Source organism: Lygodium microphyllum, chromosome 19 (assembly GCF_053477565.2).
Source record: "Lygodium microphyllum isolate KBCC chromosome 19, Lygodium_microphyllum_v1.1.10, whole genome shotgun sequence".
Taxonomy (NCBI): domain Eukaryota; kingdom Viridiplantae; phylum Streptophyta; class Polypodiopsida; order Schizaeales; family Lygodiaceae; genus Lygodium; species Lygodium microphyllum.
In genome coordinates, this window is record NC_141153.1 from 28,147,675 (window position 1) to 28,291,853 (window position 144,179).

At 41.5% G+C, this 144,179-nt stretch overlaps 2 protein-coding genes and 1 non-coding gene across 7 annotated transcripts in view; 2 read left to right on the top strand and 1 right to left on the bottom strand.

Moving 5' to 3' along the window:
- The first annotated feature begins 19,246 nt into the window (after nucleotides 1-19,246).
- Nucleotides 19,247-83,275, top strand: LOC148019684 (uncharacterized). 4 transcript variants are annotated; one of them, XR_015694862.1, is made up of 10 exons: nucleotides 19,247-19,403; nucleotides 27,784-27,894; nucleotides 35,282-35,374; nucleotides 35,466-35,556; nucleotides 35,648-35,801; nucleotides 53,422-53,507; nucleotides 53,614-53,746; nucleotides 71,743-71,810; nucleotides 71,918-71,996; nucleotides 83,001-83,275. XR_015694862.1 is itself a non-coding variant. In XM_087699815.1 (9 exons), the coding sequence occupies exons 1-9, from the start codon at nucleotides 19,319-19,321 to the stop codon at nucleotides 83,014-83,016; spliced, it is 1,023 nt and encodes a 340-aa protein (XP_087555941.1). In that variant the 5' UTR covers nucleotides 19,247-19,318; the 3' UTR covers nucleotides 83,017-83,275. The 4 variants fall into 4 exon arrangements, 3 of the variants coding, with proteins under 3 accessions (XP_087555941.1, XP_087555940.1, XP_087555942.1); XM_087699815.1 differs by having other exon boundaries at nucleotides 71,743-71,996; XM_087699814.1 differs by lacking the exon at nucleotides 83,001-83,275 and adding an exon at nucleotides 72,893-73,598 and having other exon boundaries at nucleotides 71,743-71,996.
- Nucleotides 83,276-135,766: 52,491 nt separating this feature from the next.
- On the top strand, nucleotides 135,767-135,853 carry TRNAS-GGA (transfer RNA serine (anticodon GGA)). Its single transcript has one exon. It is a non-coding gene; the product is annotated as a tRNA-Ser (tRNA).
- A 5,194-nt stretch (nucleotides 135,854-141,047) lies between these two features.
- Nucleotides 141,048-144,179, bottom strand: part of LOC148019686 (protein RETARDED ROOT GROWTH, mitochondrial-like) — a 16,852-nt gene continuing 13,720 nt past the window's right edge. For both annotated transcript variants that reach the window (XM_087699817.1, XM_087699820.1), the window contains 2 exons: nucleotides 141,419-141,533; nucleotides 141,048-141,337 (listed from right to left, as the gene is read on the bottom strand). In XM_087699817.1, the coding sequence (XP_087555943.1) occupies nucleotides 141,203-141,337; nucleotides 141,419-141,533 (250 nt within the window). In that variant the 3' untranslated portion in view covers nucleotides 141,048-141,202. The remainder of the gene's footprint in view (nucleotides 141,338-141,418; nucleotides 141,534-144,179) is intronic.

Genomic DNA, 144,179 nt, shown 5'->3' on the forward strand with positions numbered 1-144,179 from the left:
TAGAGCATCATGGCTCTGACCACATTCCAAAGCTTGAGGGTTTGGTCATCCTAGTTCCCATGGTCACCAAAAAGGCCCAGTTTGGCATCCACCTTCTCATTGAAACCTACCTTCCTTGACGTTGCTGTAGATTCCCCTAACCTCCCTACACTTCCATGTGAGGTGCCTTGTGGATCCGGTTTGTAGAGGACATAAAGGAGTGAAATGTTCATCAACTTACTCAGTCGCTCCCTCATGGGCAGCTTGCACATTACCACTCTCCACAAGAAGAAATTAAATCTCTTGGATGGGGTGGCTTTGCTGGTTCTTAGCACTTAGCTAGTCTAGGTTTTCCGCCTTGTGTGAGAGTGCAACTTCCTCCAGCTCTTTGCAACTTGCAAGATATGCGAAGGATCTTTCTTGGCTAGGTTCATGCTATTCCTACATCTAACTAGTAGTTTACCTTTCTGGAAGATCATACATTTGGTGACGTTGTCATCTCTCACCTCCTTGGAAGTAGGCCATGGCTCTTTAAGCCTTCCCATAATGCCAACCATAACCTCCTTTTCAGAGTTGTCCAGGTCGTATTTATTAGCCATCTCCTCCTAGCTTATGAAGTCCATTACTGTCGAATTCCATAAATCTCTCCACTTGAGCATGCCTATGCTAGCAAGCCTTCTTGCCATTGGGGACTTGTCTTGCATAGGCCTATATGGCGGATCATAAGCATCTCTAAAGGTCCAGATGACCTACTTGAGGGATCCATCTCTTCTTCTGTCATGGGTTCCAACCCACTTAGCCTTGGAGAGAACGTCTTGCCAAGCCAAACCAACCCTTGTGCCACCTGTGATGCAAGATGACTATCTTCCTACCAGCTAGTAGTATATCCAACCACTCCATATTAAAGATCCGTAGTGTGCTCTAACCAAATTCCACTACTTAATGCTAAATGAGTGACATCCATGGATGCTGCCCATTCATCCTTTTGAGCAAGCCAAGAAGTAATGCTTGGGTCTTATTAGCTAATCTACGGAGACCAAGGCCTTCATTAGACACCTCAATTGTGATTAGCGACAACTAGGGTATAGGTCTCCACCCTCGGTGTCCCTGCTCCTTGTCTCGTAGGACTACTGTAAATATCCTTTCAATCCTACCCTAGGCAGCTTTGCTAAAGTGTAGAGTCACGGCAAGGAAGGTCATAGATGCCACTATCATTGTCTCAACCACCAACTTCCTACCCAAAAATGAGAGGTACCTACCTTTCTAGCCCTCAACCTTCATCTTGACTTTGGCTTCCATTCAGTCCTTCATGATTAGGCCAACTCCAAGAGGGAAACCTAAGTAACTGAACACCTATCCATACTCAATCATCTTGAACCTAAGGCCTATCAACCACCCTAGGGGGTTGCCATAGCCCAAGTACACTAGTTTTGTATTTGCCTTGCTCACTCAAGACCCAAATAAATCCAAGGAGGCCATTGATTGAGTGTTGATCAGTTGCAACCATGTTCGAGTTATCATCTACAAAGAATTGCAAGACAAAGTGACTACCTCCTGGGATAGGGAGGGCTCGGATAGCACCTTGCTGCACTTTCGACTCCAGATTCTATAGGAGAGGGTAAGTTATGATAACAAAAAAAAGAGGGGGCCAAGGTACTACCCTGATGTATTGATCTTTTAATGTAGAAAGGGGCAGATAGGATTCCATTTACCTATATCATAGCAGTTACATTGGCGAAAAGCGCTTTGACCATTTGCAAAAAGGTTTTGTCCAAAGCCCATTATCTTTAGCACCTCCATAATAAATCTCCAACCTATTTTTTTGTATGCCTTGTCATAATCCATATTGATAAGCACAAAGTTAGTGTTTAGACTAAGAGCATGATCCATTACTAGCTTTAGGTTTAGAATCGCATCTTGGATGCATCACCCAAGTAGTATGAACCCATGTTGCTAGGGGTGAAGGATTCTCCCATTCAATGTAGCAAGGAAGATCCCCTCCCTTCTAATTATGTTCATTAGATTGTACAAATTCCCCCCACACACACTCTAGAGAGATCGGATTACTTCTATGGGGATTCTATCAATGCCTAGTGATTTCCCCTTGGCTATCTTATCTGCAACATATTTCAATTCCTCTACTAAGAAGGGGCAACCAAGCAAGTCATCTTCCTCTCTAGTGACAAAGGTTTTTGCTACGTTGTAGAAGCTTCGCCAACTTTATTTCTGCATTCTAGGGCATCTCAACATCCAAACCAACTATGGCCAATAAGAGGTTGGTAAAGGCCCTAGCAATATCCTCACTTTCAATGACTATTCTCCCATCACCCCAATCAATCATAGTGGTGACCTCTCTTGTCCCTTGCCTGTCATGGCTAGAATTAGATGCATCCCTAAACACATACTATGAGCTATGTAGTTGCACCTTGGCAACCTCCGCCCTCTAGTCCTACAAAACCCAAAGAAAACCTTCTATGCTTTTGAGCACCCATTGCATTATGGGTTCACTTGGCACTAATTGGAGCACCTAGATTATAGCTTCCCTAGCATATTTGTTGTTGTCATACCTCTCCCGTCTACGCATAGCTTGTTCTTTGCAATGGCATTTAGCCTTTTCGGTAATAGCAACAATACCTCTAAGCCACCCCCATGGATGGGGCATTTGGTAGTGGCCTTCACCTCTCTCCATGGCTCCTTGAGTTCCTTGCAGATGGGGTCTTTTTGTAAGAAGGACATGTTGAATTTGAAGAGAGGGGGGCCATCCCCCACTCTTTGGTCCCCAAACCATCCTTAGTGTACAAAGAAAAGGTATATGATCTGAGAAGGCTACTTCAATCCACACCTTAGGCATCACCCACCATCCCCCTTTGTTGAGGTGGATCCTATCTAACCTTGCAATCCACTAGTGGTCCCCAACATACTTGTTCCACATGAAGGGTGATTGGCAATCTCCAAAGGTAATGGATGCATCGATGAGGTCCTACTCAATCTCGAAGTTTCCCCACACCTCTCTCTCTTGGAGCAACATTGCTCCTAAGCCATGCAATCAATCCCCATCCACTAGTGTCATATTCCAATCCCCAAGGAAAACTATTTTCATGTTTGGGTTGATGCCTTTTAGGCACATCCATAGGGCAGCTCTTTCCACATAGGCATCTGGGCGATAGACAGAGATGATCATAGCTATCTCTCCTCCTAGGTCAATAGAGAGAGCAAGCATACTACCACCACCATCAATAGAAACTTCCTTGGCCATCAGCAATTCCTCCATAATCATAAGTGTACCCTTGCATCCTTGCCCACATAAATCACCCAAAACATGGTATCCCTTGTATAAGAGGTTCTTCGTCTTGATTGTCCCCAGCTTCACTTCTTGAAGTACAAGCACATTAGGTTTTCATTGTTTGACAAGGTAGTGCACCGCACTCTTTTTGGGGTGCCCTCCTAGACTCCACACATTCCATGTGATGGAGATCTCCCTATCCTCTTGATCATCCTCGTCATCTAGGATAGGGAAAATGTCCCTATTCCCCAATGGTTTGTGGGAAAGTCATTTAATGGAAGGTTTCTTCCTCTTGGTCTTCTTACCCTTAGGATTTGGGTGGGGGGGGGCATATTCTCCTTACCCTTTGTTGCATTCTTGGTAGCCATCTTTGCTTCTGATTTAGATGAAGTGACTATGATCCCTTGGGTTTTCTCCCTACTCTTGGCTTTGTCCATCTCAGATTGGTTAGGTTGCTTCTTCTCATTAATCTCCTTCTTTTCCTCATGCACCAATTTCATGCACTGTTGCTCCCCTTCCCGCACCCTCTCACCTACATCTAGGGTCTCCTTTTTTGGACAATCTTTAGCATAATGACCAACCTCATGGCATATAAAGCAAGGATCAAGAAAAGCACCAAAGCACACCTCCACCAACATATCAAGCCATTTGGATCCACAAGCTCAAGGATCTCTAGGACCTATTGCTTCCAATCCCTTAGTATGCATGTCCTCTTCTCTACCTTGATTGTGCCTTGGCCGCATCCACTAAGGGAATGTACAACAACAATCACTACAATCTCATTGTCCATCGAAATAAGCAATCCAAGGAAGCTAATCTACACAAGGCACTCTAACTACAAGACCTCCTCAAGATCAAAGTTATCCTACCAAGGCATTATGTAGACCAGGTTACCTTTGTAACTAACTAAGAATCATAGTATAAGATCACTCTCATCTTTGGATAAGATGAGAGCTAGAAAGGAACCCCCTTCCCACAAACCTATATTGAACCAAATAAGCTTTGGAGCCATAGGTTGCATAGAACCATCTAGCATACTCCTCCTCCATTGGATGCTTTCCCATAGAGTGTATATGGGGAGGGAAAATGCCATAAAGAGACCCACAGCACCCACTTTGCTCCATCCAGTGCCACCTTCCTCTTTGTGTATGTCACCTTTTGTTCCTCTCACAACTTGTTCTCCAACTCCTTTGCTTCGTCCACACAAGAAAAAACCACAACAATAGCATAATCAAGTTCATTGCTTCCTCTCACTTGCTTCAATGCACCTCCTTGCTCACCATGGCCATCTTGAGATCTCTTTGCTCCTTGCATGCATGCAAGGTTAGCAGCTCTCACAAAATAATACGTCCAAGATAATATTATTTCTATGAAGTACAAAGAATAACATGAGTGCCCAAAAAGCCCCAAAAATAATAATCCTCCAAAACTAAATATGGCGCTTATGCTTTGACTTTCCTTTGATCTTTAGCCTTCTCAAAACACTATTAACATTACTCCTATGAGGGACAAGTGACAATCCCATGGCACTCATGCACAAGGTGATAGTAGGTAGCACTCTATTGAGTAGCATCCTACCAAGTCCTCCTCGAGGTTTCAAGATCACAATCTAGTATTAAGTGTGGGAGGAAACCTAAGAGCCCTAGAGTTGTCGTGCAAAGAAATCTAAATGGATAAAAGAGAAGTGCTTCAAGGAAAGCAAGATCTCCAAACAAGATTAGCAAAAGGCATATAGAAAATTCATAGTTCAAACCAATGTACAAAGACAAGACCTTCAAGCACAGTAAAGGAAATGTGATTATGCATTGGAATCCAAAAACCAAGAAATTGAAGAGCGATAGAAGATATAGGATGAATTGCAAGCCCAAATGGTAGACCTCACTATCTAATTAGAGGAAAAGATGGCCAAAACAACTCTTTGTGAAAAAGAAATCCAAGAGAAGCAATAAGCTTAGGAACAACTACTATCTTGCACTAGTTTGCAAAATAGATATCAATGCAGATTTGATTAGAGTTGTCATCGAAAGCAAAAATAAAGTATGAAAAACCTATGGAAAACATTAACAAAGCTAACCAATGAACTAGCAATCTCACTATATAGAGAAAGCTAGCTTAAGATACATGTGGATGTCTACAAGTATGTGATCACATAGAAACATGTTCTTCATAGAAAGGCCATACAAGTAGTTCCACCTCCAACACTAAGGATATAGCTGAGTTGAAGGCATAATCTTTCGACCCCAACCCCAATAAGAGAGGATCTTATATGTTATTTGAAGGGTGTAGGCAATGGAGATCATGAATTGGAAGTTGTAGGACTTGGAGAACTAGATCCCTCTAAGCTAAAAGAATATGCATCCATAGAGCCACCTGAGATCATGTCTTCCATGGTCGACTATGTGGAGCCACTAGAATTTGATGAGCCAATGGAGAGTAGTGGCAAGATGCCTCAAGGTTCACAACAAGTAACGGAGATGGCATCAGAAATATAGGAGCACTACATGAAATTGTTCCATGCATTGTGGGCCCGTACACATAAGATATCCAACCATCCTCTTAACTATCAAGGATGTAAAGTTCAACAACAAGATCTAGAGGAGGCAATAATGAGATACAAAGAAAGGAGGATAGACTTGGCCATAGTTGTTGATTTTAAAATATCACATGAAAAAAGGTTTTGCAAGCTCTACCCTTGAAGCTGTGCAACCATTAATCAAATTAGGGGAAAATATGACTAGAATATGGAAGGAGCACCAGGATGTTGATGCACTGTGGAAAGCTTGTTAGCTTCAAAATCCAAAGTTAACATTTGACATTAAAGGTGTGGGAAGTTTGGAAGCTTCAACCAAAATGGTGGTATGCTATCCTAAAGTTTGATGACATTTCAAGGTTAGCATTTAGTTATGCATAGACTCGTGAAAGACATAATGTTCTCCATTGTTCTTATCCTAGGAGACACGAGATCCATGATCCACATCACCATGACTAGTATAACTTTTCCAAGATCCCAATGTTAACACTCCTATAGAAGACAAGTTGTACCTAGTCCCAACCTTGGGATGTTGTCCTTCTTTCAACAAGCTTCTCAAAAACTCCAAAAATTGCCCCAACCCTACCTTTGTTACTAGTTGTAACTACCTTTGACTTCTGTCCAAGTTGTTGTAGCAAGTGCCAATGCCATACAAAGATGGATCGCCATCACTGTTTTTTGACATCAATACAAGTACAAACAGGGTAGCAATGATTCAATCACCCCTATGCACCAGACTCTTTCTATCATATTCTCTAGTGCTACTAGAGGATATCGTGGACAACCAATTCGCATTTTGTACCAACCCATTCTACTCAGAGTCCTCTATTAAGCTACAAGAAGTGGTAAAAGACTATATACTCAGCAAAGGATGTCTCAGTCACATCCTACACCCAAACCTTGAAGAATAATTCTTTTAGAAAAATAAGGAAGAAAGAAAAAGAAATAAAAGAAAGTGTACTATATAATCATTACATCTAGGGGCCTTCAAGTTAGGACATCTAATGGCCTCACTTGACAGGGTCGGATTCTAATTCTCCTTAGATTTTGATCCATCTTTTCGTTACACTTGCATGTGCACTTGCACTACAAAGTAAGGTAGACACACCCCTATAGGGAAAGCACACTGATTGCAAGTTTGTTGAAGACCAAAGGAGCACATTGTATTCAATTGAAAACCTTAGAGTCAATCCTCACTCCTATGAAAATTGTAATAACTTTAGTTTGAAAGAGAGTTCAAATTTAGAGAGAGAGAGAGAGAGAGAGAGAGAGAGAGAGAGAGAGAGAGAGAGAGAGAGAGAGAGAGAGAGAGAGAGAGAGAGAGAGAGAGAGAGATAGATAGATAGATAGATAGATAGAGAGAGAGAGAGAGAGAGAGAGAGAGAGTGTGTGTGTGTGTGTGTAAGAGAGAGTGAGGTCCATTGGAGAGGCTCTTCTTTCTCACTCAAGTTATTCCATGCTTCTTCTTCTTCTTCTATTCCTTCACCATAGATTGAAACATATGGATCAAGTTGGTTGGAGATATGGAGTAGCAGATTGAGGGGTATAACTTGAATCATGGAGCTACTCATGAGCCATCAAATGGCAAGACTACAACATAGCAAGTAAGTGGGTGAGCTCTCTACACCCCACATCTAATCCTGCATTTATCCTCTTCATTGAGGACTTGTGAGTGTTGGATTGGATAGAAAAAGAGTATTGTTGCTAGGTGAGAGATAGCATAGCTATCATGGTTGAGACTCTACTAGTACTATCGTAAGTGATGGAGTATCCAACTATCCAAACACTACATCAAGATAAAAAATACATAAAGTGGACTCAACAAGGCCATAAGGGTACTTGTCATCTCAAGAAATCCCTCATTAGTTGTTATTGCATAGCCTCAATCTCATCCCATGCATAAAAGAACTTGGGGGGACCTATCTTTGGCTCATACAATAATTTTCCATGTCCTATGCATGCATTGCCAATGTATCTATTGGGATCTAGGATGCCTAGATTGGGCAAGATAAACCGCAAGAGATGTTGGGATCTAGGATGCCTAGATCCTTGAGTAGATGTAAATTGAGGATATGTGTGGGACTTCTTAGTACTACTTGGGTGTAGGCTAAGAATGCTTTAAGGCTGTCGAAATGAGGGACCTAGAGCATGGCTATGGTGGGTTGTAGGCATAGAGTGAACTCATGATGATAGAAACAAAGACAGTGTTTGTTACACAAGTGAATTAGATTCAAAGATGGAAGCTTGGACTCATAAACACAATCTTGTGTATGACTGACAATGACAAGACACTTAACTGAAAGTACAAAGCATCATGACATTGTATTCATTCTATATATGAAAAGTGGTAGTCAAGTACAATGCTTTATAGTTGTTGGATGGGTAGCAATCTTCCCTCTCTGTGCATATGGGATTACTGTAGCAGCCTGCATGTCCTAAGCCCAGACTGCCTCATACAAAGAGGCTATACTAGGTGTGATTGCAAATATCTCAACAGAGGCTACTTGGGTACTCCTCATTAAGGAAATATATGAGTTATGCCTAAATGGACCCTTGATGTACTTGTGCTCGTGCATTTTTAATCTATGTGGTTCATGACTCTTGAAATGGTCCAAACCCATCCCTAAATAGACAATGGAAGTGTGCTAAGATCTCATAATAAGCCAAACAATGACAAATGTAGTGCTCCTTTATCTTTAGCTCTTGTTAGAGAATCTAACATATACTCTTCTTGAGAGGTGTTTGAGCTGATCTGTTAGTCTCAATCTCTAATTTGTGTGAAAAGGTATGCAACTAATCAATATCACATCTAATCCCATGTGATAAGTGGGCAAATCCATATATGATAGACACATAACAAAGCCATCCGTAGTAGTGTGGAGAAGATGGTATCAATAGAAATCCATCTTTCTCTATGGCTCATAGACTAGTGTCAACCATGCTCTCTTGGTCTCCATTTGAATAATATCACATTTGATGATCCTATCGATCTCTTCATGGCTTAGAGCGAGAGATGGTGCATCCACAAAGTATTGAAAAGGTAGTAGCATGTCCATGTTGCTTCCATGTAACTCAGACCATGATGATATTCGAGCATAGCAACATGAAGTATCTCCCTCTATCTTTATCCATCATATGCGTAGCATGATCTATTGTGGTGGTAAGGTTTGGTCCCCATATCTGCAATCCATATAGCAATGTGGATGTGACCAAAGTATCAAAGAGCCATAGCTTAGTAGTTGTTTCTTTGGATTGTACTTGTAAGCACATCCTCTCCAACCCCATGATGTTGTATATCCCTATGTCAGTCTAGTCTCTCTTACCTCTCTCATAGAGAAAATGAGCCATCTCAATAAGACACCCACATATGTCTTGGAATTCACATACTCCACCCCCCTTCTTCTCCATAAGTAAAGGTTGATACCTATACTTAACCTACCTCTATGTGGTATTAAACACCTATCTTAATGAGGTATCTCTTATATTATGTGAACTCCCCCATGTCCTATGAGGCATGCTCTAGCCCTAACTCTAGTAAACTTGCCCTTGTAACATCTCCTCTATTGTATTAAAAATAGAAGCTTGGTGGTAGAATATCATGGCATTAAAGTCACCAACAATATAACATCATTCGCTCTTGAAAAATCCTAGATGTTCTCATCCTAAGTTATGTATGATGATTGCCATTAGGGGGAATATCAAAACATCATGGGAGGGAAGTAACAGACAACAACATGCAAGATGCGCTCCTCACCTCACACCCTCACTCGCATACATATTGCTTGCTCATCCCAAGGGACCACCTGGATCAATAAATTTAGTTTCTCTCTAAAAAAATACCATCATCATGGATGAGCCATGGCTAGCAAGCATGGTATGTATGTCCATCACATGTATTGACTCCCATTCATTTGCATTCACGTGTGGGAGCATAAAATCTAGTCCTTAATGTATCTCTAAATAGAAGATAATGCCACAGTCGTTTGAAACTCTCCTCAAATGTGCCTATGTCAAGTCCTAACAAGCCATTGTAATGTCATATTGCTAGTTTCATATTAGTTCCATAGGTCTTGCACAATCATTTGGTGCACTTATCCAAGATCACTACTCTTCCTTCCTTGTAAAAAGGCCAGCTTACCTTCCTATCTAGCTACCCTAATTTTGGGCATACACTCTAGCATAATGTTGTCACCCAAAAATACATTGTCTCCTTTAATGTATTGCATTGTATTAAGAAGTCTCCCTTAGCCTCCATTGTGGGAAACGCATGATGAGAGCATGTTCCTTTGACCTATCACCCATCACATTCTACTTGTTTGTTCTTTTATCTACTGTGAAGGCTAATATGTGTAGGGGCTTTTTAATACCCATCTTTTGATATGGATCCTTGATGTCCTCCTTTGCCTTTCATGGACTTTTAGCCCAACCACTTGCACATGTAGTGTGAATGTCTTCCTTCATTTTGACCCTTCTAGAGCATCATTAATGATGGTGAAAGTAGGAATATAATTTTAGAGTTGTTATTTGCCCTTCTTCACCACTTGTATTCATTGTTCTATTACCTCCACTTATTTTTATGGCTTCATGAGTATTTCTATCTAAGAAGTGGTCTCTTTTTTGGTACTCTCCTGCTTCTCCACTTCTATATATTATACCTCTTATTTGATTCTTGTAATCGCATTGATGACATTTGGCTTTATTTCTTCTTCTTCCAATTTAGGAACCTCTTCCAACATGTCTTTCTAGAGTGTTTATCTCTTCATCTTGCGCTACGACTTTCACATAGAGTGAGATGCACTCAACTTCTAGCTTCTAAATCCTTTCTAGAAGCTATCAATTCACAGTGTTAAGGGCTTTCTTAGCTTCTTTCTCTACCTTGTTTGTGTAGTTAGTCATTAACTACTCAATCTCCACACGTTCCATGTAAATTGAAGGTAGTTACTGGTTCTAGTATAGGCCATGATGTTGATTCAAATTGGTATGCTATTTTTGAATTTGTAGGTTGTGAATTCTCTGCCATCTAAATTTCAAAAAATGAGTTGTAATGCAAGAAATTTGGGCTACAATAGAGTGGTTGCAGGGTGTGAATAGGTTTAAGGAAAGAGTAGAAAAAGATTGGTGTATAGGCCATGATACTAGTAATAGAGTGGTGGTGGTGGTAGGGATGGCCACATACACACACACGTATGCATGCATGCACGCACGCACATAAAGAGAGAGAGAGAGAGAGAGAGAGAGAGAGAGAGAGAGAGAGAGAGAGAGAGAGAGAGAGAGAGAGAGAGAGAGAGAGAGAGAGAGAGAGAGAGAGAGAGAGAGAGAGCACTGGCAAGATACATTGGTGCTCGATAATTGTACCCTATCATCCATGCCTTACATGGGTCTAGTATATACATGATTACTCCAAGACCTTACATACTTCCATTAGGCAAAGTATAATTATGCATTGATAATGTAAAAAAGGCATATGTGAGCCTTGTCCAAATAGGTTAACTTGATTAGCTACCTACAAATGAATACTAGAAACTAGGCATGACATGTGCACTCAATTTAACTAGATCCAAGTGAACAAAGGTGATTATGAAAGAAATACAAAATAGGAGAGAGGAAGAGTAGTGCCACATGAACTTTTGTTAAGTTGATGGTATTCAGTTGCTCTAGAGTAGAGGAGTTGGTAAAATAATAACAACCCTTCATTGGCTCATTGATGCATAAAATACACAGATTAACACAACTTTGAGGTTGACACTTGTCACATATTTGAGTGGGGGTGACTATTAAAAAAAAATGGTCACTCTTATGATGCAATATATGAGGTTTTTTTGCAATGCTTTTGATCATTCTGCTCGAAATAATCAAACTCACACACTAATTTTTAGTGATCCTTTCCCACAAGTGTGTATGGATTGCATCAACTAGCCACAAGGGGGATATCAAAAAGCTCGATCCATACAAGACACTCATGAGACAGTACATCATCAGAAGAGAGAGAAGAAGACCAAGGTAAGGCATAAACTAGGCTCCCCATGTATCCCATCGAGGAAGCCAAGATCAAGTCCCACTTTGCTTTGGTCGAGAGCATAGCTAGATAGAAACCCTTTCCAACAAACCTAAACTAAACCAAGTTGGCTTTACCTTGGTACATCGCATCAAGCAAGGAGGCATACCTCTAGAATGCCCAATTAAGTGAGAGAGAAACGGTTGCCTTGTGCACACGTGACCCCTCTTGAGCCCTAGATCCACAATAGGCATTGTGTCTTTCTTGGTCTCTCTTCAGCGTGCGCTCCACCTCGGCCATGTTCACATTGTTGCTATTGTTCATAGCTTGTTTGTAGTCCAAGGAAGGTGTCAACACATCAAGCAACTCCTCCCTCCTTTGCCTCTTGTCATTACCGGCTTGCATGCATGGCTCAACTCAGCTCCACGTGGCAATGTCAGGGCATTTGAATGCTTTGTTGTCACCAGGTCAATTCATAATGCCCTAGACTAGTGGTTACTGCACTATCATGTTGTTAGTCTCTTAATTAGGTATTAAGACTCCATTGCCCATTTTTGTGGACCAATAATGTCTTCAATGAATTTTTTTTCTAGCCAAACTTAAGGGCAGGAAAACTTTGTAATAGATGCAGCAAAAGTGTTGCTAAAGGGATAGTGGAAAGTCTAAGGGGATGGTCCTAGTAATTTTTTCTAGCTAAACTCAAAGCCAAACACAAGAAGGAAACAATTACAGAGGTTCTCAATTAGGAGGGGATCCTAGTCTCTAACGAACATTCATAGCTCAAGCATTTAGGAAGCATCTAGTTGCTATAGTAGGGAGTGAACCCCTTGAATGCCCTGCCTATTAGGTGAGATTGGCAAAATTTTTGCTTGGGATAACAATCCTGATTGGGATGGATATGGCCCTTGCTCTTGATAGGACATTTGCAAAGGAGGAACTTAAAGTGGTCATCTTCACAATGAAAGCTAGGAAGTCACCTGCTATTGATGGGTATGCCCCCTGAGTTCTTTCAGAAAATGTGGTTAGTTTGTGGCAAAGACCTAAGTAAGCTAATGAACTACAAAAGGAAAGCATGTATCATGCCCCCAAACATGAACCAAGGTATCATTAAATTGATCCCTAAAGCAAAAGATCACTCCAAGCTCTCCAATTGGAGACCACTTATCGTGTTGAACTTCTCTTACAAGGTGTTGTGGCCAAGGCACTATCTCTCAAGGTGAAGCTATTATTCTCAAAAATCATGCATGCAAAGAGTTTGGTTTTGTGCATGGGCGGCATATACATGATACAATGCTCACCCTCATTCTGACTCAGAGCCCTACCTTGTTTCCACTCTACATGTGATTCCCTATACCCAATGGTGAACCCTCTTATGCACGGCGTCACGAGGGTGTAGTCCTAGGATATGTCTATGTTGTCTCGCTTCTTTGATTGAATAATACAAGAGTATACATTGAGCTCACATATTGTGTTACCTTTCTGTGCCATGTTGAGTGCATAACGAGTGCAGGTGCATCACACTTGGTATCAGGGCAACTCTTGCTCAGAGTGAAGGAGTGCTCACGGAAGCAGGAGAGAAGATCCAATGCCCCGAAGAGAACGAAGTCGTAATGACCCACATCGTGACATCTCGTGTCACGACACCCTACATCGCGTCGACCCCTGTCATGATGCCCCCGTCGCGTCGGCGCCGATGTGACATCCCGACCCCGACACCACCCACCATCTAAAGATGTGACACGGCTTCCCCGTGGCACGACCACTACCACCACAGGCGAGATGCAGCTTCCCCACGCCGACAACACCACCGACCACAACGCCGCTTCCCTGCACCGACAACACTACCAACCACATGGAGGACGAGAGGGAGAATGTCACCCTCCTAACAATGGAGGAGAGGAAGAAGAGTAGAGGGCAAGAATGGAGAGTAGCCCAAGAAGAGAAGGTAGCTAGATTGGAAAGGTAGTTGGAGGGCATGTCATGCATGCTAGAATCAATTTGGAGGAACATGTAAGTGAAGGAAGGGGAAGAGGAAAGAAAGAGGAAACTAGAGGTAGAGCAGGGCTATAGAGAATGGGTGTTACAACAACAAGAAGAGGAGAAAAGACACAAAATGCAAGAGGAGATGGATAGAATGGGTAGAGAAGAGACATCTAGGAGGGCACAAGATACAAGGAAAGAGAAGGAGAAGGTAGTAGAAACAAGAAACAAGAAGAAGGATAAGAAGCACAACCGAAGAGAAGAGGAAGATAGTGATAGCTCAGAAGATGACTATGGAAAATTCAAGATGCCCCAACTTGCCAAGTACAAAGGAGAGAGAGACGAGCTAGCCTTGAAGAAGTGGATTGCAAAGGTGGACATATATTTGAAGTATGCCCGAATGACAGAAGATAGGAAGCCAGAAGTACTAGGCATCTACTTGGAGGAGGACACTACCAGTTGGTACATGCTGGAGCAAGAGCAGGGCCACACCATCTTTTCATGGGAAGAACTCTAGGAGGAACTCAAAGACTACTTCATTCCAAAGATGAAGAAATTCAAAGTGAGAGACGAATGGAGGAACCTCAAACAAACACAAGGAAAGATGAAGGAATATGTGAGCAAATATAGGCAAATTATGCTACAGCTACCAAACATGGATACAGACACCAAATTGCATGGATTTTTGTTTGGGATGCAAGAATGGTCTAGAAGAGATATGGAGAGACAGGAGCCAACAAGCTTAGCAGAAGCCATGAGAATGGTCGTGGACTTGGAAGGTAGGAGAACGGCCCATGGGAACCAAAACAAGTTCAAAACCAACCTCAACAACAACTCATGGAACCCAAGGCCCAATGCCCCTAGAGGACCATTTATGGACACGCGGATCCAAACCCCCAACACCACAACGGCCGCGTCGCAATCCACATTGGTACCAAGAGGAGCAGCAAGAAGATGGAGAAACAACCATTATAGGCCAACTCCCAGTGCATCATATGGACCCGCAGGATCAAATACAACATGGTGGAGACCCAGGCCCTTCCATCGGGATCAGATGCTTCAGATGCGGGGGTCCACACTACCAAAACAGATGTCCCATGGAAGATACAGCCTCATCAAGCGGATCGAGGGTGAACACCACTAGCGCATATGGAGGAGAAGAACCACAACCACTGCGTATCCAAGAAATCCCAAGCGGAAGTGATGAAAGCATGGACCACCCAAGAGAGGGGACAGTTAGCACCCAACCCCAATGCATGGCGGCTCGAGTAGCAGCAATCCACCACCTATACATCAAAGGCAGAGTGAGCAAAGAAAATCAAGCCATCATGGTGGGCACAGGGGCCACGCACAACTTCATTACACCAGAGTGCACAGTGAAACATGGATTGAAACTATCTAAGGCCCCAGAAGGATTAAGAGTAACATTCGCACAAGGAGAGGCTAAGGAAGTGAAACAAGTTTTTGCAGTGTAGGTAGAAGCTGGAAAATGAAAAGCAAAACTCAACTTCTTATTAATCCCCATGGATGATTTTGAAGTGATCCTAGGCTTGGAATTTTATGACAAATATGTCATTGCGATGTTTGGGAAAGGAGTAAATGAGATGATGCTAGATATGCAAGGAGAAGGCGTCAGAGTACCCTGCGAAAGAATACAATTACATGGTAGGACACCAATCAAAGTGCAAATGAAGGAGAATAAGCCAGGAGTCTCATGCCAAACAGTGAAGCCAAGTGCAAATCAACCAAGAGGCCCAACCCAAGCAACACCAGTCCAAGGGACTGTTATCAGGCCACGCATCATGACGTGTAGTGCCAAGCAGGTAGAGAAATCAGTCAAGCAAGGAGATATGGTCTACTTATGTATGATCCAACCCATTGGGCAAGAAGATGGCAAGAAGCCCAATCATCACAACAACAATATAGAAGTGACAGAGATACTTGAAGAATTCAAAGATGTAATGCTAACGGAGCTACCCAAGGGCTTACCACCCAGACGGGATGTGGATCATAAAATTGAATTGATTCTAGGATCTGCCCCACCGGACCGAGCACCCTACCGCATGAACCACACCGAACTCATGGAACTAAAGAAGCAGCTACATGAATTAGAGGAACAAGGTTTCATCCGCCCCAGTAAATCTCCCTATGGTGCCCCAGTGTTATTTGTCAAGAAGAAGGATGGGGGACTTAGACTCTGTGTAGATTATAGGGCTCTTAACAAAATCACCATAAAAAACAAATACCCGATGCCCCTAGTGGAGGACCTCTTAGATAGATTACACGGAGCCAAGTACTTTAGCCGCATAGACCTTAAATCAGGTTACCATCAGATCCGCATAGCAGAAGAGGATATCCCTAAAACAGGCTTTTGCACCCGCTATGGTAATTTTGAGTGGTTAGTCTTAGGATTCGGCCTAAGCAATGGGCCAGGCACATTTTGCGGCCTCATGGATGGAGTCTCCAGACTCGAGATAGATGTCTTTGTCATTATCTATATTGATGATCTCCTAGTCTATAGCAAAACCTTAGAGGAACACAAGCAACACTCACGCCTAGTCTTTGAGAAACTGCGGCAACATGAGTTATATGCCAAACCTGAAAAAGGTGAGTTTGTAGTGAAAGAGTTGGAATTCTTAGGCTTTATTGTGGGAGCAGATGGTATCAAAGTGGATCCTAAGAAAGTGGAAGTTGTCCAAAGATGGCCTATACTGAAAACTGTAAGAGAAGTGCAGGAGTTCCTCGGCTTCACAGTATTTTGCTAAAGGTTCATCAAGGATTACAGCCTCATCACTGCCCCCCTCTCCCACCTCACCAAAGAAGATCACTCTTTTACATGGGGGAGTGTGCACAATAGGAAGCTTTTGAGCATATGGAGAAATGCATGAGTCAAACTCCCGTCTTGAAGGTACCGAATTTTACCAAACCTTTCGAGATATCCACAGATGCATCCAATTATGGCATAGGAGGTATACTGGTGCAAGAAGGCCACCCCATAGCTTATGAGTCCAAGAAATTTACAAATGATGAAACAAGGTGGAGTACACATGAGAAAGAAATGATGGCAATCATCCACTGCCTTAGGAAATGGAAGCACTATGTTAAAGATAAGTACACAATAGTCTTCATCGATAATATCTCTCTCAAATACTTTCAATCACAACCCAAGTTATCGGCAAAGCAAGCTCGCTAGTAAGACTTTCTAGCAGAATTTGACCTGGAGATTAAACACAAGCCCGGCTCCACCAACAAGATAGCAGATGCCTTGAACTAGAAAGCTGACTTGAAAGCCGTCAGTGTGGTCAGCAGTAACTTTATGGAGTTAGTCAAGGAGGCCTTGGAACAGGACCAGGAGATGCACAAAATAATCCAAGATATGGAAGCTGACAAAACCCGCATGGAATGTACACCCTTGAGGAGGGTATCCTATTTGTAGGCAAAAGCTTGTATATCCCCAACAATTTGGAGTTGAAGAAACTCATCCTCCATGAGATACATGATGGCAAACTAGGAGGACACAAAGGGCAAAGCAAAACCTTGGAGGCCCTTAAGAAGTAGTTCTTTTGGCCCAACATGAAGAAGGAAGTCATTGACTACTTCAAAACCTATCCCACTTACCAACTGGTAAAAGCACCACGCTCAAAGCCAGTAGGATTACTACAGCCATTGCCCATGCTAGACCGCCCATGGGATGTCATAAGCATGGATTTCATTGTGGAACTTCCCGAGTCCCATGGTTACACAATCATCTTTGTAGTGGTGGACTATTTTTCCAAGCAAGCCCACTTCATCCCGGCCAAACCCCACTGAACGCTAAGGAGGTAGCCCGCCTCTTCTTCACACATGTATTCAAACTCCATGGCTTACCCTTGGCTATAGTATCAGATAGAGATGGAAGATTCGTGAGCGACATGTGGAAGGAACTCTTCAACACCTTGGAAACACAGTTGAGATTCTCCTCATCCTTCCACCATGAAACAGATGGACAAACAGAATGAGTCAACCAAGGCATTGAAGATTATCTCAGAAGCTATGTCTGAGTGGACAAGAAAGATTGGGCCTTGTACCTTGATGTCTTGGGAATTCCACTACAACAGCTCCATCCACTCGGCAATAGGTTACACCCCCTCTGAATTGGCCACAAGAAAATAAGTCATTATCCCATTGGCCTTAGCATTCGGAGCGACCAAAGCGGAAGATTAAGATGCATAGGAGTTCTTGAAGAAATGGAGAAATCGAAATGCAGTGGCCAAGCAGAGTCTAGAACAAAGCAAAATCACTATGACTGAGCAAGCCAACAAAAAGAGGAAGGCCGTACTATTCATCAAAGGAGATATGGTCCTAGTCAGCTCAAAGAATATGTCACTCCCTAAGAACATGACTCCCAAATTCAACCACCGCTATTATGGACCCTACCGAATCACTCAAGTGCTGAACAAAGTCACATACAAACTTGACCTACCAGACAGTGCATGTGTCCATAATGCTTTTCATGCTCGTCTTTTGCGCAGGTTTCATCCCAATAACCAATAGGGACGACGTGTACCAATGCTCCATTCCAACGGTCCCTTCGAAGTAGAAGCATTTCTTTGACGCCAGGAACAAAGAAGATACCCCAAGTACCTCACCAAGTGGTGCGGGCGTCCACTCAAGGAAGCCACTTGGATCTCAAAAGCGGAGGCTCATGAGTACGGCAAAGACGCATTCGCCCTTTGGCTCAAGGAGAACCCCACAACTCCTTCCAATGCCCCTTGAGCCTCCCCAACAAACAAGCGGTTCTCAATCATAGACCCAGAACGCCTATACTCCTCAAATGTAATTGAGTCGAGGGTGGATTCACATGGTAATCCCAACATCAATAACTCCAACATAGCCCTCAACAAGTCTAGATGGATAGGCACTGACCAGCTTGCTAGAAAAGGCTGAGTTAAGACCCCTAAGTCTTAGTGCGGCAGACACTGACCAGTCTGATAGTATAGACTGTGTTAAGGCCCTGCGGTCACATAGACCGGCAGACACTGACTAGCTTGATAGAAAAAGTTGTGTTAAGACCCTGGATGAGTCAAATAAAGCGCTATCTTTAGATTGCTGAGGACATCAATCTAGTAAGCGGGGGTGAGTGTAAGGACTTTGTAGCTATACCATGCCATTATTACTAGAAACACCTACATAAGGAGTAATCGTGATTCAAAGCCCTGTCTTGTTTCCACTTTACATGTGATTCCCTATACCCAGTGGTGAACCCTCTTGCGACGTCATGAGGGTGTAATCTTGGGATGTGTCTATGTTGTCCTGCTTCTTTGATTGAATAATACAAAAGTATACTTTGAACTCACATATCGTGTTACCTTTTTGTACCGTGTTGAGTGCATGAGTGTAGGTGCATCACATCCTCTCCCCCTGCGCAAAAAAAAAGAAAACAAAAAAAAAAAAAAACACATTTGTTCTTAGAAGAAACGACCAACGATTTGGCTATCATTAAAAAAAAAAAAGGCAAGTTACAGCGAGTTGTGATTCTATCACCTTGTTTTTCCGAAGCAAGAGGAAGACGATGGCAGCAGCCGTCGATGGCCATGCTCGCGATCAAATACCGACTCGCTCTATCGGAGCTCTGCATGTGCCGGCGATTGTGATTGGTAACCTAGCCTCACTACTCTCTTTTCCATAGAAGCTTTAGATCTGTAGATGCTGCAATCATGTGAACCGGCCCCGTGAGCCTTTAACCGTGTCGAATTTCTATGATTGTATGTATGAACTCCCTGGCCATTCGGTAGGCCTTCTGTGTTTTGGATGAGGAGAACAATGCTTACAAATGGATTTGTCCTGAGAATCGGCACAGTATAGAGACATTGAGACCTCATAGACATCTATGCGGTTTTTGTAGTTTGTCCTCAGTTTCCAACTGCTGTTGATAATCCGAGGCATTGGGACTCTTGCAGAACGAAACACAACCGGTTACAACTTCAGTGTTACAGAGAACATCCTTAAAGCTTAAAGCATGCTTTGAAGTTTCACTTATCAGAAGTAACACATGAAAATCTTGCAACCTACTTTGGAGTCATGTACATTTAGCTTGTCTCACTTCACAAGTTTACAAGTCAAGCCAAGTTCGTTTGACATGTGTGGTTTGCCAATAGTATGACCAGCACTATGAGAGAACAGTGACCTAATGTGATGTAGCAGACACATAATTACATATTTGAGGACTTGAAACAATGGATCGTCTTTATATTACCCTCGTGGTCATTAACCATATGTAAAAAATCTATATTACTATACCTAAATACGTTATGTATGAACATGTCTGCATATTTATGTTTGTGTGGTGCATACACATTTATTTACAACTTTTTAATCCCTAGAATGTGAACACGAAATAATGGTATTTTTGAATGATCCTTGAAATACTAGAAAAGCTCTTCTCTCTCTCTCTCTCTCTCTCTCTCTCTCTCTCTCTCTCTCTCTCAATGTTATATTTTTATCTAATTGCTAGACTCGAGAACTTCTTATAGATGTTGGTATCAAGTTTCAAGTTGAAAAAGTAGCGGGACGTGCTATTGCTATATATATATTCATGTCATGAGCATGAGAATCAGGAGATACTTATAGAAGAGGGTTATATACATTGAAAGTAGAAGGATAAAGTTCTAAGATGAGGCTAGGTTGTTAGACATGCAAACATATAAGGTTGTTTAACTTTGAAAGTTATGTTTTCTAAGGGTATCAATGATAGTTTATTGTTTTAAAATCATCCAAATATTTTAAAAGTAAGATGATGAATTAGATAAGATTATGATCTCTATTATATAACCTTTTTCTATTAGATCACTTACGATGCAATAAAAACAGTCAATTTTTTTACAAGTTGAGAAAGAAAGAGAAAAAATCAATCTTTCACCATTTATGAATAACGATACATTGATATAGCTTGCTTCTTGTTTTTGAAATGGAAGAAGAGATCGAGAAGGAAGGGCATCATCACTAGTTGATGCCATCTCACAAAGAAGATATTCTTGTTGCAAATGATCAGCTGAACACAATTTCAGTACTAGAGCAAAGCTTCTGATCTTCAATTAGGTGCCTTAGGCCCACCAAGTCGAGGCAATTGATGGTATTTCGGAAATGGGACCATGAAACCAACCTTCCTCTTTAGAGAGATGAGAATAACATGATTAATGAATGATTATAGCAAGCAATTAAAGCACGTCAACTAAAATGTGGAATATACCACTTAATCTGACAATTGATAGCTTGTTAATTCGAAAACTAGTGTCCCTTGTGGCATTTCTTTATCTTTTATTGCGAAGGGATGGAGTATATTAGGATTTTTCAATCTTTCCACTATTTCAAGTGTCTCTTGTTGTTATAAATGACGAGTGAGCCTTTAAACCAATTTGTCCCTTAGTTTGTTGGCCTTCAATTGTGCTCCTCGAGTGACAAATTCAGTCCCAAATGTTTGTTGGTTGAATAGCTACTTGAATCTCTTGAAATTGCTTTAATTTCAGTGACTAAAATTCGAGTCTCTAGGATCTTCAATTTCCAAGCACACTTCTTGAGATGATAGTGAAACCCTAATTTGTGTTGTAAATTAGGGTTTACAACAAAAATTCACCAAAATCTCCACCTCCAACGGTTGAATTTGTTGGAAATTATTAAGGATGAGAAAAGACTATTGAATGAGGAAGAATGCTATAGAGAGAGAAATTTCAAAGTTTCATCGTGAGAATCTCTTTAAATCAGTTGTTACCCTGGTCCCAAGAGCATTTGTTGTTGTTGCTTGCTATCTGGGAGTCCAAAATGGGCTATCTCTAGCCCAAAATGCTATCATTAGCTAGCAAGCAACCTTCCTAGGTTCTTATCTACTTTTGTAGCTCCTTCTATGTAGATCACTAGCGGCTAGGAAATCTCCTGTTTGTTGGAAATGACATGTCAACTCTTGTAGTCACAATGGTAGCCCCTCCCCTGCTTGCCCCTCCCCCCCCCCCCCCCCCCCCCCCCCGCGCTCTCTCTCTTTCTCTCTCTCTCTCTCTTACTCACTCACATAGCTTGCACAAGGCTAGAATGACCCTCAACCTACCCAATATTTTTTTCACTTGTATAGGTAAGTTTTGCTAAGTGACAGCATTTCAAATCTAATTTTCAACACTTTTTACATTATTAAATTAATTTTAAAATATTAATTTAATAATTATTATGGCTTAAAAAATAATCTAACTGGCCAACAATTAAATTGACTAGGCTAGTTTATCACCCAAGTAATCTTGAGCAAGTTATCATCGAAATTGACATTACTTAATTACTTAATGCAAATTTGCTAGTGCTATCCCACTGACACTTATGTCCAATTAAATGCTCTAGGCCAAATTCTGATACTAGATACCATCTAGTACCTATTAGGTATAACTTGCTACAACTTTTGCCTTTGGCACCAAAACTAATATCTTGGGGTCCCAAGTCCTACATTGTGAAATAACTAACCTACACTTCATATGTGTAAATCACATTTGTACATTTGCTTAACTCTTTAATCAAATGCTAAGCAAAGCATTAAAATTTCACATCCTCATGACAGATCTTCCCCTTGAAATTCTTGCAATTGTTCTTGATTGCACTGCAATGTGCCAAAATAAAAAACCTATTGCATTGGAATTTTTTGAAATGTATCATAGTCAAAACCACATTGGCCATTGTTGCTTAACCATGCTAATGCAAAAAACAATTGCTGAAAATTTCCAGCCAGCATAATCATAATATAAGACTCACAAAGAATCCAAATTTTTTGCTAGAAATCCATAGAGCATCTTAGCATATCTCAACTGTTCTAGCCAAACAAACATAGCAAAGTTGAAACAGAGCATAAAGTATGGTGGAACTTTCAATGGCATTCATAAATCACATTGTTGCCTACAAAAGCAGATAAATACCACTGACAACCGATGATCATTCATTGAAATATTTGATAATCATACACCAATGTAACCTGATGTAAATATATAGTTTCAAAGTTGCAGTGAAAACCATACCAAATTGTAGTGACTAATAAATTGAAAAGTGACCTCGCGGTAGATAATTGTCAGTACAGTACCTTGGATGCATGTTGGATATATCCGAGATCCACTATACATGAGAGCTATCCATCATTGGAGTGGAAGTGCTACCTTCCCCTTGAGCATTAGACAATGCTCTGTTGAACTTGACTAAGCCCAATCCAAAGTCTATTCTAATTGAAAAGCCTTGAGGTTAAGCTACAACAACTGAGGATGGTTTGCCAACTTATTCTCTTCCATCACTTGGCATCTATCGGTGAATAATTCTAAAACTTTACCAAGTATCTTCTAGAAACCTTACCTTTGAGCTTTCCCTCGTTATGTGCCAAGATTTGGTTAAATACCAATATCTCATCTAGCTCCTTAACCTTTGGCTAAATTTCAGTAGATATATTTTCAAGTATATCACCATGAAAAGGCCTCAACAAGCTCACATAAAAGGCATTGTATATTCATTAGTGTGGTGGTAATTTCAACCTATAAGCAACATCAATGATCCTCTCCAACACCTAGAAGTGTCCATACTATCTCATACTCAGCTTTGGATACAATCTCTCTCTATTTTTCATATTTTTCAGCCTTACCTTTTCTAAGTGCAACAACAAATAAGTGCCCTTCGCAAATTGCAAGCATATCTATGGCAATCAACTGCCTTTTTTTGCTTCTCTTGAGACCTCTGAAATGCATACTTAACCTTTGCATAGGCTATATCCATGTTTTCACATAATGATTAGCCTAAATCATTTCGTCCTTTGTGTGCAAAATAGGGGCACTTTCTTGCCACCTTCCATAACTTCAAATGGAGCTTTGCTAGTGGAATTGCACTATATTTTGTATGTAAACTCTACCAAAGGCAAATATCGCTCGTGTTGAGCTAAAAATATATTAGCTTTACTTAAACAGTCCCAAAACATGCTTAATTAATGAAGAAACCTTGTTTATTTAAAATAAACATGATCCTAGAGAGTTTTTGTGTCCCATAAGCACAAACCCACTTAGGAGGGCCCAAACTTTCTATAAATACGTATGTTGTCCTCCACTCAGCCCTTAATCTCGTTTTTGCAGATTTTAGGTGTTTCAGCTTGTTGTCTACACCGCGTTGGCGGAGGACATCTTAGCTGAAGCTATCCATTGCTGTCTCCATCAGTTGGCGCCTGATTTCCAACCCTCTTCACGCAGTTTGGAGCTGATTCCAGCTAGGCGACTGCTGTTCCTATGCAGACTTGCTGCCGTACAGTCTGCCACGTCATCGTAATCCTGTAGTCTGCGTTTTTAGTCTCTCTCTCTCTTGCAGGTTGTCTTGCTTGCACAGATTGATAAAAGAACACAGTTAGGGTTAGGGTAACTCAGAGAATGAACACAGTGAATGAATGAAGTGATATGACTACTAAATATACAATGCTCATGCAACAAACACACTATGCAGTGAATGAATAGTGTATCTCGAACTCGTGTATTTCAAGGATCAGGGCAAGGGTAATGAGTTGGAGAGTGTATCGTACTCTGAATGGATTCCGAATCGCAGCAAGGTAGCCTCTGGATGTCGAACACTAGCAAACGCAACAGTGAGAAGCTGGATTTGATGCAGACAGCAATGACGAGAGAGAAAGACTAAAAATGCAGGCAACAGGAGCTCTACACAAGAAGCAAGAACAACAGTAGGGTCAAATGACTTCGAACACGATACCGGTTCAGTCTCCAAAACCAACTATGCCGAGAACCAAGCGAGAGTGGGCCAATCAGCTTGCTCCACAAAGTTCCGACATGGTGGAAGACACTTTTGATTACATGGAAGAAAAGCTAGGCAAGCTGACCTTTGAAGAATACAAACTGATCATAGCTTATAAACGAAAGAAGATTGAGGAGCTCGATCAAAGGATTGTCCTTTAAGAAAAGCTTCTAAATGAATGTGTGCATGAATTTTTCTCTTTAGATGTTGCGTGTAAATCTAATGATGTTGTAGGGCTGTCGAGACCTCCATCAGGGATGGGTCCCCCTCTTGGAGAACAAGACCCGGAGTATGTTTCTTTCTTTCATCCTCTTCCGTCCACTCCGGTGCAAGGTACTTTACATTCGTCTTTTGTTCCTTCTTTTTTTACCTCTTCTGCTTTGCAATATTTTGGTAGAGATCATGTGGAAGAAAGAATCCAGTTTGTTGACTACGGAAAAGGTCCTCTTGAGGATTAATTTTTGTATGTTAATACACGTCGTGGGGATTATAAGAAAAAGCCAAGTACCTCTTCTTCTAACCTTTCTTATTTTCAATCTACTTCACAAAATCAGAATGAATTTGGTGTTTCTTTTTCTTCACTGCATGGTGCATCATCATGTTCACATTTTCAATTCCAATCATTAATTGATAAAAATAAACAAAATGCATCTGCACCTCACACATCACATTTTCAAAATCCACCCATCCCACCACATTCTTCGGCTGCTTCTCCACTTCCAGTCACACCATTCACATTTCCATTTCAGACACCTCATGTCGCACCGCCACATCACATCAGGGGGTTATGAAAGCATAGGCACATTCTTTAGGACCTCATCCTTTCCTCAGCCGGGTGGTGTTCCACCTATTTAATACACATTTTCGGGATCATTGTAGCCTGGGTATCCCTCCCAATCTCTCTCGAGTGTGGATCAGTTGACTCTAGAGTTTATCTCCATGGGCTTATCTAGTGGATCTTCTGGTCATATTGCTGTGCCCTAGCCTCACTTTGGACAGGGCCTCTGTGTCCCAGTGCCTCCACCTACACCGGCATCTTATGGAAACATTCATGTTCTAGTGCCTCCACCTCAATCGGCACTCATTGGACACTCACAGCCTACTTCTGTCTACCCACCTCTACCTCCCCCTCCTACATATCAGACATATCCACCTCCACCATCTTATCCCCCACATCCGTCTTACTGCACCTATCCATTCATGGAATGGAACGTAAAGAAACACCATAAGCGGTGCTAGTTGTGGGGCCTATCAGGTGTTGGCTGTCTACTATTAAGTGGTAAAGACTTTATCTTAATTCTTATGAATTCAAAGCACGAAGACTGGTTTCAATAATCCCTGCGAGAAATCACTGAAATACAGCTGTTTGTAACTAATTTTGAGCATACATTTATAATCTAAACAAATATTGAAAGGTGCACCGACCTTTGTGTCCAACAAGTGTCATGTTTGTTGTAGGAGCACTCTAGCTCGAATTGTGTGTGGATTTTTCTTGCTGAGTCTACTTTTATTCTGAATTAACTGTTTGCTAAAATGTGGTCTACTGCCCTTTGGGTTCCTGAAGGCAAGTTTCAGATGTTGTAACCATGTTAACTTTGTAGGCTGAGGTCTAAGCTTCGAAAGGAGGGGTGGGGGGCTAACATTTATAATATATAGGCCATTTGTAATAAACCAATTAGTGTATGCAGACCAAGTTCCAACAACTGTGTTGTTGTTCAGCATTTGGCTTATCATCTCTCATTCAGCTGGAGCTGATTCAGTTCTCAGCTCAGTTTCACTACAGAGTAGAGGAGATGCTGCTGAAGATGCAATAGATAGAATCAGGTTCAAATTGTACTCAACTTCCAACAACCAATTGAAGTGAATCCCTGGAGGTAAAAAGAAATGGGAAATAAAGTTTTTTTTTCGGGGGGTTTCTTCAGTAGCTTTGGGACCCAATATCATGTTGGCTCTCTTTGTGTATGCTTGTGGTTCCTTAACATTGATTGTGCACCTTCGTTGTTATGGACAAAGTTTTTGATGCTGTTAGCAAGAAAGTCTGATGCGGAGACTTAGATCACCAATTGAGGCTTATTCATATGACAATTCATGATCTTCACAATCATTTGGCTATGACAAAAACATTGTCCAACATACTAATGGTATCTTCCATGATTTTTATGAAGCACCCTTTTCCTTCTAGTAACGACCATTTTGCCTACCTTTCAAGTCCCCTTGCTTCATTGACTACACAACTACGAGGAACTAGTAGAGTAGCCTTCTAGCTAAGTAGTATGTAAGTGTAATATGCATTCACATAATATTTGCACAATAATTTATGCATGGTTTGGGTCCTCAAGTGTGAGACAACACTTCAAGCTTGCTTGGAGTTTGATCCATCTCCCAAACCAACAACATGTGTCGTGTGTACAAAATACTAGTACTTTTCCCCTAAGGAGACTATCCAAGGACCTACATACCTTCAACTCTTCTTCAAAACAATACTCCCATCCTTTGATCCACCATTGGGATTTACCGGCCAAGAATCCTAGGAATGTTGTAAACTTCAGCAGCCTTGTCTCCTACCACCACTCTAACCCAGACTTACAAAGTGCCACGAAGCATCTATCATCGACTAGAATGTCCTTTCCAAAGGACAACACATGGATGTCCCTAGCATAATCATTATTACTTAACAATCTACAGCGTTCTTACTTTATGAACCAATATTCCCATGTCTGTAAGCACGATCATGCTTTGATAGTTACAATGTTTTATGATGGGATGCATGATTACTATATCAATCAAGCACTATTTGATAGATTTGTTTAGATCGCATTGTTTGTTCTCCATCGATATTGATATTGGAAGTATGAGGCTTTCAAACATCTAGCATATTTGAAACTCTCCTATTTAACAAATGGTACGATAGGGTTTTTGTATTGGGATACCAACACAGAATCCGTTCTAGCATGATTGGTAAATCACTGACATTAGTAAAGCTACAACATTGGAACTTTTGTATACTCACATTTTGATGGACTCTATAAGTTTGGTACTCCTATTTTGAGCACGATTGGTAAATCTCATATAGGTGTCGTTATCTTTTGACCTTTTTTATATAGGCATTGCTATTTTTTGGCATTTTTCTTTCAGTTATTGAAATTTTTTGAGGAATCAGATAAAGTGCTGTGCGATCATACTCTTTTTGTATGTTGTTATATCATATATCTTACTAGTAACTTCTTGTGCAAATCAAAGGCTTGTGGCAGGTTGCTGGGGGTCATGGCAAAATTGATCCAGTGAAATCTGTTCAAGAGATTAGGAAATATGCAGATGCAGGGTTTTTTGCCTTTGATGTGGCAGATATTTGTGAGTTCCATTCCTCCTAAATGCTGTCATTATTATCTTGTCGTCTTGTTTAATTTTCTCATAGTTTTCTAAACTATTCAATGCGTATAAAGTTTTAAAATAGTAAATATTGCTAAGTCAAGGTGACTTGAACTATGCTGCCTTGAGTCATTAGCTTGATTAGATGATGAAGTTTCACAAATTTAAACATCTTACATTCCTTGCACTGCTGTTATTTGTAGTCTGTAGTCATGGTGAACTGCTAGAGAATGGCTGATTGAAACTCCACGGGATGGGACAATATACATAAATAACATTATAGATTTTGTTGTGACCAAATGTATACATGCAATGTGGTGTGGGTAGAGGTGTGGGCTAATGTGTACTATCACAAAACATGTGCATGTGCAGGCAAACATAGATGTGCTTTCCATTTTAGAAAAAGTGTGTGTGTGTGTGTCTGAGAGAGAGAGAGAGAGAGAGAGAGAGAGAGAGAGAGAGAGAGAGAGAGAGATCTTCACGTGTTCCTACAGTTGGTGCAGATTATAAAAGGGCTTTTGATTGTGTTTTGCACTTTGACACACGTGGGAGGCTTGGGCTTCCTCGGGTTGTTTTCCATTCTCAGCAACAACAGTTTCCTTCTCGTGCTTCAATTGCTAGTTTGTAGATGGCAGATCTTGTAGATGTGATCTGTAGTGAGATGGAGAGATTTCAGGCAGCTAAAGCAGTTGATATAAAAGGGAAAGGGAAAGTGGTGATTAAGTAGTTTTCTCTTTTGTGATTCATCATGAGAATTACTTTATGAATGTTAAAGGTATTTCTTCGGGCAGTAAGCAGTATCGATTGTGGAAAGTTGTGTTAGCTGGAAATTGGGATGTTTTTTTGTGCTGTGGAGCATAAATAGTATGCTTTGGTAGGATCTTCTTATGTACATAAGGATTATTCAATCTTTTTTAGTGGTCGTGTTCCACATAAATTTGGAGTTATGTTGGCCGCCAGATCTTCCCTGCAACCATCTTTGGTTTCTCGGGACCATCGCGGCAGATTTATAATTTTGGAAATCCTATATGAGTGAGAGGTTTTGTGGCTAGTGGGTGTGCATGCTCCTTCTATTGCTCGCGAACGTCGTCAGCTCTGGGATGACTTGCACTGCCTTGCCATGGCTCGTTAAGGCTTTATTATGGGTGATTTTATCTTAATGGAGGAATCACAGAGGAAATTATCTTATCTCGGTCTCTTAGGCAAGGCTGCCTTCTCAGTCCTTTGCTGTTTACTTTAGTCACTCACCTGATGCTCTCATTGTTGGATAAGTTGCATGATCAAGGCGAGATAGTTGGCTCGTCTCTTTCTAGTGGTACTCAACTTGTGGGTCAATCTTTGGCAGATGATTCTTTTATGTTCCTTAAGGTTGATCGCACTAATGTTAATTGGGCAATGGTGGCGTAAAATCTTTTTGCTTTGGCATCAGGTCTTTATATTAATACTCAAAAATCTACACTACTCTCCTGTATGGAGAATGATCTGCAAGCCTTGGCCTGGCATTGAATTGTGATCTCAAAGGGAAATATAACCAGGCACTTGGGATATCCTATTTGTGTGGAGGTAGCTCCCTGTGCCTTACTGGATTGGATGGCCTCCCGGATTCATGACAAGTTCATATACTGGAAATCTCAAGGTTGGCCTTTACATGTCAGACTTAAAGTTGCTCAATGTATTATGATCAGTATGATATCGTTCTTTCTGCCATTGCTTCCTTGGACTAAGAAGTCTCTTTTAGAATTGGTTCAGCCTATCAAATTCATGTTGTGGAAAAAGAAAGGCAATCGTTTGGAACAAGTGTGGATTTCGTGGCAGCATGTGACTACGCCTAAACGGATGGGGGGTGCAGCTTTGTGAGATGTTAATTTGCATATGGCAGCCTTGAGGTTGGCCCTTTTGCAGACTCTTATGTGTACAGAGTCATCCTTGGTTAGATATTGCTAAATTTTTCATTGAAAATACTAGCATCTCTCATGTTAGCATGGTTATTTATGCTTCCTGGTGGCATGTGCTTAATTCCTCGAGGCCTATTAAGGTCTCCCAGTCTTTTCTCCTTTCTCATTTGATTGCATCTTGGCAGGAGATTTTATGTTTTTGAGTTCAGCACCCTCTTGATATTCGTAAAGAGTTGAATTCGCTGCAAGGAGAAGTACTTGCATCCTCCAAGTTGTTGGATTGGTTGAAGATTTGCAGAGAGTCAAGTTTAATCGAATGGCTCATTTGGGGTTGTAGACAATTCTTAATGGTGTTATTCCTGGGCAGTCCCGTCTTTATTCTTTTCGGCGTATTTGTCAGCATTTTCGGGTTCCTTGCGGATATTGTAACATCTCGTCATCCATACAGGTCAGACTTCAGAGGTTCTCTCCTTTGCCTGCACTACAACCATTGTATCCATGACGTGACTAGATATTTGTGCTTCCTGATGGTTTCTAGAAGAGGTTTGCTAACCAAATATATCATCAAATGGTGGAGGCCAAGAGATGGGTTACTAGAAAGGTTAATAAATTATGGCATATTCGGGATGGCAAAAAGAAGTGGCATGAAAGATTCATTCGGCTTTGGAAGTCTAAGGTTCCATATCAGGGTAAAGTCTTCATGTGGAGAATGCTGATTGGTGGTCTTCCAATTGGGGAGCTGTTGCGTGCCCAAAAGATATATGCTGGTTGTTGTGTATTTTGCACTACATGCGATGAAACATTGCTTCATCTTTTTATCTCTTGCCTGGTTACTCAACAGATCTGGAGTTTTATTTCCCACATGTGATTCTCGGCGACTTAGCACCGGATAACATCACCGTTCATGGATTATGGGAAAGATGCCCTCTGTGTCTTCTTTGCATTCTGATTATTCCTGTCTTTTCCATTTCCTTAAATGGACTGCCCTGTAGCATATTTGGTGTACTCAGAATGCCTTTATTTTTTATTCAGTATCGAGCATCCATGGTCGGCCTATGTTCGAGGTTTAGTTCTATGGAGAATTTCTTCTATGATGTCAAGTGACCTGGTTCTTCCTGACATTGCTGCTCCCTGGTTGGCTATTGTTTACTCTACTTGAGCTGTCCCTTTTGTGTGTCTTCTTTGTGTTAAAGTCTTGATAGACTTTCGTTAATTTCTCTGATGACCTGATGGTCTGATGTAACACACACACACACATAGAATGCTGACCTGATGGTCTGATGTAAATATTTACTACTTAATTCAATTATCTTCACGAAAAAAAGAGAGTTATATTAACATCTACGAAAGGACAAATCAGCCTATGAGACCAAAATGTCACATCTGAAAAACCATGTAAGTCCAAAAAGGTTGTCATCCAATACTATGACTAACTAAATGGAAAATAAACAACAAACAATACATAGCTGATGAATCCAAAGTGATGTCTAAGCTAGATACAATGTGAAATTGCTTAGGAGACACTCTCATCCCAGGCTGTCTCTTATGGGTCTATCTAACATAGAGAAGCAAAAGTGGCGGGGTATGTTTCCCCAATGACAGTGTAGGATCCTTTGTATGTGTAGATGATGCCTCTTGTGGGGCCATGGATCGACTAGGTGTGGACAATGAGTTTTGTATCTCTCTGTGGCTGTCTAGGGTGATCCCCTGTGGAGGGGCTGCTAGTTGGTCCAATGAGGTCTCTATAGTGGATGGAGTAATTAATGCTTTATAGAACTCTGTGAGGGTATGCTAGTGTGCAACTCCTTGTCTTTGTTCTTGGGTCCATAAGAGGTGCTCTCTATGATGGCGTAGCTCTAGTAAGAAGAGACCGAGTCATCTCTGATCTGGAAAATCCATCACCTTGGTTAATGGCCCAAATTCCTCTTTAAACAGGCAATGGAAGTGCCCTCTGATCTCATAATAGACTAGACGTTTGCATAAGTAGTGCTTCTCTGTCTCTGGCTTGATTTGACATAGTTGGCAAATCTTGTCCTTTAGGAGAAGGGAGTTTGCGCCGTATCTATTTGTCTCAATCCATAGCTAACATCTACAAAAAGACAAATCAGCCTATGAGACCAAAATGTCATACCTGAAAAATCAAGGAATTTTTCCAAGTCCTAAAACAGCTGTCATCCAATGCTATGACTAACTAAATGGAAAATAAACAACAAACAATACATAGCTGATGAATCCAAAATGATGTCTAAGCTAGATACAATGTGGAATTGCTTAGGAGACACTCTCATACCAGGATGTCTCTCGTGGGTCTATCTAACATAGAGAAGCTAAAGTGGCGTGGTATGTTTCTCCAATGACAGTGTAGTATCCTTTGTATTTGTAGATGATGCCTCCTACAGGGCCATGGATCGACTAGGTGTGGACGATGAGTTTTGTCTCTCTCTGTGGCTGTCTGGGGTGATCCCCCTGTGGAGGGGCTGCTAGTTGGTCCAATGAGGTCTCTATAGTGGATGGAGTAATTAATGCTTTATTGAACTCTGTGAGTGTATGCTAGTGTGTAGCTCCTTGTCTTTGCTCCTGGGTCCATAAGAGGTGCTCTCTATGATGGTGTAGCTCTAGTAAGAAGAGGCTGAGACATCTCTGATTTGGAAAATCCATCACCCTGGTTAATGGCCCAAATTCCTCTATAAACAGGCAATGGAAGCACCCTCTGATCTCATAATAGGCTAGACATTTGCATAAGTAGTGCTCCTCTGTCTCTATCTCAATTTGACAGAATTGGCAAATATTGTTCTTCAGGAGAAGGGAGTTTGTGCCGTATCTACTTGTCTCGATCCATAGCTAGTGTGAGGATGTATGGAGCTCTCCAATGGTGCATTGTACCCCATGAGGTAGGTGTGTATCTATGTATCTTGGGCAGATAACAAAGCCATCGAGAGATATGTCTTGGCTATGTATATCTAAAGGATGTCCATCCTGATGATGCAATTCAGCTCCTCTTGGTGGTTGAGCTCCAAGTGAGGGCAATCCAAGCTACACTATAATGGTGGGAGGTTATCCATGTGTAATCCATGTAGTTGTAACTAGGACTTTGCCCGAATATACTAGCACTTAGTATCCCCTTGTAATGCTAGCTATCTAGACAACTCTAAGAGAGCAAAGAGTTTCTCTCTCTCGGCAAGGTTTAGAGCCTACACAAGAAATTCGTTGTTTGGAAGAGGGCCTCTATCACTATGGGTTGTGCTCCCATCTCTGCTCTGAAAATCTGATGTGGTACAAAGGGGTTACTCCGAATCATCCATGAAATCATCAGTACTAAGGGTCTCTCCATTTACTTCCACCATAGTACGGGTAGTTTCGGAAATGGGGGAAACGAAAAGGAGAAAAAACTGGAGTTTTGGAGCTTTAGCCAAATTTTGGAAACAGGGAAAGGGCATTTCAGATTGTACACTAAAATAAATATGTTATTACATGGATATGTAAATATATTAATCCTATGACAACATGTATCAAAATTTTATACAAAGCTTTTGAGTCTTCATGTCATATGATCAAAATCATGATTCATTACACGTGTCATGAGTGAAGACTCAATGGTTATGACAATTTAACATAGTTAAGAGATAGTTTTCAAAACTTTAAAAAATAAAATAAATTATAATTTATGACTCACGAATCATCTAAAGATTGATATCAAAAATGGCGGAACTAAGGTACATAAGAAGCAAAATCAAGCTACATGTAATTGTGTGATGTGAATAATCTGCCAATTGGCACTGAGTACGAGTAACTATTGAGTAATAACTATCAACATCAATGGACAATCATTATATCATCATGTGCATGTGACGTGTGTAATGTCAATGGTGGCTAGTAACTAGCAATTGCAATGCTAAAATGACTCTTGACTCCTGAATCTTGGCTCCTAAAGTATCATGAGTCTAGTCTCTAGAGTCCACAAGTCATGACTTATCTGGATTCTGGAGGATTCATGCACTATCTTCTCATCCGACTCTGAGGACCCTTGTATCCCTTGATTGGATTGATGTGCCTCCAAAACAGATCTAGTGCTATGATAAGGTAATACCAAATGGGAATTTGCAAAGAAGTTAAGAAATAAAAGAAAATTGAAGAAAAAGGAGTGGGAGGGAAAAAAGTAAAGGAGGGTGGAAGAAGAAGAAGAACTTAACAAAAATGAAGGAAGGAGGAGAATGTAGGAGGAGGGAAGAAGAAGAAGAAGGAAAGAAGGAAGGAGGACGAAGACAAGGAGGTGGTGAAGTCCAGAGTTGCAGGAGGTAATGTGGTTGAGCAAGAGTAGGAGATGGTTGCGTAGAAGACGGGTGAAACTGAAAACCAGTCTACCCGTCCCCCATAGGGTGCCAAAACGACGTTTCCCCTTTCCTATGTTCCGTCCAAAATTGCCATTCCATTTCGGGGGTCCCGAAACACCATTTTGGGGTACTATGATTGTAGCTGGTCTAAGTTGTGAGTGAACTACGTAGTGATCTCAACATTCATACTGAAATGAATGTTCCAAGACTGAAGTGTATCATGGTTACCCTGGTTTCATACATGGGACTCTGGCACTCCTTCCACCTAAGAGCTCTACAGTTGCATGCCACACAGCCCTTGTATTCGATTATCACTTGCTATTTTGTGCTTTATCACAATGTTGTATACAGGGCTTGCATCGCATTGTACCTTGGTCTCTTTTGACTAAGGTGTTTATTTATAGAAATTTCTCTTATTGGGAAAAGGAAAAGTGGGCGTCCTTTTGCTTGTGCACTTCATTCTAAGTGTTCTCATTTCTCTTTTATCTGAGCTTGAAATTTACCATTTGAGAGTTGTTTTTGAGGTTTTTAGGTGTTCCTGAGTTGCTGGTGTGTCAGAGCATACAAGATTGTAGCTATAGATCTGCAGCGCTTAGGGAGTGGGGTATAACAGTTGACATAAGAGAAGACCTCCTAACTCTGGAAACTTAATCAGAAGCTGACAAGCATACTTTCAGATTTCAGGCTGCTGAGCTTCCTAATCTCATAAACCTCATACATGAAAGGACTGACAAGTGCGAAGTAGGCTCTCATACCTTCACCTGGTCGTTTCAGCTGCATAATCATCTCAGGATGAACTTTTTGTGATGATTGAGAGTGTAACACATTTCTACTTCCCAGATCATCCCTTCCTTGTGTATTAGAGGCTGCACAGGCTGTCATAAATTGGCATTACTGTGACTCCCAACATTCATCTTCTCAAGTTCAAAATGCAGCACAAAGAGGTTTGGCTGACACATACTTTGTGATGGCATGCATACGATTTTGAATAAAGTTTTTCCATGACAATGTGTACGCTCAAGAATTTTGTAGTATTCAAGTTTATGATGTATTCGTGAACTTGGAATTGTAGTTTCTAAGCTTTTCATAGAATGGCCAAATCATTTTCAATGAATGGTTCACTAGAATTTTTGTGATCTTCAGATGGACCTGCAGAGGAGTTGTTTGGAAGAGCTTTAAGGGAATCCAAGGATAGCATACCTCTCCATGGACTCACAAAGTTTGTTCCTCGACCTGGTAAACCATGGATTGCTTGTTGGCTACGTTTATTCATGACATAATTTTGGTCCCCATTGACCAATACGTTTGTTCTCTTTATATTACACAGGTCACATGACACGTGATGCAGTGGAGGCAACTATAAATCGATCCAGACAAAGAATGGGCGTACCTACACTTGACATGGTGCAATTTCATTGGTATGGAAATAAGCACTTGAAGTCAACTTTGCAGTACTATCAAGTTGTGACCTATTAGAAATATTTTACCATTCATAACCTACTTTTCTAGGTGGGATTATGAAGATGAAAGGTACCTTGATGCAACAAAGATCCTAACGCAACTTAGATCTGAGGGAAAAATTGCCGAAGTGGCATTGACAAATTTTGATACTTACCACATGGACAAAATTCTCAATTCAGGGTGCCCTGTCGTTTCCAATCAGGCAAGTCAAAAATGATCTTAATTTGAAAGAGTACTATGTTGCTTTGGATGCATATTTAGAGTTTAAGGGATCTTTTTTGTATTATGGTTTTTGTCTACTTATGGTACTTCTTGGCTTTAAATGCCTTTGATAGATTTATATAGAGTTAGAGGGATTTACTACCATCTTTCTCGTATTCTTTCCCATGTTGTGCATTGGGATGCTGGGATCTTTCAAAAAAATGAAGTTACAAAGTTCCCCTTGTGACTCTAGACCGAGGATGCTCACATGCTCAATTAGAAACCATGTTGGATGGGAATGCTGGAAAGAAAGGGAAGAACAAAAGGAGAAGGTGCCAAAATAACAGGTATGCTCTCATACCATGTCAAAATAGTGTGGTGGAACGTGTACGGCAAACATTGAGAGAAAAAGAAACTCAGAGAAAACCAAGAAGAAGTAGAAGATGAATGATGAATTACTGAATTGTGCTTAAGTGAATCAAGCAGACATAGTGGAGCTGAAGCTTTGAAGATGATTGCACTGTCCTTTCTGATTAAGCAGCAGCACTTGAAGGGAATCTGCCAGTGAAGGGAGCAAAACACATTTCTCTAGTAGTAGGATATTGAAGATAATGCTGAATGTTGAAAGAAAGGACAGCCAGCTGTAGAGTGTGAGAGGTGAGAGAATACACAGAGATCGAAGCTCAAGCTCAGTTGCAAGTACAGTTGAGAGTGAAGAGAGTATGTGAGTGTGATAGCATGACATGCAATGCAATAATCTAAAGAGTGTAAGGTGGAAGTACAAAGTACAACCCTTAAATCTTAGGGTTTTAAGAGGGTGTTCACACCCAAAAGGTGTAAAACACGATAAGTGCAGAAACTGTGTAGCATAGGTACATAAAATAAAAGGAAATAAATTTGGGGGGGAAAAACCTCTTGTAAGGAGAGTAAAAAGTGCCCTAGTGTCCTACTGAGGATCATCAACACTCCTCCGTAAGCGTAGGCGTGTAACATAGAGGGAGTGAAACATAGTCCTCAAGAGCTGTTAGAGATGAAGGATATGCTGAAATCTCTCCATGATGATGGCTGCTATCAAGGTGACTACTGGGCAGCCAGCTAGAGAGGAAAACACAAGAATATCTGATGAAGATCTCTTTCTGTAAGTGGTTGTAGACAGTCAACTACTGGATAGCCCTTCAAGAATGAAGATCTCTTTCTGTAAGTGGCTGTAGACAATCAACTATTGGGCAGCAACCAAGTACAACCATCTTCAACCATTTACAAAGGAATTTATCATAAAATGATTAAATTTATGACTTACTCGTAGAATCACACTTTATATCGTACGCATCTCGTGATTGGAGGCCCGCTGACGCTTCCCAATAGTCATTGTGCTGCTCCTCCCAACCTTAATCTATGCTCCTTTATGCTCAGTATCATCCCACAATCAAAATCTCTCCAATTAGCCCACCCCCTTCTCTCATAAATTAATCCATGGAAACACATCAAGAGAAGACGGGAGAGAGGAGAGAGAAAGACTAGAAATTCAAATTTATATTTACTGCATCATAGGCTGCATGGAGATAGGTGATTTGAAGCAAAAAATTTGTGGATCTCATGCCTCCCATTGATCATGATGATTCTCTCTATTACAAAATGCCTCGAATGATCAAATAGATGGGGGTGCAAAAAAATTTGCACCCCTGCTCCCAATTGTCATATTTTTGGGGTTTTTAAAACTTATCTTAAGCCTTTATAAAATAACCAGCTCACTTCTCGCATGTTCACACTTCCCACGAAAAGTGGTTTTTTTTCCTAAGAACAAAGGCCCAAACGAACTCCGATTCATGATTTGGTTGGACAACAGGCGTCATGGCGTCGAAATCTATTAACTTGGCCACCATCGCACTCTTTTTGACTCTCGAATCACATAGTTGCTTTTGGATGCCAAACCTTACGGAGATTAAATGGGGGGTCAAGCGGACTCCTATTGATGAATGGAGACTTGCGACTTGCATTGCATTCATGGCATCGAAATCTGCCTAGGAAAACTCCAGCGCTCAACCATCTGCACTCGTTTCATTTTTCATGAAAAATTGGTTAGCTGCTGTAGATGGCATGAAACTGCTACAAACGCAAGCCTGATGATGATGAACACAATTAATAAATGAAATGATATGACTACTAATAATACGATGCTCATGCAGCAAACACACTATGCAGTGAATGAATACTGAATCTCGAACTCTTGTATCTCGAATCGCAGCAAGGCAACCTCCGGATGTCGAACACCAGCAAACGCAGCAGTGAGAAGCTGGATCTGATGCAGACAGCAGTGAGGAGAGAGAAAGATTAAAAACGTAGGCAGTAGGTGAGAGAAAGACTAAAAACGCAGGCAGGACAGCCTGCAGGAGAGAGAAAGACTAAAAACACATTCAGGACAGCTTGTAGGAGAGAGAAAGACTAAAAACGCAAGCACGATAACTTGCAGGAGAGAGAAAGACTGCAGCGACTGCAGTAGGAGAGAGAAAATTGCAGACAACAGCTGACAGGTGAGAGAAAGACTGCAGCAACTGCAGCAGGAGAGAGAAAATTGTCAGGGCGGTAGCTGGAGCGTGCAAACGCAGCAGTTTGCTGACATGGCAGGCTGTACGACAGCAGTGCCGATGATCAGCAGTCAGTCGCCAGGCAAAAACAACAGCAATCAGCGTGTGGAGGGCTGGAAATAGGCGAGAGACTATAGGGAACAGTGATGGACAGCAAGGGCTGAGATGTCCTTCGCGAACGGGGTGTGGGCAGCAAGCTGATAACACCTGAAACCTGCCAAAAATAAGATTGAGGAAGAGTGGAGAGCTAGCTGCCAATTTATAGAAAATTAGGATTCTAGATCCTCTTCCACTTAACTCTCTCGATCTGCTCCTCGTTTTAGGGTTTTGGCTAAAATAAGCCTAGAATAAGCATGTTTTGGGGCTGTTTAAGTGGCTAGGAGTAATTCTTAGCACAACAGAGGGTTGATGCCAAACCCTAAGTGGAGATGGATGTTGAAGCCGTGAATCATAATGTCATCCTTGCAAGGTGTGAAGGGCAATGGAGCTGACCATCCACCCCCAATGGGTATCCAAGTTGCCTTACAATGGAGCCACGGGAAACAACCTGGCCCTGCCAGCCTAATGACTGTAAATCAAGCTCCGTGAAACTGAGTATGGCTGATTTAAAGGCATTGATGCAAAGACCAGAAGCATGACCAAAGAGCATCCAAACATCTAATGCCTTTCGAATGTTGTCCCTGTCCACCCGCAAAATCATAAAGCTATCATCAGCCAGAGATTGGCTAATGAAGTGCTGTTCCAAAGGAAGAGACAATCCAGCCAGCTGAGCAGAAGCCGCCATTGAGGATAACATTGAAAGGACCGGGTGAGTCGCCAGGGCAAAGAAGATAGGACTCAAAGGGCAACCCTGTCTGACCGAGCGTGCAAGGACAAATGGCTCTATAACCCCACCATTGAGCATAACTCTTGAAGAAGCCGCAGCACTAATGGTGTAGATCAATCGGGACATCCGAGTACCAAAACCCATAGCAGACATGAGTTATGCAATGAAAGACCAGTCTAAATAGTCAAAAGCCTTTTCCAAATCCAATTGAATCAATACCACTTCCTGACTGGAGTGCCTCGCATAGTCAATAGCCATTTGCACATTTAAGATATTATGCAGAATGTTGCGGCCCTTAATGAAACCATATTGGAGAGGATGCACAATAGCTGGAAGATGCTTGTGAAGCCGATTCGCCAGCACTTTGGAGAAGATTTTATACATCGAACCCATCAAAGAAATTGGTCTCTAGTGTTGCAGCATTGACAGCGAAGGGACCTTTGGAAGCAGTTTGATAAGGCCTTCTTTCCATGAGGAAGGCATGACCCCTGTTTCCCAAACCTGCTGAAACATAGCCGCCAATGGCTTCACCAGCTAGGTGGCCGAGTTCTCAAAGAATTCATTGGTGAGACCATCCTAACCAGGACTTTTATCCTTAGGCAGGTGTAACAAAACATCCATAACCTCCTCCTCGCAAATATCTGTCTCCAAAGTAGCTTGTATATCAAGTGGAACCTGCTGGCGGACCAGATCATAGAAGACCGAGCGTGCATGGGTAACCTGGCTAGAAGGCGACGGAGAAGAACCAAGAAGATCCATAAAATAATTTCTGCACATATTGACAATAGTCTGCGGATCAGTGACCATGCGACCTTCCGAATCCTGGAGTCTAGTCATATTTTTGCGAGCAGGAGAAGCATGCAAGGCGCGAAAGAACTTATGAGACTGACACGCACTATCTTGCAATGTGTCAGTCAAGTTATGCAGCTTGGCTTGCTGATAAGATTTCAACTGAAACACTTGAATAAGATGAGCCAAACGCATCTCCAGTGACAGCAAAAATTCATCATCTGGGGTGTCCACCAGCAGCGAACGGACCAAAGCCAGTAAGTCCTCCGCTGCATGTCGACGTCGCCGACAAAGAGAGGCATGATGGATCGCATACTGCCGAGCAACCCGCTGCACATTAGAGAGCAGCTGTGCAAAGGAAGCCAAGCCCTCAGAGGCGAAGTCCAATAAGAACCTCTCAATCAATTGCTGCATATAGCCCTGAAAGATTGGATGCTTCAAATAAGACGAGTTGAAACGTAAAGGGAGTCTATCCGTCAACTGCATAAAAGATGCAATAGGTTGTGCAAGCATCTCTCTCTCTCTCTCTCTCTCTCTCTCTCTCTCACACACACACACACACACACACACACACACACAAAAGAATGAAGAGCTTGTTTGTCCATACACCCTAAACTTTGATTTGTTCTTTGATGTATTACATATACACTCTCATCTGTCTTCTAGTAGCGCATTACGCATGTTGTGCATGAGGTTTTTCCTTATTATCCTCATGTCTTCATCCTATTAACTCAAGTGGCATTGCTATTTTAGCTCTAAACATGTATTCTATTATCTATAATCCAAAATTACCAAGTTTTTGTTTTTTTTTTCCATACTAATATCGTACCATACCTTATTAAATCATAAGGTATCAATTAGTACCGTATTTTATCGTACCGTACCGTATTGTACCTTTCGTACCTGACAACCCTGGTGAGAGGGAAGGAGGTTGTTAGAGAGCAAGGAGATGCTACTGATGTGATTTGTAACCACCATGGACCAATCCTAAAGCAAGTGACAAAAACTTAGAGCCCTCCAAGAGCTGGTAACAGTAGCCCAAGGTCCTTCTGGTGCAGGTGACAGCATATAGAAGGGGGCAACAACCTCTCTGGTGGTCCTAAGCTATAGGTGACAACTTCCATAGCTGTCTAAGCAAGGCAATAGTAACTTTTCGGTATTTCTCGAGATGGAACTTTGAAATTTTCTCTCTCCGCAATATTCTCTCTCATCCCTCAACCATTTCTCGAGTTATCTCAGCATTTTCCAGCAGTTTGAGCCATCAGAGGAAGAGATTTCAGTCAATCTCTGTTATAAACCCTAATTTACAGTAGAAATTAGGGTTTTGACAGCCGCCTCAAGATGCTGCTTAGAAATGAGGGCTTAAGACTTGAATTCTAGTACTTGAAAGTGAGGAATTTTAGGGAGATTTAAGAGGCCAACCAGCCAATATCAAATTTGGGGCTGAATTTGTCTTTCAAGGAGTAGGGTGAAGGCCAGTCCTCAAGCAGACCAAGGGGCAAATTGGTTTGGAGGCTTGCTGGTCAGTTTTGACAACAAGAGCCACTTGGATTAGCAAAGGAGATCAAAGGGTCTCAGTTGTACTCCTTCCATTTGCAATATAAGATAAGGAAATACCACAAGGGGCGCCAATTTTGGGGCTAACAAGGTGTCCAATGTCCAAGATTAAAGGGGTAAAGTATGCATTTTCAGTTTACATGAATTTTATGCTTGTTGTAATTAGTGCTTAATCAAGTTATTTATCACCCTATCCGAGGAGGAAGGCTAGTTTCATATGTTGTGGCAATCATCAAGGAATTATATCCATAAAGAACTTATTGTTCAAGGTTATTCAAATCAATCCAAAAGTTGGGAATGATATAGAATGACAAGCATGTTCCTTTCTAGCACACTGGCTCCATTTGAACTGCTTAAGTTTTACCTATAACTGCCACTTGGCTATAATTTTTGCCCTAGAAACATCTAATATCACTAGTCCAAGCGCCCCCCCAACCTCCCTTTTCTGTTGAGAAAACAAGTCATTCAATACATTTCTCCTCCTTTATTCGTATTTCGGTTTCCATTTATAACCCCAAAAAGACCTTATTTAGATCATTAGTTAGTGTTTGGGTACTATGCCAGAGAGTCGGGATGCCACCCAAGCGACTTTAGTGGGTGCCACTCAAGAGAGTTGGGGTACCACTCAAGACAATCTGTGCCTATAAATACAATTCTAACTTCCCTCACTCTTCGTCCCACACATTCATTTCTTCTAACACTGTCGCTCTCTTCCATATTCTTCTCTCCTTTCTCCGCGAAACCTTTGACGGCTTTGTTTCAGCGGGTATGGGAAACGGGGATTATGCCTTCCTCTTGGAAAGACGGTCTTATTAAACTGCTTCCAAAAGTTCCTTCGCCATCCATGTTGAAACAGTGGCGCCCAATTTCTTTGATGGGTTCTATATATAAAATCTTTTCAAAAGTTATGGCAAATCGCCTCCATAAGCATCTTCCTGCCATTGTGCATCCTCTCCAATATGGTTTTATTAAGGGCAGAAACATTTTGCACAATGTCGTAAATGCGCAACTGGCAATTGATTATGCAAGGCATGCAAATCAGGAGGTCGTACTGGTTCAATTGGACCTGGAAAAAGCTTTTGATTATCTGGACTGGTCTTTCATTGCAGAACTTATGTCTGCTATGGGCTTTGGTGCCCGGATGTCTCGTCTGATCTATACTATGTGTTGCAGCATCTTTGCGGGTCATGTTGAATGGAGGAGTTACCAAGCCAATTGTCCTTGCCCGCTCTGTCAGACAGGGGTACCCTTTGAGTCCTCTCTTCTTTGCCCTTGCGACTCATCCGGTTCTTTCGATGCTATCTCATATGGCAGCTTCTACTCAGTTGGCTGGATTGTTGCTTCCCTCTGGACAACACTTCATTGGTCAATCCTTGGCTGATGACAGTTTTATGATTCTGCGTGTGGACAAAGATAATCTTCATAAAGCATTAGATGTTTGGGCTCTTTTTGGTCAGGCTTCTGGTCTGCGCATTAACGCCTTGAAATCGGCCATTCTCAGTTGCATGGAGTCGGATTTGCAGTCACTGGACTGGCAGGGCATGGTTGTCCCCCGTGGCTCCATTGCCAGGCATCTTGGGTACCCTTTGGGGGTTGATGTTTCCCCAAAGCAGCTATTACAGTGGATTTCACAGAAACTGGCGGCTAAGTTTCTGTATTGGAAGTCTCAAGCCTGGCCCTTCCATGTTCGCCTCAAAGTAGCCCAGACAATAATGTTGCCAATGCTTACATATTTCCTGCCATTGCTACCCTGGACTACTACGACACTGAATGATCTTACGAAGTCTATTCGGTTCATGTTATGGAAGAAGGATTCCTTGCATGCGGGTATTTCCTGGATTTCTTGGTCGCATGCATGCACCCCAAAACGCATGGGTGGAGGGGCTGTTTTGGATGCCCGCACTCATATGCTGGCACTCCGCTGGTCTCTTTTTCGCGCCATGTGCTCGGATTGTCATCCTTGGGTCGTCATAGCCCGTTACTTTCTTGAGGATCACGGGCTTCTGCATGGTAATACCCACATCCGCAGTTCGTGGTGGCATGTTCTTAATGCAGATTCTCGGTTCTCCAGTTCTTCCTCATCTCTGCTTGCCCATTTGGTGTGTTCCTGGAAACTGGTCCTCCGGAAGTCTCAGTGGCATCCAGCGGAGGATCGTTCAACCACTAATTCGTTTCAATTGGAACTGTTGGCAGTCTCGCAGTTAATTTTGTGGGACGGTAAACATGAGCTTCGACCACAATTCAACTGTATGGCACGTTTGGGCTTAACTTCGGTCGCGGATGCTACTCTTGCCAGTCGCAATGTGTTCATGTCGTTTCGTATAGCCAGGAGGATTTTCAGGATCCCTCGTGGATACAGGTTTTTATGGGAACAGCTTTTGAGGGTGCTTCAGAGCAGACAACCCTTTCCTGCCCTTGCTACGGATCGTCCCTGGCAGGATTGGGACTTTGCAGGTCGGCTGCATTTAGAAAAGGCTTCAGCTAACCAGGTGTATCATCTTCTGATTAAAGATCATCAATGGCTGGTTACTAAAGCTAATATTCTATGGGGATTGCATAAATCCTCGTCATGGTGGAGGGTAACTGTGATAGAGGGCTGGTTAAATAAGACACCATTCAAATATAAGGTCTTTCTTTGGAGGGTGATGATTGGTGGTCTTCCGCTTGCTTCAGCTCTTTCAAAGCGCCGAATCTCCAATGGCAACTGTTTCTTTTGCACCACCACTGTGGAATCCGCCCGTCATCGTTTTATTTTTTGCCCCCTTGCTCAGAAAATCTGGTCATTCTTGTCAGCCGTCTGGCGAGCGGTGGTTGGTTTCTCGCTTCGCCCGTTTGATTGGGTTTTCGCGCAGCCCAAATATCCCACACCGACACAGCCACATATGAAGATCTTGTTTCACTTTCTTCGATATTGGGGCTGTTGGCACAACTGGACCATTCGGAATGCTTTCCTTTTTGATTCTGCTTATAATGTTCAGCGGCATATTGCTAGGCTTAAAGGTTTCTTGTATTGGCAGACAGATCTTCTCCGGCACTCTGACATCCTCTCTCGGGAGGACTTACGCCCCTGGCACATGGCAATTTCCTCCGCGTCTTTGCCATGATTTTGTAACTATTTGGCCCTCTGGTTCTTGTAAACAGTTAGTTTGTACACATGATGGGGTAGAGCCATCGTGTATCTTGTAATCATGGAAACTTTTCGTAATTAATACAATTACATTTTACGAAAAAAAGAGAGAGAATATTAATGTCTCTAAAAGGCCAATGTGGCCTGTGAGACCAAAGCAATACATATAATGGTGTGTTTCTCATCTGGAACGAGAAAAGATGAAAAACATGCCTATAAGACTAAAAAGTGAAATAGCGTCCTATAAAAAGAAAACATGTCGATGATCTCAAAGTAAAAGTAGAAAAAGGAAGCTTTTCATCAATGAGATGTCTGTCCTCTAGGGAGATGTATCTCTACATGGCTGAGGCCTTTCGGCATTTGTCTCTTGTGGTGCTCAATGATAGCTCTAATTTGTCTGTGGTGTGGATGTCTAGGCCTTCGTCTGGGTGGACGTGGGCACCTAGAACGATTGAGTATCATTGCTCTATCCAAAGGGACACCTATAGAGGATGAGGTCCAATGTGTTGAGAAATAGACAAATGATGTATGATCCAGGAAGAGATGTCCTGAATCCCATATGCACAATGAGGAGAGTGGAACCACCCAACTTCTATAAAGCATTGTACTTGACTATCACTTTCATAATGATGAATACAGTATCATGATGCTTTCCTCTTTCAGTTAGTGTCATTGTGAGTCAAATACACAAGATTGTCTTTATGAGTCCAAGCTTCCATCTTGGGACCTAATTCACTTGTGTAACAGTTGTCTACTCATTGTCTATGTCAACATGAATTTAGTCTTCATCTTCCAACCTCCATAGCTCCTGCCATGCTCTAGATCCCCGACATTTTAACACAATGATGTACTCTTGTAGGCTATGTGACAATAGTAGTGGTATGTGCCATACTCGGTCGTGTAGCAATGAAAAAGTCAGTGTGACTACCCTCTGTCTATGTGCCATCCAGGTCTCTATCCCATACATACATACATACATACATACATACATACATACATACATACATACATACATACATACATATATATATATATATATATATATATATATATATATATATATATATATATATATATATATATATATATAGAGAGAGAGAGAGAGAGAGAGAGAGAGAGAGAGATTAACTTCTATTGAGGCCAAAATTGGCCAATGAGAGAAAATCATATACAATGTCGATCATCAGTGGACATCAAAATGTGATGTGCTAGAAGTAATATATTGTAAAAGGAGCCAAAGTGGTGAACAAAAACAAATAGTACTCATGTAGGGATAGAATGGGAGGATGAGATAGTACGTCTAGTTGTGTGGCTAAATGATACTCGTATATCTACTTCCACCCGATCAGGATAGGTGGGTAGAGTATGCCATACATCCCAGATGAAATAGTACGAGGGTAGCATTTGGGCTAGGCCCTCAACTTTGTTACCTATAGCTCATGTCGCTCGCAGATCTCCCTCATCTCTCTCTAATGTAGCATTTGTGTTTGGTACCCCTATATCCATGGGTGGCATGCTGCTCTAATCTCCTCAGCTTTGTGTAGGTGCAGTGTTTGTGGTCACTATCTAGAAGAAATTGGTAAGCTCTGATTGATGCTCCCCTCTCTGCATAGTGCCAGCCTGTAGTAGTGATGTGTGGAGCCTTGGAATATCAACTAGGAACTGGCCCAAGTGATGCTTGTGTGGGGGATCCATAACTAGTCTAAGCAAGGCGTCTCCTCCAAATAGCATGGGATATCTAGGTTAGAGTGTGCTATAGGCTCTGCATCTGGATGTAGTGCTCCTCACTCTCTACCTCCTTTTGACATAACCTATAGATCCACTCAACTCTAGATGTGGGCTGCTCTCTTGGTCTTGATCTCAAGTTGGTGAGAGGATATACCCTAAGGTGGCCAATGGCTACCTGTCTCTCATGTGGCATGCATACATTTAGGTATCCAGGTCTCTCAATGAAGTCATCCACGGTAGTCTTCATAAAGTGGTCTCTGTCGTAAGAAATCTTTAGGGGAAGGAGTGCCTAGGTGATAGCCATGTATGCTGTATGTACAACTGGTAGAGATCTAGTCACATGACCAAGTTCCTCTCTATGTGGAAGAGGTGTATGAAGGGGGAGTCAGGGTAAAGAAAATCTTCAAACATTGAACATTTGCAGACTCCACATTCTTTAAGACATACATAGATAAGACACACAAATGCACATTAAACAATCCTACAAAAAATAATGGAGATGATTGGTTTTGTGGGTACTATAACTATGCTTAGAGACAAAATAAAGGTTTGCCTAAATGTCATGGAGATCGCAAAGTTGTGACTCCTTGGGTCAAATTCTCAGTATCTTCATATGTTGCCTTATTCTCTCCTTTGCTCTTGTCACTTTCTCTTGAAAATGGAAGCTTGCATCTCATATTGTGCCCATCAAGTAATGTTCTGAATTCATTACAAGCACACCCATGGATGATGGGGAATGAAACCTAATACCAACAAACATTAATTAGATTTTGTGTCGCATCAACACATATAAAATAATATCAAAATATGATTTACCTTGAGCTAGTTGCCTAGAGGCCTTGAAGGCCCCCCTAGGCAGTCTATCTGGATGCATATCACGTACTCTGTCTATGAGGTTGATGGTCTGAAAAAGGGCCTCCATCATCATGGGGCATGCAACAAACTCACTTTAATAATCTCGTGTGGTACAAATGCTTTGTTGCTGCTGATGACTCGTGAGATGATTTGTGGTGTCTTGATCTGTGTCCATAAGTATGTAGATAGGCTAAGGGTTCAAATAAGTGCACCATATATCATGGCTGGTGTGACCAATGTGTCAAATAGCCATCTTTGTGTGTGTGGGGCTCTTAGAAAGTGTGCGTGGTGGCATTGTTTCTCCATCATGGCCAATGTTGCATACCCTCATATGAGTCGGTCTTTGGCTGCATGTGCCATGGTGAATCTCCTAGTAGATGTAGTGAAAGTGATCCCTGAGTAGACATATGAGTCCACAACCTTCATGTGTCCAGCTCCTAGAGTGAAGACTAATCTCCTCCTCATTGGGGCTGATGTGTGGGAGATCAAGATCTTGGTTTCCCAAGATTAACCGTCAATCCATGCTATATACAAAAATCATGAAGGGCGTGGAGATGTTGCTATAGACCTTCTTGCAATTCAAAGACCAGAACAATATCATCAGTATAAAGCATAGTGGGGACAATTATACCTACTATCTCCACCCCATCGCTGCATCATTGTGTGATGTGATCTTCTATCTTGTTGATGTAGAGACCAAAGGGTGTGGGGGAGAGAGGACATGCCTGCTTCACTCCAATAGTACTAGATACCATGTTTGAAAGTCCTCCTGGGCATACCTTATGGTGAAATTGTGTGAGGCCATCATATATGATGGCTATATATGTCCACTAGCTCATGTCTAAAATAGAAAGTAGTGGGTGGGGTATGGGCAGTGGCTGGAATATGTGGGTGTGGTGAGGAGGATAGGGTGAGGGATAGGTAGGTATAATTTACTCTGATTGAATAGGAGATGGTGAAGGAATTAACCAGTTCCATCGTCTTGATGGAGCCTAGTGCATAATCTACTGTGCTGGAGCCGGTGGGCTAGAAGCAAGTTATTGCTTTGCATCCAAGCCATTTCTTCATCCCGTTGTAGATGATGAGATAGTGTCGCAACCCTGGCTCTAGGAGGCACTACTTGTAGTGAGTACTATCTCCTCCAGTATCAGTGGATATCTTGCATGTGCGTGTCTCCTCTATATCCATCACCTGTAGCCTCCTCGGATCCTCAAAATCATGTGTCACATTGTTTGCTCTACGTCATGGCATTAAAATCTCCTAATAGAAGAATCTCTCCCTGTTGTCTAGAATAGTGTACAACCTCATTTGATAAGTCTTAAAAGGGGACTCTCCTCCTCCAACAAGCTCCATCTCTTGTTGTTGGTACTCCCCAATGACATATCTCGACCCCTGCGGGGGAAAGTAGCAGAGGGCAATATATAGCACCCAGCTGCCTGCAGGAGGTTTCTACTGTGATCCACATGTATTATGCGTCAGGATCTCATGCCATGATGTGGACCCTATCTTGTAGATCTTGCCTGATTAGTACCACCACTCCTCCTGATCCTCGAGTGGTGCTCTAATGTCTTGTGCAACTCCTGTATGTGGACTCCCATACATATCCTTATACTTTGGGCAATCCCCTCTCGGGACTCTAGTGTGTCTCTATGATCAAAATCAGCTCATGATCCTCCATCCTCCCTGGGTGTGTCCATAATGAGCTGTTGCAATTTCATATTGTCAACCACATCTTTGAAGTGTTTGCCTCATAGGCTGCACATCCCTATTCAATTGCCTTGCCATCAATGATGACTCAGCCATTGCTGTACACTACCTTCTTGCCCTCCTTCCTAGCTTGGATTATGTTGTTTCTGTTCCTATGGTTCACTTGTATCTTTCAAAGGTCATTGTCAAGGTAGATAGGATCCCTCGAAAGTCCGCACAATACAGCTTTCTTCCTCATGAAGGCCATCCTCTCCATTTCATCTTGAAACCTCAAGATGAGTGTGCACCTTTGTAGGTCCTTCCAAACTCTTGAGGCTTTTGTAAAGGGGCATCCTTTTTGTATCCAAGGCATATGCACGTCTTACCATCCTCCTTGGGCGATGAGCCCTCCTTGTTAGGTAAGCCATTTACCCGTATGTTTAGTCGCCTTTGTTGTCTCATCCTCTCTTCTTCAAATGTGACATTCACAATGTGTACCTCCTTTTAATTGTCTTTTTTCACCTCCCTTTTTATGTTCTTCTAGGCTACCTCTACCCACCCTTGTTGCATGGCGTCAAGCTTAATGTCAACTGCGTTGGAGATTTCTTCTTCACTGAAAGAGGAGATTGTAACACTAAAGAGCACTGGACGAGAAGGAGAGATCCAAGAGGACATGATCACTGCCATAAACGAGGAAAGAGAAGATTGTATCATTGAGGAGCACTAGACGAGAAGAAGGTAAAGGAGGAAATCTCCAAAGCGGTGGACAGTAAGCTTGAGGCCACACAACAAGGGTGGTAGAAGTAGTGAAGAAGAACACAAAAAAGGAGGTGGAAAAAGACCATCAAAAGGAGGAGGTACACATAGTGATTAATGATTAATGGTTGGCTGCATTTGGGCCGTGCTTTAGTCAATCAAACATACCACTTGCTTATATGCGATGAGGATTGGCTTGCTCAGGAGGGCAACACTACGCGGGATCTCTAGAAAGGTCGAGCGTGGTGGAATTTGTGGTGATGACAAGCTGGCTTAACAAACGCCTGTGCACTCTCCAAGCAGCAGATTTCCAACGGTTGCTGTTTTTTTATCAGATATTTTGTACAAACCGCCCACCATTGGTTCCTTTCTTGCTTGGTGGCATGGAAGGTCTGGTCACTACTATCGGCCACCTGGTTCCGAGTGGTTGGACTATCGATGCTTCCAAAACACTAGGTCTTTGGACATTCTGAGTTCATGGATCCTATGCAGGCTGATATGAAAGTGCTCTGTTCATTTCTTACACTTTTGGGGTTGTTGACACATGGGCTTTGAGGAATGCATTCATCTTTGATGGTTCATCAGGAGTGGGGAGTCATATAGTCCGCTTGAAAGGACTTCTTCATTGGCAACTCGACATGAATGAGTTGGTGGATGTTCTCCTTGCTTTCTTGGCGCACTGCATTTTCTTCAACCTCTGTCTAGACCATTTACTTCCTTTGAACTTTTGGTCTTGATGTCTCGGATAGTACCTTCCTGTTGTATCTAGTTTATACATGAGAGTACACTTGAAAAAACAAAGTCTGGTTTTAACAAAAGGGAAAGAGTGCAGTCACAAGTGGGTAGCTTTCAGCACTAAAGCATTCTATTTTCACAAACTTGTGAAGAAGTTGGCAATGCTTACATGAGCAGGCAGTGAAAACACAAGACATGATTATAACAAGTCATCCCTACATCCAGAAATCCCAAACCGAGCAGCTTTTCTGTAAAAAAAACTGATGGTCACGCCCTACAAACTCCAAGGAGAAGCCTTTGCACTGCAGGAAAACTTAGCGATCGGATTCGCTATGACATCAACCCTAGCCAGAGTGGCAGAAGTATGTGGATGCCAAGACAACTAATTAATTTCTTACTTCCCATATTAAGCATATCCATTCATGCAGGAGCTCCAAGTCCTCACAGTGTTTCCAATGATGTCCCCATAGGAGGGCTCATAACCTCTCTCAATTAATCCCAAGTCATACAACTGAAACCTCTACCTATTCAAAAGGACCATTCAGCTAGTCAAAAGCTTGTAGAAGAGGCTCTACATGTACATTCAGGTTTGAAGCCATCCAAATTACTTTTAACACTTAAAGACTATCAAGCTCAGAACTTAAGATGCAAATAGCCAAAATGTACCCTTTGAGAGCTGGTAACATGCTATGGAAGATTTTGCAAAAGCAGTAAAAGTAATTTCCATCAAAAGTATGCAGCAAGTGTAATCAGGTTCCATATGAAATCTTACTAAGTTGGAGGTATCAAGAAAGCTGGAAATTGGGCTCCTCACATTTAGCAGGAGTTTGTGCTCAATCTAAGCAGCCTAACAACAGATTCATAATCCCTAACTGCTCACTAGATAAGCACTGCACTGTCATAAATTCAATTGGCCAATCCTTGTTCTCTCCAACTGAACCCACAACCTTGTTCCCCATTCCTCGACCTCAGCCTAAACTCTCTAATCCTTGTTCTCTCCAACTGAACCCACATCCTTGTTCCTCATTCCTCAACCTCAGCCTAAACTCTCCCTTTGTTAATTGATTTCTTCTGTTGTTGAAGATTTGTTGACTGACATCCCATTTTCAATATTTTGATCCCATTATACCCATTGTCACTTTTGTCTAAAGCATCAACCAACCCGCCGTCCCTTTGTCCTGCTTTGAACATCAATCATTCTATTATCCCCTTTTGGGGGCACAAAATTGCACTGACATCCTTCTTCCTATGCCAAGTAAATCTAAAGGTACCCTAGAGCATCCTCTATTAGGCAAATCAAAAGCACAAGATGAAGGAATTTCAACATATCCAGTAGTGTCCCTTCAGCAACAATAGATGATTATGGCCCTCTATCCCTTGCTGTGAAGCTTTATTCCATGCCTACAATCAATGCAAGTAAGAGCTGCGTTAGACGGATAGGATTTATGACATGCTAATGCAAGAGGAAACTCAACTTCAACAAAACACTATACCATCTCTAATCGTGAATTCTTTACATTATGAAATCACTCTTTACTGACATGTAAGAAGCTAAGATGTATTAGGAGTAGCTGGGAGAAACTATGAACTAGTCCAACAAGAAGAGCAAAAGGATATAGACCTCCAAGACTAGCTAAAAGATGCCCAAGACATGAATGATGATCTCAAAAAGCTACTGACACGATGCAAGGAAAAGAAACAATGCAATGAAAGCATGATCCCACGCTAGACAGGTGGAGAACGTTGGAGTCAAATGCATTGGTGCTGGAGTCAAATGCACCTGTATGGAGGGTAGTGGTGCGCTCAATTAAAGCACTTTATGTGTGAGCTTCATACTCCACAGTGAACCCTCACATGTGTGGCTTGAGAAGGGCATATTTGGAGATGTGTCTATGTTGCACCTTTCTTTCATTTGAGTGATACAAGAGCATACCTTTGTTCACATCTTGTGTGTTCTTTTTGTGTTGTGTTGAGTGGGTGAGTTGAGTGCAGGTGCGTCAAAAAAAATGAAATATGCTTGGATGTGTAAAGACAATATTGTGTCAGCCCTTCCACTTATATATCTGTAGCCACTCATATCACCTCCCATGAATATGATAGAGAAATACAAAATTGTTAGTCATACTCTTGTCATATTTGTTTACAATTACTAGTGTTTTAGAAGTTAGTTGATTGTGAAGAAATGTGGGCAGAATTTTAATGGCCGACTTTGGAAAGAGTATACATTCAGAGTTTGATTCAAGAACAAAGAAAACCAGAGTCAATCTCTGGGGGAAAGCGAACAAACTAGAGTCTGATTTGTGAAACACCTAGAAACAAAGTTGATCCAAAGATCTCTGGGTTGGAAATATAGGTCTTATAGTTGACTCTCAAAGCTATAAGAGCTTGGGCTGTTTTAGGAGGTTTTTTGTAATTGATGTTTTGAACATTGCTTGGATGTTTGAATGTGAAAGTCCAGGGTTTTAAGAGATGCCTAGATGAAAAACAGGCATGCTGCATTGACCATGAGTTTTAGTGTGGTCATGGGACCTGCTGATGCTTATCTGCAGTGTGGAGAATTGTTGATTGAGAGCAGCCAATATAATCTGTAGGCTTCCAAAGCACAACAGTCATGTGAATAACTGCTGGCTCCCAGTTTGAAGGTGAGCTATTGGGGTTTGAAGCTGGGGCCACTGTGCTCTTCCCTGTGGTAGGCATGGAGTCAATGAACAAAGTAAACTTTTTAAAGCTTGAACTGTAAAGTCTAGAATAATTATTAGCTTGCAGAAACTGGTATTTCTTGTGACATGGTTATTGTCATTCTGAAGTTTAATCCGAGTTAATGGTTAGCATTTGGTTCAGTCTCATTGACCACCAACTTCTCGGTATGTTAGGAAGCAAAAGATGCCTTCCACAAGATTAATTTCACCCAATAATAAAATTTTAAAGCCTTAAATGCTTATGTATTATCTTCCATGATCCCATCTTTGAATGACAGGTTGCGTACTCAATAATTGACACAAGACCTGAAGTCAAAATGGTGCCATGGTGCTTAAAGAACAATGTCAAAATCCTTGCATATGGGTAAATCATGTTATTGACTTGCAATTTCTTTTGTGATCTTGTCTGAAGCTTTAGAGTGCCCTGTATATAATTTTGGTAACAGCATTAATCATCTCTGTGAATGCAGGACAATTCTTGGTGGTTTTTTATCTGAACGATATCTTGGAAAGCCTGAACCTAAGCGATTTGAGCTGAACACAAGCTCCCTTGCAAAGTATAAATATACAATAGATCAATGGGGTGGTTGGAATCTATTTCAGGTTACTTGATCCACTCCCATTGTATGCTATTTAATCATGTTTTAAATTCTAGTGAAGGTAAAGAGATCATGTGTACTAAAAAGCAAGAATATGAAAACTGTGATGTTCACAATTCTTGTGTGTAATCTTTTGGTGTCATGTGTGATATATTAGCACGTTGTGATTGTAGCTCAAAAACAAAAGGCCTTGCTAATGTGGTATGCAAGAGCCGTGACTTTCAAAGTAAACTCTCATTTGGTTTGCTTTCAACCAAAAGGATATGGAGCTACTATTTATGGAGCAGGTACCCTTTGAATGTAAACCATGATGTCCCTTCCTAGACTTAATCTTTCAACAAACCCCTTGTTCTTGTCACCCTGCAATGCTAGGTATCTAGATGAATCTAGAGCAAGTCTAGAGTATCTTCGTCTTGTGAGGCTCCAAAGCTTGTGCATAAAAATCACTATCTGGAAAAGGGCCTCAACCACCTTACATGGTGCTCCCGTCTCTACCATGCCTATATTATGTGGCACTATAGAATTCCTCCTGATCATCTGGGAGATCATAATCTCGAGGGACCTCTCCATTTGCTTCCATTCATCCTAAAGCTCCCCTCTATCTAGTGGTGACTTCTTTGCTCTGGTTTCCCTCCTCCTATGGCAGAGGCTCGATTGACAAATAGGAGCTCCATATAAGAGTGCTGGTGTAACCAATGTGTCAAAGAGCCAGAGCTTCACCTGGGACTCTTGAAACTATATATGCATACATTGGTTCTCCATGGCTTAATGCTGCATAGCTTGGGTCAATCTATCCTCAGTTTCTTTTCTCAAAGTGAATCTTGACTATGCAAATCTGATCTGTACGTAGACATATATTTGTAGTTGCTCCCATCTCTACTCGCCGTATGTAAAGAATGAAATGAAAACAACTAAATATGCTTGTGCTTTAAATCCTTAATGCAAGCATAGGCTATTATCATATATAAAATGATCCCTCAATGAATCTCTAGCTGATCAAATAGGATACCAACTTGATCAATAAAAGTCATTGGGAATGCTATGCCTGTCTCAAGGCAAAGAGTACTTGTCTCTGATCGTGAATGATGATGGCCCAGTTTTGTTGAAGGTAAGGATGTGGAGAATGGGGGCTCGGTGGATGTGGATGCCATGCATTGAGATGTATGGTTGATTCATTTGCTGTAACCTCTCCAACTTGTGGATGGTGTGTTAGTGTTGTCTATATCTGGGAAATTGACTTTGGAGCATTGGAAAAATTCGTAAGAAGTTGTTAGTTCATTGGCTTTGTCTCTACTTTTGCCTCTACTATCCTCATCAGAAGGTTCTCTCTGTGTGTCCAAAGCTCCAATAAAAACAGCCTCAGCTCATCTATGATCCTCATGCTCCATCACCTTGTAGAAAGGCCCAAATCTGTCCCAAAAAGACATTGATCTCACAATATATGTACATTTGTAATTAAAGTGCTCCCTAGACTCGCCCTCCTGGTGTCATAATTGGCAATCGTGTGTATTTTGAGACATATGTATCAATGTTCGTACTTGTCCAACAAGACTACTTTACCCATGGAAAAGGTGTACATCCATGCATATCAGCCTGACAAGTAACGATGAGTCCGTTTCGTGACATGTGCAACAAGTGGTGCAAATTTATTACCATCCTCGACGCTTGTGCCGAGGGGCTCTAAAAGGTGCATCCATGTACAATCTATATCAATCTTGACAATATCTTACTTGATAACTCGATTTTGTTTTGTATGAGTTAAATCTAAGAATAAACAATCCAAACTATATTGTAGTGGTACAACTTCATCCATATGTAGCCCTAAACAATGTATTATGCTCAACTATTATAATATTTTCTTCTTTTGGAGACTTCACATTTCAAGCAAATTGAGAAAAACAAAAATTTTAAGGTGAATATGACAATTATTCAAAAAATTACAGCCATGAGCACTTAAAAGAAATGGAGACAAATTGAGGATTGAGGATAGAGTGGAGGATGATGATGGAGATAGTCGGGGCCAACTTTAGGCTATGTTCAATTGTTGCACAAAAGTTTACAGCTAAGAAAATTGATGTACAATGAGGTAAAGCGAGCTTCCTTTATAGAAGAAAGGGAAGAGTTAGTGCAAAAAAGAGGAAGTGTAGTACAAGATAAGTGTCCAACCACATGCCATGAGGTGTTACAAATGGTGGGACACTTAGAAGTTTGTGCGACAAGTATCCTAACACTTGTCTTTTCTCTATGGCTTTCCTTTTTGGCTTGAGAATTGTCAAGAATACAAACAATCAAATTTAGTAAGCACTGCCATAACATAAAATTTACTATTTTTAGAATGTCAACCCTATTTTTTAGGACGCTTTTTTAAGCCAAATTTTAGGCCTCTTAAATTTAGGGATCCTCCCAAATGGGTATCATGTGAAAGCTCTTTCCAAGTACATTACAAATACAATGTTGTTATGAGTTTCTTATGCAAAGATATGTGCATTTTAAGCTTTTAGTTTACACATGCACATTATACAAACATTTTATGATCATACATCTTACCGATTGTAACTATCCATTATGAGAGATCTGCAACTTGTCTTTGCAGAAGGGGGAAAATCAAGAGATGATGCCGAAAGAGGAGCACTAAGTGGTTTGTCCATTTGCATGTGGAGAAGTTATAGCACCAAAGTGTTAACCTGCAAAAGGGAGGATGGAAGGGAGAGGAAAAGAAGGGTATCTCTGTCTCTTAGTGATGTAGCAGAAGGGGGAAAATCAAGAGATGATGCAAAATCCGCAACTTGTCTTTGCCTTCTAATGCAAAGGATCTTCGTGGCTCACTAAGCACCTTTGGCTCTAACACCATGTCAAAAAAAAGAAGACTACAAGACCACAAAGACAGTAGGGTTTGCCGTACACACTTTGTATTTCTCCATGCAAACCCTACTATCTCTTTGGTCTCTTTGTCCTTTTTCTTGACGTGTTGTTAGAGCCAAAGGTGCTCAATGAGCCACAAAGATCCTTTTCATTAGAAGGCAAAGACAAGTTGCGGATTTTGCATCATCTCTTGATTTTCCCCCTTCTGCTACATCACTAAGAGACAAAGATACCCTTCTCTTCCTCTCCCTTCCATCCTCCCTTTTATAGGTTAACACTCTGGTGCTATGACTTCTCCACATGCAAATGGACAAACCACTCATCAGTGCTCCTCTTCTAGCATCACCGGACCTCCCACCACCGATGCTTGCTGACATGGACCTTTGCTCCCTACACCACCGGAGTATATGTGTCTACCCCTGGGCACTCAATGTGCCACCTCTCCCTTCTAGGCCACAGAGTTTATTCTGCACTAGCATTCAAATTTTTATGCTCAAGGCAATAAGATGCATCCGATGCACAATAAGCCCTATCGAGCAACAAAGGATTATCAAGCGCCACGACTTTCTCACGACCAGTGCAATGCACTATGGAGGTTGCTTCTACTTCTTCTAGGGTTTTAGGAATGCCACCTCGACAACCCATGGTTCTGCAATCCGCTCCATCGAGAGACAATGATTGTTAGATACTGTCCCCTCGGTAGTCTTCTCCTTTTAGAGACAATGGCTGTTCAACACCTTTCGTTACTTCGGCTCCACAATCCACTCCATTAAGAGACACTGAGTGTTGCCTACCTTTGGCTCAGCATGAGTCTCACCTTTCCCCACCCTCGACTACTCAGGTTCAAGAGGCCACCTGTTAACCCTCAAACAACAAGGTGGAAAAGCCGGAAAATCTAAGACAGAAGAAAAGGCCAAGGAAAAAGTGAAGGAGAAGACGAAGGCACGCCAAGAAGAATCTGGAAACACAAGAAGTGCAGAAAAGACCTAAATCAAGGAAAAAGGCGCATGAGAAAAAACGCAAGTCTATACTGCTGTAAAAAAGCGCAAGGCGCACCGTGATTTATTTTAAGAGTGCCGGGCTCTCACCCGTGCAATTTGTAAATGTAGACGGGGGAAGCTAGGAAGATAGAAGGACAATAGGAAAAAGGACCTAGGCCATGGCCGGCCATGTAAAAAAGGGGATAAGGGGATGACCGCCTAAAAGGGATTTAGGGTTTTGTATATAAAGTTGAAAAGTAAATGAGAAGCTCATTCTTGTGTGTGGCAAAAAGCTTCTTCTTCTTCTTCTTCTCTTCTTCTTGCCTTCTTGGTTGTGCTTGAAAGAGGGAGTGAGTGAGTGTGTGAGAGTGAGGGATCGAGGAGAAGAAACTTCCCATCTCCTCTCTTCATCTTCTTCTCTTCTCTATTCTTTGCTAGTCTCGTGCAGCTATGGAGGATGGAGCTTGTTGGAGAGGGATTGAGCTTGCCTCAAGGATCGTGGAGCTACCGGCGTGCACGAGAGAGGAGGGTACTCTATCGGGCATCAAGGTAAGCTCACTACACCCCATAGGTAGGGAGGGCGTGTCGGCTATGTGAGAGGTAGCCATGGCCGCTCGGCTTGAAACGCTTGACCAATAAGCGGTCTGTAGGTCTCGGGGGTTGAGCTTGAAGCTCCCTTCATTTTGGTTCCGTTGCCAGAACAGACGGAATCGAGCCTTGAGCGCTGCGCGCTTCGAATTGAGCATAGAAGTAGAGTTTTCAGCCCGAACCAATGCTTGAGATAGATAGGAGATTTAGGCGGTTTAATCTTCGGAACAAGTAAGTATTTTGGTTTGTTGTTGAGTAGGCAAGTAGGTAAATCAATCTCAGCCACTGTTTTTCATTTTTGTTGCAATAGGATAGGATTAGGACCAAGGAAACAGGGAAAACAGAAGGGTTTTCTGCTTGCTATATAACAGGCTGAAACAAGAAAAAGAAGGGCAAAAAATGAAATTTGGGATCAAATGCTGGTAAGAGAAGCAAGGTTAAGGTGAATGCAGACCGGGGCAGGGCAATAAGAGGCCAGGAGTGGCAAGGAAGACCTCACTTCGCAGTTGAGAGATTAAGGAGAGCTTGAGAGAGAGATTGTGAGTGCAGGTGCAGAAGGGATTCGATCCGATCATTTCGTTGTCGCTCAATCATCCTAGGTACTTCTTAATCTTCTCTGAGTTATGCTTGTTGGATCTGGAAAGTTGGAGCTTGTGTTAGGCACGCTTGCATTCATCATTCGCGCTCATGCAACTGCACTGCGGCAAACGCAATCGGACCACTCTCCAGGCGTCTGAGTCCCAGAATTGGACACTTGGACTATCCGACTCTCAGAGTCGAACCGTCTGTCAGTTGGATCGTCCGACTCGAACGCACCACCTTAGAGTCGGACCATCCGGTCCGATCGGACCAACTACACAACCTGACCGTCGGACCCTGCCAGTCGGACCCTGCCACGTGGCAGTAGGATCCATTTTTAGACTCGGACCCACCTGTCCGATCGGACCAACGTCAGACAGTTGGACCGGACCAAGACTAGGATCGGACCACCCGGTCCGATCGGACAGTCCGACTTGGATAGTCGGACCACCCAGAAGGTCCGATTCTGGTAATTAGACCTATTGGGCCGAATTTGGATTTTTTCAGATATTTGACCTATAGACCCCGAAACCGACACAGAGGCCATATAGAGCCAAAAGCACATCATAGATCTATCACTAGACTGAAATCTAGAGCAAGTAATTCAAAACTTGGCTACGAACGGTCCTTCAAATCGTGCATGGTATTTAGTGTGACGGCCCTGTGGACCAGGGGGGATTGCCCCCCCAGACCCCCGCAGAGGGGGCCCTCCGCACCTTCCCCAAGTAGGTTGGAGGGAGAACGCGCGCCGCGACAGGTCCTCCAAATTAAACCCTAGTGTAGTAATGGCTCTACACAAGCATAGACTCTCACTTGCAAAACAACAACTGAAAGCCCATACCCGAACAAGGATAAACAGAGATCCTAGAACCTCAATGGGCCAATCTAGCCAACAAGGGCAAAAAGGCCACACCACAAAAATATGTAGAGGTTGCATTCGGATTGCATCTAGTCAAAGCAGAACGGAACAACATCAAGCTACAAGTGGGAGGATGACCAGAAATGACAGTCCTAACGATAGATGCACCTTGAGTGGCACTGCACAGACAGCCCAAGACATCAGTGGAGAATCCACATCCAGTTGTGCAGTTGGGGACTCAAAGGCATGTATCAGAAGACTTGAAGTTACAAGCCAAGACCCGGAAGACGAAGACATAGTACCACTTACTTATCTTAGCGTCAAACTCACCGCAAAAAGTGAGCACTGTGTTGACGTTCTCATCGACGAAGGAGCTGATTTTAATATCTTGACCTATGAAGCATGGATCCTATCAGGCCAAGTAGAGCTCACACCGACTAATGCAAATCTTAGTCCTTACAAGGGACCCTCAAAGCACTTACAGGGAAGTGCAAAATCCTTGTAACTATTGAAACGGAAAGCTTGCCTATCCTATTCCATATTCCTCCCAGTAGTGCTAATTGCGGAAAGGAAATTCTCCTAGGAAGACCCTTCAAAAGGGTGACTAAGTGTGAGGCCGATTATGTAGCACAGAGAATACACTTGACACTACCAGGTGTGAGGATAATCACAACCTTTAGCAAGGGTGGCATCATTAAACCTCGAGGGAAGGACAAGGAATGTTCTGACATACTAGGCAAGCCTAGTAACAAGAGCAAGGGCTTGTTGAAAGAGTTGATACAAGCATATGCTGAACAGAGAGATCTAGTGAGCGAGGCCATGCTTGAAACTAGAAGGTCAGGAGACAATGCCAAGGATAGGCTTTGGACTTACAAACATCGTAGAAGACCACAAAAGAAGCCCAAGCCTTACAGACGAAGGCATCGATGGAGAGCCAACACAATGCCACGATGGTTATCCAAAGCATTGCTAGTGCTCAAGGGTATTACGCAGGTAACCAATGGATTTGGGTGCCAAAACCCCCGGCTAAACCACCTTTGTCAGCTGAAGGCCAGATCGTATCAAGAGTGAAGAAGCACATGAGGAAGTCTAAACGAAAAAACAAGTCTCTAATCAAAGACATTGGAGTGGCCGAGCCCCTCACGATTGAAATCAAGAAACCAAACGGGACTATTCGAAAGGTAGATCCTCAGCCTAGCATGCTTAACAAGCGGATATCAGATGTAACTATTGAGTATGCACAAAGACCATTAGTGCCCAAGGAGCCTTTGATTTTCCAAGAGGATAACATGCATCATAGGCACAACATTGCTCATGGCAATGTTAAATGCTCAACAAAGCAAATAGCTGAATTATCTAACAGCCACGAGCAAATCTTCCCGCCAGGGTCAAAGCCACTTAGGAGTCCCAAGTTTCCTACACTCTCTTTTCATAAACGGACACAGAAAGCACAACAGCAGTCGTCAAGTGCGGCTACTCAATCCCAATCTCTACCTCCATCTAAGCTTCCAAATGTCCAAGAGGTGGGACATGACACCACCCGTAGCTCTCGACCCAAGGATATGCCTTGGCAATCCACCGTGGCTAGCTCAATTGATGCTCGATCTACATAAGTGAATGCTCAAAGGGCAACAAGGGACCCGACCACTTCTGATCGGCCTAAGGACTTGACACCACAATCCACCAATAGTAGCCAGTCCATTGAACTAGCTGCTATTACTTTCAATCAGGGATCACAGTAGTCACAGCCCTTGGCCGTGACAATGCCCCTTGCAGAACGTGTCCTTAGCAATTCACCTGTGGAGGAGGTGTCGCAACCAACATCCTTGACAACTCCAGCACTTCCAAAGCACCTAAAGCCTAGGCTTAAGAAGCTAAACAGAGGGGAATTAGCTGAAGAGCTAGACTCTCCAAAAAGAGAGGCAGCTGTACCCTCGCAACCTAGCAAAGCTATCCAGCAAGCCGCAATCATGTCCCATAAGGACACACTAGAGGAAGAGAATGTTGAGGCCCAACCAAACACATCAATGATTGACCTAGTTCAGGGTCCTGAGTCCTTAACGGAGACACCACAATTGCCCAAGAAAAAGAGGACAAAACAATAGAAACGACAACAGTTGCAAATGGTTGTAGACCCCAAGAAGATTAAGACTAAGAGTGCTGAAGAGCTGAGGAATAAAGCATCAAGCCCATCCACCAATGAACCCATTGCCATCTCTCCTAACAGCGATGAAACCTCAGAGGCATCCATGCGTTCTGATAAATCAAAGCAACCATTACCATCAATGGTTGCTTGCAACACTCAATCCACCCACAACAGAACTCGCATTGACCAATCAAGAGTGGATACAACACTGTCACAACAGGATGATAAGACTATACTGGTCACATCCAAAGAGGACCATGACACAATAGCAGCAAGGCCTGAGGAGAAACATGGAAACCCCAAGAGCATAAGCAATCCTAGCGTTGACCAATCTTGCTCATCTAGGCTTGAGCCCCCAACTATGCTAAATCCTAGGGAAACTCCTAGAACCTTGCATGAGATAGCAATTGAGCAAGCCCTCACTCAATATAGAAGTGTCGCAGAATGCTTAACTAAGTGAATGCTAAGCTCAAAGTGTTCGCACGTGTCTACGTCCTGGCAGACATGAGCGCATTCCCTAGGGAGCAACTTGAAGAATACTTGCCAATTTCCCTATCTTGGGAAGAGCAAGAGCATTTCGATGAGCACTATGACAGGCTCTTGTATAAACGCATGCGACTCATCTCTGACGAGGAAGCCGACGAACTACGCTTAACTATGACATTCAATGATGTGCTCTGCCAACCAAATCTCTTAAAGATAGAGCAACTAAAGCGACAATTAGAGAGTCGAAGTCAATTTGAAAAATGTTGGTTGGAAAACTGCGTTACAATGGCCGAACTGGGAGCCCAGATTATGACAGTCTCAGAGGAGCGATTGGCCAAACGGCAGTCTCAAAGAGACCCAACCTATGTGGCGCCAACTTCCTTTCGAGTACTGGCTGCCATTCGTGGTATGGACTTAGCCGGAACTAGCCAAGAGAACTCTCTAGCTGATAAGGTTCAGGAGGAGCTACATGTTGCTAGTAGACTCGGACAAGGTACCATGCTACTCGATGTTGCAAAATATCTATTGTTATTGAGTAAGCTGCCACGAGTACTGGGTGCGTGTGCCACACTCCAGTACAATCCTGAGTTCTACAATTGGTTTTTATCCTCACGAAGTAACATGGATTCGTAAATATGTACATAAATAAACAATGAGTCTTGTGACCGTGTATAGATAATACCAACACACACAAGCAATGATAGTCAAGCATAGGGAAAAGAGTTTGGGTTTGACAGGCTGAGCTCCTCAGGTCCTCCTCTCATCACCTTACCTGTCTAGAAGTTGTGTGACCATTCCCGCCTCCAAGTGGAGGGCATGCAACCCTCATTACCGCCATAGAAAGCCCTGACCAACACCTCTGAGAACGCAGACAGGGCGCTGTCCCCTTCTATACGCCTTTCCCCCTTTTTCGGTCTATCGTTCCGAGGACGAGCCTTGCTCCACTCCATCACAACCAGTCCACGCAACTTAGTATAAGCCAAGATCTGCTAATGGCTGGAATACGCCCCACAGTCGAAGCTTGACAAATATCATCACGGGGGTCATCCCTCTACAACAAACACTGCATGCCTCACCTCACCCCTTCTTGTCATATGCGCTTGATAATCCATTGTTTAATCCCTGTCATGCAAACAATTCTATCCTGCCTCAAAGCCTAACCTTGGTTCACATTTTGCAGATTTCCCCACAGTAGCTGTCATGGAGAACACAATGCAGCTGGCCTGCAAGGAAGCTCTCCGCCATCGGAGAGAGCATAAGGCACTAGTGCCCGCACTAGAGCGCTACGTGCCTACTCTAAAGAGGTACGCGCCGAAAAGAGGCTGGCTTGCAAGGAAGCTCTCCGCCATCGGAGAGAGCATAAGGCACTAGTGCCCGCACTAGAGCGCTACGTGCCTACTCTAAAGAGGTACGCGCCGAAAAGAGGCCCCAAGAGACACTGCCCAGTACGCAGGCCGAAAACTCCCCAAGCCAAGAGGACGAAGGCTCAAGGGAGCACCCGGGGTGTGGCAACACCGGCCTTGCAGGCTCCCACTAGACGCTCGAGCACCAGGTGCTTGAAAGAGAAGGCAGCTAGAGATAAGCGGGAATTTGATGAATTGTTTAAAAGCATTCTTGAAACAGCTGCGGCCAGGGACTACACCATTCGGGTCCCGGCCGATATCTTCCCCACCTAGCCTAACAAGAGCCCACCACTGGCACAACCCCAATCGTCTGATCACCCAAATTCACCACGCCTCATACAAATAGAATAGGCCCTATGTGTATAAGCTGCTTGTCAAATGCCATTTTTTCATGACTTTTTGTCCTTAAGTGGTTGAAGGGGCAAGCTCCCCAACTGTATAAACCTCCCTTACCTACTACTAATATATGTCACGTCTTTAACAAGCGCCGATGATATGCATCGCAGTCAGCACCATAGGATTTTGATAAAGTTATATCTTTTTGTGTTGCATCTGTCATTATAATTGATGCATGTGACTTGCATATACTCTCACGAAGTGTCAATTGAATGCAGGATGACACAGGCCCTTGTACGAGAGTGTTCAGTGCCCAAGTCACCGCAAGACCAGCAATCTCACAAGGAGCCATGACGAAGCCTCACCGCCAAAGGCAAAAATCACCCGTGCCGATCACCCACATCGCATGGCCCAAAGCATGATCAGTGGCCACTCTCTCTTTTTGGGTCAAACTCTACACTTGGCACTCACGGCAGCTGTTACGTCAATTGTACCAACATCGCATGTGACAAAGAGGTTTTGCAAAATCTCCAGTGTATCTTCCATTCTCAACAATTGTTCCTCTAGCAACGAGGCTAGGACACAATCATCGCTGTAATATTCATTTTCAAAGCCTTTGAATCTCGACATTTCCCAATCCAATTGAAAGGCTGATAGCCTCAACATATTGCAATGGTTATACTCATGTTATTATTCTTCTTTTTTTTAAAGAGAAAAAAAAAAGAAAAAGAAAAAAGAAAGAAAGAAAGAAAGAAAAAAGAAAGAAAGAGAGAAAGCACTCACAATCACAGCACGATACCTAGGGGCCCTCAAGTTAGATACGCCCAGTGACCTTGGTCGGTTGGCTCTGTCCCTAATCCCCTAGCTCTCTACACATCCCCCACAATTGTTGAGGGCACATCAAGGGCAGGACGTACCTAGGGAGCTTGTCTCGCCTATGGTTAGACCTGCCACCCTGACCCAATTGCACAATTCCTTTTTCATTCGCCTTAATACCGTTACAATTGATTGTGGTAAGCACCACACGAATGGCCATGAAAAATACACTGTACTCGTCGAGCAACCCCGGTAGCTACCAACTACCAAAGTTCGGTGTCAATATGTTCAATTATGCTACATCGTGTTGTCACAACGTAGAGGATGTCTCATACACCTTCATGTGTACTTCTTCTCAACTAGACAACTTTGCTTCATCCATACATTGTTACGAGAAACCAGATCCGCGGTCTTTCAACTATGTAATATCTAAGTATACACGAGCACTCACATCATATCTGCACCGAAATATATACACAGTTTGGGTCCTGAAGTGCAGGACAAAACTCTCAGCTTGCTTAGAGTTCGACCTGTCTCCCAAACTAATCGAACTACGTCTTGTGCACGATAAAAAGACTAGCACTACCCCGAGGGAGAGATCACATATGAAAGATTTTCAATTGTAGGTATTGAAGACTCCAACGAAAGTGTCGTTCGTCCTTCATTAACACTCAACTCTGAATTCTTATCCTTTATCATCATGCAAGTCCACCAAGAATCATCAGCCGCAGAATCCCCAGAACATCAACACCTGTGCTAACCCATAACTGCAATTCCTAGCCCTATCACTAACCACATGCCCCCATCGACCTTCATCCGCACCACCACCAAAACTCCTCCATAGCAAACCACAGTTGTCCCTTCCACCCACGTCTTCAGTGCACGCCAAACCCTGCTACCTACGACGGTGAGTGCCATGGGACTGGCACTCATCTAGAAGGGGAGTAATGTTAACCCTCAACAACAAGATGGAAAAGCCGGAAAATCTAAGGTAGAAGAAAAGGCCAAGGAAAAAGTGAAATAGAAGACGAAGGCGCGCGAAGAAGAATCTAGAAATATAAGAAGTGCAAAAAAGACCTAAATCAAGGAAAAAGGCACATGAGAAAAACCGCAAGTCTATACTGCTGTTAAAAAGCGCAAGGTGCACCATGATTTATTTTAAGAGTGCCAAGCTCTCACCCGTGCAATTTATAAATGTAGACGGGCGGTGGAAAGGAAGCTAGGAAGATAGGAGGACAATGGGAAAAATGACCTAGGCCATGGTCGGCCATGTAAAAAAGGGGATAAGGAGATGACCGCCCAAAAGGGATTTAGGGTTTTGTATATAAAATTGAAAAGTGAATGAGAAGCTTATTCTTGTGTGTGGCAAAAAGCTTTTTCTTCTTCTTTTCTTCTTCTTGCCTTCTTGCTTGTGCTTGAGAGAGAGAAAGAGAGAGTGTGAGGGAGTGAGTATGTGAGAGTGGGGGATCGAGGAGAAGAAACTCTCCATCTCCTCTCTTCATCTTCTTCTCTTCTCTATTCTTCTCTTGTCTCGCACCGCTATGGAGAATGGAGCTTGTTGGAAAGGGATTGAGGTTGCTTGAGCTTGCCTCAAGGATCGTGGAGCTACCGGCGTGCACGAGAGAGGAGGATACTCTATCGGGCATCAAGGTAAGCTCACTACACCCCATAGGTAGGGAGGGTGCGTCGGCTATGTGAGAGGTAGCCATGGCCTCTCGGCTTGAAACACTTGACCAATAAGCGGTCCGTAGGTCTCGGGGGTTGAGCTTGAAGCTCCCTTTACCACCTTCTGGGAGTTCTTTAACATCTTTGACACCCCAAATACCTTCTTTGGTACGATTGGCAGCACTTTCCTCGTCATCAAATGATTTGAAGTCCGTGATCCATGAGTTTTTAGATTTCCTATCTCTCGCAGAGGGGAATTCCAAGGGGGATGTACACTCTTTGCCCTTAGAGGGGGCCCCTACTTCTTCTTCGGCTTCAGAGGGGGCACCTACTTATCATGAAGTTCTTTACCCACCATTTACACTTTGGGGATGATTTAGGATTCTAGAGTTACGGATCTAGTGGCTTCTCTCCCAAGGTGGAGTTAGCTTCTATAGTTGATCTTGTCTACTGATCCTTACTACTGATTATCTTTCAAGTGGAAACCTTAGATCTCGAGGATCCTCTACATCTTCTTTGTATCTCTCTTTGCTCCTCTTTCTTCCTCCCTTTTTGGGCCTAAGATGGGGTGTTGAGAAACCACTTCTTCAATTTTCACACTTCATTTAGAGTTTCACACTGATAGCCCCAAAAAAGGCTAGTGTGCACATTTTTTGTCATTTTTTTAGTGGGCACCCACACAATGATGTGCTACCCTAGATAGCTTATGCCTATAAATAGGCCGTCACTTCATTCGTTCTACACCCACTTCATTCATTCTCCACCGCTCTTCCTTCTTCATCAAACACCCTTCCCTTCTCTCTCTAGCCCTTTCATTGCTCTCACATCCCTTTAGGAGGACATTCCGGTTTGTGGTTCATGGCTGCCTACTCCGTCTTCACTCCTTGCTTCAAGCGCCCTATTCCATCATTAGGTTTTGCATTTTGGAGCTTTTCCACATCTTGGCATCGGTCCTACACAGCTAGCAATATCATCTCCCACCTGGCAACCATCAAACAACTGGCATTTGGGACTTCTCTTCCTAGCATCAGCTTTCTCCATTTGGCGATATCATCTTGCACCCGGCGTTAGCCTTTTCACCCTTGGCGTCATCTCATCACCACCAAGGTATTTGCATTTTGCAGCCTAGGAGATCCTCCATCATATCTTGTCATCATCTTCCACCTAGCGTCAGTATTTGGGTTGCTTTCCTTGCATTTGACAGCTCCAACACACTTTGGGATTTGCCTAGCGCCAACTTTCTCCACCTGACGACAGCAACTTGCACCTAGCGTCAGCCTTTTCACCCCTGGCGTCATTTCAACACCACCCAGGTATTTGCATTTTGCAGCTTGGGAGATCCTCCATCATCTGGCGTCATTGTCATTCACTTAGCGTCAGTATCTAGGCTGCTTTCCTTGCATTTGACAGCTCCAACACACTCAAGATTTGTGTTTGCTGCCCATGTCATCTTTGTGGCATCTGAGGACTGCAGTTCTCACTTCCTCGACAGCTGGTGATTATCTTCCTCATCCTTGACGGCATTTGAGGACTACATTTCTCTCCCTTCACCATGTAAATTCCCACAAGTGTTGCCACCTAATTTAGATAGGGCAATGCAATCATCTTCTAAGCTTCAGCTCTGCTGTATCAACTTTTCTTCTCGTAGCATGATTCAGTGCATCATCATTGCGTTCTTATGTTTCTGAGCTTCTCTTCTCTCTCAGTGTTTGCCATACACACTATGTTTCTCCCCACAAATCCCACACTCTCTCTAGTCTCTTAGTCATTTTTGGACATGTGCTACTCAAGATGACTCATTTTCATCTCTAGCATTATCCTCCTCATCCTCATCCTCATCCTCATCCTCATGCTCCACCTCATCGTGTGGCACACTAGAGGTACTAGAACTAGATGCACCTATTGCTAAAAGAGGTGAATTTTCATCAACTTCCTCTCTCATTTCTTACAAAGCAAGCAACTTTTCATCATCCTTTTCCTTGTTTAGCATTTCCAAGGTTACTTCTATCTTCTCAAATTCTCTTTTTTTCAACTTGCTTATGAGATGCAAAATTTCTCTCAAGTGCCAAGCACTCTAAATTTGGTGTCTCTGCCCCAAAGGTTTCCCACCATTTTACACCTTTATGTATATGCTTCTCATCCTTCGCAATAGGACGTGCAAATGTACTTAACTCAAACAAGATGCGAATTGGTGTGTATAAAAAGAAGCTTCTCTGTATTCTTTGCCTTAAGCTTGTTCCTTTTCTTCATATGAATGAAAGAAAAAGTGCTCCAATTTCTCTCAGATGGTGAAGCACAAGTGCCGTGAGACAATATCCTACGTGCCAAGCACTACCAATTTTTGGTCTTTTCCCCAAAGGTTTCTCACCACTTTACACCTTGATGCATATTTTTCTCATCCTTTGCAATAGGGCATGCAAATGCACCTAACTCAAACTTATACTTACCCAATTCGTCATATAACTCCCCTTGAGTACTTACATCATAGTTTGTTAACATGTTCAACCACATCCACCCAACCCTTACTCACCTCCTTGTCACTATTAGGATTCTTTGCTCTCCAAATAGGATGGAGTACAAAAGCAATAGCATGCAATGGAGAGTGCATCGTGCTCCATCGGTCTACACAAAGTACCTTGATTTGCTCTAGCTTGGAAGCATCAAACACCTCAAGACTTTCAATCTTTTCTATCATGCGATTAGTGTGCTCATACACCAACCCCATGGTGGCATCCTCTCCATTAGCAAGATGCAAAATCTTTAAAATTTGAGCACGTAGCTTCACAATCATCTTGGCATTGGTCCAAACTGAAGAACCCAAGACAATAGATGAAACTTGCAAAGCCTTGACACTTTTGTTCACTTTCTTTTGGCAGTACTCATCACTAATGACCATGCGGCGTAATTCATTGAAGACTCTTATCATCCAACATGTTTACCAAAATGATAAATATATATGCAAAACGAGTCTATGCTAGTTTAAGCAATTGTTTTGACTTAACTTTCTATACAAAGCAAGAGAAGCTTGTTTTTTAACACAGAGAAGCTTGTTTAAAAAAAGCTTCTCTATATTTTAACATGTGACAAATGTCATCACTTTCACAACTTCTTCCAAAACAGGATTCACTCAAGAAAGTTCTCTAATATCATCAAGTGTGTCCTATTGAGGTTTTGAGTGTGGAGGGGAAGATCCTAAACGCAAGTTCACATGTGCGTTTTAATTGTGATGTTAGTATGAGAGGGTTTATTGTGACAATTCTCTCCCATGTGGTTTTAAAAAGGGGGTTTTGCATGTGTAGGAGGTATTTTCAAGAAGTCTTTAAGTGGCATGTCTGTGATCATGCATGACTCATTTTATCCAACAAAAATGCACGGAGAGTAGAGAGAAGTATGAAATATGGTAATGTTACAAAAGCACATGTTGTGAGTTGTGTTTTCTTGAACTATATATGTCACCTAGTGGGTATTCATTTTGAGTCGCAAATGCTTGTACTCGAAAAGATTCTAATGTATAGGAATATCCAAGCAATGCTCAAGTGTGGCCAAGGAATGCTTTCCATGACCCTCCAACTAGTTTGCAGGGTCATTTGTGGCTTCAAAATCCGAATCTGTTCTACTAACAAGTGATTTTGTGATCAGACAAATAATATTTCATTTGTTTTGCTGCAAGCATCGCCAATTTTGCCACTTTCTGAATGAATAAAGCTTTTTTGAGCCCTCCAATTTTGGTAGCATCATCAACGTGGAGAGAGTAAAGTCTAAGAGTTGAGAGATGGATACACTGCCTAGGGCCTATAGCAAGGGAGAAACAGGTTTCACAACTGATTTCAGAAACCACCTCATGTGAGCATGACTTGGTTTTTGAAATTTTAAAACTTGGACAAAACCAGATGCTAGAAACCACCTCGCATGATCAACTCGCAAGTATATTTGTTCAAGGTGCAACAGGTGTTTCAAGTTAATAAAGCTGCAGCATGCTTTTAATAGGGGCAGGCATTCTTCTTCTTCTTTGACTTATTTGAACACAATGTTAGGTCCATGATGTTGTTCTATAATTATTTAAGTCATTGAGGTCCATGATGTTGTTCTATAAAGTCTCAATGATCCAAAAAGAGCAATTTGACAAGGCATGCTCAAATTCAATCAGCACGCTTGAAGCTTGTGTGGAGAAGCTCAGTTGTGATTTGTGATACCTTTCTTACAGACTTTTCTCATACAATCTCTGCAAGTGCGCATGTGTTTTACACAAGGATAGAGGTCAAAACGTGTTTAGAAGGCTTTGAGAAGCTGAGGAAGTGAAAGACTCCCGAGTTTAAGTAACGGGCCATGATGCAAGTTATGACTCATAAGTGAGCAGGACTTGGGTATGAAGGAACCAAGGATGCCTAGACATAAAAATAAATGAGTAGTAGTGCTCACATCGTGCGAACTATGGCACAAGATAATGGTAAGGTCTCATTGTTGGCAGTTGCACGAGGTCTAGAAGTTTCATTCTATAAATGACATTGTTATGGAGTGTGACGGCTTGGCGTAAAAGGTTGCCTATGGCACTCCACCTTTTCTTCATCTCTTTCCTTGCACTGCAGGAGAAGCTTGAGTTCATTTGCATCTCACTGACGGATGTGACCATGCTTGAGAGACACTATCAGCCCGTTTAGATTGGCCTAGTTAAAATGCCACCTTTTCTATCTAAACTTTGCTCCGTATTGCCTTCTTAGAAATCCTAAAATATGTATTTGTCTTTGTTTATGACTCCTTTGTTTGACATCCTAGTTGATACGTCACATTGTTTTCTATTGAAACTTTGTGGTATATTTTTTTCTCCTCAGCAAACCTAGGATATATACTCGTCATTGTTTACAACTTGCTTTCTTTGATGCACTCTCAGCCCATGTAGATTCTCCTACTTAACACAGCACATGCTTTTCTGTCTATGCATTCTCTATACTCACACAGCAGATGTTTTTGTTTACAACTTACTTTAGCCAGGTTTTGAGCAAGTTATTCTTCAAATAAGAAAAGTCAATGTTATTTGCACTTGAAGAGCACATTGACAATCCTACTTTCTGTGACCTGTATAATCTCATGTTTGAATGTCTGTATCAATACTAAGATTCTACTTGCTAATATAATGAATGTTTCTATCAATACTACTTAGATTCTGCTTGTTAATATAATGAATCAAGACTTTCCTGATTCGTGTGGATGGATCTATTAAGTTTTTTGGGAAATACCATTCCTTATTCAGAAATTCACATGATGCAATGTTGATTAATGAAGGAGCTCTTGCTGGTACTCAAACGCATTTCTGAGAAGTATGGTGTCAGCATCAGCAACATTGCAGTTAGGTACATTGCAGACAAGCCAGCAGTTGGTGCAGTCATTATTGGTGCTCGATTAAGCATTGCAGAGCATATTGCAGACAATCTCCAATCATTTTCTTTCCCTGGTTTAGATGATGGCGATCTCTCCTTGATAAATGCTGTAGTGCAGAAGGGTAATACTCTTCCAGGAGACTGTGGAGATGAATACAGGTAAATAGCTGAGCTTTTATTATCTTTCTGCAGAAAAACTGAGACAAAAGAACAAAATTGATCGTTCATCTGGATATCCAAGTTCTTGATGGGCAGTCTAGTTTACAATTTCTCAAAGACTGGTTAAATAGCACATTCAAAAAATTGTACTCTTGCTGATATGTTGCTGTAAAAAGCTGTTTGTAAAGCACTATTTCTGTGTCCAGAGATGGAAGTCTATGTAAAATATCAGAAAGTTCTTGTTTCAAGTCTCAACTTATTTATTTGTTTAGATAACAGTATGTCAAAAAATTTATGAGTACGACAGGAAATGCTACTTTATCAGTACTTGATCTTCCTTTGTGGACACACAAGGAAGAGCATGCAGTACAGCAAACAAAGGTGGTTTTTTCCACAGAACATGCATCCAAAATTAATGTCCAGTAGAAGTAATTTTATCAAAGCTTCTTTCTTCAAAATTTATACATTCTGCAACACTGCTTTTCAAAATGAATGTAACCATCCACCAACATGATTGACTGGAAAGAAAATGATCGGCACTTTCTTTACGTATCTTTTCGTGCGGCCTCAACAACTGGCATATCAATTTCACAAGTGATAGCTGGAATCAGTGAGTTTTAGGATGATTAAATCTCTTGAAATCTTATGAACTACAAAATCTGCATTTGGGTCATTTTGATTGGTGTTATTTTCCCCCCTTTTTGATGGATCGCATTTTCCTTGGCACAGAGTTCATTTACCATATTGCTACCAATTTATCTGCTCATATGTGACTGGTCTGACTTGTTAATAGGTCCAGCCAGTCATGCCAAGTTGTGTATTGCAGTTGGCCATTGGAGCAGCAGTGCTCATCAGTCAGTTGAGTTACATACTGACACTTACTTTTGATTCTTCAGGCCTGAAACTGTGCCGTGCTTGCAGCAAATAGATCGTGGCTTAATTCACATGGTAGAGAAGTGATGGCCAATGAAGGGAGGAAAGGGAGCAGGCAGATGAGACGGCAAGAAGAGAACACAGCGTGCCCACTCCCCCCTCCCCTCCCCTCCCACTCACATCCACCCCCAAAACACACACACATGTCACACACACACTCACACACACACACACACACACACACACACACACACAAAAACCAAACCCCCAAACAACAACAACCCCGCCCCCAACAGAAACATGCACACACACACACAAGAGAAGTGCACATGAACGGAAGGGCATCTTTGAAACTTGAACTTGCAGGGAGGTCTGATCTTAGAAGTGTGACCACCTTTTTCTTAATCAACTTTCCACGTCAAGGATGTTGCCTAAATACAAAAGATAAGAAATACAGCAGAAGGGCAGCATAGGGAGGTAAACATGCAGGCAAACATAGACAAGGAATAGCATTGCCATATTCAACCCACACACTGTCTTGGCTCCCAGCTTCTTGTGGAGGTCATAACCTGCATGGGTTTCTGTTGTAAGCCAAATGATCAAACATAGGCTAATAAAATACATCTTTGTTATGCCATCTAAAATTGCCTTCCAAATAATCATATGTTTCTGGCTTTTAAAACAGCCCCAAAAAAACATTTTTTCTGTTTAGACACCACATGAGACTTTCCAGTGGGACAGCTGGTGCAGAATGTTCTTATGAATAGGGACTCGGTGTGCACTTCCATGTGTATCCCACTCCCTCACTTTCAGTGCCAGCTCTTCATCATCCTTTATCATCTTCCTCATTGTGCCTGCTGCCATTCCTGCTTGCTGCCTTGTGTTTTTCGCCATCTGCATCAGCAGCAGCTCTCATATCCATGGTCACATGGCATATAGCAGAATGAGACTCCTTGGAATGGCTGCAGGGACACTTACGTATAACTGGAAAACTTCACAACAATATAATTGGCAAGCTTTTTAGTATAAGATGGTACCTAAAAAATATATTTATTTCAATATCGCATTGCATGACACTCACACATGATTAAGAAGTGATTTGAGCTTAGGAATTCATCATATACGTACGAATATAGGGTCCTCATGCAATGCATGTTTGTGAAAGTGGAACAAGAACAAGAATTGTGGCACTCATGAAATCTGTTCACAAATTCCTTAAGCCTTGGGATAGTGTTACATGCAACTATGTGACTGATGTGACGACCCTCTCCCGTGTTTGCTCCTGGCTATTGCCAACAGCATGGGAGCATGATGCTTCTTGACTGCTGCAATTGTTGACGCCACCCCTCTCCTCCCCAACTAGTTGCCTTTCTACTACCAACACCTCCCTTACCACTGTTGTTTCCTGTTGTTTCCTCCCCTTCCACCACCTTCCCTCAGCTACATGTCACATGTTCTACCATCACTCCCCTCCCTCACCCAAATTATAGCCCAAACAAGAGGCAAAAAGTTTCTTAGTGCTGCTGGTCGTTTGTGATAGCCCGCAGTGTTGGAATTTGTAGAGAGATCAGCCAATATCTCTTTATACTACAAGTTCAACCAATACAAGCTAAAGAAATACCACAAGGGGGCACTAGTTGTTGGGACTAATTGGGTGTCAACTGTCCAAGATTAATCAATTAAGTGTTATTTTCAGTTTTGTGAATTCATTGCTTTCTGTAATTAAATTTAAATCAGTTCTACTACCACCTTGTCCAAGAAGGAAGGCTAGTTTCATGGTTCCATTGTTGGGATACATCAACTCCTTTGAGTAGGTGGACTTGAGGCACTTGTGTGCAAGTCAGTGTGATTGCATTGTGCTGAATTGATGATCAGCTGAGTGCAAAAGAGCATGCATGCCAAGTGAAATGGGTTCAAGTAATGATGATGCATCATAGGATGAAGGATCTCAAAGCATTGGTAGAAATGTAATGCCTAATCTTAGTATGAGCCATAGAAACAAGGAACAGCTGTTTCGACCTGTAGGAACGGCCTAACTCGTTCCAGACCCTTGGAGGAGGTGAAACGGCCACGGAATGTTCCCAAGGCCGTTCCCTATTTGGAACGGCCGTTCCAGGCCTGTTGACAAAAAATTTACATTTTTTCACGTTTTTTCTTTATGCTTGTATCACACTCCTTCTACCACATGTTCACCCATCTCCATCACCTAATGTGCACACACTAATCTCTCTCTCTCTCTCTCTCTCTCTCTCTCTCTCTCTCTCTCTCATTGAATATTCAAAGTGTCAAGACATTCTTTGAGGCAACTTGGGTCATGCAGGGCATATTTGGGGCACTTAAGACATGTGCCGTTTCCCCCTGTTCTTGTTCCCTCACCTTGGACATTCCCCCTGTTCCAGGGGGTCCCGTTCCCGTTCCCATTCCCGTTCCCGTTCCCCGTTCCAGGTAACTATGGTATGGGCGTGCAATATAGATAGCATGCGGAGAATGTGGGATTTGGACAAGAGGTAGGTCCTTCAAGGCCTCTAAATGCTGATGACCAGGAAGTAGAAGAGGAGGATGGTGATCGGTTTAAGAAAAAGTTGACGACAATAGCTAATATCATTGCACAATTGGTATTGGATCCTCGGTTTGTGCAATTTGAATGCTCTTGAGAAGGATAGCAAAGAATGTTACACTTATCGTGTTCCTCCTAAGTTCTGGTGTGAACACTTCCTTATCTCACGGACACTTTTACCTTCTATCTAGAGAAGGTTTTTTTCCTCGTGTCACCCATCAATGGGGTGTGGTACTTTGTACCTTAGGGATTGTACTTTCATTCATTCTCACATAGTGGGTGTGACCTTTCAACACTCTTCTCTCTCATTGTTCACTTGTTTACTATGAGTGTGTGTGTGTGTATGCGTGTGGTACTAAACCCTAACCTAACAATGGTATCAAAGCCATGCCTCTTCTCTGTTGTCGCCACCACCACTACCGCCATTGAGCCTTGTGCTTGGCTATCCTCTCGTATATTGGCTGTTATTCCAGCCTATCAAATAGCACGCTTTAGTCCCATCACATCTACCTCCACCCTTGCACCTAGTCCAACAGTTTGTTGGGTTCTCTCCAGACCTGGTCCATCAATTTGTTGCATTCTTTCCAGACCTGGTCCCTCTCCAGACCTGGTTCCATCCGCCATGCTGCAACGTGCAATCAAATCTTGACCTATGACCTATTCAGTTTGACGCGTGACTGCTGCCTTCTTCGATGTGCGCCAACAGCTCACGCTTGTTCTTGCCCAAGTGCCATTATCTTTTACCACATGTCTACGGCCAATTTTCCGTCACACTCATCATGCCACACGCCTATTAACAAGCCCCAACATCTGCGAATCTGATGCCGCCAATTGGCTTGACAATCAGCTGATAGCCACTTTCTGCTTGCACACGTGATCTCATCTACTCAACACTATTTTTTCATTAAAATATTCAGCTCCCAAACCTTGATCAGCATTAAGACCCTTTAAATTGCTCCTATTCACGTGCAGGCCTTGCTTTTGACAAATAGGGCAAGGTAATTACCCCTTAGGATAGGAGGTATCCTCGTTCAACCTCAAAGAATGTTGATAAGCCATCCACCTCAAAGTCGGAATCTCATCAACAAAATGCTTTTGTTGTCCTGGCTGATTTTTTGGATGGAGTGCTTGAGGCCACAAAGCAAAGATTGCCACATGGAACATCTATGGTGTTTGATATTGTAGCAAATAACATGGCATGCGGTTGGTATTGTATGATAATGATTGGGATGTGCTTTGTGCCATTGAGCCAAGAGTCACAAAGAAGCAGGCAGGATTGTTCAATGTCATGGGTTCAAGTTGTTCATGCTTTAGTTTCTACAAGGTAGCATTCTAGTGTATTAACGACTGTTCATGAAAAGTTTCAGCTTGTCTTAGTCAATGATGTATTTCGTAGATCTCTGGTTGTTGAAATTACACGAGGATGAGTTCTTATGGCTGGTTGGTATTTATGTGCCCAATAATGTCTTGCATTGGCATGATTTATGAAGATAATTGCAATTATGCCTCTCTTGGCAGACTTGGTTTATTAATGGGGGATTTCAAGTTTGAACATGTGTGTGAACCCCTTCCATTTTGCCTCTAGACATTGTGTAATGGATGCATTAGAAGGTCATGGTTGGGATGAGTTTTGCATCAATGGTTTTGAAGCAAGATCTCTAGCCTCAATTGTATTCATCTATTCATGGTTACAGTTTCAATTCTATGCAACATTTGGCAACTAGGAGTCAATTGGATCATACGTATGTAATGCATGATGATGGGTTGTTGCCAGAGATTTTGGAAATGGTTTTTCAAAAGTAAGTGCTATCTAATCATTTTTCACTAGAGTTTGTAATGCCTAGAGAATCAACTCATACTTTTGTGAACTTCTTGGGCAAGTAGCCTTTGCACTTCAATTTCTCCTTTCTATGGCATCTAATATTTAATGGTTACATGATGCAATTACTAGATTAGGAAGCAAGCCAAGAGCCCTTGGCCAAAGGCTTAAAGCCTTTGACATTGCAATTTGGCCAGCCATGCCCCCACCATCCATCATACTTCCCTTTGCAAGCAAAGATTGCAAGCTGCTGTTGAGTTGTTGGCATTGATTCGATGTCTTTTGATTGATTTGTTAGAGGATGCTTTGTTGGTCTTGCTATATGTGCAATTGGCTGATCTCATCAGGCACTTTCAGCTGCACTCTTATCAGTGGCTACACTTATGGCTTTGACAGAGGGATTGCAAGATAATAATTATCACAGTCACATAAAACTTATCGGGGGGCTCCATGCCTCTTTTTCATGAGAGAATGTGGTGCGGCCACAAATTTCTCTTAATTAAATGGTTATGGATCCCGTGACTATAGTGGCAATGTCTAGCAATACTTCATGGATCTACTCAGATCGTAGCAGCCCATTTCAGATAGAATTGCTAATGCTCAGTTTGTGTTTTATGAGGTGATACTTGGATCAAGTTTCCTCTGATATAGCTGGTAGTTTGGAGGTTGACATTCGTGAGGATGAGGTGATGGATTTCTCATTGCATTTACCCAAGGACAAAAGTCTTGGTTGGGATGGTCTTACAAACGAGTTTTTGGAGATCTATGCTAGTCACCTCGTGGCACCTTTGACCACTATGTGCCAGGAAGTTTGGGCATCATGAATTATTCTTGCCTCATGTATGGAAGGTGTTATTAAGCTGATTCTGAAGGTTCCCTCACTCTCGACGCTTAAGCACTGGAGACCCATTTCGTTGATGGGCAATATGTACATCATCTTTTCCAAGGACTTGGCCAATTGTCTGTATGAGCATCTTCATGATATTGTGCATCTAAGCCAGTATGGTTTTATCATGGGGAAAAACATTTTACATAACATCTTAAATGTGCGTTATTGATTATGCGCAATACACAAGCCAAGAAGTGGTTTTGATTCAATTGGACTTGGAGAAAGCCTTTGATTATCTTGAATGGTCTTTTCTTGCCCAGCTTATGGAGAAGATGGGATTTGGGCATCAAATGTCTCACTTTGTATACACTATTAGCTGGGATTTATCCTTGAGAGTCATGCTTAATGGTGGTGCTACCAAGCTATTTGTTCTATCCAGATTGGTCAGACAAGGCTTCCCCTTGAGTCCCCTGTTTTTCTCTCTTGCAAGGCACCCTGTTCTGACAATGTTGTTGCACCTGGCTGCAAATGGGGACCAGGTGAGTCTCTCTCTTCCTTCACTAGCAGTTTATTGGCCAAGCATTGGCCAATGATACTTTATGATTTTGAAGGCTGATCAGGATAATCTTTGCAAAGCTTTAGACATGTGGGACTTATTTGGTCAAGCTTTGGGGCCTTCATATTAACACCCAATCAGTGCAATCTGAAGGCCTTGGGGTGGCAAGGGGGGTTTGTACTGAAAGGAAGTATTGCACAGCACCTAGTTTATCCTTTGGATGTGAATGTTTTGCTTAAGCAATTGTTGGATTGGACGGGTGGATGGCAAGTTTGTTTATTGGAAATTGCAAATGTGACCTTTCCACGTGCAACTCAAAGTGGCTCGGACAATTCTACTACGTATGCTTTCCTATTAATCCATTTTATGCTTTGGAAAAAGGATTCTATGCATTCTCACACATCTTAGATTTCATGGGATCACATTTGAACACCCAAAAGAATGGGGGGTGGTGCAATCGTAGATGTGGAGACTCATATGGTGGCACTTAGATGGTTGTTGTTTCAAGCTATGTGGTTTGGTCAATAGCCTTCTCTCCATTGTAGGCTTTCTTTCTTAAAGATAGTGGTATTGTGCATGGGAATACAAGCACATAGGGCTCTTGGTGGCATATTCTCAATGCTGATCAACTTGTTAGTGTTAAATCTTCAGTCTTGTTGACTCACTTGGTCTACTTATGGAAAGTGGTGTTTCAAAAATTTGGTTGGCATCCAAGTGATGATCATTTGCATGTCAACCTGCATATAGGGCTTTTGGTGGCATATTCTCAATGCTGATCAACTTGTTAGTGTTAAATCTTCAGTCTTGTTGACTCACTTGGTTTACTTATGGAAAGTGGTGTTTCAAAAATTTGGTTGGCATCCAAGTGATGATCATTTGCATGCCAACTCTATGCGCGTTGAATTGCTATTCTAGGATAGTTTCTTGGGAAGAAAAGCAGCATGCTGATCAAATGGCATGGCTTGGATTGATTTCTATTGCTGATGTGACTTTGCTTGCATTGCAAATTTTGATGTATTTCCGATCAATCCAACAGACATTTCATCTCTCTAGAGGATACTGTGACTTATGGGACACTTACATAATCCTTGCGTGATCAAGGCAACCCTTCCTTGAGCTTTTTTTGGATAGTCCTTGGCAGGATTGGAAACTTATGGAAAGACTTCTTTCGGAGTGTGCCTTGGTTAATTAGATTGATCATTTGCTTAATAAGGATCATGATTGGCTAGTAGGTAAGGGCAATTCCATTTGGGGACTTCATAAATGTATGAGATGGTGGAAATCAACAATAATGGAGGGCTAGATTAACCAAATCCTTTTAAATGCAAAGTGTTTCTTTGTCGAATGTTGGTGGGTGGCCTTTCCCTTGCTTCAGCTCTTTCTCAATGGAATATCTCTAATGTCTCTTGCTTCTTCTGCACTAGACTTTTTGCTACAGGTTTACTGGTGGTGAGAAAGATTAGGTCCCTTTTGTTTGAGATTTGGTGGTGTGGTGGGACCAATTATGTGTTGTGCAATTGGATGTTTGACAAGCCTAAATTGTCAGATCCTATGCAGCCACACATGAAGATTGTGTTTCACTTCTTGTGCTTCTAGACCACCTAGAATGCCTTTATTTTTTATTCCCATTTTATCTCTCCTTCTTTGGACTTTCTGTATCAATATGAGTAGCATCACAAGGAAGTGGATGCTTAGTCTCTTTCTCTTGACTCATGGAGTTCTCAGACACCATGGGTCCTCTTGTGGATTAGCAATTGCATCGAACGATTGCTCTTTCATAATTGTAGGCTCAAGTGCCTTTGCTAGATAGTCAAGTTTTGGCTTTTCAATCTCTAAGATGAGTTTCACGGCCTCTAAGGGGGTTGATTTTATCTCCTCATTTGATTTTGACCTTGACCTAGATCGATATTTGTGTCTCTTTCTCTTCCTCTTTGAGTTTGTTAGGACTTGGGCTATGGTCAATGGAGGTGGTTGTGCGGGTGGTTTTGGCAACCATATCTAGCAATTTTCCACATAAAACCCTGGAGCATGCAGCAACACTTTGGGAACCCATTGTGGCTTCGTGCTAGCTCTCCATCAATGCTTCTTCTTGTGCAAAGTCATATTGCTCGACTGCAAGGTCTTCACTAGCAACTTGATATTGTGCAGAACGCAGGTGTTCTTCTCTAGGATGATTTAGTCTCATGGCATACAGAGGTTTCTTACATTCCTATGCCATCTTCTTCATCTATTTGTGACTCGTTTACTTCTTCAGTAATTAATACAGTTACCCTTTTCTTTTTTTTCTTTTCTTTTCTTTTTTTTTTTGGGGGGGGGGGGGGGGTGTGTGTGTGTGTGTGTGTGTGTGTGAGAGAGAGAGAGAGAGAGAGAGAGTCCTTAATTCAAACTTTTTCACAAAAAAGAGAGAGAGCCTCCTTAGCAGCCCCATGAAGAGAGGAGACATGGCCTCGGTGGCAAGAGATCACGTACAGCCAAGATGGAGATTTAGGCCATGAAGGAAGCTTTTTCAGAGTATGTGTCTCATGCAAGAGCTTCATTGTTTTTTTTGGGGGGGGTGGGGAGAGAGACACACACACACACACAGTACCAGGGACATCACCAAAAAAAATTAAAAAAAGAGTACCAGGGATGATGTGGCTCCCTTGTGTGCTCCCATCTCTTCAGTTACTTCCTTCACTCATTCTTGTACATTTTTGTAATCAATGCAACTACCCATTATGGGGGGCAGGGATGGGGGGCAGATGATCTGATGTGCTGCCACCTCTTCAGTCACTTTGTGTGATACTTAGTAGTCATGTGACTTGTACATTCTTCATAATTAATATAATTACCCATTACTGGGGGGAGGTGCTAGGTGAAAGAAGGTGCCCGAATACTAGGTCCACAAGAAGCCATCTCTGCTCACCCTCATCCTCTCAAAACCACCTGCAGCCTCTCCCATCTCCCATGGAGAGTATGAATGATATCTGTCCAAACCCTTGAGAGAACCCTTAGAGTGTTCTGTGTAACAGTTTCTAGACACTCGAGGTAAGGGGTGAGACAATGAGGACCAATGGATCCATCATGCAGTTAGGTAATGAGGTGACTACACTTCTATTAGGCTTCACGACTGGTCCCCAGGATAAAGAGAGGCCAGAGACTGTGAGAGCTCTAGGAGAGTGTTTACAGACAGCATGAGAGCAGCAATAATGGCGCGGGAGGAGATTATGGGTGAACCCCAAGCCCTACAAGGGGACCAATGTCTTGGAAACAGTGGTGTGGATAGAATTTTCTTTCAAGCGTAGTGGGAGATTATCAATAGGGTTCTAATGAGAGCTCTCGAAAAGATCACCCTCATTCTTAAAGGGGTGGGGTCAGATTGGAGATCACTAAGTGGGGACCAGTCACCCTGCTAGGACACTAGTAAGTTCCTTGCCATGCCAAAAGAACTCAGGCTCTCTTCTATGGTGCTAGATAGCATTCATCCTGCTCAAACATGCTTAGTACCTTGGATAACATCTTTGCTTTCTGAGAGAGTACGGCATTGACAGATCTAGGGAGTCAAGTGGATGTTCCTGGAGGGCACCGATATTTGAGCCAAATGTGTGTGTGGTGTCAAGGGTGAGCAATTCAGCATGCAGAGATCAGTTAGGCTGGGATGCCCACTAGTCCCCTTTCTCTACCTCTACATGGCAAGGGCTTTGACTTCTTCTCTGACAGACATGAATTAGAGGGATTGGATTCTCACTCGGGTTGCTTGTGGAGTCTAGGTGAGGTATTTGGGCTGCCACATGGAGATGGACCTCAGAATAGTGGTTGTCCATTTTCTACTGAGTGCTAGATTGAAGCTACTTCTCGTAGGGAGATTCTTCTGTGGCCAGGTGGTTTACTGCAAGAGCATATGATATGGGTCAGTGTCTACTTTATTTGAGAAGTTATGCACGGCCTTGGTTTTGAGGTTGGATCTAAAGCTTCAAAAGGTATGGCTATATGGGAAAACACTCCCAAAATCCCTTTGTTGTATGTCATAGCTTCACATTTACTATTTCTAGATGTTGCTAAGCTCATTGATGCAGAAGATCAGCCAGATATGTTAGAAGTTTCAGCAAACACTCTTTTTGCTAGGCCTCCATAATATGGGGTAGTTTTGGGCTTCATCTGCTATCTTGATTCCAAGGTCTTTACCAACTTTTGAAACTCTTAACGTTTGATTTTTGAATTTTTTTCCCATATGCATAGATCGTATTCTATATTGAGGATTAATTTTCAAAGTAACATTGTGGTCTGACTTTATTCATTAATAAATGATGTGTGTGTAAAATGGTAACCTTTTGGTGTAATATACTTTTGCATGGTGAATCATATCCTAATACACACTTCTTCATAAGCAGGTTGTCAAGGGGATGAACTTTGCCATGCACAAGTTATGTTGTGCATTGTGCAATCAGCCTTTTACAGGATGGTGTATAAAATTGCGTTTTCCCTTTGATTCTTGTAAGGTACTCCTTTAGTGGAGATGTGATAGGTTAGTTCCCCACTTGGGATTAAGGACCATCATCCTTGCTAGTTGCATCTGTGTATGTATTGTTGTATGCAATATATACGAGTGTGTACTTTGTTAGACAAAAGTGCCTTGCAACTATTATTTATTGATTTTCACAAGGTATATTAGCATGGCTTCAGATATGATATTTTTCGAGATAAAATGTTGCATTTATTTAAAATAGTCACTTAAACTCAGAGAGCTTCATTTAGTGACTCCCATATAGATACATCTCTCCTATCGGTGAATCTATGCATTTCATTTGATAATGTATGAGTTTAGATAAAAGTATTGTTAGATACAAATTATGATTATAGTTTTGAATATATCAAGTGTCCTCACATTCAAAAGGTTTTTGACTACTCTTGATAGATGTATTGAGAGCAACATTAGAAATCCAATTATGCATTGAATTCAAGGGACTTGGGTACTACCATGTGTTATTATACGTCACCATCAAAATTATAATTGCTCATTAATTTTTTATCAAAATTATAATTGTTCAATAATTTATTTTAGTGCTTTACGCTTGGTTATATCTAAATCACAAAAGTCTAAAAACATGATAGTTGTGCTTCTTATAAGTGTGAATTAAGTAGTCCAAATCTTTTTTCCATTTCCATTTCAAGTATATAGTCCTCGTTGAGAGCCTATGAAAGAAAATCCAACCCTTCAACCTCTATTAGATATAAGTTTGTATTTTCCATACTCCACAATTCCTATTTCTAAAGATTTTTGGTACTCATTAATAGCTATTGCGAATGCCTAACGTTGCCCCTCTTGGGTCTTTCTTGCCTTGGCATCGTTTTTCCATTATCTTTTGAGGGATAGAGAGTACCCCCTATTCGATCGCACTTCTATGCAATAGGGTTGAGCAATTACACTATTGTTTCAGATGACGGCTTTCCTAAGTTATTATCCTTTGGTTCCTATCTTAAGATCTTGGTCTAGGGTTTTGTTTGGTCAGTTGGTAACCATTTTCCGGCCTTAGAGTTTTTCGAGGTTCTAAGTTACCTTTGCCCGATCCTTCTCCCGTAGTCGTAGCTTTTCTAGTGACTTGGGAGGGCTTACGCTTTGGGGCCATTTTGGAGTTGGAAAGCGGCCTTCACTTCCTTCAAAGAACTCCTTGGTATAGGAGTTCCCTGCACTTGTCTTGACTTTCGCGGTCTCCTTATCAATTAGAGACAATCAATGGAGTGGCTACGGGACTTGCAGTGGGGAGAAGCGGTACTCCAGCCTTTGCCCAATAAGGGATTTATTCTTGAACCACTTCTCTCCCTCTCTTACTCTTCTTTACTCTAGATTTCCCTTCCCTCTCCTCTATCTCTCATTCTCTCCTTCACTACCTCTCCCTCTCCTCCTCTTTCTCACAATTTTGATAGCAAAGGGAAGTGTTTGGGGGGGGGGGGGGGGGGGGGAAGGGGGGAGAATAACGGGTCTCCTCAGCGGCCAGACTGGCCCTCCTGCCATGCAGAGTATACTTTGCGGCAGAAATTTTACATTCTTCCGGGTAGTGACGCTTAGATTCTTTTCTCGGTGGAATGCTAAAAACGTGCTTGGATACCAACTGTAGCGTGCCGCCTAACGGCTGCCCAAGCTTTAGCGGTCCATCGAGAAATGAATCTAAGCATCGCTATTCGGCACTATACTTTGCGGCAGAAATTTTACATTCTTCCGGGTAGTGACGCTTAGATTCTTTTCTCGGTGGAATGCTAAAAACGTGCTTGGATACCAACTGTAGCGTGCCGCCTAACGGCTGTCCAAGCTTTAGCGGTCCATCGAGAAATGAATCTAAGCATCGCTATTCGGCACTCCCATGAAATGTTCCAGGGTTTGTCGCCTAGGGTTCCCCGAGTCCGCTCCGCAACGGAACGTTCACCGCTAAAAAACCCACTAGGATTGACTTGAAATCTGGGTTCCTAGAGGCCAAGGTCTCCTAACAGCATCCTAGTATCGGATCCTGGACATCCTACTTTACCCATGGATACCCAAGCCGAAGCAGACCCATGTTGCACTTGATTCAAAGAGAATGGGAAATGAGAGGGATGCATCGCTCAACCTCTCTGCCCACCATAGGGCATAGTCTCATTCTGGTCCCCTAAAACGATAAGACTCGAGTTCTAACCTAATATTACCTAAGGGTTGTATGTCTTTAGAATCTTGTGATAAGCCTCCCAGTTCTCTGAGACCACCCTTTCGTAGAATGGATCCATCAGGGGTTTCGCCCTCACATGTGTTTAACTTGAGGACTCCTAAGTGTAGTGATTGTGTAATGTACCCATCTAAGTTATAGTTTTTACTCAATTTTATTTTATTTTTTTTCTTTTCTCTTTTTTTGTGATTTTATTCTTCAAGGAGTAATTGTAGGGTATGACTAAGACATCATTTACTAAGCATGTGATCTTTCACTACTTCTTATAGCTCAATGGAGGACTCTGTATAGAATGGGTGGGTACAAAAGGTGAACCAACTGTCTACCATATTCTCTAACAATGTCACACTATAGGATGGAAAGAGTGTGTCACGTAAGTGCAGTCGAATCATTTACTATCTTGTCTAAACTTGTATTGATATCAAAAAATAATGGTGGTAATTTATATTCGTATGGTGTTAGCACTTGCTCTAGCAACTTGACTAGAAGCTAAAGGTTTACATGTGGTAAATGAAGGCAAGGTTAGAGCAATTGATGAAGTTTCTAAGAAACTTGTTAAAGGAGGGCTAAAGGTCCATGGTAATTAAGAATTGAAGAGGTACTACATAGGTATACTTCCTAATTGTCTTCTTCATGGAATTAGTTATAGTCAATTGTGATAGCTTTGATACCATATTGAGTTGTAGAGAGAGAAGAGACACACCATATACTTTCTTGAAGACTATATCATATTGCCTAGGATAAGGGTAATGGAGCACATCAACTCTTTCATGGCTTCTTGTATAGTAAAATGCTAATCTTACAATGTCATCAAAACCTAGGATAGTGTACCACCATTCTATCTAAAGTTCTAGATTTCCTATGGCTTTAGAATTAAATGTTCACTTTGGGGCTTGTCTTTTTAAAGTTGACATGATTCCCAAAGAGCATATTCATCTCACTACTCTTCATTTCTTAGTGATGCTCTTCCATATCCTGATGAATGTTTGTACCATGCTAGGGGATAGAGCCTTTTGATGCTTGTTTTCTTCTGAAATCTTGACGACAAAAATTATAACCTCCTCTCCTCCTTGCTCTTAGCATCTTCTCACTAGTTTTTCCAAATCTTCTCATTACACTTCACATTCTTGGTAGTCAAGAGAAAGGTTAAATGACTTTTGAGTAGGGGCCTGTGATGCACTCAGTAATTTCATGTGGTACTCATGTATATCTAGTTCCATCTCCACCACTAGTTGTGGATCTTGAGGCATGCCCCCAGTATTCTCCCTTGGGTCCTGAAATTCTTGTAGTTCCATATAGTCTTCCATGGAGGATATGATCTTGAGTGGCTCTATGGGTATGAATTATTCTGGCTCAAAGGGCTGCAGTTCTTCAAATCCTATAGCTTACACCTCTTGATCTCCCTAGCCTAGATAATATTGTAGAGGCGAGCTCAAGCTCAATCGCCAAGACCCATTGACCTCTTATTGTTCAAGCGTTTCAAGCGAGCACTAATGGCTACCTTTCATATAGCCAATGCGATATCTCTCTCTACCAGTGTAGTGAGCTTATCTTAATGCACAATTGAGTTGCTTCCTCTCTCGAGCACTTTGATAGCTCCACGATTTGTGATGCAAGCTCAAGCATCCTCAAGCCTCTTCCTTGAAGCTCCATCCTCCATAGCCACGCATGAGACAAGAGAAGAGAAGAGAAAAAGAAGAGAGGAGATGGAGATGGAGGAGGGCTTCATCTCCAAGATCCCTCACCCTCACACTCACTCCCTCACTCACTCACACTCCCTCCCTCAAGCACTCACAAGCAAGCAAGAGAGGAGAAGAAGAGAATAAGAAGAGTCCACTTTGCCACACACCAAAGAATGAGCTCTCATTCACTTTTTGAACTTTATATACAAAACCTTAAATCCCTTTTGAGCGATCATCCCCTTATTCCCTTTTTCTTACATGGCCTAGGCCCTTTTTCCCATTGTCCTCCTTTCTTTCTAGCTTAGTCCTACCGTCCGTTCATCGGTACAAATTGCACAAGAGGGATCTTGGCGCTCTTTCATAGAGGTTTTGGCTATGCCTTTATATTTTAAAGGTGCGTCTTTTTGCTTTTGGCTTCTTGCGGCTTCCATGGTTGTGTCTTGTACTCCTGGTGGGCCCACTCTCTTGTAGGGCATCTTTTCCTTTTTTTCGCATTGCACTTTTCCTCTAATGCCTCCTTTTCCGCTTCCTTCGCTTTGCAGTAAACATTACCCACTCCTAGTTTAGTGCATGTCCCATGGCATTGCTGGGTGGTGAGTCGAACGATGTTGCGGAGGTAGCCAAGTGGCTTTTTGAGTTTGTATACCAGCTGAGTTGGAAGGTGTGTTGGAGGGATTTATGGAGTTGGAAGGCCCTTGAGTTGGATATAAGCCCTGGTGTTGGAGGGATTTATGTATCTAGAAGGCCCTTGCGTTGGATATGATCCCTAGTGTTGGAGGGATTTATGGACCTGTTGGAGGGATTTATGGAACTGAAAGGTCCTTGAGTTTGGAATAAGCCCTAGTGTTGAAGGCATTTATGAAATTGGAAGGCCCTTGCGAGTGGAATGAGTCTTGGTATTGGAGGGATTTATGGACTTGAAAGGACCTTATACAAGCCCTGGTGGAAGGTGTGCTGGAGGAATTTATGCCTTTGAAATTGAAGATAAAGTTGGACGAATTCCTATGTGCAGAGAGATTGATGGGCAGATCCATCTTTAAAATTGAATATGGTGTTAGATGGATCACAGTGTGAAGAGAGGTTGATGAGCGGATACATCTTTAAAATTGAATATGGTGTTAGATGGATCCGTCTCCTGGCTCTCCGCAGTTGCCTTCTCTTGTATTGTTTCAAATGAGCTGCTTCATTCACTTTTTGATTAGGCTACCTCAGCGTGCCCCTGCTTTGTTTCACTTGCATGGTGACATTGTCACATAAGATGGGGAGTGCATTACATGGATAATGGGGTCTCCGGAGCTGGTGGTTGGGGCCTTTGTTTGTACCTGAAAAGAAAAGAATGTGCACTACTTGGGGATGTTTCTGCCTTACCATGGAGTGCATGGTGCCTGTGCTTGTGGAACTGGGAGATGGGTCTAACCTTGGACACACCCTCGGTGGTGTCCCACACTTGAGGACCTAGTTTGTGCATAAGGGAGGTGCAGTGCATGGGACTTAGGGTAACAAGTCTAACCATAGGCAAGCGTTACCTCCCTAAATGTGTCATGCCCTTGATGTGCCCTAAGCATGAAGTGGAGAATCAAAATGAGGCTAGGGGATTAGGGACGAAGCTAACCGATCGAAGCCACTGAACGCACCTAGCTTGAGGACCCCTAGGTGCAGTGACTGTGATCGATGTGCAACTTGCGATGGCTACGTGTGATATCTTTTTTTTTCTTTTTCTTTTTTCTTTATTTTTTTAAAAATATAAAGTTACATAGTCATGACAGAAGTTTAATCTTCGTTATCGGAGTGAGATGGGAAAGGGTGCCTAATAGATTTATTAAGAAATTAGCGACTTTGAAGGTACTCCTTGAAGTTTAGGCGGACCTTAAGGGTGGTGGTGAAGAGGAATGGATGATTGCAGTGGGTGAAGCGGCTATCATTCATGTCCTCTAGAAGGCCTAAGCAAAATGAAGGTAATAGAGCAGCTCGCATTATTAATCGGGCCATCGCGCAACTATCTATAGCGTTAGGATCAAAATGGAGTACTGGAAGGCCGTGCTCTTGTGGGGTGGGGTCTTGCCTAAGGAGTATCCTAAGTAGTCTAAGGTAATTACAAGTAGTAATGAAGGCCGGGGTCAGGGCATGAAGAGAATTCATTAGTGAATTGGATTAGAGTATCATACAAGTTCTCTGATGTAAAGACGAGGGCCTCTTCATATGTAGTACAATGAGGATTATACATTATAGGGAAGGAAGTCGTAGCGGCCGTGGACACTGGAGTCAAAATCCACTCCCACCCTTCGAGGGTAAGGCATAAAGGTTGGGTCATTCCGCTCAAAGGGTTGAGTGTTGCAAAAGGCCATCCAAGTGTCCAGGTTGGAGTCACAGACCCTTCTCATCCATTTAGATTGACATTCGTAGCCGGCCACAGACCTTGGTACTTCAAAAACCTTATCCTTTTAAAACTCGGCATCTTCAATGGCCCATAAGGTGGGACTTTGCTCTCTCTCCTCCTCCAGCCATTTCTATCCAAGCCGGCTTCCGATGTTAACTACCTCCTCCACCACCTTGACGAGCAAGACCCTACACAAGGTAGTGGGGAACTGGAAGTTAAAATCGAAGGGGCTTTTGGACATTTCTTGCATTTCCCAGATTACAAGATCGGCATGGAAGCTCAGTGGGGCATCATCCTCGCATGGTGGGATAGGTGCCTTGGGTGCCCTCACTCCCTTGGCATTCCATTTTCTCCTTGTGTCCTCCACCATTTGTTTTCTTCTTTCCCTCAGTTGCCGCCTTTATTTCTGCGGAGATGTTTGTGTGTTGCTGCTCTTTAGTCCGCAGTGAAGGAGGCAGTGGGACAAGCTCTTCTTCGTGTGATCCCACTTCAACGTTTATACCCACCTCCCTCTCCTAGCTTGGCTCTTGCTGCTCCTCTTCGAGAAACCCAAGTGCGTCCACTTCTTGCGAGGTTAGACCTGCCAATGAGAGATAATGGCGTTGCTCTTTCAGGCTTGGGCCAACTCCACTAGGTTGTGGCGGCATCTGCAGTCCTACCTTCAGTGCCCTACAAACCATTTCCAATTTCTTTTTCATTGCCTCTATGGACTCTCCCTCCTCTGCTTGGGTGACATCCAATAGGGTATCCAGAAGGGCGCGTTGTTGTGTGTGAAAGCTCACTTAGACAGCTTTTGCTTTGCTTTCAGCAAGTATCTTTTCCTTTTCGACTTGAGCGAGATGGCGTGCCAAGGCTTTAACCCTTTTTTCGTTCTGATTGACCCATTCTTCTGCCTTGTTGTTCATATCTTCGAGGCTTTCCCCCTACCTCTGGGCTAGCACTATCAGCCTTCATTCTTGACCTTCCATTTTTTCCCTTAGCTTTTGCTGGTCTTCCTGTGCTAAGACAGCCTCTTGAGTTAGTTTCTTCACCTCTCTTTCGTACCTGCGAGCTCTTTCCTCCCTCAACTCCTCCAGCTCTTCCGTGGCTTTAGTGATTTTCTTTATTTCAGCTTGTAGATATTCGTAGCGTGCCACAATCTCTCCATTGTGCCGTTGTAGATGTTGTATAGCTTCGGTTTCTTCATTTACTCCCAGCTGCCATTCCGCTTTTATCTCTTCCTTAGCTTCTAGTTGCTCCTTCAGCTCATGAACTTCCCTTTGGGCCATGGCTATTTGGCGTGTTTTCTCCAACTGGGATGCAGCCATGGCCTCTTTTTCTACTTCAAGCTCTGCTACCGCAATTCTCTTCTCCTCCTTGGCTTTCTCTACTTGAGAGAGAAGCTCCTTGACATGCTCGTTGTATGCTTTGGATGGCCTCTCTGTTGCGGGAACGGAGGTTGTGGAGCCTACCCCCTTTTGCCTCTTAGGGTCTTGCCTCGACTCGGCGTCTGCTGTAGCCGGCCTTTTGGTTCCTACCAGGGGGGTTCCTTCCCCTACTCCTTGGCCCACTTATTTATCCACGAAGTAATGAACCCAAGCCATTAAGTTGCTGGCGTCCACCTGGGTTGTAGAATTGGGAGTAGAGAGGGTAGTGGTGGTGGTGGTGGGCATCAGAAGAGTAGGAATGGGGGTAATTGGGGCCTTGCCCTTGCCTTCTTGCATTTCCAGTGGCAAGAACTCTAGCACATGGGCGCTTGAGCTCGGCCCTTCATCTCTAATTGGGCTCGCACGTTCCGGCTCATCACGCTCGGACTGCTGCTCAATGGACCTGCGCATGGCACTGGCTATGTCTTCCTCCTTTTTTCTCAATTCCTCCTCTTGCTCCTGCTTTTTCCTTTCCTCCTTGGCCTTTTTGGACTCTCTGCAGGCCTTTTGCAAGTCTGTCTTTTCTTGTTTCCTCCTTTCCTCTTCCTCCTATTCTTGTGCAATATTCTTCTTTGTCTTCTTAGCCTTTCCCCGGTTAGTTTGCTCTTCTTCTTCCCTGGTTTCTTCTTCCTCCCTCAGTGTCCTTTCACTGGATTGCGCCTCCTATTCATGGTGAGATGGCAACATGCTTGGTGTTTCATCCACTCCTCCTCCTTCGTCTTGCCCTTGTCCCAAGGCTTCCCTGATGATCGTAGTGAGAACCCCACCAAATCCAAGGCTTCCCTGATGATCGTAGTGAGAACCCCACCAAATCCAATGGTTGCAACCTTTGATGACAAAGCTTTCCTTTTAGCTTTGGTGGCAGGAGATTCTCCCGTAGCAAGCTGTCCTCGCATTGCCAAGGCGTTTGCTGAGGTCTCAATGGTCTTTCTCACAAAATCGTTGAGGAACCTCATCCAGCGACCTTGCTGCAATCTCTCTAGCAGGGGGTGTTGATGCATCTCATGATGGTGTTATATCTTTGACTAGAAAACAATGCATGCACCATCCTGGCTTGGAGTTGGATTTCGGGGTCAGGAATATCCACCAAGTTGATGTCGTCACTGGTGTGGATCTTTACCTTGTCCATTCCTAGCAAGGCATATACATTTCTCTTTGGCTTCCTCTCTACTTTGTTCACCAAGCCCAATGCCTTTTCCACCAGCTTCGAGGTCAATTCAATCTACACCTGACGAGTTTCCCTCTTCCTCCTGCACAGTTACAGTGCCGCGGTTCTTGTGGAAAGTCCTCAGGAACTCTGCACAGTGGAAGTAGTCCACCCCCTGGCTTACTACTCCCACGTATTTCTACAAATTGCATTGCTCAATGATCTGCCTCACAACCCATTCTTCAATGGCCATGTCTTCTAAGTTGAAGATATGCCAGAACTTGAACTGATTGAAAGCTCATGTTTCCACTAAAAGTCCATATTTTCCTTGTTCTTCCTCTGAAAAATGCAATTTGCCAGTCTTTTATTGGCCTACTATGATGGGTCCCTGTCATGAAGCCATATTCACCATTAGTGTTTTTCAGAATAATTACAATAGGAAACAACTACATACTTGTTGAAATGAAATGCTTAAGTGCAGAAGTAGACCTTTTCCTCCCAGTAGTCTATTGATTTCAAATTTTATTGACCTTTTCCTCAATCACAAGTTATTGCATTCTACCCTTGCAATGTGTGCTTTTCCTTTATTGTTTTCCTTATGTGTTTGGTTTGATTCACCTTACCCCCTCCCCCTTCTGAAATGAGAATCCTTCCTAGGATTAAAGGTTTAGAGGATGAAGGGCCTTCAACGCACAATCTTAGTATTTTACTTTCGCATGAGCCAGGCGTAGAAATTCAGATTATATTCTAAAGTAGCATAGCTATCTATGTCTAAAGAGTGTATGCCTACATGCATAATGTAAGTGAGAACATCAAGCAAGAAGTCACTGGAGTCCACTCAGCTAGCCACATGCAACTCCTCCTCAGTGAGGATGTGATCTAAATAAGGATGTCCCTTAATGTATTCTTCCAAGGGTCGATTATGAATGGTATTCAACACCCTATAAGAAGTTAGAGCTACATAGGTTGGGTCATATTATGATGCCTTAATTGTGCATCATTGTTCAGCGTGGGTCATTATTTGGCATCCCTCTAGCTCCCATTGCACGCATAGAGTGTACCATTTTCGCAAGGAGGAGTTGTTGTCTATCTTCTGGTTCGTGGCCATGATCGTGTTCTTGTTATACGACATAATGAGATGCTATTTAATTGCTTGTTCCTTGGATATCTCAGTTGCAATTAACTCTGAAGCTATTTTGGAAGCCTTAACAAATACAAATTTTGACTCCTCCCAAAAGCAAGGGAGTGTTCATACTTCTGTTGCTATAGATTCATCCAAGAGGCCTAAGTCTAGTCGATCGTAGCTTGTAGCTAATGTCATGAAAGTAGCATCCAAGCATCTAAGGCAAGCAACCAAGTCGTCCCCTGTATTTTCAACTAAGCATGTAGCCAAGGTTAGAATTGATCGTCAATCATAAGAGGGTCTAGGCCCCCGGCAAGTGGTTAAGGTTTGACAGTGCTAGAGAGGTCAGCAGCTAATGTTTGTTGCTTGGTTTCCTCCTGAGGTTGTAGCTTGGCCTTATGTTCAATGGGCTTGGTTGTAGCTGCAATTGATACATCACTAGGCGCTTCGGAGATCTGAGGGGCATCACCAAGACTAGATGTGGTCAGTTTGTTAGTAGCATGTTGCAGTTTTGGATAATAGATTGGTTTATGTCCTATTGAGCTAGGCTTTGGTAGTTCCATGGACTTAGTGGCCTGATTCTCTTGTGGTTTGAGTGTCTCTGATGAGACATTTCGTGTGGTCAAGCTTAAGGATGGCGTTTGAGTAGGGCCCGCATAGTAGCCTTGCGCTTGCAATAAGGTCTTGGGGACCCATCGCGGCTGGACCGTACGTCGATGTTTATGGTTCCATCTTGGCTTTCTAGATTTTGAGTGTGGGTCATTAGCATTACGAGGTCGTGTGTTTTTCTGTTCTTATGTGACAATCCCTGTTGCTTAGGTGCCTATTTGAACTGGAGGTCATGGACTTCAGCATTGGGATTAGGGGGTTGTTGGCATTGAGGCTTGGCAGGTTGTGATGAGTCACGACCCCCCTCCTTAGTCTTGACGATGGGTTTCTCTACCAGTGGCATTGCGGACTTGGAAGGAGTCACACCGCCCTTGCTGAAAGCTACAACGATGCGGATGTTACCCACGGCTAGGTGGATGCGTTGCAACTCGTAATCGACATTGCAACGAGCTTGGTTTTTAAAGGTTCGTCCTAACATCGACTTTGTGCCTGCATTTTTAGTGTTGGGCAACACATAGAAGATTACCGGTATACTTTCAAACTCGATAGAAACCGCAACCTTGTACTTTTCCAAAAGTGCGTAGGGTTGGCCTCCATAAGGGGTGAGCTTGGCATTAGTGGGCTGCAAGTGCGGTTTGTCAATTTGGGTCCAATGGTCATGGGTTAAAATATTAAAATCGGCTCCCTCATCAATCAACGCGTTGAGCATGCATGTGTGCTTAGCAATGACCGTCATGCTTAGGTAAGTTTGTGCTGCTGTGTCCTCATCCTCACCGTCCACCTCAGTGATAGTGGCTACCCGTACGTGGATAAGGGGTGCTGGCATTGGGGACTCATGCAATGGGTGTGTGGGAGGGAAATACTTCTTTATGCGGCTGCCATTGAAGAAGCCTATGCCCTTGCCCTCTAGGGTTTCGAGTTCTACGTTGCCAGTTCGGCTGATGATTTGAACCTTAAAAGGTCCTAGCCCCTGAAACTTCAGTTTTTGCTTATGTCTTTTGACTGAGTACAGTAGTACTAAGTCACCCTATTTGAAGTTGCGCTGCTTGACATGCTTATCAAACCAGCTTTTGCAACTTGCCTTCTCACATATTAGCGCATGGGTGGCTAGAAGCTAGGTTTCCAATAAGCGTTCAAGTTCAATCAAGCATTCCCTCCATACCTCCTTCCTATCCCATCGTTCTTGAAGGGCTAACCTGAGGCTTGATACAAAGAATTTCAAGGGTAGAATTGTCTCTGTACCATATGCCAATCGAAAGGGTGTCTGTCCTATAGCTATCTTATAAGTCGTGTGGTAGGCCCACAAGGCCGTCATCAGCTTGTTATCCCAATCACTACGTGAAGCAGAGATGACTTTGGTCAGGATGTTTACTAAGATTTTATTTGTGGATTCGGCTTGACCATTTGCCTGAGGGTAATAGGGCGAGGATTTTCGATGGATGATTAGGAAAATGGACATGAGGTGAGCTATCACTTCATTGATGAAGTGTGTGCCTTGGTCGTTGACTAGTTCCATGGGGCATCCGAACCGTGAGATCACCTGTTCCCATAGGAACTTGGTAGTGGTCCTAGCGTCATTTTTTCTCGTAGCGCGTACTTTTGTCCATTTTTTGAGATAGTAGGTGGCCACAATGATATATTTGGCTTGTGGATACTATGCCACGAGACTAATGGGTTTGATGAAGTCAATCTTCCATTTCTCGAAAGATTGTCGTGCAATAATTGGGGTTAGCTCCATGTGATCTTTATGGATAGGAACTTTAGTTCATTTTGGCACTCATCACAATGCTTCACAAATCGTATCGCATCTCGAAAGAGGGTAGGCCACCACAGCTAGGACTGCAACACTTTGCAAGTTGTCGTGTCTCCACTAAAATATCCTCGTGCAATTCCGTCGTGTGCCTCTATCAATATATCATGTATCTCATGCTCACACATGCATCTGCGCAGTATCTCGTCTTGTCCCAGCCTATAGAGTTGACCTACCATCAACTGATAGGGTTGGATCTTCAAGATGAGCCGCCTAAGTCAGGCCTTTTCTATTGGTCCTTCCAGTAGTCCGTGCTCAAGCACTTCAACTATGTCATCTGCCTAATACGGCGTCATGTCAGCTCTAAACAAATTCTTTTCACTGGATAAGCAGAATAGATACACGTCTGGCAGTTCATCCACAATGCCTTGTCCAGCTGCTTCTCTCCTGGGGATGTGAGACAGATGGTCAACCATGTAATGCTACTTCCATTTATGCACCACCACAAAGAAGTCAAACTTCAAAAGTAGAAGTCACCTAGCGATGCATCGTGTAGCACATGGTTTGTTAACAAGATATAATAAGGCTTGATGGTCAACAAAAAAAGTAAAAGGAGTAGCCAAAAGGTAATGCCAAAAGATATCCTGTAACACCATGGCTAAGCCATCTCTCTCCGTTGTTGAGTAATTTATTTCAGTCTCAATGAGTTGTCCGCTAGCAAAGCTCACTAGGCAATCCAGGTTATATTCACTAGGTTGGCACAACACAGCTCTTACGGCAAATTTCGAAGCATCAATGTGCACATGAAACGTGAGTGTCCAATCTAGGGCTCATAGGATTGGTGCTGTGGTTAGAGCCATTTTCAGTTCCTCATACAAGTGTTTCATTCCTCGATCCATTTGAATATGATCAACAGCTTGTATAGAGGTCTAGCAAGCAATGCATAGTTCAACACAAACCGTCGATAATACCCTGTATGTCCTAAGAAGCACTGAACGCCCTTGAAATTAGTTGGGGTTGGAAGATCGAAAATGGCCCTGATCTTTGAGAAATCTGTGGCAATGCCATTCTTTGACACCATATGCCCTCGGATACATCCGCTTCACCCAAAATTGGCACTTCGAGGGGTTCAACGAGAGGCGCTACAATCGACATCTTTCAAAGATCGCTCAGAGTCTAAGTGTTCTCGCCAAGTAGAGTGAACACACAAGTCGTCCACAAAGATCTCTAACTCCTTCCTCAACATGTCTTTGAATACTGTACACATCAATCGTTGGAAGGTGGATGGTGCGTTAGTCAACCCAAAGGGCATGACTATATAGCCAAAAATGCCCCATTCAGTGGTGAATGTGGTTTTATGCCTATCGTTAGGATGTATTTGCACTTGATTGTATCCAGAGAAGTCGTCCACGAAACTGTAGGCCTCCTTGCCAAACTACTCTCTCAAGCATGTGCTTGGTGTATGACAATGGGTAATTATCTCTCTTTGTAGCTAGGTTTACCTTCTTGTAATTGACGCACACTCTAATCTTTCCATTCTTCTTTAATACGATGACTATGGGGAAAACCCAGCCCGTGTGTTCAATTTCATAGATAAATCCTACTCTCACTAGCTTATCAATTTCTTCCTTGATGGCTGTCAAGATTGTGGGAGAGAAGGAAGGAGTCTCACTTGTAGCTTTCTTGCTTGCACAATGGGGGAATACACACAAAGGTGGAGGCTGAAAAACAGTTTTCCTCTTCTTAGTTGTGTAAGCCAAAAGAACTCTAGTACATAGAAATAGAAGAACCCTATATATGGGTCTCAAACCAAACTCAACTAACTAAGGTGGCATACTAACTGAGCCACGAACTAGAGTAGATAAGGATAGCTGCCATCTAGCTATTATTCATGGGCGGTGTACCAATCCGCATCTGCAACTGACAAGTCGATGACATAAATGCACAACGGTCACCCTGGCATATCACGAGTGGAGCTCGATATCTCAACACTCCCCCTCGAGCTCAATCCCAATTCCTGCACACCAAGCAGGTCTCTGAACTTGTGCAGCTTCTCTGCGCCCAATGCCTTCGTAAATATATCAGCTACCTGATCTTCTGTGCTAACATAAACTAGATCAATAAGACCTAGTAAAACCCTCTCCCGCACATAGTGATAATGCACCTCAATGTGCTTTGTTCTAGCATGATAGATTGGGTTATTTGCCAAGTGTATACTACTCATATTGTCACAATAAATGACAACTGGCCCATCTGTAGGCTGATGCATATCATAAAGTAGCTTATGCAACCAAGCTACCTCAGATGCAGCCATTGCTGCGCCCCTGTAGTCAGCCTCTGTGCTCGACAAGACAACTGTAGGCTGTTTCTTGCTGCTCCAAGTGACTGCAGCACTTCCAAAAGAGAACACATATCCACTGGTAGATCGTCTATCAGAAATACTACCAGCCCAATCAGCATCAGTGTATCCATGCAACTGTATCTGAACCCCAGTCTCATAAAATAGTCCATACTGCAATGTGGACTTCACATGCCTGAGTATGTGTCTAGCCACATCCAAATGCGGTTTCCTTGGAGCCTGCATAAACTGACTTACCAGTCCAACAGCATAGCTCAAATCTGGCCTGGTAATAGTCATATAAATCAAACTTCCTACTATGCGTCTGTACATAGTAGGGTCTTCGAGAAGTTCACCTGCATCTGCGCTCAACTTCACATTCTGCTCCAAAGGAACTGAAATAGGCTTACAGCCTATCATCCCATATTTGGACAACATGTCCAATCCATACTGCCTCTGCAAGAGCCATATCCCACTTGGTGATCTAATCACCTCAATGCCCAAGAAATAAAGCAGCTCTCCCAAATCCTTCATCTCAAACTTCTGCTTCAATAGCATTTTTACATGAAGGATATCTTCATCACTATCACCTGTCATAATCAAATCATCAACATAAATGACAAGTAGCATAATACCTTTCTCTGTTTTTCTCACATAAAGTGAGAAATCTGCCTTGGAAATCTCAAAGCCAATAGTGACAAGATACTTTCCTCTCTTGTCAGACCATGCTCTAGGTACTTGCTTCAAGCCATACACGGCTTTCTTCAACCTGCAAACAAACTCAGGATAAACAGTATACACATAACCTGGTGGCTACTCCATATAGACCTCTTCTTGCAAATCACCATGCAAGAAGGCATTCTTTACATCCATCTGATGTAAAGACCATCCCTTTGATGCAGCCATAGCAATGACTGCTCTTACGGTTGCCATCCTTGCAACCGGACTAAATGTTTCTTCATAATCAATGCCATATATTTGTGCATACCCCTTGACTACTAATCTTGCCTTGTATCTATTCACAGAACCATCTGTATTGTGTTTCACCTTATAAACCCACTTACAACCAATTGCATTCTTATCTTTAAGCAAAGGTACCAATTTCCATGTAGCATTTGCTTCCAAGGCATCCATTTCTTCATCCATGGCTTTCTCACATTTTTCTTTTTCCATGGCTTTCTCAAAAGAAGTCGGTTCTGGTTCATGTATCACTTTGACCATATATGCATAGTGAATGGTTGTAAATCCATCATATTTCAGCCTATCCACAGGATACCTAGCTCTGGTAGACCTGCGCAAAGTAGGTTCACTCCCTGGTGCTCTCAAAACATCCCTGGTCTTCCTTACTCCAGGTGTAACAATAGAAGGAATACCCAACTCATCATCAATGCTCTGTTCTGAGCCACTGGATTCACCATCCACATAAGAGTGACATGCATTCACATCAAACATGAGTTGATCTACCTTCTCTTTTCCTTTTTGTGATACCTACATACCACTATCTGCATTGCTTTGAGAAGATTCTCCTTATCTCAATCTGCCTGTCCATGGCAAAGAATGTGAACCACTGCTAGAGGACGCTCCAGGTCCACTAATATCTTGTGACTGCTGCTGTGAATTCTGTGCAGCATTACCATTTTGTGCATCTACATTATCAATCACATTTACTGGTTTATACCAGCTACTCATCTCATCAAAAACATCTCTGCTCACTGTAAACTTACGAGTAGAAGGGTTATAGCATCTATACCCTTTTTGCTGCAGAGAATAACCAATAAAGATGCACCTCTCAGCTTTTGGATCCAACTTGGATCTCAACTCATCTGGCACATGAACATAGGCAATGCAACCAAATTTTAAATGAGAAATATCTGGTTTCCTACCAGTATACCTCTCCTCTGGAGTCATGCCATGTATTGCTGCAGTGGGAGTCATGTTCATTATGTAGACTGTTGTAGCAACTGCTTCAGCCCAGTAAAAATCTGGCAGGTCTTTTTCATTGAGCATGGCACGAGATACCTCTCCAATATGCCTGTTTTTCCTTTCTGCAATTCCATTTTGTTGTGGGGTATGACTGTATGAATATTATTGCTTTATGCCATGCTCCTGCTGGAACCTTGCAAACTCATTTGAGAGATACTCTCCCTCTCCATCTGACCTTAGGCATTTTATTTGCAGGTCTGTTTCTTTTTCAACCATAGCTTTAAGAGTTTTGAAATGTCCAAAAACTTCACTTTTCTTTTTCATAAAATACACCCAAACTTTTCTGCTATAGTCATCAATAAAAGTGACAAAATAATGACAGCCTCCAAGAGATGTAGCTTTAATAGTCCACACATCAGAGTGGATTAATTCCAATGGCTTCTTACTCTCTTGAACATGTCTAGGAAATGGTTTCCTTGCCTGTTTTCCAAATTGACAGGCTTCACATACCTTATGCATTTCTGCAACCTTGAATTTAGGCAATCCTACAACAATATTTTGGGCCTGCATTGATTTAAGTCGTACATTAACATGACCAATGCGTTTATGCTAGATATCAATATCTGCAACTACACCGGTTCCATGTGCAAACATTGCTGCACTCAATTGAGGCATGTCTGCATTCAACGTAAACATCCTGCCCTTCTTCTTTCCTTTTGCTATCAAGCGATCTTTATTTTTCATATCCTCAACAAAGTATCCATGAGGATTAAATCTGACCTGCAAGCTCTGCTCAACCATTTGACCAACAGAACCCAGATTCTTGGTGATATTCGGGACATGAAATACATCGGACAGGTATTTCTTTTTCCCATCCTGCATAGACAAAGGAATTTTTCCAATCTGCACAATAGGATGTGCAATATCATCACCAGTCTCCATAAATCCTGGTTTTTCCATTTTCCTTGCATCCTCCATCCATTCTGCATAACCTGTCATGTGGTTTAATGCACCTGAGTCAACATACCATACATCGTTGCTTTCTTCTACACTTGTCACAGAATTGTTCATGTGCTGCACCATAAACAAATGCTCATTTCTGTCATCACCCTGTCTACTAAAAAATGCATAATTTCCTTGTTGTAATTTTCCATTCATGATGTCATTCTGCTTTTTATAGCAGTCTTTAGCCATATGACCCATTTTACCACAGTAGTAGCATTCAACATTACTGTTTGCATTTTGGCCTCTTTGCCATCCACCACGACATCTTTGGCTCCCCTGCCTCTAGAGTTACCACGTCCTCCTCCATAGGACTGGTTTTCTTGAGTTTGCTGCATATTCTGATTTCTACCACGGCCTCCAGATCGGCCTCCTCTACCTCTGTCTCTACCTCTTCCAGCATTTGAGTAGAAGACATCTTCTTTTGAAGTTCCTCCTGAAGAAGATGCACCACCATTTCTCTACTCCTCAGAAATTAGAAGAGCAATCAACTCCTCAAAATCAGAAAATCTTTCACGGACGGAAATGGATGTTCGGAACTGTGCATAATCCTTTCCTAGACTATTCAAGGTCACAGAAACTAAATCATCATCTTCCACTGGCGACCCAATGGAAGCAAGTGCATCTGCAATCTTTTTCACCTTCATGTGGTAGTCATTGATACTCATATTTTCTCTTTGCACATTGTGCAACTCTTGCTTGAGTTGCATTTTCCTGACTTGCGTATTTGTGCTATACATTTTTGACAAAGTATCCCATGCCTCCTTTGGCGTACTTGCATCTTAAATATGCACAATCATAGAGTTTGAAATGCTAATAGACAGCCAGTACATAACTTTCCTGGCTCTCTCATGCCATGCTTTAAATGCCTGCATTTGCTGTTGATTGGGAACATCAGGAAGAACTGGTTCTTCTTCATTTCCTACAACGAATTCCCAATATCCTTTTCCCATAAGGAAATTCGTCATTCTAAACTTCCATGCTTGGAAGTTGTTCTTGTCAAGCTTTTCAGTGACAATCTGTAAAAGAGAATCAGACGCCATTACAGAACATTGCAAAAAATTTTGTCACTGCAAAGAACACAGCTTCAGCCTCACAAGGGCAAATTTGCAAAACTGACGAAAGTGGTATTTGACCACACAGTCACTTCCTAGTGACGATTTTGCATCAACAAGCAATAAGGATGATTCTGTAACTTCCAATGTCTCTGCGCACAGGCATACGATGCAATTTCTACAGTAACTTTTCACCGATCTGTAGAACAGTGGTCGCACAGCATAAAACTGGGCCTTTTCCTGAGTGCGTGCAAAAAACTTCCGCCTCCAAAACAGGCCCCGAAATGGCCTCAAATCAAAAAAACAGAGCAACCAAGGGCCAAAGCCCTGTCCCGCAGCATATACTGCTCTCTTGCTACACCGCGAAGGGCGTCTCAATCTGAGACAATGCACTCTTGCACTTTCCGACTGTGCTACCTGCAGAGACTTGCTCCCAAAACAAAAAAAATGAAAGCAACACTGGTCCTCTTATCAAAACACCGCGAACTTGGTTTGCTTTCTTGAGCTCCTTACCACGAACAAGGCTCTAATACCATGTCAAGATTGTGGGAGAGAAGGAAGGAGTCTCACTTGTAGCTTTCTTGCTTGCACAATGGGGGAATACACACAAAGGTGGAGGCTGAAAAACAGTTTTCCTCTTCTTAGTTGTGTAAGCCAAAAGAACTCTAGTACATAGAAATAGAAGAACCCTATATATGGGTCTCAAACCAAACTCAACTAACTAAGGTGGCATACTAACTAAGCCACAAACTAGAGTAGATAAGGATAGCTGTCATCTAGCTATTATTCATGGGCGGTATACCAATCCGCATCTGCAACTGACAAGTCGGTGACATAAATGCACAACGGTCACCCTGGCATATCACGAGTGGAGCTCGATATCTCAACAATGGTGTGGGCGTGCTTCGGATTCATGGGATACGGTCGTTGCTTGTGATCGATGTTGCGTCAAGTGTCATAGGTATATTGTGAGTCACCACACTCGGATCTACCCCTTTGAGCTCTTTTAGGGACCAAGCAAAGACGTATACATACTCTCGCAAAAGAGTAATGAGACTTGCTTCATCTTGCTCAGCCAAGTCATCAACTATAAACACAAGTCGTGGGGTCTTCCCCTCCCTAGCTAAATTGACCTCCTTGACCTTGGCGAGTCCCTTGATTGGTTCACTTACTTGCCCCTGTCGTTTGGCTCCCAACAAGATCACCACCCTATCTCCCTTTTTGAACTTTGTGAATCATTTTGGCAGGTCTTGCGGTTTTTGTTGTTCTTCTGTCCTCATTTCTTTAGGTAGCTTCCATCACTCCTCCCTTAATCGTCAGCGTCTTAGGTGGATGGGTAGGTCCCCCTTGGTGCGTCTAGTCTTGGGGGCTCGAGGTATTTCAGGGTCACTATATGAGATGACTTCCGATTCAAAATCAAACTCTCTATCTTTGCTAGAAGAGGGGATGTCTCCGAATGGTCGTAGCTCAAAGGGTGAGTCCGTTCGCAGCAGTGGAGTATCGCTCGGTTGGTGGACTAGGCCTACTTGCTCATAGTCAATTGCTCCTATGTGCTCCAACCAAGTTCGATCACAGTCCTTGTGTCTGACTTCTCTCTCTATTCTAAGGGCACTCTGCTTGCGTGGTCTGGGGTCTACTCGTATTTGTTCGATTATACATCCCCAGGTGTCGTATTCTAAGGTATTGATTTCCCTTTCGCTCTCGTCACAAAAGGAACAACAGTCCTCATATTCGTCATCAGAGCTGTCTTTGTCCAGTTGCTCATCATCTCCAGGTTCTGATACTCAAGGATTAAGGCCCAATTGTACCTTAAGTTAGATCGTGTACCTTGAACCATCGCCATTCAGGGTCGTCCAAGAAGTCTTGGAGTGGCTTAAGATTCGTTGCTAGATTGCCAGCCAACTTGTCGGTCAAGTACACTAGGATCTCCAAGAGCTCTCATCTATTGTTTGGGACTTGGAATGCAACAAGGTTGGGTCTTCCACATAGACTCTTGATCATTGTTGAGATTCAGCAATCACACTCACTGACAGCCTCTTTGTATGGAGCTTCAGGGCCAAGGACATGCAGGCTTACCTATCCCATATGCATAGTGGTGCCTTACTGCAGTTTCCTACTTTCCTATAAAGCATTGTACTTGCTTCCTTTTCTTAGTGCAATGATAGTACTCTTTTCCTTCTAGTAAAGTGTCAGTGTCATTGTCCACACACAAGATTATGTTTATGAGTTCAAGTCTCAATCTTGAAACCTAATTCACTTGTGTGATAGTCAGTGTCTGAGTCTATGCCTACATGAGTCTTCTTTCCGTCTTTGAACCACCATAGCCATGCTCTAGATCCGTGTTTCTCAACATGGTACCAGAGCCCAATCGGGCATGGCTCAGCTCGGCTTAGCTCTCCTCTGCTCTCTCTCAGCTCATATTAACATTTGGTCAGCTCAGTTTCATCCCATGACTTCATCTCCCAACTCTACCTTCACTTGAGCTTCCATGGCAGCCATAGCCAGCAGCACCCTGTCAGATTGAGTCTCTTATATCTCACTCCACAGGTCAAATCTCTTAGAGATTCCTTCTGGAAAAGTGTTCCCCAGCTCACAAAGCTTCCCTATATTACATCAATCCATGACATTTGGCTATCTGAAGCTCAGCATTGTGAAAATTCTCAGTCATCACTGCCATAGTCTTCAACTGTGACCTGCAGGATATACCCTCCATGGAGCCTTCATATCTCTCTCTGTAGAGCATATCTTCATGAACTCTCTTCTAGACATATCCTTCTCTACTTAGGGCACTCCCTCCTGGCATAAAAATCGTCCACATTGTTGATCAACCAGCACGGCATTGTCGAAATTCGTGTTTGCTAACAAAATCCGCACCTGGTCTGTTCGTCCGCTCTGCGCGCGCTGTAGATACTGTGATCTTGATGAGGAGGATAGGGCTTTGGAAGGGCTTTAAGTAAGCTTCATTTCTATAAAAAAAAGTTTTCAAAATGATGAACTACAGCTCCTGCAATCTGCAAAAAATCAGGCCCCTGTCTGAAACCCTAAACTGTTAGCCATAGCCAGTTTCATCAAAGCTCAAAAATCTCATCATTTTCTCTCTCCTGCCACCTGGAGCAACCCACTGCCACTCTGATCTACTGTCCTAGCACCAAATCAAGGAGGGGAAGGACCTAAGAAGATTGAAGAAGGATCGATGACCCCGAGCAAGGAAGATTCAAGCTCAACATCAAGTCTCTACATAGTGTGTTTTCACACTACCATTACTTGTGTCTCTTGACACACATTGTAATCTGCTCTTTCACTTGTAAAATCTGAGAATCTTGGAGCTGATTTGCTGCTGCTCTAGCCATCCAACATGGGAAAAGACTCGCCAAATGCTCGGTTCAAGGGAGTCGGGTTTCACACCTGGCAAACCTGCATCAAGCTCATCCTGATGAAGAAGGGTCTCTGGGCCATCACAAATGGCAAAGAAAAGAAACCTCGAGATGCGGACCTTGCAGTTACTTGGCAGAAGAATGATGACAAGGCACAAGCCATCATTAAGCTGGAATTGGATGACAGCTACATCCATCATGTGGACGCCTGTGACACGTCCCATCACACTTGGGACAAATTGGATACCTTGTTTGGTGCACAGTCAAAGTCGTCTAAGTATAGTCTATTGATTGAATTTTTCTGACTTGATATGAAGCCTCATACATCCCTGGCATCCCATCTAAATTACATGGAAAGTCTTCTAACCCAGCTTGCAGGGATAAAGCTAAAAATGGATGAAGATGTTTGTATTGGTGTCTTGTTAAAAAGTCTGCCTCCTGCCTATGATAATGTATCAACCACTCTAACCAATATGCCTGATCCTCAACTTGTTGATATTAAAGCCTCTCTGCTAGAGGAAGAAAAGAAACTTAAAAGCAAAGAAGAGCCTAGCACTTCAAAGGATGAACAAATGTTATATGTAAACAACAGATACAAAGGTAAAAAGGAACCGCTCTTCTGTGACTTCTGCAAAAGGACTGGACACACTGAGAAGTTCTGTCATGCTAGGAAGAGGTCCCAAAAGGCCTATCTTGCAGCTGTGAAAGAAGAAGAAGACCATGGACCAAAAGATAAAGATGAAGATAAAGATGAAGACCACCAAGATCGGAAGGACAAGCCTCATTAGTCCTTCTACTCTCATTACTCTGATAAACTGTTTTAAAAGCCTTGTATTTCCTAGCCCTAATGCTTCTTGCCATAAGCTTTGTAAACTCCTCATCTAACTTGGCACTACAGTCCCTGTACACTTTGTGAGGCCCTTGTTACAGCCTCTGGATGTCCATCATGTTTTGGTGCCCACACTTAGCCTTTTCTGCGACAGCCTCTGGTGTCTACCATGTTTGTGGTGTGCCCACACTTTGCAAGTGGTTCTCATTACAGCCTCTACACACTTTGTGCCTTTCTAGCTGTGATTGAGGAGGGGTGTTGAGATTCAGCAATCACACTCACTGACAGGCTCTTTGTATGGAGCTTCAGGGCCAAGGACATGCAGGCTTACCTATCCCATATGCACAGTGGTGTCTACTGCAGTTTCCTACTTTCCTATAAAGCATTGTACTTGCTTCCTTTTCTTAATGCAATGATAGTACTCTTTTCCTTCCAGTAAAGTGTCAGTGTCATTGTCCACACACAATATTGTGTTTATGAGTTCAAGTCTCAATCTTGAAACCTAATTTACTTCTGTGACAGTCAGTGTCTGAGTCTATGTCTACATGAGTCTTCTTCCCATCTTTGAACCACCATAGCCATGCTCTAGATCCGTGTTTCTCAACAATCGTCGTGCAAATCGGCACTGAGGATATGTCCTTGAGTTTTCCAGTTGTCTTGATGGCTTGTTCATACTCCTCAATGTCTGAGAACGGTAGGTCAATGGTAGTAAGAACATGCATTCTGTCTCGCTCGTCCTCAAGACGGCATGGGATATACTTGGTAAGGGCCCCATAGGATCCCCTAGTCTGTCTGTCGCCCTTCAGCATGGTGAAAATGGCATCCAAGTAGACAGATGTAGTCTTCCATGTATCCATCTCCACTCTTACGGCCACTGTTCGATTGCCCAGGAAGATGAGACCATTGCTTCAGTCCACGCCCTTGCATTGCGCATCCAGGGTCGGCCTAGCAGGATGTCGTAGTCTACTCCCTTCATGACTATAAAGTCAACAGAGAATTGGATTCCCACTATCTTCACTGGCCGATTTTTCAATACTCCGAATGGTTTCACCTTCATTCCGTTAGCCAGTGTGATGTTAAACCTAGTAGTCTTGACCGGTGGGTTACTCCAAGTTTGGAGTACCGCATGGCTTAGCACACTCACTGCACACTCACTCCTGCCCTCGTGTCCACAATCCCCTTTCTTGTGACATCCCCCAAGGCTAGAATTGGTAGGACTACATGTATTTCAGTGCCTTCCCAAAAGGCATTAACATGCAAAGATTTAGGCATGGAGTGCAGCGTCAGACTCAATATTTGATTTTATGTGTCGTGCCCGAGCAAGTCTGTGATAATTAGCTTATTTGGTTCTTTAACCCACTGTTTTAGCTCTAGCCATAGCATTGGATGTTGCCTAAGCAGGTCACCTAAGCTTAGAGTTACAAGGGTAGTCAGCAGAGTGTTGAGGAGGTTGTTAGCCGTTTGCCTCTTTCCTAATTTTGCGGTTCTTGGCCAATGGCCCTGACTGGTTTGTTGGCCTGAAGCATTAAGACTTTGTCTAGGTGGTCGTGCTTGTGGTGCCATCGTCTCCCTTGATTTTGGTCATGGGTGAGAGATTGGTGTGCTAATGCTTAAGAGATCCTCAATCTCGTCTTCTAGTATGGGCTCAATGTCCTTTAGGTACTCCTAGGTCTCCTTCACCCATTCTTTCACCTTCTAGATGGCCTCGAGTTGGTGCTTCATGTTGGACCTTAGCGCTTCATTTTTCAGCCATCCATGGAGCCGACGTTTCTTCCTCTGCGTCGATGACTTTCCTTCTAAGTAGGTAGTGTTGTGAACACTTTCAATTTTGAGGGCAACCTTAGCGTCTGGCCTTTTCCTCCTTCATTGTCGACTCTTCTTTCCAACTGAGGTTGCATCGAGGTTGTTGGGCCTTGGCAATGATATGTCAGCCTACTTCGTCTGCGCACAGATCATGACATGTAATGGGATAGGTGTGGTCTCCCCATCGAGTGTCTCGATACCAAACAATTCCAATGGAATCAATGGCTCATTTGCCAAACTAGAGGATGGCCTCCTCCTAGGGCAATCGACAAAGAGATGAGTGATTCCACACTCAGCACATCTCAGGTCTGTCTTACCTCTATTTGCTTGCTCCCTCTCGGGGCAATGCGAAGAAATGTGTCCTGGGTGACCTTGGGTTTGCCCTCCTAGGCCTCTGCCTCTCCCCCTACCTAACACCATTACCAGTATTGGTTGGTAGTCTAGGTCCAATTCTGTGGTCATCCCAGCGATCGGATAGGGTAGTGTGTCCTCATTTGATTCTCAAAATCAAATGGAAGTGGTGTGTTCGATTGTTGCGATCAAACAGGTCGAGCATCTGATTGGATGGGGTTGTGTGTCCAATTTGGAGTTTGTCCGATTTTCAAAATCAGACGGGTATATCCGATCAGACCGAATGGGTTTGTCCAATTCTGGGTATTGGACCAGTCACTGGGTCCAATTCTGGGAATCAAACACTGTGGGAAGCATCCGATTCCGCTGGGCTGAAACGCATGTCGATCACGTTTTTGCCAAAAAACTAGACTCTCATGTTGCCTCTACCCACAAAAACTGCCAAGAATCAAGCAGAGGTGTAGGCCAAGGGCATCCTATACCTGAATCTCACAGAAAGCCCCAATATGCTCCCAATCGATCTGACGTAGACTCATGACCTACAAGCTCTCTCTCTCTCTCTCTCTCTCTCTCTCTCTCTCTCTCTCTCTCTCTCTCTCTCTCTCTCTCTCTCTCTCTCTCTCTCTCTCTCTCTCTCTCTCTCTCTCTCTCTCTCTCTCTCTCTCTCTCTCTCTCTCTCTCTCTCTCTCTCTCTCTCTCAAAACCAAGACTGCAAATGAGGTTTTCCTTGGTCACCTAGGACCTTAAATCCTTGCTGGCCAACACCTGAGCCTTTCCAATCATTCCACCTGCAACTCTGAGACATCTGAGCCCTCCTTTTTTTCCATTTTTCCCTATTATTGCCCTGTTCAGGGTTGTTTTACAGCAGTGAACTTTAAGCTTCCCACTCTGATTTCTCCTTCCTATCCTACTCTAAATGCGACAAAAATCAAAAGCAAAGTACTGAATTGATTTCTCCTACTCAACTAATCATCAAAAACCAAAAATACTTACTTGTAGCACAGATTAAAATCCAAAACCTCCTATCTATCTCAAGCTCCAGTTCGGGGATGAAACGCTTACTTCGATGCTCGATTTGAAGTGCGTAAGTGCTCAAGCTTAAATCCGTTGATCCTGGCAACGAAACCAAAATGTAGAGACAAGCAACTGCCAAGACCCATGGACCGCTTATTGTTCAAGCATTTCAAGCGAGCACTAATGGCTACCTCTCACATAGCCAACGCACTATCCCTCTCTAGGAGTGTAGTGAGCTTACCTTAATGCACAATTGAGTTGCTTCCTCTCTCGATTACTCCGATAGCTCCACGATTCGTGATGCAAGGTCAAGCATTCTCAAGCCTCTTCCTTGAAGCTCCATCCTCCATAGCCATGCACGAGATGAGAGAAAAGAAGAGAAGAAGAAGAGAGGAGATGGAGGAGGGCTTCACCTCTCAAGATCCCTCACCCTCACATACTTACTCTCTCACTCACTCGCACTCCCTCCCTCAAGCACTCATAAGCAAGCAAGAGAGGAGGAGAAGAGAAGAAAAAGAGTCCACTTTGCCACACACCAAAGAATGAGCTCTCATTCACTTTTTGAACTTTATATACAAAACCCTAAATCCCTTTTGGGCAGTCATCCCTTTATCCCCTTTTTCTTACATGGCCCCGGCCATGGCCTAAGCCCTTTTTCCCATTGTCCTCATTTCTTTCTAGCTTAGTCCTACCACCCGTTCATTGTTACAAATTGCACAGGAGGGAGCCTAGTGCTCTTTTACAGAGGTTTTGGCCGCGCCTTTATATTTTAAAGATGTGCCTTCTTACTTTTGGCTTCTTTCGGCTTCCATGGTTGCGTCTTGTACTCCTGGTGGACCCACTCTCTTGTAGTGCGCCTTTTCCTTTTTTCTGTCTTGCACTTTTCCTCTTGATGCCTCCTTTTCTGCTTCCTTTGTTTTGTAGTAAACAAATGTATAAGTGTTTCTCTTGTTGGGGATGAGGTCGAAAGATTAGGTCCTTGGCCCAAACTTAGATTGTTTAGAGCTACATTGGCCAAGCTTAACTGTGCCTTCAACTTAGCTACATCTTTTTGTGCTAGAGGTGAAAATTGTTTGTGTGGCCTTTCTATAGAGCTCATGTTGTTGTATGATCATATACTTATAAACATCCCCATGCACCTTAAGCTTACTTTCTCTATATAGTGAGATTGACAGTCCGTTGGTTAGCTTTGTTAATGTCTCCTTGTAGTTTTTTCTCACTTCATCTTTGGTTTAGGTGATGGGTCTAATCAAAGTTGCATCAAGGTCCTACTAGTAGATCAATGCAAGCTACTTTGAGCTATTCCTGGGCTGGTTGATTCTCTTGGATTTCTTTCTCACAAAGAGTTGTTTTTGTCTTTTCTTGCTCTCTAATTAGATAGTGAGGTTTGCTATTTGGACTTCCATTTCAACATGTCTCTTATGCAACTCTTCTATTTTTTGGTTTTTAGACTCCAATGCTAGGTTATATTCCTTTAATTGTGCTTGGAGGTCCTACATTTATAGGTTGGTTTAAACTATGAATTTTCTTTAGGCCTCCTAAGTATCATCTAATCTTGTCTAGGGCTCCTATTTTCCTAGAGCACCTTTGTTTAATCTCATTTGAGTTCTTCACACATCAACTTTAGGGTGCTCAAGTTTCCTCTTGCACTTAGTACTAGACTACACTCTTACAGGCCTAAGGTGGACTTAACAAGATGCTATTTGGTAGGATCTTCTCGATAAGACATTGTTTTTCACCTTGTGAAGCCATCATGACCTCTTCCATGGTTTTTATCTCTTTTACCTTATTGCTTTTAGTCTATAGATTCTAACCAGTTGTTGGGAAACTCGTTGGTCAATGCTCTGTGAGCTCTCAAATGCCTTTTTCTTCTCCTTCCCTTTATTGAAGCTACTTCAACCTCTCTCTATAACATTTTATTAATGAATTTGGAAATTTTCCACAAGTTTAGGACTCATTGTCAAAACTTTCTCTTGGTATATCTCTCATACCATTGCTCCAAATTTATTATTCAATAGCTCAATGGATTCCATTTTTCATAAGGTGTTCATTGATGTGTTAGATGATAGCTTTGGGAAACTTAAATATGTCTTTTTGGGCCAAATTCACTAAATTGTGTTCTATCATGATTGCATTATTTGGTTTAGTTTTTGTTCATCTTCCTTGTTTCCTTCTTAGATCTTCTCTTGGCAATGCGAATTGTTGCCCATTCCTCAAGGGTATCTCCTTCATCAGTGTCTCGAGGTTTGGCTTCCTTTTTCCTATTCTTTTTGTTCATTTTTCCCCTCTCTGATTTGTTCCTTAGACTCCTTCAAGTATGCTTATTTCTATCTTATATTCTGTGAAGTGGTGGCTCTCCATATAGTAGTATGACGATCCATATGGCAACTGGTACTTCTGTGGAGAGCCCCAATCCCATTTTGATCACTCTGATAAGTGCACTTGCAAAATTGATGAGTATCCTATTTAGCTCAATGGAGCTAATGCCCAAAATACTGATTGAGATTTTTTATGACCTTGATTATGGAATGATGAATCCCCTCTATCCAAAGGTCATATAGATTCCTACTCAATCAAGATCTCCCCTATGAGTATGTCTTCCATGAGGCCCTTAGGGATCCTTGTCATTAGGGGAGATTTGGACTCAAGTTTGGGCCTTGTAAGAAATTCCACCTCAGCATAGAGAGAGGTAATTCAAAAATCAATAAAATGGCTAAAACTTTAAAATTTTCAAGATTTTTTTCTTTTTTCCAAAATACACAAATTTTCTCGTAACCTTTAAGTTGTCAATTAACATTAATTAAGAGTATAGAGGACATTTCTTGGAATTAAGTGCCCAGTGCTCAAAACTTAACAACTCATATCTGAATCGATTGGAATTAATGGCATAGTCTCTTTTTATTAAAAGACAAGCCAAATGACTATGTGAAGCCTCAAGTTGTGCTCGCCACATTACGTTTGGAAGATTTCCATGTATTCTCTCTCATTTTTTTAAAAGAAACTTCACAAATATCGCAAACAAGGATAGATGAAACTAAATCAACATCACAAACGGAGATGATTGGGGTGGAATCAATAGGGATGGCTGGGGTAGAATCAACACCACGAACAAAGATGGTTGGGGTGGAATCAACATCACAAAGGGAGACGGCAGTGTTTGAATCATCATCAAAGAGATATAAAGAGAGGCGTATCACCTCCATGTCGAGCTTGATCACGAGTATGAGCTATTAAGTAAGAAAAACAAACCCTATCTCATGTCTTCCACATCCAACGAACTTTGTAGGTTGTAAGAAAATAGGAATATAGATCTATGGACTAATGGGAAACTATATCCAAAAGATCCTTTACATAACTCCATGCCTCCGTTCAGGGATATTATATCCTTAGTAAGCTTCATTGGAAATGGTTATAATGGCCTCTTAGGATACACTCAACATTTGGATGCCATTAGCAATGTACACAAGTTAGAAAGAGATTTTTTAGAGAAGGAGAATGCCTCTTTGAGACAAACATTAGAGCAACATAAGCACAAATTACTGCAGAACAAGGAGACTATTTTAGAGCTGGAGAAAGAGATCAATCGAGGCCTAAAGAAACAATATTGGGGGCTCACAAACGATACAGGAAACTTCAAAATATTCAAGACATGAAGCTACAAAGCAGTGATATTAAGAAAATAATAGATGCAACAAAGTAAGCTCTTTATTACTTTTTTCTCCATCTCATAAAGTATTTGTAAAATAATTCATAATAACTTAACATATTTTATTGTGAATACAAGGATATCCTGCAACCCAATGAAGAAACGACTTCAATCATGGAAGCATCACAATTGAACACTTTAAAATGCTTCTAAATAAGGAGGCTATCAAAGCAATCTTGAAGGATCCAAAGTATCGAAATCTTGCAAAACAAGAGACTGAGATTTTCTTGAGAGGGAGTCAACTTAGCTCAAGTGATATATATGCAAGCTTTATTGGATGAGACATGTATATCTAGCAGGGGATACACAGCTATTTACAAATCTCTTTACAAGAAGATGAAGGAATCTAAGCTACAAGGATCGATATTACCAAACCCAACATTGCTCAAAAGAATGCACAAACAAGTGAATGAGTAAGTTCTACAACTCCTGGGAGCTCCATTTTATATCGAAGATACGTGTCATTTCGCAACATGGGAGGCGATGGTTTACAACAAACACAACAATATATTTTACAACTTGGAGGCCCTACAGTCATACTTTGTTCAATTATTTGAGGTGACTCCATACGAATGCAATGGTCTCCTAAAATTTGTACTCAAGCTTAATGAGTGTTATATTGTGAAGGAGAAATAGCTAGAACAGGTCACCATCACCCTGATGAATAATAGGGCACTCAATCCAACAATTTCAAATTACAATCCAAAATGGTTTAGTGCCCAGTTTGAGTACAATATATTCTCTCTAGGGTCCTTTGAGGTGAGCAATATCTTTAAATTTCAAGTTTACATATGCTAATACTATCATATCACATGCTTATAATGTGTGTATTCAAGGTTATATTCGAGAATTTTGAAACTTTGCATTGGATTTTCCACAAGACAAATATACCCCAAATCATTAGTGAGCAAAGGAATGGGAGAATCTTGGATCTGGAAGGATTTGGAAGATTCAAAGCAGAGTGGCATCTAGCATTTGATTTAAAGACCCTAAAGTGCATGTACAATGTCTCAATTAGGGCCAATTCGAAGATCCCATGCATATATTGCATGCATGCTGCAAAGGAACTTGACAAAAGGAATTGGAAAAAGGCACCCAATAGGCACCTCAAAGATCCAAGTTTGAGAGCAGTTTTAGATATTCCCTTGTCTCAAGTCCATATCTGCACAGTGCATGGTCGTGCAGGATCATTGAGAAATTACTTTTCTTATATATATGTTTTTTTTGGACAATGTGACCTAGGTCTATGCAAGTCAAGGCATTATTAGACATTGGTTTACATGGTGGAAATGTGAAGATTGAAAGGGATGAAAAAAGGTTGTCGAGACATGCCAAAGAAACTCTCCGTTGGGGGTGTTAAAGCATAGAGATTTTTATCTCTACCAACCTTAGATAATCCTAGTCAAGTAAGGCATTCCACTCAAAGAATTCAATTCGACAAGTGTAAGTGCATTCACAATGCAATTGTGGACCATGCTAACAGTGATGAAGCACGATCATGCAAGGCCAATGTTTGAAAGTCTTTAGATACAATCTTTAAGTTTTGTGACATGCACATGTGGAACTCAGATGACTACCAAGCCTTTGAAATAGCATTCGACGAATTTAAAAAGTCAATGGTTAGTGCTCAGATCAACACATTACCCACTACATGGTACATTATCTTCATAATATCTGATAAAGTATAATTGCTTAATCCTAGTTGCATGAAACACTAATATGGCATCTATTCTTATGATTTGATAGCACACTATACATAACCAACAGTTCCTTATAAATTCTTGAGGTATTTGTAGAAATTTTGACACAGAGGAACACTTATCAATTATCTATTTTTGGAAGAAACATTTTACATAACAAATATAGAACTCACTTTTCCCAAAAAACCACTATTCTTGAGTATACAATAATGGAGCTCACTCCTCTACTCGTGGCCTCTTTGAAGATGGCCCAACTTCCTCTTGTAATTGTTGCTCTAGTTCATTTAAAGACTGTTGATCAATTTTTGGAATTGATCTACTTCTAAGCAAGTGCCTTTTTCCATATTCTCCAAGCATATTGGGATCTTTGATCCCACTCATTAGCCCAAATGATGCATGCGCTAAGTGGTATTTGGCATGTAGTTTCTAGAAACCAGGATCTTGAACAAAAATTCTCATATCTTCCTGTTTCTCCAAAAACATTATCTTGTATGCCTTCCACCTAATAGGATACCCTCCAAGAAGAGGGAACTTTGCGTTGTCCCTTGAGAACTTATGGTGGAATGCAATGAACTTTGGAACGGTGAGGTATTTGATGTAATGGCTCAAGCCAAAGTCCTTGCCCAAACCTCCCTTTTGTTTGTCACCTGCATAACCAATGAAACCATCTTTGTACACCAAGCTGAAAAATAACAAACATACCTAGTGAGTCTTAGGAATTTTTTTATGAAAATCAACATGGTATTCAAATGAACATAGTTTATGAAACAAACCTTCTGATTTTCATCTAAAACAAGCAACTCCTCACTCCATATTTGAATGGATGATTGGCCAATTTGCAAGGACTTAGGAGTCAAGTCCTTGTTTGATCTTTCCAAGTGAGAAACATTCAATTTTTTTTGTGTTGCCTCGAACTATTTCTCTGAAGGAATGGATGACTCGTATCGGAGTGCATCCTTGTATATCATAGTCAAAGTCTCTGCAATGGAGAGATATTCCGTTTCCTTGACATTTGAATCCACAAGCATATACTTATCCCAATCCGGTACAATAAGATTAGAATCTGTTTCTAGATTCTATGCAACAATGGCTAGGCAGTAGTCCTCCCTAATGTTAAAAAGGGCTTGTATATTGAACGAGAGCATATACTGCCCTTCACCAATAGGAAAGGAGGGGAGCAAAGCTGTGGGAACTTCACCAACATCCTCCTAAATCTCTTGCTCAATAATAGAACCCACCACCTCTGTGTTGTCCCTTCTCAAAGCTTCAATATCGAGTTGAGTACTTTGCTCCCTCTCACTGGCCACATCTACAGGTTGTGAAACCTCTTGCACTCCCTCTGTCTCCACTTCACAAGGTTGTTTTGTATTTTCTAGGTCTTAGACATACTCTTTCCCTTCATCCCCTAGCAACACATATAGACCATAAAAGTACTCGACAAGACGACACTTTTGATTGTGTGCAGGACACTGTAGATCTGCCTTCTTCATGCCCTCAGGAACCCTTAGCACTGCCTTATAGAACCTTTTCCTTTGGGGATTATCAAGAAAGGCATCATTCTTGTGAACATATTGCATGCCCTCAATAGGAACCTCTCCAGTAGACGTCCACTCCAAAAAATTGGCCTCATGTTTCTCGAGGTAGACTTATGAGGCCTTGATCCATTCCTCCGTAGAGGAGGCAGCAATAGAAAACACCTAGGATACTTGTGGTAGAGCAAATGCTATTGTCCCACTTAACCAAGGAAAATAACAAGCATCTCCTTAGGATTGTGTCCACTCCTCCTAAGCTCTTGTGCCGGAGTGCTAGGAGTGCCTTCAATAATAGTAGGCTCTTGTGTCGGAGCATTAGGACTAGCTTCACTCCTCACAGGATCAAGAGTCCCCTCCATATGCTACGCATATGTAGCATCCATATCTACAAACACAACTATATGAAAAACACCAATCAACAAAGGGGGACCCGAACAACCACCCACCCTATTGTGCAAGTTCTTGGCAGTTTGGGGCAAGGCGGACTAGCACAAAGCAAGGGGGAGGAGGGGTTTCAAAATCTTGAGTCCCCCCCCCCCCTTGCATTGTGTGGATCCTTGGTGGTTTGGGATAGGGGTAGGACAAAACAACACAATGCGAGGGAGGGGGGTTCAAATCTCGAGGCCCTTCCCTTGCATTGTGCTAGTCCTTGGTGGTTGTTTTGGGATGGGAAAACCACACAACACGAGGGAGAGGTTCAAAATATCAAGGCCCTCCTCTTGTGTTGTGCTAGTCCTTGGTGGTTGTTTTGGAAGGGGGACCGCACAACGTTGGGGGGGTGGGGGGGGGGGGGGGGGGGGGGCCTCGAGATTTTGAAATCCCCCTCCTCGTTTTGTGTGCTTCCAATGCCCAAAGGGAGGGGGATGGGGGGTGTAAGCTACTATACCAAAACAATAGAAGTCCAACAGATCGTGCAACAAGGGCCGCACCATATGACAGAGAGCAAGAACGGTGAACCTTCAATCAAGCAACCCAAGCCAGGGGGAGGGCATGAGAGAGAGAGAGAGAGAAGAGCGATAGAGAGGGAGAAAGTGAGTGCAAAAATAGGGGGAAATTTTGCTCCTAGCTCGGCTCTTTATAGCCTTGGGAATTGCACATGTGGTGGCTACGTGGGCATTCACTACGGCACGTGCGAGGAGCCTCAGTGGTGGACACATCGCATCTCACTCATTTCTTCACATGCAAAGGGACCACAGTGCTTTTAATTCTCACATGTGTGGACACAAGTTCTTGTTGGCGTGGCATCGAGTGACATTAGTACATGTAAGCATCATATATAGCACAAAATTTGATAGCCAATTGATTTTTCACTTTGCACATTGCAAGCCTCGAACCTCCATAACTCTTGGCACTCATCTACCGTGGTGAATCTCTCCCCCTATGAATCTTGCACAATGTGATATGGCCATAACGAGTTGAAAGAGCATCCTCCCCTCGTGTTGTGTTGGCCCATGTCCTACACAACACAAGGGGGGGAGGGGATCTCAAAAAACCGCCCCCCTCACATGTTGTGTCATCCCCCTCGATGGGAGCCACAAAACGGGGGGGGAGGGGGGCTCCCAATCTTACAACCCCCCCTCGTGTTCTATGGTCCTTCTCCACCCTATCAGGAGCCACACAATGTGAGGGGAAGTCCTCATATGTTGTGACCCTGCCCTCACGTTGTGCGATTCCCCCAATGGTTGGGAGATGCACAACGCGAGAGCAGGGGCCTCCTAATGTAGTAGCCCCCTGCCTCATGTTGTGTGCGATTTCCTCCAGACCCTCACAACACAAGGAGGGAGGGGGTGGGAGCTCCTAATTTTAAGAAAACCCCCCCCCCCCCCCCCCCCGTGCTTGTGTTCTACAATCCCCAAGACCACACAACGTGGGAGGGGAGAGGGGGGGCTCCTAGTTTTGCGACCCCCCTCCCCCATGTTTTGCAGTTCCCCTACCTTGCACAACGTGAGGGGGGACTCCTAATTTTGGGACCCCTTCTCTTGCATTGTTTGGGTTTGGTCTCTTTTATCCCATTTCTCTAGTTTTTTGCCATTTCCTCATGGGGAGTTCTAATACTATGTTTATACTCTTTCGTAAACATGGCTAGAACAAGGCAAACCACGAGGGTAGTCCACACATTGAAAAGTAGAGAGCGTCCTCTAAGTAGAGAGCATCGTCTAGGTAGAATGTGCAGGATGATGCATTAGCCCTTGTCCCAAGCTTGCAGCAAGGATCCAATCTTCGAGAAGAGGATGATCCCCTTGTGCAAACCAGAGTTCATCGTAAGTGATACCAGCAACATGCCTCATTCCTTAAAGATCTAAGGAGAATCATGAACTTCCATGAGCCTGCAATTGCAAAGATGCCATTTACCAAGATAATTAAAGATATATGCGAAACAAAGAACATGGACTTCCACTAGCATGCCTCAACATACTGTATTGCTTGCATGAATCTGCTGAGGACGTTAAGGTAGAATTTTTTCAAGACTCTTGCATTTTGGAAGCTCATGCCCATAGGCTGACAGTGATGCCTATGGACTTTACATCCCTGAGGTTACTCAAGTTCGGATATGACAAGTTGTTGGTCCCACAAGGCATTACAAACAGAAAGATGAAGGAATTTTAGAGATCCGTCCCCTCAAAAAGAGCAAGGAGGTGAAAGTGACTGATGTCACACCCTCGCATTCCCACAACACAAGGCTAAATGCTCAGAAGGTTTCCCAAGAAGAAAGGAAGGTGCGTGAGACAAAGGCCAAGGAGGCTGAGACTGAGAGAAAGACCGCACAGAAAAGAGAGAGGCATGTTAACATGCATGAGGACAATCGTGAGGCGCTTGAGATGCTGGGTTCATTTTTTGATATTGTGCTGCCTCTAAGAAGGCCACACCAACAATAGCTCAATGCCATCCATTTTAGCAAGGAGAATATTTGATTCCTCTTAGACCTTCAAAAGGAGATCAATGATTGTGTAATGACCACGATCTTAAGGTATGGTGTAACTTTGAAAATTTTGCATGTTTTCCTAATATGCATATGGCCTAAATCTTAATATTTATTTGCTTTTATAGCTTAATTCTTGTAAACCTTCCCTATGATGTTCAAGAGAAGGTTTTTGTCATAGATTCTCTCCTATCGACAGTTTTTTACCCAGGAGAGAGCATCATATTGGATGTGTGCCTATGGTACCGAGATTGCAATTTGGATTTTGTACAACATTTGGTTATGGCATATCATGAAAGGTAAGGCCTTTTTGGTATGTTTCTTTTCAGTTATCTCAAATCTTTTTTTTATTGCCAAACTTTATTTTCCTCCTTGCCTTGGATCTCATTGGAGCCTAATTGTTTATGATATTCCTACATGGAGATGCTTTCTAGCCAACTCAACTGAAGGATACCATGACAATGTGAAGCAATAAGTTCCATGAGAGGGAGAGGGAGAGGGAGAGGGAGAGGGAGAGAAAGAAAAGCACCAATTGTGTTTTCCTTTATCAAAATAGCTCTTTGGAAAAGCTAGTAAAGGGCTTCGAGGTAGTGGTTCAAGACCAGAAATGTTGGCAACATAAGAATTATTCTTTGTAGAGTGCTGAAGTAGGGTGACGGCCATAACTGCAGATGGAGAGTTTGCTACAGTGCAAAACTACTCCTGGAACATCTACTTGGGCAACAAACAAGTGATGTAAGTTTACTTTCGTTAATTTAACCCCGCATAGCCTTAACAATTTTATATTTAGTATCATTTCTATTATTTTATGCAAGGTGAGCACTTAACAACTTATACAAATGATGACCTTCTTCTGTTTAGAGCAGAGATTATTGAAAATCCAATCAACTACACTTCTTATCAAAATCTCTCAATACCACTTGCGTATGACCCTCAAGCTCCACACCCATAACCCTGAGTGGGAATGCCATATCCCCATCCCAATGCCATTGACTTAGATGATCTGCACTCGATTGATGACACCGACTATTTGGACACTTTAGATATAGAGAGGATACAAAGATTATAAGTATGCCATTAACTTAGATGATCTACATTCGATTGACTTAGATGATCTGCACTCGATTGTTGATGACACCAACTATTTGGACACTTCAGATATAGAGAGGATACAAAGATTGTAAATATGCCAAATTTATAGTATTCAAATCAGAAATCGCCCTCTTGTACATAATCCAAAGCTTTTAAAATCAAATTCCCATCATTGGAAATGGAATTCAAATAGTTTTTGTATAATTTTTTGTCCTTCTTACAACTTTTCATATGTATTTCCATTTGTACTATTGGATAGGTTGAGGAAAGAGAAAAACTTATGTAGTGTGAATGTCCTTACATAAAGTATTTCTTTCTTTTCTCTCGGACACCTATAGATAAGGTTCATTGTGATTCACATTATTTACAAACAGCAAAAATGTATCTTAGACAATGTACCACACTTTTGGATTACATATTCTATTTACCTTGTAACCTTGAACAAATAAGCAGCAAGGATATTTAGGTACTCATTCGTTAGGTCCTTACGCTAAGCATCTTTATTAAGAGCTCATCCTCCATCCAAACCTCCAACATCATCACAGGATTATCAGCATCATCTTGCAAGTCTCTTGATCAATTGCCACAATCTTTCCATTCACATAATGCCACTCATGTAATATAAAGTCAAAATAAAATTTTGTGATGTTTCATGTATTTGCAAAGAATAGATTTCCATTCCACTTCGGTCCTAATCCCACACACTTCCTTTATATCCCACCTCTAACCTAGGAAATCCATACATTTCTCTGATTTCCATATGAACATTGATGTTGATTTCTGAACTTTCTCATCATTTAAAAAATCCACAAAAATATGTAATGGCATGACGATTGTGATCTTCACTTGTTTGCTAGCTACATTAGGCCGTAGATATCTTTGAATATTTGCATAAATCTTTAATCTATAGGATTCACATGTTTTCGCTTTTGAGATTGGCCACTCTACACTATCCAAAGTTGGGAGTGGAAGAGGGATGAGAGATCCAAATCATGTTATGCTTAATGGTGCATTGTAAAATTTGTCATTTAAAAAAACCCCATCCTTGTCCAATGACCTATTAGAGGTCACTTTGTACAACTTCTCACCAATAGAGCCGTGAATGGCATCAAAGATTCCAAGTATGCTTTCTATAGGTTGCCAATCTTCAAGGTTTGATGGATATAGGTCTATAACCCTAAACAGACTTTAGTAGATTCTTGAAACATAAAAACTCGGTTTCAAGCCTATTGAAATTTTTTGAACTTACAGTTTGGTCTATGGCATGGCACATCCATAGGCCAGTTCAGCAAATGCACTTCTGAGTGCATATACACATATTGTATAAGCATGTCCTTGATTTTTTTTCACTGATCCTTTGAACTTAAAATCCTTGACTTGCCCCTTGTAAGTGTCAATGAATTCATTTCCACACCGTCTTCTCTTCCTTGTCTGCAACATAACCCAACTACTAATAGAGATGGTAGTAGGAATAAACCTATTGTTGTCAAGATCAAAATTGTTGTAAATTGTGATTGCTTTGATAGAAGACGAGGGATGCTGAGGACGTGAGGCTTCCATTGACATAGAAGATGAAGCAGAAGAAGACATTGAGTGAAAAAAGAGAATAGAATAGAAAATCTTGTGCAAAAAAGAAGGGATAACATGACTTTCCTAAATTGTTTGAGTTTTTTGGAAAAAAGAGAGGGATACTATAGTGGAGGGAAAACGTTTTGGTATATTATTCAAGAATTTCAAGAAAATGACCGAGATACTGCAAGGTTGTGCGGGTCTGACAAGAAATGTCTCCATCTACTATCATTAATTGTGCCAATACCTCTTGTTTCTTGTGCCTCCATGAATTTATGCTCCAAAAATACCTAAAAATGCTTCTTTTCAAAAATCTATAAACGAGATAAAACACTTCAAATTTGGAAAAACCTTATTTTACCGTAACGATAGCTCTCCTCTTATTGGTTGAGAGGCTTTCTCTCTCTAAAACTAAAAGGCCCAAACTTGAGTCCAAATCTCTCCTAATGTGTGGAAGATTTTGATTTATTATATGTGAACATATGGTGGAAGATTTGTGCTATTACATGCAAATCCCTTCTCTGTAATGGCATCGAATTGGAGTCCATGTTGGCTAAGTTCATGTATGTCCATGTTGGCTAAGTTCATGTATTTTTCAACATTGTGAAGCTAAAGGAGTTCATATAGTTCCCTTATTTTTATTCTTTCTCTTGGGTTCCTAGGGTGAGTTTTATGAGTTGTGGTGTCAGAGTTACTATTCTAATTTTTTGGGCCTCTCTTATCCAATAGCCTATGTAACCTATTTTTGGATTGGGTTCATAGTCTCAAATCATGTGATTGAGTGAGCGAGTTTGCTACACACCTTTGCATAAAGTTGTAGACTACATCATTCGACTAGTTTTTTGGCCAAGTCATTCTTACTTATCATCTCTTCAAAAAAATTCATCAAATGGAATTCAAGATCCCTTAGGCCTTAAGTGGTGGGTTGCAAGTTATACTCATTATACTATTCCACTATAAATATTATATTTGTTCATAGGGTCATTAAGAGAAGGAAACTTAGGGCCAATGATTTTCATTGGTGGAGCTAGAAATCCTGCCATCTTCACATTGTTAACAATGAATTGTTTTGAGAATTATATGAACAAAAATTAATACACTGAAAATTATTTTACTATGAATTAATACACTCCTAGATTTTGTTTATCATTTGACTAGTTCATTTTTTATTGCTCTCCTCCCCTCTTGGTGGTAGTAGACAACTTCCTAGCTATATAATGTGATGGATTTCATGTGTGTGTTGGGTTGTTTTTAAGAAAAAGTACCTATGTACATGAGGTTTTTATTTAGAAATGGATTTTAGCTTGGCGTCTTAGGGAAGCCACTAGTTGAAAATTTTTGGGTTATGTTGAAGGTTGGCAAGCATATCCAAGGCAAATGTCTCAGCATAGGATTTTAGAAAGATAAGTCACAATGTTTGTCAACAAGGATGGACCTTCAAGATGGCTTGCTATGTGAAGTTATTTCAGAAGAATTTTATCCAATAAAGCATGTTATTCTAGTTCTAAGGAGAATGGCAAGTCACTAGCAATGAGAATTGCATAAAGGAAAATTCCACTACAATGGGTGGGATTGTGGTGAAAGGTCTTGACTGTGCAATGATGTTTCTCCTTGGTCATTAATCACTATCGTTACAAGCAACATCAAGACAATGATCATATCAAACCTTGAGGAATAGATACTTGAAATCACACTTTTACTAGATCTCATCCATGTTAGCATGATCATTTGCTTTTGTGACTAGAGCCCAATTTGTGATGAGATGCATGGCATCGGTTAAAAGATGTGTTCACTATCCTTCCAAGTAGTCTTCCAATAGGAGATAAGCTCAACCATCTGTTCATCACAAATTCCCATATCTATCATCTCATACACCTGAGTAATCATTTTGAATGTGATATATAATTGGGCAAAACAATTGATAGTTGGAATACTAATTTTTTGGACCAACATTGTAGCCATTTGATAGATGGATTGACAAGTGTTATCTGGCTTCATTCCAACTTGCAGTTGTGGTCTTGTGACACTCATTAGGAGCACTGTAGTAGTGATTGCTAGTTCACTTTTGGGTACAATCTCTTTAGAGTTATCAGTCTATGTAGCACTAGCTATGGTTTTGGTTTCTGCTCTCTAATTATAGGCTTCAAAGTTGGTGTTACTTTGGATGTTGTCACATGAGGCACAATTTTCTTGGTTTTGGACATATGAGAGACTAGCTTGTTTGTGGTTACAAGTGGAGTGATTTTGGGTCTATATACATAGATGGCTTGGTGAGGTATATTCTTGGTGGAAAAGGGATGTGGGCTATTAATCTAAAGTGTTTCATCTACATTGTAATCTACAAGGCATTGATTGGTGGTTATGGTGATCACGAGCGGTTACTTTTGGGATCCATATACAATGACTATCAACCAACAATAGCTTCTTGTCTTGGACCAAAGGAGGCCCAATGTAGGTTGTTACAGCAAAGTTTCTTTTTTCTTTGTAGAAATGGGTGGTTGAGTGGTTTCAGTCAATGATGGTCATTTTTCAACTAATCTCCCCTTATTGAAAGTGGAGATTACTCTAGCACTAGGGAGGTTAAGTGGATGCGCTTATTAGCATAGTCAACTTGGCATTGTTTTTTGTATTTGAAAGGGTGTCCTAGTAGGTTTTTTCATCTCACATCTTCTTGATTAGGAAAAACATAAAAATGCATTGGGATGCTCTCAATTTTGATAGCCACAGTCAATTTACACTTTTCTCATAGTGAATAAGGTAAGCCTCTACAAGGATTTAGCTTTGTGTTAGAGGATAGCAATGAGGTTGATCTGCTTGATCCAAAAATTTGTACAACAATTGAATTCAGAGCCTTCGTCAATGAGAGTGTCAATTAGAACTTGCTTCAAAACAATCAATTTAAGGCATGGATAGGTTGGTGGTACAACCATCTCTTCTTCATCATCTAGGTCACTAATCACAACTGCTCGTACTTTGAAATGTTATCTTTGGGGTCTTTGGCAGTCTTGTTATTGGTTGATGTTGGTGGATTTATGGGATTTTTTTATCAAGGATGTTTAGGGGGGTAATATTTCTTAATGTAGCTACCATTAAAGTGGCCAATCCGTCCCTTGTTCAGGACTCCAAGTTCCACATTTCTAATTTGGCTAATAGCACAAATGCAGAAGGGTCCAAATCCTCTAGACTTTAGTCTCTACTTGTGTTCCTTGAGCGAGTAAAGGAGAAGGATCTTTGATTGAATGATCTCTATTGCATGTGGTTGTCGAACCAAGCCTTCTTATAAGCTTTCTCTACAATGAGTGCATGGATAGCTACAAGTGGTTTTCATCAACTATTCTAATTCAATGAGTCATTCAATTAGGCCTTATTTCCTTCCTAGTATTATCGTACAAAAATACAGAGGTTGGGGATTAATAACTCTAAGGGCATGATACTTTTAGTGCCATAGGTTAATCAAAAAGGGGTTTTTCTTATGGTTGTTTTATATGCAATTTGATATGCCCATAAATCTACCATTAGCTTGTTATCCCAATCCAACTGTGATCCTAATATTGTCATTGACTATATGCTAACCAGGGTCTTATTCATTGACTCACCATGGCCATTCGCTTATGGGTAATATGGTGTCGACTCTCTATGAATGATCAAGAATGTAGAGACCAACTTGTTATCCTAGTTTGAGTGTGATATTTACACTATCTTGGTTAGTATGGTGACCAAGGACTTATTTTTTGACTCCACTGCCATTTTCTTATGGGTAATATGGTGTTGACTTCCTATGAATGATCATGAATATTGAGAGTGACTTGTTATCCCAACTCAACCATGATCCTGATATCATCTTTGTCAGTATGCTAACTAGGGTCTTATTTGTTGACTTGGCCTAGTTGTTCACTTGTGGGTAATATGGTGTTGACTTTCTGAGAATGATCAAGAATGTAGAGAGCAAGTACTCCACTACTTTGTTTATGAAATTTGTTCCTTGGTCATTCACAAGTTCTCTCAGGCATCCAAATCTAGTAATCACTTACTCTCATAGGAATTTGGTTGTTGACCTCTTTCTTGTTTCTCATAGCCCATGCCTTCATGTAGTTAGTAGTGACTATGATGTATCTTGCTTGGGAATACTATGCCACATGGTTCATGGGTTCCATAAATTCAATTCCCCATTTCTTGAACAGGCCAAAATTGACACTAGCTCCATTTTATCCTTCTTGATGGGCACTTTCATGGGACGGCATTTGTCACAATGCTTTATGAATAGTATCGATCACCAAAGTTGGGATTGCAGAACCTTTCGTGGTGTGGTAGTGGCATCCAATAGCTATTCATGCATGTGCCTCTTGTAGCATGTCTTCAAACTCATAATTGCGTACACACCCTCTTAGCAATCCATCTTGTCCTAGCCTATACAACTATCATGTGATTAGTTGATAGGGCCTCGTTTTAATGAGTAGGTATGCAAGTTGAGCCTTCTCTATTTTGGTGTTCGAGCACTCTGTTCTCCAACATGTATGCAAGTTGATCCTTCTCTATTTTGGTGTTCGAGCACTCTGTTCTCCGATATGTCTACAATGTCATCAACTCGATAGGGTATTTGGTCATCTTTAAAAAGCTTAGCCTCCTTTTGTACAATGAACAACTAGGAATCTAGAAGATTATCATAAATCCCCATTAATTTTTCTCATCACTCTTGAGATGTGGACCACAATGTAGTGTTATTTACCCTTTCTCATGACAACATTAAAGTCAAATTCTAACAACAATATCAATCTTATAATGCATCCTATGGCACATGGGTTATTCCCTAAATATAGCAAAGCTAGATGGTCTATGAAGAAAGTGAAGGGAGTGGAAAAGGAGGTAGTGGTGAAATTACTTGATGGCCTACATTATGCCAAATCTCTCATGTTCTTTGATTGAGTAGTTCATTTAGGCCTCCATGAGCACTTCCCATTGATGGAGCTCACAAGGAGTGTTCTTGCTTAAAGCATTTCTCCAATCATGATTTTGGATGTCTCCATATGCATGTGGAACTTTATTTTCTTTTCAAGGGCTTGTAAAATAGGCACACTAATTAGAGCTTTTATCAATGCTTCATAGGCTTGTTGGCATGCATCAATCCCCTCCCAATTCACCAAGAGCTTGTACAATAGTCTCGCAATAGTTGCATAATTGAGCACAAAGCATCTATAGTAATCAATGTGTCCTACTCTTTGGCATTTTTTGGTGGCATGGAAACTCCTATAGATAAATACAAATCTTTGATATATATGTTGTAATCTCATTATTGGACACGATGCAACCTAGAATGATACCATGTTTTACCCAAATCTGGCATTTCAATGAATTCAATGATGCTTGATATTGCATGTATTGTTGAAATACCACTCAAAGTTTCTTCAAGTGCTCGTCCCACGAGGAGTTGATGCAAAGGTCATCCATGAACACTTTGAAGTACTTACAAGGCATGTCATTTAAGATCATATATATTAAGTCCTAGAAAGTTGCAAGTGGAAAGGGTGGTTTTGTGTAGATTATTAAGTTGAACATGAACGTACCTTGAAAAGTCATTGAGGAAGCTAAAAGCCTCCTTACTTGCCACATGCTCGATTATATGCTCAATGTAAGGCAATTGACTGGTGGTCTAGCTACATTCACTCTCTTATAATTTACACATAAGAAAATCTTTTCAATTTTCTTAAGCACAACCATAGAGAGTGATACTGAGTTCATATATCTATCTCATTAATAAACACCCTACCTTGAGAAACTTTTCCAGTTCTTCTCATACAATATGCACATATTTTGGGTTCATTGGGTATGGTCTCTACATAGACGGTACATCTGCTGGTACAACTTGGAATTTTGTAGAAGTGTGATGTGTTCCCCTCATCCTCTTTGGAAAGTTCGTCAACATAACCAACATGAGATTTGGAGACTCTTCTTCCCCAGTAAGATTCACTTCCTTGACCTTTGCAAGTCCCTCAATCGATTCACTAGATTTCCCTTGTCATCTAGCTCCCATTAGAATGACTACATTATTCCCTTTTTCAAATTGAGTGAATCCTCTTTTGGAGATCCTATGACTTCTTCTGGTTATCATCATCAGAGTCTCAACTTTTTCAAGTTCCTTCAACTTTCTCCGCCTTAAAGATATGACAATTTCATTTTAGATTTCTTGGATTGAGTTGGTTGTGGAATCTCTAGATCAAAATCCATGTTATTTGTCTAACTTTGAGTTCATTGTGTCTAATTCTTAACATCATTGGCCTCTTTAGGTAGAAGGATATCAAGAGAGCTGGAAGGAGGTCCAAGGATAATCGTGGTCAAGGATCTCTATGTATTCTAATCATTCTAGCTCATTTTGACTACTCTTGTATCCACAAGCAATTGCATCTTTTAGGGATTCGAATCTACTATGATTTGCTCTATGGTCTTGTCATTAGAGTATTGTCAACAAATCACAAACAATTCATGATGCCAAAATCTCTAGAGCAATTGGTGTTTAACCACAAAATCTTAAGATGCATTGTATCAACATGGAAGAATGAGATTTCAAATGGGCTAATGGAGGTCAAAGGCCCTAAAAAGATTTCTTGAGACCTATGATTTCTCTTTTTTGGAGATCCTATGATTTCTAGAGTGAATCCTATTATGATAACTAGAAGAAGAGGATTCACTCAATTTCCTCTTTTTTGGAGATCCTATGATTCTTCAAAACCATGAGCTTGCTACATTTGATGAGGCTCTTGCACACCTGGTTTGGAACTGTGCTCTGCAATTTGAGCTTGATTCTATTAAGAAGAACTAGATTTGGGAGTTGGTTCCACGTCCAAAGAAGCGAAAGGTGACTAGTGTAAAGTGGGTTTGTAAGACCAAGTATCTTACAAATGAATCTTTCGACAAGGATAACTATAGGCTTGTTGCCAAGGGATTCTTTCAAAGGGTAGGATTTGGATTACTTTGAGAGCTTTGCACCTATAGCTCGTCCACTATTCAAGCTATCTTGTCTCTTTGTAGCTCATTATCACTCACATGTTTATTAGATGGACATGAAAATTTACAAAGGTACATTTAGCCTTTATTTAATTCTATTTTCATTCTATCGACACCTATTAGTTAGTTTTATTTAGTATGTTCAGCATCTATTATTCATGTCTCCTTTGTAGCAATTTTAATGCATTCAACATCTACTATCTAATAGTATTAAATATTTTCATCCTCTATAGTATGAAAATGATGCGGTCCTATCAACATGTTACTATGTAGAAATATATACAAGCACCCCCATAAGGTTATTATGTAGCAATCCTATTCATATAGTGACCATGTGTATTAGGTGATGGCTTAGATAAAACTCTGTCAAGACGATTGGTTGACACTCTATGCAATTAGAAACTCTTCGTGATAGCAATACCCTTTCTTTACATGCTATAAGGCCTTAAAATGATCCCTTTTTACTTTACTAAACTTACAAAAAAATTTCAAATTGTAATTTAAAGACCCCTTTGTAAATATAATCCTATAAATTTTACTAAATATAATACCCTTTCTTTTGAATTCACATGGTATCTTACATGTTCTATAAGGTGGACTCCTTGGGGGAACTCTAAACTTTATTTTACTATCCGCCATGTCATCCCTAATTTTTGTATAACTTCTTGCACTTTTGCTATCCTTTCATCCATACTACATATGATATACATGATAAGCATCATTCCATAATATGCATCAACGATAAACCACTACCACTTGTCTTTGTTTAGACAATTGGAATGGAAATCAATAACCTTTGAGAACAAACTTGATAACTTTCCTACAATCATTTAATAATACCGACAAACCAAGTTTTTAATCCAATAAGAGTGGTTACAATGTACAGAGTTTATCAAACAGTAATATGTAGTGTGTTTTGGATTCTTTTGTTTTGTCCATCTATCTTATATGTTTTCTTCAAGCCCCAGTGGTTAGTGGCTTAAAACAAACCCCTCTCCCTCGCCCTTAACACGAGTACTCAAGTTCTATCAAGTATGTAACACTTTGCAATGGTGTATGGTCGTAGTTCATCTTCACTAAATACATTTTAGCAAAACCTTCCCTTGAGAAGCCTTAAGAGGTTTTTGCCAGGACTATGAACCCTTAAGGGCTATATTGACAATCACTTGTCATATTTATGAATATAAAATACATTTGCATTAGTCTCAAATATGGAGATATGAATTGTACTAATCAACAGTGGGAACTAACATTAATAGCAACACACCAAAATGAAAAATAGCACTAAATTTATGGTTGTACATAGGTATTGGACTTAACAAAACACCAAGTGCAGTAGACTCCAAACTAGAGACATTACTAAATGTAAATAGTAGTGTTATATATAGTGACCTCATTTCACAAACTAAATGTAAAGGACTACATCATATTTCCTTTAAATTTAGTTTGTGAGCTAAAGTCACTATATATAAACAAGTGGTGTGTGTGTGTGTGTGTGTGTGTGTGTGTGTGTGTGTGTGTGTGTGTGTGTGTGTGTGTGTGTGTGTGTGTGTGTGTGTGTGTGTGTGTGTGTGTGTGTGTGTGTGTGTGTGTGTGTGTGTGTGTGTGTGTGTGTGTGTGTGTGTGTGTGTGTGTGTGTGTGTGTGTGTGTGTGTGTGTGTGTGTGTGTGTGTGTGTGTGTGTGTGTGTGTGTTACCAAAGAGCATTAATGTAAAATTAAAAATGTTATTGTATGATAAAAAACCAACTATTACTTTGAATATGCTAAAATTAATGGTTGAAAGAGGAGGAAGATCCACATTACTACATCCTAAAGTTCTAACAATTCTTGCAATAATACTGGAATGAGATATTGGTAAATGGGAAAATTTTCATATATATTTTTAAAAAATTTGCAACATTCTATAACATGTAGACCAACAAAAGTATTTCGCAATACAAGTAGAGGTAAAGTCTAGTACCTATATCCATACAAAAGAAGTAAGTGAGAACCATAATTTCTAATTCTTGTTACAAGTGTCAAAGACCTTACCTATTTGTTATCCTTATTTACCCTTATAGTGGTTTTACCTTATTGATGTCCAGCTTGCTTTACCCAAGGAGCTAGATAGCTGCAAATAAAACCAGACAGAATGTGGCACAAGCAAACCTTGGAGAGGAGTCTTGCAAGCTCTTTACAAGTGGAGGTTTCCACCATCCATATTTGGGTAAATGAGGGACCATTATGACCGTGGATGGTACAAGTCATTGAACGTGAGGGAGAGGTAAAAGGGAGTGGCCTATTAATGGTTGAGGCATGAGGTCTTTGGGAGTGGTGGATGAGATAGTTAATCAAAATTAGAAGGAGTTAGATGTGTGTGTGTGTGTGTGTGTGTGTGTGTGTGTGTGTGTGTGTGTGTGTGTGTGTGTGTGTGTGTGTGTGTGTGTGTGTGTGTGTGTGTGTGTGTGTGTGTGTGTGTGTGTGTGTGTGTGTGTGTGTGTGTGTGTGTGTGTGTGTGTCAACATGTAACTATTTAGCAAAGCAAGGGGGTTATAAGTAGAGATATGCATATGTAGCTAACTAATGGGATAAGAGACACACACACGCGCACACACACAACTCGGGGAAGTTACTATATGTATGTCCTCTACATCACGTGCGTTCAAGGCCTATTTATAAATATCCTTATCTATGATTTTTTCATAAATAAAACATAACCCTTTTCTATTCAATCTGTAAATAACCTCTTTATATTACACCTTCTTGTATGTAAAAAATGTATAAAAATGGTATTTTAAAAATACCTTATTTTGAACCCACGTGATGCACACATATATTCATGAGTAACTTACCCCACACACACACACACAGATGGATATATATTTACATCCACATATTTATACATATAAACTGAAAATATCATTAGTAGCATGTAACTAATTAGCATGATAGCAATGGGATTATAAGTAGAGATATACATGTATACCTATTATGTAACCAATTAATGGGATAAGGGAAATAGATGTGTGAGTTGGAAGATATAAGTATATTACACACACACACACACACGCGCGCACGCACACATACAAATGTTACCGCTGCATGAATATATGTTTGTATTTCTATATATACATGTTTATATATTTATATTCATATGTCTTAAACCTAATCAGCACAATCATTAGTATAACTTAGTTAGTAGAATTTTATTTGTATGTGTATGTGTACATGCACGCACATGCATATACGTACATTATATAGCAAAATAGAATGTTACACACACACACACACACACACACACACACACACACACACACACACACACACACACACACACACACACACACACACACACACACACACACACACACACACACACAGTGACACACACACACGTGTGTGCGTGTCACTCTGTGTGTGTGTGCGTGTGTGCGTGTGTGCGTGTGTGCGTAATAGTCTATACATTAGTGGCACACATATGCCTCGAAGTGAGAGAAGTTGGCGAGTAAAATAGATCTCAAAAGGTTTTGGTTACTGTTGTGGAGGTGGATAGTTAATGGGGAGAATTATAATGTAGCCTAGGTCCATGCAACCCTTTAGATGTCTTCTTGAGCCATAATATTTCAATATGGTTGTAAGCTAAGTAAAAGGGGTTATCTCCCACCTAAAGTGCATTGGAAATGGGGTTTGGAGAGAGAGAGAGAGAGAGAGAGAGAGAGAGCGAGCGAGCGAGCGAGAGAGAGAGAGTGAGTGAGTGAGTGAGTGTGTGTGTGTGTGTGTGTGTGTGTGTGTGTGTGTGTGTGTGTGTGTGTGTGTGTGTGTGTGTGTGTGTGTGTGTGTGTGTGTGTGTGTGTGTGTGTGTGTGTGTGTGTGTGTGTGTGTGTGTGTGTGTGTGTGTGTGTGTGTGTGTGTGTGTGTGTGTGTGTGTGTGTGTGTGTGTGTGTGTGTGTGTGTGTGTGTGTGTGTGTGTGTGTGTGTGTGTGTCGAAAGACTAATTATTTTCACAAATAACTCTTTCCTAGAATCTAGCCTAAATTAGTTTACAAACTTTAATTGCTTCATAATTATGAATGAGCCATAACAAGTCGCATTAGTGTATTAGTATGAACAATCAATCAAAAGCATTTTTTACTAAGTCATATGAAGTATTTGCCTTCATTTGCTATATAGAGAAATTATTTTACCAACAAATTAATAAAAATACAATGTTATCCTCTCTTTTTTTTAAAACTTATCTAAAGAAGTATAGCAATAGAAATATGAGGGCCAAGAAAGAGTTTAGTAATGATAAAAATATCTCAAAAACAAATATGCCACTAATCATAGGCCCAATTTGAGGGGAGAAAGGCTTGCAAGCAAAGAAAGGCTCCACATAGAAAATGCTCTTATATGATATGCTCTATCTTATGAGGAATCTATAAGATCATGTGCTGATGGGTTCGTGTAATTGTGAGAGAACAAGAGAGGACTTGTGAGTGTATGGGTTGGTGTAATTGTGAGAGAACAAGAGAGAGGGGTTCGAAATTGATGTGATTTAAGGAAGGACTTGTGAGTGTATGGGTTGGTGTAATTGTGAGAGAACAAGAGAGAGGGGAATGGAGAGGAAGAGAGGAGGGGTATGGGTTACTCTTTTTTCACATGTGCAGCTAAAATTTGATATTTTTTTATAAAAATAAATATATTTTTTCTTGTTTAATTTGATTTTCATCTTTTTTTAAATTTATGAAGCAATCCGAATTCCAACCCCATATTGCATCGCCATCAGCTATATTTTTTAATTAAGGAAAGCAAATTCAAAAGGAAAACTAGCCCATGCAAACGTTTTTGCGAAATTTAAGGCAATTTTCAAGTGATGCGATGCTGGTTTGAGACTGGCTTTGATATTGGTCGAGTAGAGCAGGCAACCTAGGCTCAGTAGCGTGCTGGCTCGAGAGCGGTAGTTCCAAGGTAGAGATGAGAGCCATGATGAGGTGTCAAGGAGAGGAGGAGGTGCGAGAGTGAGTTCCAAGAGCGACAGCAACAGTCATCTTGACAATGCGGTCTACACCATTATCTTTGTCCCTGCAATCATGATCATTAATCGGATTATGCGGTTTCTTTTGTTTGCATTTCTTATAGCTATTATTTGAATTAGTATCTTGGAGTGAATTGCAAGTTTGTTGCTTAAATTGGCTTTTATCTAAAGCTTTTATTTTTTCAGCAAATATTCTTTGAAAGATCTATAGCTTCTCTGAAAATTATTTCTATTCTGAAAGTAGCATTTCTTTGAGTTAGCGTAGCTTTTTAAAGTCAATGAGCAACATGGACAAAAACTAGCGCTCCCTTACCAGCTAAATTTCCCTTGGCAGGCTATGATGCATTTTCTGCAGTGTATGGGTTTCTTTTGTCATGTTACTGTCGCACTACTTGTGTTTTACATTTGTTTGGAGGAAACGGGATTTGAACCCATGATACAATCTTATTGTATGTTGATTTAGCGGACCAATGCCTTAAGCCACTCAGCCATACCTCCGGTAAAATAAAAAGAAGCAAACCTTTTCTTTATAAAATTCAATCAAAAACCCATTTTTTCACATCTAAAAAAGAAAACCTAACAATCCTTGGCATTCCAGCTGGATTTATGCCTTATTTATCTATTTATTTTCTTTACTAGTTTTTTGACCACTTCATCACAAATAAAAATGAACTGGCAAGCAGTATTATAAAGTATGTAACTTCGATCATAAGGATTAGTCTCTAAACGCATCGCTCTGTAATAGCTTTATAATGCTTCAGCATATTCTCCTTCAGATTGGGCTGACATCCATTATGGTCGCCTACGTAATGTAATGAGCTCCTTTACAAAACCGTACTTGGGGTTTTCATCTCATACGGCTCCTCCTGCTTTTGATATACAACCAGGGAACAGTGTTTGGAACCAAGTCTACCTTTACTCTATTTCAGAAGCAAGGGCTAGTGTCTCCAAGAATACCGATCTCTAGCCATCCTTCTTGTCAATAAGATCATACCCATGCAATAGGTACCATAATGCCTTTAAGAAACTTTATGACAATTTCTTCGTTTTCGACGCTTCGTGTGTTGCGGGGATTAGCTACCTCGACAGTCTCCGATGATTTCAGGGGTATCCAAGATACAAACGGGATGGGTTTTTGCTGCCCTAATTATGATGGATCCATTTCACAAAAGTTTGATATGTATTTCAAATAGTAACGGAGACTTTGTGTTGTCAGTTCCTGCACGTGATGTTTATCCTTTATTCTTACCTACAAATTTGTGCATCGCGGATACTTTCATGGGTCTAACCTTTGCTTAATACTACGATCTACCATAGATTGGAGCGGGAGCAGTGGGGGTTGCACCAATCGTGGATACACGATGGAAGGACTTGTTTATCAACCAACACACCTTCACCAGAAGCGGATCTATTAAGATTGTAATCTTATCGATTTGGTACAAAAGGAAGATGATTAAGTTCTATTTCGAATCGCACCATCCCTATATTTAATAGAAGCTTCTCTTTCTCTTTTACTCGTTGGTAAAATTTGCAATAAGATGTCTGCTAGAATTGTGAAAGTTTTATCAATAAAATTATCGTTTCTTTGAGATCTAGGCATAATTAATTTAATTATTTCATAGATATTGTTCTTTGTTATGCTTATTACTGGATCATTAAACCAGCGGGCATTTTTCAAGAAGAAATCTTGTTATGGATAAAAAATCTAAATAATAAATCTGTATATTTTTAGATTTTTCTCTTTCTATCACATCATTTGCTACACTTTCAAGATGAAGAGACCCTTCTGAATTATTATGGGTACAATAGAAAAACAGTATTCTGGACATTGCATAAAACGGAAATTTATCAACGAAGGTATGAAGCCATGAATTTCGTACTAGATTCGTAGGTCTTTATCTACAGGAAGAAAATATCCAAAGTTTTTTTAAGAATTACCTTTTTGAAAAAGTCTTTGGCGTCAAAACTTTTCTTTTTGGAACCGAGATATTTCCCATGTTTCAATGGCTTATTTTGGTTCCACTTCTCAATAGCAATAACAATTGGGAAATGCCTACCTGTGATGAAATTTCGTGCCCCTGTTTTGCCTCCTCAAACAAGAAGTATTGGATTCTATTGTCACACTGCTATTTGAATCACTACACTATGTGCATGTTTCTGCATGACGGGAAAGGTGACCGAGTGGTTTAAGGTGTAGCATTGGAAATGCTATGTAGACTCCCGTCTACTGAGGGTTCAAATCCCTCCCTTTCCTTTCTTTTCAGTCTTTGGATTCCCCCTCTTTTACAGTATTTAAACAAATTATGGATTCCCGAAGATCCAGCTTGGGATTTTATATAGTCCAAGCTGAAACTACGAGAGGAGCTACGTCGACCAATTTTTAAAAAGGAGTCCTTTACTATTAAAACAACATCAATGAATTTTCTAAAAAAGTGTAAAGCTCTTGTTGAAATCCGTTTGTTCTGCTGAGTTGACACTCTTTCCAATTCGATTTAACATTTCAATTTGCACTTATGACACTTTCACATTGTGAAAATTAAAATAGTAGATCTAGTAAAAGAAAAAACACACAAAAAGTTTTTGAAATTTAAAGACTTTTTTTTTAAAGCTTTGCGAGAATAATACTCGACAACTAGCAACTCATTGATATTCAATTGGATAGATTCTCGATTCACGCTCACCGATCCTTTTGTTTCATCACCTTCTGTTGGAAAAAGAGTCAAATGATCCAGTATTTCATTCCTCTTGGAGGATTCGGTACCAATAGATTTGAATGTCCCAGAAGGGATTAGTAAACCTTTCAAAGCAATAATATCTTTCAGTTTGCAACGATAGCTTGGTATATCCACTATACAATTATTTACTAGAATGTGTCTATGATTAACCAATTGTCTGGCTGCAGGGATAGTGGGGGCCATACACAATCGAAAAACGATATTTAACAAGATGTCATTCAATGTCTCCCCTTTTTAGAACTATTACTTGCAATACAATAAATAATTTCGTGGTTGCCTTTGCAAGCTTCTCATTACTATCTTTTTGAGTTTTGGGGGATCCATCATTTTGGTCATCTTAGCTTCCTTTTTCCCATTGTAGTTCTTCTTCCATATCATCCATCTGCCTAGTTTTAAAGTACCCATCCTTTTAATCAACTTAGCTTTTTTTTCTCCCTTCCATTTTTTCTTCTTCCATAGCATTGACATGTCCATCTACTAGCTACACAACCCTATCAATGACACAATTCAAGTCTTCTTAAGATTGTTCACACCTTTGTTTACCAAATATGTAGTGTCAAACCATCCAATGTTGTTTTTCACACGTAGGATTGAAATTGAAATTTAAAGCATTGTATACACAACTATAAGTAGCATATCCTCTTCTTTATTTTTTTCTCTTACACAATGATCTTACAATATTCCTTTAGTTTTGGCTCAAGGTGAAGTTTCAAGGTAAAGAATAAGTGATGTCTATGATTCTTAGTTTGGAAATAGGTGGGGAAATTTTTTGTTGATCAAAGGCAAAGAGTTTAGAAAACTGGGTGGGGAAAATGTTAAGCCAAACTATGTAAATTTTTGTAAATATGGGCTATTTCTCAAGTTTTCAAGCCCAAAAGTTTAGCCCTATGACCCAAAACTGCCAAAAAATATACACTAGGCTAAAATTCACCCCAAACTTTTAGCTAGGGCTCAACTCCTTCCCTTCAGTCTCATTTTCCAACATGGTTTTACCTTCAAAAGAACAATAAAATATTGTACAAACTATAATACAATAGCGCATACTTAAATGCAATCATTTTTGCAATAGAAAATAAGTGAAGGATTCTAGAGACTTTTCATATCTTTATCTGAGTTCACATCTATAGGAACTAGTCCCTTCCCACCTCCTTGACTTGGCAAAAACTCCCCATCAAGTCTCCCTTAATAGAAATCTCAATGACTTCCTTTGATTTCTTTAGCCTTTCCAACAATGCATCCTCATCTTAGCCACGATCCCCTTTACCAATGCTATCCAAGCTTACTTTTAGATTGTGTAACACAATATTTAACATGCCATCTTAATCTATAGATTTCTCCCAAATGCTAAGAGACAAAATATTTATGATGCTCTGAGTGGGTTTATCACTCAGTACTCCACAGATCCATGTCCCTCTTTCACATTGAGACACAACATTGTGGTGCTAAGAAGATCTCGGATTGACTTGGTCTTCTCTATGATAGTTTATGTGGCATTCACTAATGTCGAGTACATTAGCATACGATACTATATAGAGATATTTTAGTACTAAGCTAGCCCCAACAGCATTTTAGTTATAAAACAAGACTAACAAATAATAAGTTACAATACCTGTATTAGAATTAGTAAAAATATAGTATTATTTTAGTACTAAATTAGTGCAAACATTAGTAGTGTTAAAGCAATGTTAAAACTCTATTTATTAGTACTCTACTAAATGAAAAACCATTTTGTACTTATTTTCAAGAGAGTGGACAAGAGCTACACAAACATTTTCCTAGGTGTAAGTGTAAAAAGGATAGCTTGCACACCAAATGAACAACAAAGCTTGATCACACTGGACCCTCCTCAATAACACTACCAAGGAGGACACTTTGTACCTAATGTTTTTATATTTAAAACTTACTAATTAGCACTCTATTGATGCACTATATTAGTAATGTTTTTGTGCTTAATTAGTATTGTGGTAGTGTTTTGTCTACATTAGTACCAATAGAACCAAATTGTGATATTTAATTTTGTCATGCTCGTTAATATAGATAGTACTAAATTAGTACTATCTATTTATAGTATTATGTTAGTGTTGTGTCTATATTAATACCTAGATAATTCATCTACATTAGTACTATGTTAACTTATTATAAATGGATTCAAATTATCTTAGTACTTAACAAGTGCTATTTTAGTGTTATATATGCATTGTAATGTATAAAAGCTAATTAGCACCATGTTAGTGTTTTATCTTAATTAGTATTGATTATACTAAGTTAGAACTATCCATACCATTGTAGCACTATCTCTATATTAATATTGTAATATTGTGTTGTGTCCATATTAGTGCCTAGATAGTATTACTCTTGTACTATGTTAACTTATTGTATACATATACTACATTAAGCAACTTGATTTGTAATATTTCAATACAGTATACACCTAGTATATTAGTGCTAATTAATATTGTGTTAGTATTTTGGTACATATAGTACTAAATTAGTACTATCTTCACTTAGTATCAAAATAATATTATAGTATTGAGTTATTGAACATGTCTATACTACATTAGTACTATGTTATTGTACTACATTACTATGTGGCTACTTAATTAGTACTATTTTAGTATTGTATATGTGTTCTACTATATTAGTGCTTAATCAAGGATGTGTCAGTGATGTATCGATATTAGTGTAGATAGCATTGTTCGATTTTAGTGTTAGTACTGAATGGGTACTATCTATGTTAGCAAAGTGCTAAAGTCGTTATATTCTAAAGCGTCACAAATTAGAACACTGATGAAGTTCAACCTAAAAAGAATTAGCTATCTAACTTAGTCATCAAAAGGCTCCATAATGTAAACCTTGCCACATTATAGAACAAATTACCCATAAAATCCTCTTCACTACCTTGTTTTAACTACTCCAACAATAGCCTAACATTTTCCACAAGTACTTTTTATGCATCCAAAAGTATAGCATAAGGTAACATCATGTTCACTACCTAGTTTAACCACTCTAAGCAACATGTAAAATTTTAGCACATGATACTTTCCCTTCATATGCATCCAAAAGCAAGGGGCACAAGGTAAATCTAGCACACATCTTTCTCGCTACACCCACATAATCATAAAGGTTGGTACTAAGAGCAAAGACACCCAATGGTGGCAAGAGGGTTGTGTGTGTGTGTGTGTGTGTGTGTGTGTGTGTGTGTGTGTGTGTGTGTGTGTGTGCACGCGCGCATGCATGTGCGTGTGGTGGTGGGGGGTGATACTATTGTGTTTTGTTTCTAACATAGGGCTAGTGAGGGTAATGAGTGCCATCTAGTCCTATTGGTGTATAAGGCTACTGAGGGAAACAAGTGCCCTCCCTAGGCCTCCCTAGTGAGGATAATTAGTGCCATTAGGTCCTATTGGTCTATAGAAAGGTGGATGCAATAGTCCACCAATTGCAAGGAATAGTTTGACATGTTAGTCATCAACTTGTGTGGATGCAACCATGCAACTCGCACAAGGCTTCAAAAGCCCCATTTACCCCATCTGCACTAAGGTGCAATGGGGCTCAACTTAAGTTAGTAGGCAATTCTTCTCTACTATTTCAAACCTACCCAAAGTAGATGCAACTACATATTTCGTAAGCGCATCATTTCTTGAAGCCATAGTATTATGCACTATAACTGCATGTAGACACGTGAGATTCTAAGGCACATGCCCTTATGGTAAGGTTCTATGGTGGCCATGGACTTGAGGAGCTAAGACAAGTGACATGATGTGCAACCCTAGCAAGTCACCCATGGACAACAGCATCACAATAGTGGACAAGCAACAAGCAAAGTCCAAGTTGATGGTGTGAGTAACCCAAGGAGCTGTGGAGGATGTGGTGGAAAAGGGCAATTGAGAAATTATCACAATCTTGTGCCTACTATCTCCCTTTTACTAAAAAGTGGGGTATCTGTCATAATCAATAGTGGTGACCTTATTAGCGATTATCCCATCACATTCATCTCTCATCTCACCTATCTTATTTGTCAAACCACATGGGGATAGGCCTTGGCCCTTCCCAAGTCCTCTCAGTTGGTTGTGGCACAACCTCTTTCGTTTTCTAGCCTTGCCTTTTAGCTGGGTTTTTTCAGCTAGGCTTTCAACTTTCTAAATTACAATGGCAGGTCTGCCAAGTAGCACGAAGATGGTCCTGGGCTTACCAAGTAAACTTTTTTCGACTTTTCAGCACATCCTCATTCAATCCAGGCACTTGTCGCCACGAGGACGTAGACCGAAGAAAAATTTATGGTAATCATCTAGTCCAGCTCTTGCTGCACCTGCACCAGACCTCATTCTACCTGGGGCTAAATGTTGAAACCCTCACAGCTCAGTTCAAAACATTTTTCCCTGGCTGCAATCAGTCATTGAACAGATAAACTCATAAACCTCAATTGGGCTTGCTGGCATGTATATAAAGATTTTCCCATTATTCACTCTATGCTCCAGAGGATGAGCCTATTCATTGAGACTAATGAAATATCTTATATGCACATGAGACATGAAGAGTATTGAAAGCACACTTTGATACAAGTATGGATGGATGGATTTTTGTAAATCATAAACCTAGAGGAGCACCTGCAGGTGCTTGATCCTGACAATATCGCCAATAGCATTAATCATATAGCTCACAAAGCTTGAAGTCAGGAAAGTAGAAGGATGCTTTTCAGTAATGTGCACATTAAAAAATGAGAAAGAACCCTGTGTGGTATTTAGGAAACTATAATCACAAAAATTGCATCAATGTCGCCCTAACATTTTAGGTGCAACTAATTACATCCTTGCCTCTCCACCAAAAACCACAGCTTTATAATCGAACTGGGTTCTTGATAAATCATTTGTTTACATTACACCACTTCCGTGTAAAATTTCATATAAACTGACACAAATCTCCCCCGCAATAAGGAGTATAATAATCCATTCCAAGGTATCTGACTTTCTATTTTGCAATACTTCTAGAAAGAATCTCACATTGTGCTGCAGATTCAACATAAATTCTGTCACAACAGATGAAAGTTGAGCATCTGGTAATAATCTAGAATAAAATATCAAGAGTACCTGAATAATTTCCAGCTTGAAGTCAAAGCTTTCAAAGCGTTCATCCAGCTCATACTCCTCTCTTAAGAATTCCCAAAGGGCTGCATAATTGGCATCTTTCCAAGCTGCATCTGACCTGCAAATTCGTTCCAAAGCCTGTCAAATTTACTACACCTGCACAGGCACTTCATCAGAGCACTAAAATACATGTCTTTTAGAAAACATGCTAGCCCCATGTAAAATTCTGATGTGAAGGAGCTCTACACTTCTAGCCATGCTTGCTTTTCTTACTCAATTAAATCCCAACCAGCAGGCAACCAAAACAGCCCCTAAACTGTTTGTTTATGCCAGATGCCACAGCAATATCAAGCTGAAAGACCATAAGTATAAAAATTAATGACGAAAAACAAAACTAACTGACATGCAGAGTACAGCACCAGAACAGGTCACAAAGGAAAATGAACTGGCTGGAGGACTGATGTGCTCCCAAAGTGATGCCTTGTCCAAAGACGGTTGATCTTAGGACATCCATAGCATAAGAAAAGCTTTGTTTTATCACACCCAAAAATTGTAGGTGTCGACTTTCAAGGATGGCCTCGGCCTTCAGCTTCCCAAGACAGCAGTTGAAGCCATTCTTCTTCTTGGTCTCTATTAGGTGTAGGTAGAATGGAGATGGTGCCTCAAGAGAGAGCTAAGGTAAACCTCAACATCAACAAAAAAGACCCAAACAGGAGAAGCAGAAGATTCACCAAAGAGACCCACAGCTCAAGAAAGCACAAATAACAGTGTACACTGAAACACGGAGCTATTGAGGAATAAATCCTCATGCAGAATGTAATACTTGTGTGGCAGCAGATGATTTCACCTCCCTTTAGAGTTGAATACAGAAATCTAGAAACCTCAAAGATTAAAATAATAGCTGGCTTGCAAGGACTACAGACGACACTCTGATTTTTATAGCCATGTGAAATTTTTCTGATGGAGCAGCATATTAGCAGAGCCAATTCTTACCTCAATATATTGCGGAGAAAAATACAGCTAGCACGACAAAAATGCAAGTGTTGGTGTAGATTCTATGCTAGAATACCAACCAAAGCTAGTATATAAGTGTGCAAGAAGAGAAGATGCAAAAGACAAGGGCACAAGATGGAATTGCAATTGGCAAATAAACAGTCTTGCACAAGACATGCAAGCATCAAGAGTGGTGAGGATGGTGAAGATGAAAGCAGCTCAAGGCAAAAAATGCCAGAATGGCTGACATAATGACACCTCGAATTCTCAATGACAAACATCCAAGTACGTCATTAACAAATTCAAAAAGCCAGGTGGACCTGAATAAGTGACTAGCAAGGACCATAAAATCCTCAAAATAATAAAAAACATAGTAAATAGAGTTCCTAATGTCTTCCACTGACTCAATGATGGGCTCACACACACCAAACTAAAAGCTCTGAGATTGTACTCAAAATGCAATCATACAATCATGTAGGGAAGATAATTCAAGAGGTGGTAAACAAGAAGTAATTGCATCCAAGAGAGCTCAAGTGCCCAAACAAGGCCTCCAAACATTTGACTTCATCTTCCAATATTGTGAGAGACCTCATTATGAGGATTATGTGCTGTTAGTGCCAAAACGTTTTGGGAGACATTATGAGTCATGATGTGTGCTACTACATACAAAAGTGCCAAAACTTGTTGAAGTGTCTGTTTACAGAACTATGAACTAATGATTAGCAGTTTGCTGCCTTATGACATCCAAGCGGAGGGAGATCTAGTGGATACGTTGCTGCCAAAAGACATCAACGCTGCCGTTTTAGGCATGCACGAGATGGTCTAGGCTGTTGTGTCAGCTCTAGAGATTGTGTTTACAAATGGCCCTAGCTGCCATCTGTCATTCGTGTTACTCTCTTCCTAGCTCATGTGCTTCCTACTGAAAGCATGGATTGACAACAAGAAGGAAGAGACAAAGAAGTACTTTGAAGAGTTATTGGCTGAAGATTCCTAGCAACAGATTGTAGTACAAGCTCTCTGAATCTCCTGGGAAAGAGCGATGTCACGAGGACGTGAAAATTTGATGCTTTGCTTATGTTTAATTGACATTTGATTAAAGGATTAATCAAATGTGCAATTAAAAGATACACATGTGTTGCACATGTGAGGTGCAAGCTACTTTTTCACGGTTGAAGGCCGAAGGACCCTGTGAAAAAGATGCGTGTCAAAGGCAAAAGTTGTAACAAGTTACACTTGTTAGATTCTAGGTGAATTTTGGTGTCAGTTTGCCCCTAGGACCATTAATTGGCCATTAAGTGTCAGTGGTGACACTAGGGACTAGGCATTAATTAATGGATTAATGCTTGTCCAAGGATCAATTAATGCATGGGACCACTTTGGGTTGCAAATGCCCTAGCCAATTAATTTTTGGATGGGCAAGGTCAATTTTCTGGGCATGGATTAAGGGCTGAATTAATTTTCAGAATTGATTAATTCTGAAAATTGATTAAATGGCTGGAAATTGCTGAAAATGGATTAAGAAAGCTGCCACTTGGCAAAACTTTCCCATGCAAGTGGGGAAAAGGCTAAATAGGGCTGAAGGGAGAGAAAAAATCTCGTTTTTCATTTTGGAGCTGTTGAAAAGAGGTGTTGGACTGTTGCTGCCAGTTTTTGGGGCCATTTCCCAGCCATTGGAGACCATTTTGGTGATGGAGATTGCATATTCTTGACCTTGGGAAGCTGGCAATTGCTGCTGATGCACTTTCTCCTGAAGATCGCAGTCTTTGATGCT

Coding starts and splice junctions, on each gene's coding strand:
- LOC148019684 (XM_087699814.1), top strand. CDS start 19,319: ATGGCAGCAGCCGTCGATGGCCATGCTCGCGATCAAATACCGACTCGC. Junction 27,895..35,281: donor CTTTGATGTGGCAGATATTT/GTGAGTTCCATT, acceptor TGTGATCTTCAG/ATGGACCTGCAGAGGAGTTG. Junction 71,997..72,892: donor GACTGTGGAGATGAATACAG/GTAAATAGCTGA, acceptor TTGATTCTTCAG/GCCTGAAACTGTGCCGTGCT.